Source organism: Protomyctophum parallelum (assembly GCF_964188405.1).
Source record: "Protomyctophum parallelum genome assembly, chromosome: 13".
NCBI lineage: Eukaryota > Metazoa > Chordata > Actinopteri > Myctophiformes > Myctophidae > Protomyctophum > Protomyctophum parallelum.
The window spans coordinates 13,065,265-13,209,443 of NC_139708.1; the positions used below are offsets into that span (position 1 = coordinate 13,065,265).

The 144,179-nt window shown below is 40.8% G+C and overlaps 4 protein-coding genes across 7 annotated transcripts; 3 read left to right on the top strand and 1 right to left on the bottom strand.

The window, feature by feature from the left end:
- Positions 1-438: 438 nt before the first annotated feature.
- Positions 439-26,656, top strand: sh2b1 (SH2B adaptor protein 1). Of its 2 annotated transcripts, XM_083779317.1 has the most exons (10): positions 439-619; positions 1,902-4,071; positions 6,958-7,059; positions 11,015-11,106; positions 11,495-11,577; positions 12,279-12,434; positions 13,270-13,481; positions 19,734-19,908; positions 22,050-22,140; positions 24,174-24,339. In XM_083779317.1, exons 2-10 carry the CDS (start codon positions 2,332-2,334, stop codon positions 24,193-24,195), a joined length of 2,673 nt encoding a protein of 890 aa, XP_083635443.1. In that variant the 5' UTR covers positions 439-619; positions 1,902-2,331; the 3' UTR covers positions 24,196-24,339. The 2 variants fall into 2 exon arrangements, with proteins under 2 accessions (XP_083635443.1, XP_083635444.1); XM_083779318.1 differs by lacking the exon at positions 22,050-22,140 and having other exon boundaries at positions 24,174-26,656.
- A 2,098-nt stretch (positions 26,657-28,754) lies between these two features.
- On the bottom strand, positions 28,755-34,878 carry LOC310868491 (cysteine-rich venom protein-like; the record flags this gene model as incomplete). Its single annotated transcript, XM_083778947.1, has 8 exons — positions 28,755-28,870; positions 29,330-29,412; positions 29,570-29,664; positions 30,946-31,088; positions 31,927-32,017; positions 32,675-32,754; positions 33,817-33,891; positions 34,764-34,878. The coding sequence occupies 8 exons, from the start codon at positions 34,876-34,878 to the stop codon at positions 28,755-28,757; spliced, it is 798 nt and encodes a 265-aa protein (XP_083635073.1).
- Positions 34,879-40,470: 5,592 nt separating this feature from the next.
- Positions 40,471-69,026, top strand: ccdc171 (coiled-coil domain containing 171; the record flags this gene model as incomplete). The annotated part of the gene is made up of 26 exons (XM_083778948.1): positions 40,471-40,559; positions 41,182-41,242; positions 41,324-41,596; positions 42,792-42,942; positions 44,750-44,919; positions 45,024-45,170; positions 45,672-45,764; positions 46,583-46,722; positions 47,962-48,100; positions 48,289-48,391; positions 50,221-50,321; positions 50,739-50,828; positions 51,347-51,730; positions 53,512-53,679; positions 54,301-54,489; positions 58,201-58,513; positions 59,002-59,123; positions 59,684-59,813; positions 61,338-61,519; positions 62,816-62,974; positions 65,402-65,581; positions 65,860-65,984; positions 66,736-66,790; positions 67,174-67,305; positions 67,626-67,778; positions 68,211-69,026. 26 exons carry the CDS (start codon positions 40,471-40,473, stop codon positions 68,334-68,336), a joined length of 3,975 nt encoding a protein of 1,324 aa, XP_083635074.1. The 3' UTR covers positions 68,337-69,026.
- Positions 69,027-70,645: 1,619 nt separating this feature from the next.
- On the top strand, positions 70,646-106,151 carry atxn2l (ataxin 2-like). 3 transcript variants are annotated; one of them, XM_083779315.1, is made up of 24 exons: positions 70,646-70,761; positions 71,868-71,913; positions 72,604-72,660; positions 73,425-73,496; positions 74,277-74,508; positions 76,344-76,465; positions 77,565-77,656; positions 78,229-78,444; positions 80,258-80,718; positions 81,675-81,758; positions 82,242-82,382; positions 84,344-84,421; positions 86,529-86,590; positions 89,862-90,033; positions 90,595-90,724; positions 91,983-92,052; positions 92,204-92,398; positions 92,705-92,777; positions 93,692-93,861; positions 94,344-94,467; positions 94,791-94,909; positions 96,559-96,726; positions 96,916-97,090; positions 105,266-106,151. In XM_083779315.1, exons 1-24 carry the CDS (start codon positions 70,745-70,747, stop codon positions 105,322-105,324), a joined length of 3,135 nt encoding a protein of 1,044 aa, XP_083635441.1. In that variant the 5' UTR covers positions 70,646-70,744; the 3' UTR covers positions 105,325-106,151. The 3 variants fall into 3 exon arrangements, with proteins under 3 accessions (XP_083635441.1, XP_083635440.1, XP_083635442.1); XM_083779314.1 differs by having other exon boundaries at positions 74,277-74,507; positions 76,331-76,465; XM_083779316.1 differs by having other exon boundaries at positions 74,277-74,507; positions 76,331-76,465; positions 92,717-92,777.
- The last annotated feature ends 38,028 nt before the right edge of the window (positions 106,152-144,179 follow it).

Here is a 144,179-nt window from a genome sequence, read left to right on the forward strand (position 1 = left end):
TAGCTCTGTTTACAAAATGCTGTACCCCCTCCAACTGTATACTTAACCCATTTTCAACTGTTTTTATTGTAGCCTATTTGTGACACTTGCTTTGGCATATATATATATATATATATATATATATATATATTTATATATATATATATATATATATATATATATATATATATATATATATATATATATATATATCCACACACACACACACACACACACACACACACACACACTCACACACAAATAAGTAGAACACCCTTGTAGTGTGACTTAATGTTTTCACAAATCACTACATTTTATGTCTCTTATTTGGGGGGGACGGGTCACGGGACACCGCCGTACGACGACGTATGTTGCAAACGCACGTCCCCTCCGCTCCATCTATTCATCGCGAGAGAAATACGCACACGCATCGCGAGAAGAGACTGTGGTGGTCCAGGCAAGAAGGCAGGCACACAGCAATATTCATATTTAGCAGCAACAACAACAACAACAAGAAGAAGAAGCATCATAAAACAACATGATAAGGTTACTGACATTACAACGGAGAGCATGTTGAGCCGCGGTGGTCCACGGACACGGAGAGACAGCGCAACACAACGCGGGAGCGTAGAAAACACAGGTAACAGAAACCCACGTAACATCATTAAAACATTGTGGTTTGTCAACTGAAGCAACATTGCTGCTGCTGCTCTTGCTTGCTTTTGGCTAGCTTGGGGTTTATTAATAGCTAGCTTTGGCTGCGACTAACGGTTAGCCTAGCCTTCAGTGATTCAATGTGCTTCATGTTACAGACAGACCGTAAACCAGAAGCACGCCATCTGCCACATAAACCAAGCTAATGCTAACGTTATTATCAAGCAGTGGTGTAAAGTAACTAAGTAGATTTACTCAAGTACTGTACTTAAGTACAATTTGGGTTTTTTTTTTTTTTTTTTACTTGAATATTTCCAAATTTCAATCCTTTTACTACTACTCCACTACATCTCAGAGGCAAATATTTTATTGCCACTACATTTATTTGAAAACTCGTTATTTTGAAGATTTTGATTATTATTACAACATACATTGACCGCTTCAGCCCTGCAGGTCCATAGCCTTCTACTGCTTCTACGATTCTGCCCTGCGCATTAGAGCTATGGACCAGAGCTAGTAGCCTATATACATTTCGGCCATTTGAAAGGAGCAGACAAGCTGTATAGAAATGTTATTTTCAAAAGATTTTTGTATACTTTTTTATACGAATATTTTTGTACTTTTACTCGAGTAAACTCCGGTATTTTAATTGTAACAGAGTACTACATTGCAGTATTGATACTTATACTTAAGTAAAACAATCTTGAGTACTTTTTCCACCACTGCCTCCTGGCTGCTGCTGCGCGTTTTTTTTAAGAGCTCAGCGAGCAACAGGACTCACTGGGCTGGCTAGCTAGCTAGCTTGCTTTGCTAGCCCAGTTATAGCTGATTAATTTACACTGCTTAATGCATACAATGTGCTCCGTCGTACGACTGTGTCGCTCGCCGACAAGCGCTGATCTGAAAGCTAATTATACATCAGGCTGCTCAACGCATCTATGAAACGGTCTGATATGTCACACCGCTGCCCTGCTTTGGTTTCTATTGATGTGTGTAATAACGATAGCTAATACAAGACTTACTAACGTTAGCACCGTTTTTTAGTAGTTGTAAGAATAGAAACAGCCATGACAAAGTTCCTGTTTTATGTTATTATTTTGTAGCTTTGTATTTATTTGTATGACACATATTAATTATGTTTGGTTGAACAGGTGACGGGGCTGTGTGTGTAATAATCCCATTAATGTGTGAAAGTGCTGTTGTGTACTCTGGAAATGTGATGTAACGTGTGCACATGTGCACAATTTGTCCTCTGTTTACTTTCGCAGGCTGTGGTGGTTGTGTCCTTTCGGCTTTACAATAGACAGTGAAGAAGAAGAAGGGGTAAACTTTGGGAAACTGACTCATCTACACCCTCTAACCCCACCCCCCTCCTCCCCAACGCCTTTACTCTCCACTCAAAACCAGTTATTATTATTTTTTAAATAAATAATGACAAACCAATTTCATTTAAGTATGTAGTGAAGTGCACAGCCTTTTAGATGTTATTGCTTAGCATCATATTGGTCGGGTGCATTGTTTTTAGATGGAGCTGAGTGCAAGGCATAAGGTCACACCCGTTTGTAAATTATTAGACCAATGTGCCGTGTTTACCACAAGTCAATTAGACCAGCTGTGCAATCACTTCAGGTTTCTGTCGTCATTTTGAAGTGATTTGATTTGTCTTGAGCCAGTCAGGGCCCCTGGCCTCTCAGGAGAATGAACGGCTCTCTTTTAACCCCACCAAGCCCCCGGGCGGCAAACTCCTCCCCTTTGCCTCCCTCACCATCCCCCTCCCCGTCGCCCCCTTCTCCCTCCTTACTGCCCCTGTCCCCCAGGCCTCCCCCGCTGCCCCTTCTGGTGAGTCCCCCACCTCAGGCTCACCCGTCCTCTCTGTCCGACACACCCACGCCTTCCCCCTCTCCGTGCCTGAGCTGGACCGAGTTCTGTGAGCTGCATGCCCGCGTGGCGGCGGGTGACTTTGCGCGGCACTTCCGGGCATTCCTCCTGGAGAACCCGCACTACTCCCCGGATTCGGCAGCCGCCTTCTGCCGCCGCTTCACCGACCGCTTCGTTCGCCATTTCCAGAGTGAGCTAGAGGGCATGCCACCGTCAAGCTGTGCCACCGGGCGGGAGGAGGCCGGGAGCTGGGCTCCCCAGTCGGATGCTACCTCCCTGGAAGAAGAGGCTGTCTCTCCCTTAACCACCTCCACAGGAGTGGACCCCCAGTGTGTGCCGACCAACCTGACACGAGTCACAGGCAAACCCACACCCACCCGGCTGGTGTTGGAGAACCGCAGCAGCGAGAGGTTTCAGGACTCCTATGCCCACACGCAAATTCTGCCGCCCTCCTCCTCCTCCTCATGCTCGTCCTCGGTGGGAGGCAACAACGGACGGCGCGAGGAGAGAGCAGCCTTGGTGGCAGCCGGGAACGGAGAGGCGCCAGTGGAGGAAGAGGAGGAGGAGGACAGCTGGCTCGGGGTGGCGCCTGTGGGGGAAGACACTGAGGTGGAGGAGAGGGAAGGAGAGCCCACCGAGGTTTGCCTGGACAATGCAGACCCCTCACACACTCCCCACATCCCGCCGACCTCCGTCACTCCTCCGCCAACCCTGGGCTCCAAAGGCAACAACAACGTGTCCAACTCCTCCAAAAACAAACTGAAGAAGCGCTTCTCTCTGAGGAACGTGGGCCGCAGCGTGCGGGGCAGCGTCCGTGGCATCCTGCACTGGCGGAGCTCCTCCAGCGACTCTGCGCAGGGCCAGAGCCAGCTGCCCTCCAGCTACAGCTACACCATGGGGGTACAGGACGTCGCTTCCGGCAAGAGGAACTCTGGTACACAGCCTGCCATGCCCGCCTCCTCCATGCCCGTCTCGCTGTCCCTGCCACTCTCCCTGCCCCACTCGTCCTCTTCCTCCCTTCCCCCCTCGTCGTCGAGCAGCGCCACCTCCCTCTCGCTCTCGGAGGCGGCCCGCGACCGTCGGCGGAGCAACGGCGAGGGCGGCGAGAAGGAGAAATGGAGCCAGCGGCTGGAGAAGCTCCGGCTGTCGCGCTCGCCACCCCCTGCCCTCTCCTCCTCGTCGGCATTGGGTCCCCACGTCGCCTCCACACTGCCCCCCAGCAGCGCGGCCGCCGCCGCCGCCATGGCCCCCTCCAGGAAGCCAAGCCGCTTGGTACGGGAGGGCGGGGTGAGCATCAGCTCGTCCAGCGATGAGTTTGCGGGGAGCCACGGCTTCACTGGGTTCTCCTTCGGTCTGCTGCACCACGGCACGGACAACAACAACGTTTCAACGGCCTCCGGTGTGGGGCAGACGGGACCCGTGCAGCCCCTGGCCAGTGGAGGCAACGTCCCCTGGAGAGGGGGACGCTGGCACAAATGTCGCCTGGTCCTGAGGGAGAGGGACAAGGAAGGGAGTGACCGGGGAGAGGAGTACTACTTGGAGTTCTTCATCCCGCCCAAGGTAAAGTCATTCATCCACAACCTCTCAGTGCAAAAAGAAACAAAGCGTACACAAATACAAAATGTTAATAACCACACAACTCCTGGTGAAATTACTGAACGGCAAGCTCACAATGTGTAACTTAGCAACTTAGCTTGCAGATCTGATATTTGAACACATTAATGTCAGGGTTAGTGTCCAGATTAAATATGTTGTTTGGTTTTGACTGGTAACTAGCTGCTCAATGTGAATTGATGCAGCCTGACTGGTTTGTATTTTAGCTGTATTCCTGTGACTGGTCTGGTGACTGTCAACCGCTAATACATTTCTATGCAATATGTCAATATTTGTATCCAAGTAACAGTGACGATGGCACAGACAAAATAGAAACTAAATGTCAATTTGGATTAAGCTAAATGTGTCACCAATCCAACCTTTAGAGCCCTTTGTTACAATACTACATTTGAGTATGCCATGTAGACCTTTGAATGAAATTCAAGTACATTTTTCAAGTCAAACTCATCAAGAGTGACTTATCGAGTGCAAGGTCAGGATAACACCATTTTTTTGAAGTACTTGCTCAGAAAACAAGGTAGGTAGCTAGGATAACAAGTAGACGTCAAGCATGTTATCTAAATAACACACTTGGTATTTGTCTGCCAGTAAGAAAAGAAAAACACATACAGTAGGCCTACATACCATCTGAATAATATTACTAGCTGTTATTTACATTATCTTTAAACTACTAGCTCTTGCATAATGTTTATTTAGTGTTATTCTGTCTGTATACCATAATTTCCGGACTATAAGCCGCTACTTTTCTCCCATGCTTTGAACCCTGCGGCCTATACAATGGTGCGGCTAATCTATGGATTTGTACAGCTAACGGCCACTAGGGGACCTTCTAAATCTATATTTATGGCCGGCTATGGCCTCTATGGGGCTTATAGTCCAGTGCGGCTTGTATATGTACACATTTGTTTTCCCTAAATTTAGCTGGTGCGGCTTATATTCAGGTGCGCTTTATAGTCCGGAAAATATATAATAGTTTGCAAATTGGGGGCAGAAGAGGAAAGTTAGTTAAAGTGCAGTTTTAATGTGATTGCATGACAATGGCAATCACAGTTCTCAAATGCTGCCCTAATTTTCAGGCCAGTTGATAATGTGAACTAGTGCGTTGGTGTGATTGCATGGCAGTTGCTGTCTTGTTATCTTTGTGGATTTCTGTATTGGCAATCAATCAATAACATCAATACTGTCCAGTATTAGAGGCTGGCTCTTATATTTATGTTTCAGATTTTGGAGAACAAGAGGGTTAATTAAGGCTGATGTCAACCAATTCTCTATCAGTTCTCTCTCTCTCTCTCTCTCTCTCTCTCTCTCTCTCTCTCAAAGCACTGACTCATTTTATAGTGTTTGAAATGTTGATTTCTATGCATTAAAATACACAATACAAAAATGGTACGCATTTCAAAACCATTTGCCTTATCAGCATCCTCTGTCCAGCATGGTTCCGATTAGGATTGGGCAATTTATCAATGATATTTCTTTCTATCATAGGGCACGTTTGGAAATAGCGCACAGAGCACACTGTGCAATGCAAACTAATAACACGAGACTAGATATCATTTGGGATATTTTAATATCATGACAGAATTGTTATCTTTCTTTTTGCACAGTGCTGACATGCATGCACCACTAGTGAATGTTGAACTTGAACCATACTACTACTTGCTCCAGAGTCGCAGAGAGACACATTAATGTTAACTACATAACATTAATCTGTTACATTCTCCAAAATGTATGTATCGAAGATTCGAATGTTGCCGTTTACTTCAAAACAAGCAGAGCATTAAGGGGGCACAGGGTAAATGAAACCCCAGTTAAACGACATGTAAATGCGTCCACTTGCAAATGTGTGCACTTTGTGGTGCACACATTTCCAGAAAATGTCCTAAATGCTCACCCCCGAACCTATGAAGAAGACCTTAGCAACCACATAATAAACCCTAGACATGCACATTAGAAGCATTGGCAGTCTTTTTTTTCTTTTTTAGAGAGAGAGACAGTGTAGTAAGAGGGAGCTATACAAAGACACACAGCCGGCCGGGTGTGTGTGTGTGTGTGTGTGTGTGTGTGTGTGTGTGTGTGCGTGTGCGTGTGCGTGTGCGTGTGCGTGTGCGTGTGCGTGCGTGCGTGCGCACATAGAGGCCGGATGGAGTTACAAATTCCAATCAAACTATAGTAAAATGTACCACATGGACCCTAGTGTCCCTATTCTGGGCATGTCATCACAAAAGCTGGATGGCAACCAACTTCCTTCAACTAAACCAAAATAAAAGTGAAGTAATCATCTTTGGCCCCACAACCTTTACCACCCGTGTATCCCACTCACTTGGCCCCCTGCAGTCACATTTCAACACCTCAGTAAAGAACCTGGGAGTCTTCTTTGACACAGCACAAAATGTCATCGTAAAAGGCAGTTTCTACCCGCTCAGAACCATAGCCAAATTTAACTTTATTTTAACTCACACAGACCTAGTCACAGTAACCCATGCATTCATCATGTCCCGATTAGACTATTGCAATTCTTTATATTTGGGGCTGCCTCAGTCCACACCATCTCACGCCTACAGAAGGTTCAAAATGCCGCCGCTAGACTTATTACTGGAACTAAAAAAGGAGAACACATCACCCCTGCACTGGCACAACTGCACTGGTTACCTGTTAAATATCGTATCATATTTAAACCCTGCTCTTTGTGTTCAAAGCCCTAAATGGTCTTGCCCCCTCCTATATTTCTGACCTCATAACTGTTCAACCTGGTCAACAACATGCATAGTTATTCGTTTCTAAATGATTTAACGTGAGTGGACAGTGGATTGATGACTTTGTGTTTTCTTTCAGTCGTCCAAGCCCAGGCTGACAGTCCCGTGCTGCTCTATCGTAGATGTGCGGAGCACCACAGCGCTGGAGGTACCCGACAAGGAGAACACCTTCCTCTTACAGGTAGTGTACCAGTCAGTATGCAGTGTCAGTTGATGCCACAAGGTGGCGCACTGCTCCTTTTTGTTTTGCTGTTTGTACAAGATCTGACTTCACTTCCACTATATGTCCGTATTGTGTTGGCCCCTTAGAGTATATATTAATAGAGATATCACCGGATTTCTCCTACAATCCACTTGCATTAAGTTGCTCAAAAGCGCATGAGGCGATTTCACTCCTCCTTCCGGGTATGAACAGAGTGCATTCTGGGATGGATTGGGCCAAATCGTGAACGCGCTGGCCGTTGACTATCATTGCGCACGTTCACGTATGAAACATAGCGTTAACGTGTCATCGGCCCATAATGTGAACATGCGCAATGCATAGTGCTGGCTCGAGCTGCAATACCACTTTCGGCCACTATGTCCATTTCGCCTCAGGGTTTCCTCTCGGTGACGTCTCTATTATATTTATACTGTAATGTTGGCCCGCAGAGTGACTGTATGCTCCGTTCACTTTTTGTTTTATTATGTCAGTACTGTCTGCCGTGAGACCTGGCTTGATATGGTCAATGCTCATTAGTTGGCTGGTAAATGAACCAGCTTATTGACATTATCTTTGTCTGTGTGAAATACCTGGACATCTGCTATATCCAGTCCACTACTCCATGCTCAACACATCACAGTAGTATTACGTAGTAGTCTAGTCTAATCAATTATTTGAGATAATCGCAGTTATGTTGTCATAATCGTTTCCATGTAAGAAAGATGTTCATGCATTAACCCATTTTGGGTGGGAACCCCTTTTGGTGTCAAGATCACGAGCTTGTAGGTCTGCTATTTTTGAAAAATCGAAGAACGTGGAAACATAGCTTTTTCAGAAAACTGTCAGGATGTAGAAGACATTTTTTTAATCTGATCTCAGGTCAAAATGGGTTAAAAAGCAGAAATGGCATATGGAGGTTGGGTTGGCCGTAGGGCCGGAGGATGCATCAATATTACACGTACAGTAGGGGATGATGTTTAAAATAACAATTCAAAGATGTGTTTCAGCCAGACCGTCTCTATCATGCGTCTCTGTTATAGTGAGGTTTCGCGGCCGTGTCCCCAGGCCCACACCACACAATTTGTATTGGTCGAAATGTGCATGCTGCATGTCATGCACCTGTTCCTGGAATACAGCTTGTCAGAAGTTTTATTAAGCGGAGAGGAGGAAATTAGATGTTCAAATGGCATAGTAAGTTCACAGCAACAGCTTCCTTAGCTCACATTGCTCCTGACACAATTCATAATTATTTATATTTGAGGATTGTTCACGGTATGGCAAAACCCTTACTGCATATTATTTATAGCCTACTTCAGTATAGTCATCGGTAATCATAGTGAGTACCTCATTATTTCATATTTATAGCCTATTTAGTTACATTTCAAACCATCATCAAATTATATAGCGTCTAGACCCTCGTTACTTAATATTTATCTCAGGCTAGAGATGTCCCGATAGATACCCTTTCTTTTTTTTCAGACTTTAGTACTTTTTGTAACTAGTAACTACTTATTTTACTCATTTTACCTTCAAATGTATTTAATTGTCATGCCTTGTAATTGTAATGATACTGTTACCGGTCCACAATAATAATAGCCTGAAACGGTTTTGAGAAAATATCTAATTCCAAAATGTTCTCTTTATTTTGCTTATTAGCAATTCAACGTTTTCTTCTATTGAGACACATTCTAGTATTGTCTACCTTTCATCAATTTCAAGATTAGTTTTGAACCTTTTATAGCTGACTTTCTTTCATTATGCTTGAGGCAAAAATAATAATCTGATGGTGTTGCCCACCAAATATAAAGATTTAGATTTGCTGCAGTGTTGTAAACATTGGCTCTCTTTGCATTTGTTCAGCCTAGTGTCAACCGAATGTTTTGATACTCTCGGTTCCGATTATGAGTACTTGAGGGTCCGGTGGTATCGGGCCCGGGCCCAAGTACGATACCAGTATCGGTACATCTCTATTTCAGGCTGGTTGAAACAAACAGTATATTGAGAGTGAGACCCTCATGTAGCGCGTGCGTGCGCGCCTCATTGTAGCTTCATGAAGGGGAGAAATTTCCTTTCCTCTAATTAGTTTTGACTTTTGAGTGGTAATTTGAGTGATTCAGGCTATATCACAACACTACATAGATAGATAGATAGATAGATAGATACTTTATTGATCCAGAAGGAAATTTGTTTTGTCCAACAGCTTCAGTGTAAAAATATCATGACAGTTTGTCGCACGAGTCAATAGCCAGATGGCTCACTGACTGTAAATCCACAGTCGGTGATAATTGATTCTTTCAAAATCTTCATAATAAAATAACAGTTTTAAAGTCACTGAGCCCCTCATCACTCTAATTTAATGAGCACATATTCAGTTATATATTCAGTGTATATATTTATGAAATGGATATCGGCCACTGGCATCTGTGAATGTCATTTTACTTGCAGATACACAGATGGTGGTCAACGAGGCGAGTGCATCCTACAGTATTTGTACCCCGATACTGCTACTTTGTTTCAAGTTCAGCCCATTCATCCCATCTTTCCCTGCACATTTGCGTAGGAGAAAATTAAGAGTTTCAGACAATTTAACTCTACCACGACAGTTCCACAGGTTTGCACCTGCATGCCTGTAAGGTTGCCAATGCCTCCTTACCTGCCCACTCACTCTCAGTGACAATTAATAGCCATATTGGAAATAAATTGCCATGAAGATAATCAAGGCTCTGGCCAAACGGAGTCAGTGTGCAGATTTTGTGCATGCACTGAAAACACTGCTCCACCAACTCCATGTATAAAAAGGGTTATTGAAGCAGTCTTTCTTTCTGTGTTGGACTATCATTCTGCTTTGCGATTTATATCTGGTGAACCTTATAGGACTCATCACTGCTTTCTATATGACAGAGTGGGCTGGCCTTCCTTCGCCGATAGGCGAAATAAACACTGGTATATGTTTTTTTTTAAAGCAATTCTAAAGTCCCATCGACTTTGTATATTAAAGCTCTGCTGGATTGTGATCCTGTAACATATAGGACACATTCCAGTCACTGGCTCACACTAAAGGTTCCAAATGTTAAAGGGATAATTCACAATTCTGTACTATCCCTTTAACACAGAGTTGGGGAAAACATCCTTTAGTTTTAGAGCCCCAACCACATGGAATGACGTACAGCTTAAATTAAAGATGTGTGTCTGCAACTGTTTTTAAAGATTTATTACATCACACAATGAGGACATTACATTTCTGTATTCTGTTAATCAGTTTTGTTTTTGGTTATTGCTTTGAAAATGTCTATTATGTTGTATCTCCACAACACTGCAAAGGAGGGTAACCTCAATGTCTTTCGAGAATAAATTAATGAATGAACCAGTGGGTCGAGGGACCCTCATGGCTCTTTGAGGGGGTTCCAAATGGCCCCTTACCGGTGTGTAACTCTGAGAGTGGAATTGAACCAAATGTAATGGTCCATTTGGTTCCATTTGTACACTCATGGTTATGAGAGTCCTTGAAATTAAAGTTTGAGAACCGTTGTGCTACACTAAACGGAACAGTCTTCATTTGCATTATTGGTAACACCTGTGGAGGAAGTAAGGAAGAGACCCATTTTCTTTCCAATATGTCTGCTTTGCGTAGAGCCTATTGCTACAGAAGTGTCAAACGCTCCCTGTCTGAAAACTAAGATCAAGGTAGCAAGCAGCCTTACCAAAGCTTGAATGAAAAGCTTTACCGTTTTCAGCTCTAATGAAGTTTGTTTGGCATCGAAAAAGGTGATTTTCGGTGCAAATTGCATATATTAGGTTCAAGGCTTCCAGTTGCTGGACTTCAGTATAAGTCGAACTAACTTTGTAACATGATACATGTGTTTTGATTAAATAACAAATGTTATAATAATGAAACACTGTAAAACGTTCTATTACCTTTCTGTATTTGTCTCAGTTGGAGGGTTCGGTGCAGTATGTGATTGAGACACGGGATGCTGTTCAAATGAGAGCCTGGCTGAGCGACATCCGCAACGGAATCTGCCTGAGGTATTACACCACTTTATATCTGGAGTACTGACGTATTAACAGTACGTTTTATAGAGACACCAGACAACTGATTGTTGTTGACAACTGATTCTGCACAGTGTTTCATTGCTTTATTATCATCTCAGTTCACACGTCATGCTTTCCACATGCGAAGACAACTGTGTCAATGTTTGTATTCGCACAATAAAGGGAAATAAAACACTTGTCAATAACTGAGTGAGCATATAGCTCAAAGCCCCGATGCAAGACTATTTTGAAAGAAACCAACGTTTCGACAAAGTCTCCTTCAGGGTTTGGATATTAAGCAACAGATGTAGAGTGTAGTACCAGGACAGATCTGCATCATTCATATTTGATGTTTCATCATCTCCTCTATGTTCTCCCACAGTGAACAGGAGGACATCGAGGGTGTGTGCGGTGGGCCGTTGGATATTAGTGGGACACCGGAGTTTGTTGACCGTCTTTCACAAGGTGTGTGTGTGTGTGTGTCCTAAGTTTTGCAGCTATAACCATTTCACACCTTTTATTATTCCCGGTGACACAAACTCGGCCAACGTCACCAAAGGTACATGAATGGACAATGTACCCTACTGTGCTGACTGAGGCCTTAGCCATAGACTCTCAGATGGACGCTGGGTGGTTGGTCAGTGATGTCAATCGACAGAACAGCATCTCATCGTTGAACCGGGAGACACTGTTATAATATTGATCTCGCAAAACTACATGACTGACATGATTAATTGTGATCTCACAAAACTACATGACTGATCAGCACATCAACACGTCTCCAGACGTCTTTAGAAGACTCCCCATAGGGAGCCCAGGACGTCTTAGGGTATTTTTTAATGATATCGCTAAAATCTTTTAATTTTTTTGCTTGGCCATTTCTTCTTCAGTGCTCCTAGACATGTTTTCGGGCATGCACACTGCCGTTCACTTCCTTGTTTACGGCCTGACTGAACTCGGCCTGACTGAACTAAATCTACGGCGATCTCCATGGTTTTGATAAAACGGCCATCATAGATGGCTGGCCACATGAATTATTAATAATCCTTGACTACTCCAACTTCTCCAATGATATCCATCCAATCCTCATTAGATGTGTGTAGAAGCTACTGATGGCCCTCCTCTTCACCAGTATACAGTATATTATGTATTGCCTTGTGTTCCAGTGTGTTATGGAGGAATTGGAGGCTCCTCCCCTCTAATGGAGCCCCTCCCGCCAGAGTTGCCACCTCGAGCCCCTCTTGACGAACCGGATGGGAGAGTTCTTGGAGGAGGTGGGGCTAGTCTGGGTACACCTTTTGCTGAGACACCAGATGCCACAGGTAGAACACTGTACTAATTATATCTTACACACAATTGGCCATTTATATTTGTAAAACTGCTCTTTTTCTGACCGCTGTAGTCTACTTCAAAACGTTGTCGTCATTACCCATTTGAGTCATGCTTGTGAATTGACATCCATGGAAAACGGAGGCTTTGGAAGGCTCACATTATGTGGAAGAATTGGGGATATGTCTGTATTCTGTACCATTAATCTCTGAATAGGAGATTATAACACATTGGCTGTGTTTGGGGTGGACATTCTTTGTCAATGAGCTAGTAGTGAATCGTATGGGCCGGATGGAGACTGCCAGCAGGGAGTGTTGAACGGGAGGAGTAGGACGGAGGGGGGTACTCACTGGCGAGTAAGCCAGTTGGATACAACAGCAGTGGCAACACAGACATGTGGGGAGGATTAATAATAAGGATTAATAATAAAGACTACATTGGAATAAATAAATAAAATTATGTCATGCTCTGCCACTGTGAACAGGAAGACATCGAGGTTGTGTGCATCTATTTTATAATGGCTGAGAGGGTCGGAGGTACTCTGCTTCGCATCGTGCCTCACTACGCCTCTCAACCATTATAAGATAAAGGTAACCGTAGACCTTGTGGCTTGTTGCTTTAATAAGGTATTAATGTATGTATAATAAGTGGGCTTATCAAAGGACATCTCGTATTGCAAAAGCTTCATTTAAATACATAAATACAATAAATTACAACCAGAGGCCTCTAACATACAGTAGAGTACAGTTGGACTTGGATATCATCTTTAGCTCTCAGCACTAAAATTACACTCTGGTTTAACTGCCCGTCATGTTGCTTCCTCCCCAGGTTCCTTCTTGTTCTCGGAGGTGAGCACAGGGGAGGCAGTGGAGCACCCGCTCAGTGAGTGCCAATGGTTCCATGGCACGCTGTCGCGACTCAAGGCTGCCCAGCTGGTGCTGGCGGGCGGCACGGCCAGCCACGGCGTCTTCCTGGTTCGCCAGAGCGAGACGAGGCGTGGAGAGTACGTCCTCACTTTCAACTTCCAGGGCAAAGCCAAGGTGAGACTGTTGCATGAACTGCAAGGACGTGACCCTTCGTTTGTCCTTTGTGAGCCTGCATGCGTGCATATGACACATGTGAACTTGAAGATCAGATATTTAAAGTTTTGAAGAATCTCAGACTAAAATTACATGCCCAGAATAGGTTTGATGTGGTTAAACTCCACAATTCACCCTTTGTCAGCCTTCTGATTGGTCCCTGACTGACTAACCAGCAGGCTCTAATGCCTTGTTCCGCCCTGGTTCCGCCTAGTTTATGTTGAATTTGCTAAAACATCCTTTTTGGAAAAAACTAAAAACAAACATGATATGCCCAGTCACCATGCTGCACCTGTGATGTTCCTTTTTACTGACACAAGCTTAAAATAAGAATTGAATGCACAGATTATAAATACGAAGCAACTGAAAAACCTGTTATTTCAACGGTAGTGGATGGAGAGAGGTGATCTTTGTCCAACCACGACCGGCAACCAATGGGTGCGAAGAGGGGCACAACCACAGGCAGGACTTGACAAATGGGACATTGTAGCAGCAAGAACAAAGCTCAAAATCAAAAAAGTATAATAAAAATAGCCAGGTAGTGTGTGTATGTCACCCATTCTTGAGATAAGGGACAAAACTTTTTTCAAACTGGATTTTTTTTTTTTTTAAGATACATTCAAATCAAATGGATGTATTTGTAGACACAGGTCTCAACTACCAATATTGAGAAGGAACAGGTTTTTCGCATAACATTTCTTTCTAAAATGGGACATTTATGCACTTAATACCCGATTCATGTCAACTCCGTCAGACACACTAAAATACCTTTTAATTGAATTTGATAATTTCAACAATAATATAAAGTCCTCAGTTCTCTTATAATGGCTTTCAGTAATCAAGTTAAGTAATACAATTATTTTAATATTGTTTTTTTCCAATATCACACTATTATGAAATATCCAATTTCTCAAATCCGTCATTTCAACCTCTATTTTCAATATTATAACATGAAAACCATGTAAAAAAAAAAAAGAAATCATCATTACGTATCATTTCAGTTGGTGTTTCAATACATATGCACAAAATATTTAACATCACATTTTCTATTTCTTTGGAAATTAACAAAAACATCACGGGACGAACATCTGACGGAGTTGACGAACATCTGACGGAGTTGACAAGTTTAACTGATTTAGGTTCTAGATCACCTAGGATCTTGATTCTGGTGACTAATCCCACATTTTCAAGGATGAGGAATACAGTGGTACTATTTATATTGGCCCTGTGACCATGGCAGCCATTTTCAAAATGGCAGCCACCTGCTGTTATCTTACAATAACTCAAGTTCTACACCACCTAGGATCTTGATTCTGATGACTAATCCTACATTTTCAATGAGGAGGAATACAGTTTTATCTATTTAGATTTATCCCGTGACAATGGCAGCCATTTAAATAAATGGTGGACCTGCTATTATTTTACCAATTTAGTCAGGGAACAGGCCTATTATCAGAATAATGTCAAATCTGTGAATACATTTCTTACCAAGAATTTTTTCACCAATGTGTTTGTAAAGGTGTCTACTAACATATCCCACATTGGTTTCTATTGAACCACCCTAGAGGCATTTTTGACAGCTGCTGAAAGTTGGGTACCATACCAAGTGGCTATGGCAAAACTAGGGAGTCTATGGCCAAACTAGGGGTCAAACCCCTTGGGCTAAATTCGGCCATATATCCACTTGCCCAAATGTGCTGACCTCATTTTGTGATGATGGCTATGGCCGTTTTCAGCCCAAGGAGTGTTCTTCGTGCATAGCTAATGCTTGGAATGCATTCAGAATCATGAAAACTCCCTAGTTTGACATGTCACATGCTACTTAAAGCATAATGAACATTTTGCCTTATATAGGTTGTTGATGGTACCCCAACTTTCAGCAGCTGTCAAAAGGTCCCCTAGGGTGGTTGAATATAAAGCAATGTGGGATATGTTAGTAGACACCCTTCCAAACACATTGGTGAAGAAAATTCTTGATAAGGAATTTATTACCAGATTGTATTAATATCCCCTGACTAAATAACTCATCTTCTAGACCACCTAGACCCGACTTCACAAACAGAGACCCGATTGACACCTAAACAACAAGTTTGGACAGCCCCACCAATTAGTGTTACGGAAAATAGCAAGTGTCTACCCTAGGCCCAGAGGGAGACACAGAACTTAGATGCGGCTCACATGTTGCACGACTCCTCAACAAGCTGCCACCAGGGATGAGAGCTGAATTCTGCCGCACAATGCTCTGCGGCCCAGGAGCAACCAACACCCTGTTGGAGTTCTCTGAGTGGTTGAAGCATGAGTCCTAGCCATATAGCCTGTGCAAAGGCAAACACCTTGAAGACCTGCTTGAGGTGAACAGTGAGCAGTGAACAGTGAGCGAAAGACTGAAGACAGAAGATCTGCCTTCAGGACTATCAGGCAGGATGTGCAGACACTGAAGGCATCAGTGTCGTTCTGTGTCCCCAGCATGTCAACCAAAGCAATGTTACCAAATCAAAGGAGCCTTCACCTCAAGTCACCTGGGGCTGGGTGAGCAATCGTATCCTGTATCTAGCCTCACAACTAAATACAGACACTTGGCCAGACTGCCGTTTGAAAGGGTCAAACCCTTCATCCTGATTGGGGAAGACCACCCCACCTAATCACACCAACCAAACAAGTGAGGTTGGGGCCTCCAGGTGGGCCAGTAGCCATCTGCACAAGACTGGGCTGGACCCTGCAGGAAAGCAATCTCCAGCCAAGACAATGTAAGTTGACTATAACAGAGCCCCAGAACACAGAGCTCATGAGAAGGATGGAGAAACACTGGCAGGAGGCCACCAAGATACAACGCCACACTGCAGTGGCCAGTGAAGTCAAACTGTGTACCTGAAAGAGACAAGTCAAAGGCCAGAAAGCCCACCTCCTTTTAATGTCCTGTCAGTAGCAACTCAACCTGCACCTGAAATAAGCCCTGACCCCTCCCAGAGAAAGTTCATCCTTGAAAATGTAATGATTAGTCGCCAGAATCAAGATCCTTGGTGGTCTAAAACTTGAGTTATTGGTAAAATAACAGCAGGTTGGTGGTCACTTTGAAAAACAATGGCTGCCATGGTCACAGGACAAATCTAAATAGTACCACTGTATTCCTCATCTTTTAAAATGTATTAGTAGTCGGCAGAATCAAGATCCTATGTGGTCTAAAACTTGAGTTATTGTAAAATAACAGCAGGTGGCGGCCATTTTGAAAAACAATGGCTGCCATGGTCACAGGACAAATCTAAATAGTACCAATGTATCCCTCATCCTTGAAAATGTAGTCTTAGTCACCAGAATCAAGATCCTAGGTGGTGTAGAACTTGAGTTATTGTAAAATAACATCAGGTGGCGGCAATTTTGGAAAATGGCTGCCATGGTCACCACGAGACAAATCTGTGATGGCCCTATAGCCAAAAATGTTCCTTAAGGCATGCTCTAACTGTGTGCCAAATTAGAATACGTCCCATTATTCAAAAACTATAATTTTATTGTTTTAGGAACACTTTTGTCAACTCCGTCAGATACATGTCAACTCCGTCAGACACAAAACCTGACGGAGTTGACGTCTGACGGAGTTGACAAAATGTCATTTGTTTTCATCTTAACCCTCTGTAGTACAATGTAGCCATTTTGTTTTTGCTTCATTTGTTAGCTAAACCTAACCCTAAACTTTTATAATAAACATTATTTTGGAATTCTTAACAAAGATCATAATAATGTCCTGACGGAGTTGACATGTAAAAGCTGTGACCACCCTGATATCAACATTGTTTGTTTAAAATATCAAACAATTGAATGCTTTTCAGACCAGGTGCTCCACAGTTGCAACAAATACAAACAGGACTTGGAAAAGGAGTCTTCAGGCTAAATCTGTCGACAATATTTTCTGATTAATTTAAGACTTTTAAAAAACCTGACGGAGTTGACGGGAGACGTGGGACACACATTTGATATGAGATATCTAATGGAAAATATAAATTAAAATTATTGTGTATATTGTTTGCTATGTTGTTGACAATCTACTTTAATTTAGTATGTATATTTATGTGATTGTGACAGTATTAGACACTTTTTTAGCAGTTTGAAATTATGACCACTTGCTGGGGACAGGCTAAATACAGGCGTTTTGGGGTACAGTGCCTGCTTTTAACTAATTCAGATGGCATATGAAAACAATTATAATGAAATTAATGGCATAATAATACACAACTGTATTACATTTAACTTTGCAAGTGCTTTTATTTTTATTAAATTAATTTATTTTTAACAATAATAAGGCTCTTATGTGTGGGACATGTTTTTTCCACTTTTGTCCCTCATCTCAAGAATGAGTGATATACATTAGCAGAGCTGCCAACCTGCACACATTTTGTGTACCAATCACGCAATTCTAGGCGTATAGACACCTAGAATTGCGTGGTTGGTACACAAAATGTGTGCAGGTTGGCAGCTCTGCATTAGTCATATCGCACTTTGAGATGGGTGAACGTGCTGTGTGCATGAATCCTACTTGTAAATATGATCCATGCGTGTATGCATTTCTATACAGGTTCACTAATATTATCTTTGTACTAGGGTTGTCCCGATCATGTTTTTTTGCTCCCGATCCTATTCCGATCATTTGATTTTTAGTGTCTGCCAATCCCGATCCAATATTTATATACATTTATGCCATATCACAATAGTACTACAATCACAGACAATATCCAGTCCATTATCATGATATGGATACAGTATATAATATTGATGCCCTGCCCATGCACCGAAAGGCCTAAAGCTATTACAAAAATGACTACTATTTTATATAATTTTTGAGTCGTGCAACCACTCATATAGGGAGCTTTTGTGTCTCTGGCTGTGTCTCTGGGTCCGTCCCTGGGTCCCTGGCTGGCTGTGTCTCTGTGTCTGTCCCTGGGTCCCTGGCTGGCTGTGTCTCTGGGTCCGTCCCTGGCTGGCTGTGTCTCTGGGTCTGTCCCTGGGTCCCTGGCTGGCTGTGTCTCTGGGTCCGTCTCTGGGTCCCTGGCTGGCTGTGTCTCTGGGACTGTCCCTGGGTCCCTGGCTGGCTGTGTCTCTGGGTCCGTCTCTGGGTCCCTGGCTGGCTGTGTCTCTGGGTCCGTCTCTGGGTCCCTGGCTGGCTGTGTCTCTGGGTCCGTCTCTGGGTCCCTGGCTGGCTGTGTCTCTGGGACTGTCTCTGGGTCCCTGGCTGGCTGTGTCTCTGGGTCCGTCCCTGGGTCCCTGGCTGGCTGTGTCTCTGGGTCCGTCCCTGGCTGGCTGTGTCTCTGGGTCTGTCCCTGGGTCCCTGGCTGGCTGTGTCTCTGGGTCTGTCTCTGGGTCCCTGGCTGGTTGTGTCTCTGGGTCCGTCCCTGGCTGGCTGTGTCTCTGGGTCCGTCTCTGGGTCCCTGGCTGGCTGTGTCTCTGGGTCCGTCCCTGGCTGGCTGTGTCTCTGGGTCTGTCCCTGGGTCCCTGGCTGGCTGTGTCTCTGGGACTGTCCCTGGCTGGCTGTGTCTCTGGGTCCGTCCCTGGGTCCCTGGCTGGCTGTGTCTCTGGGTCCGTCTCTGGGTCCCTGGCTGGCTGTGTCCGATTACGAAAATAGCGTTTGTTTGGTTTTCATCACCAAGTGTGCAGCCTAACACACACACACACACACACACACACACACACACACACATATTAACTGTATATGGGCCATTCTACCGAATTGGTTCAAATTGCAGTCCCACAATGAAAAACACATATTAAAAAACAATTTAATATTCAGACTTTTCACTGTAGTAATGTATTGTAGTATTGTAGTAGTATTGTAGTATGGTCTAATTAATCACAATACATTAATTGAGATAATATCAAATTAAATATGTAAAAAAACATCCTTTATATGTCACTTCCTATTGAAAGGTGGCTGTCCCAACCTCTAACCCCTTAAAAAAAAACTTTAATTCATGAAAAAAGTACTTAAATGATTTTTGTCACTTTCCTAAAAAACATTTTTAATGCAGCCACATTTTAGTTTAGAATGAAAATACCGAAACATCATCATCGTACATACTGTACTGTGTTACTCTTTGTTAGAGAAACTGAGCAAGTTGTCAACAAATCACAGAGTGGGACAAAGTGAGCTGTGAGATTTCATTTTATATATTCTATTCTATAGCTATGTCATTAAACCCTCCTCCCTCACTCCCTCCCGGCCGCCAGCACTTGCGTCTGTCCCTGAACGAGGACGGCCAGTGTCGCGTGCAGCACCTCTGGTTCCAGTCCATCTTCGACATGCTAGAGCACTTCCGCGTGCACCCCATTCCCCTGGAGTCTGGCGGAGCCTCGGACGTCACGCTCATCAGCTTTGTGGGCGCCACCGCCATCCGGCAGCCAGGTAAACCCCCTCCCATTGGCAAAGCACCGTGGAGTGGAGATGGAATTATAAATCAAGTTTTAAACTCTGCTGTTTAGCTGTAATCATTCATGTGTCTTAGGCCCTCATCCAGAATTTGTGTATATAATTGTGCATTTTTCCACAAAGTTAATCCACATGCATGGCACACTTCCCACCCACCTTTGCATACAAACATGAATTAATTTGAGTAACACATTAACAAAAACGAATAGAATACGCACATCACTTGGTAGAGGTGCTGGGTTAAAACAAAAATACATTGCATGGATGCACCTGTGACGTATCCTCAGTGATGGACCCTTATAGTTCATAGTCCTTATATTATATATCTTGAGAGTGTGAAATGAAACCAACATTGTATGCTCTCTAGAGCTAAATTATTGTTAAACATCTGCATTACTTAATTTACATGTCTACACAATTGGAGAATGTAGAAGAATTACATTATTTTGATCAACGTTTTCATGTTACCTCTCCTACCACATCAATACAGCATGGAACTGTGGACAAAATCTTATGCAAAGATAACAAAATATTCTACGTTTTGAGAGGCTAAATCTCATTTAAACAGTGGTCCGTGGTTCAAATGGCAAATACATAATCGACCTTGATATGAAAAAAAGTTGAAAACCACTGGTCTTGACAGTTGACGCTTACTTCAATAGTATGAATGACCGATTCATAGGAGGGTGCAATTTATGAGAAAGCACAGAGGTGTTTATCTTTTATTTTTTAAATTATTTTAGCCCATGTGATTATGTGAAACTGTGTTAATATAATATAATTTATTTTAGTAATGGTAATTTATTATAATGCTATTCTTTATTATGCACACGTAAGCTTTTCAGATGGAGGGAAACAGTGCAAAGTATTCAGGCCATTCACCACAAATAAGGAGGCATGTGTGATGCGTTTGTTCTGGATGGTCTGCCTTGCATTTGGAGTGCACTGAATAAAAGTTCAAGTGAAAACCCTGCCCAGTGGAGTGAACACAGGATGCATCTCTCCCATTGGCTAAGTGCCTATCACTGCCGGGTGATAGTTCACCAATGCTGAACCCGACACATTCTTCACACTAGTGCATCAGATTTGTAAAGTTGTCGCGTGGGGACCTTCTTTCTGGTTTTTCCCCTTATAATTGGAGTGAATGGAACTTGGCGCCACTTGAAGCGTGTGTCTGCCCGCCCTGTACCTTAAGCCAATTCAATGATGCAATTAGGAACATGAACCGGAACAGGAAACGGTATGTCGCCTTCTGGAATCCCAGACTAATACATAGGTCATTTTTATCAATGTACCGGTACATGTTGAGAACTGAGCATTCTAACAATTTAACAACGGCTACTGGTCGTTGAAACTTATATACCGTAATTTCCGGACTATAAGCCGCACCTGAATATAAGCCGCACCAGCCAAATTTAGGGAAAATCCATTATACAAGCCGCACCGGACTATAAACCGCACCGGACTATAAGCCGCAGCTACGTTAGCTCAGAGCCTGAGATGGCTCTGCGTTAGCTGTAAAAATCCATAGATTAGCCGCACCGTTGTATAAGCCGCAGGGTTCAAATCATGGGTAAAAAGCCGCGGCTTATAGTCCGGAAATTACGGTACTTACTATGTGAGTTTTCAAGAAATCTTTCATTCAACATGGAAACCGCTTAACAGCATAGCCTTATCAACTAACAAAGAGTGTAAAACGGACCCTTGTGGAACCTTTCTCCTCCGTTTTTATACTTGTTGGTCCTGTCCTGTGGTGGGGTGATTTACAACTTATTACACTGCTGCAAAAGTAGCTTGAGGTTGAAATTCAAAATTGCTGAAAATAATATAACAAGAAGAATGTGAGAAATCAGCATTGATTGATTGCCACCTGATATAGCCCGTTGTATGACGGGGTAGGGCATTAATTGGCCTCAAGAACGTTAATGGAGTGATCCATGTATTTTGTATTTCTTACATGTCAATCGATCAACATAAAAGCTTCTACTGGACCCACCGTTCTCCCCCACTGCTGGCCACCCATCATCACTGCACCCATGCTCTGAGCAGCTTGTCTCTGTTGTTGTTATATGTTGTTGTCGTCTTGTCACATCCCTCGGGATCATCCCTTTTTGCAGGCCGCGACAGGGCAGGCAGCAGGCCCACAGTCTGTGATGTCATCACCACGCGCCATCCCGACTCCCCATCAACCCCCATCTCTGACTGTGTGTAAGTGAGACCTGACCCAGCTGTGTGTGTGTGTGTGTGTGTGTGTGTGTGTGTGTGTGTGTGTGTGTGTGTGTGTGTGTGTGTTTTTCTTCAGATGATCAGCACGTGACGCAGACGTTGTTGCCTGGATCAACGACGGGTCTGCTCCAGGTCTGCTCATGAAGAGCTCAAGCGTAAAAAAAAAAAGAGAGCTCAACAAAATCCAGGTCTAGTCAGTCGCGGGCTTGTGCACTAAACAAGCACCCGCGCGACAATTTCACGGGACTGCACCCACATAAATACGCTTGCCCCTCAACTTCTCTGCGCATACAAAAGAAAACGCAGGCCTCTCATTGCCAATTAATTACTAGGCACGTTAATCGCTGCCCATCTCGAAAGGACCTTTACTCTGAATATAGCCAGTCTGCAACCTCACAACCCACCACATTTGTGAAGTTGCAGAACGGCTATATTGGCGTGCGTCAACATTTGACAACAGAGCATACATTAAGCATTATTACGTTGTGAAGGATTCCTTGGTCAAAAACAATCGCTATGCCTGAATTGGCATAGAGCACATACTATAATGGATATTGGCTTTGAAGTATTTGCAAGATTGATGAATTGACTGCAAGTGAAATAACCAGGTTCGTTGGGGGTGCAGTGTGTGTGAAAACCAAACGACAAGTAGATGATGACAACTATGATGTCAAGGATTTTAAGATCCTTCAGAATCCGAATAGTTTTTTTTATTGTCACGTATCGGTAAAAAAGAAAAAAACAATCGAAATCATGGTAGTTCAGCAAAGGAAAAGTAGGGTAACAAATCATACAACGTAGGTAATCCAATACAGTAAAAACAGTCCTTAAACAATTTCCAAAGACGGATGCAAGTGGAGAAACTTTGTTGCTGCCTTATGCGCCAGCCGGCGTAATAGGGATAAGTAAATTCACCCGAAAATATGACAAAACTGTCGTTTTGTGTCATCCACACATGGTCAATTTTTCTTGTATGAATATAATATGTCTCACTCCTTTGGTTTACTTCTAAAGTCCACACACTGGGAAATGCTCCCCTAGTGCTCGATCTATTACCACCACGTGAAGCTTCCACCACCTGATCTTAAGTAACATAGGGAAGGAAGTAACATATTTCTTTTCATTGTGTTGTTAATTTCTTCTGTCCAGCACCTAGTGCTTTAAGACATGCACCTCCACTTAATAATTAGAAGTAAATCACACAGATACTCAACACACAAACAGACACACAATTACTGTAATCATTCATTAACGGTGGTGTAAACAAATTCACGTAACCACCCGGCCCAACAACTTGCATGTGTAAGACGAGCATTGTCTGTAGCAGAAGAAACATTCTTCAGATGTGCGATTATGCTAGGCTCCAGTCACATTAAATCTAATTTGTTTATGATGCCAGAAGAATAGCGAAAGCTATGCTTCTCGGCACACTTCCAAGCAACTCTGACATTTGTGACAAATGGGAAAAGAGAACCCGCGCAAGGCTCCCAAAAAAAACGAACGTAACGGCTGACGGCTCTTTCACATCAACACCACCCGTAGCGGCCGGCGCCGGGCCGAGTCTCCGAACTCGAAGTGTCTGGCGGAGAAACGGCCTCAGAATGGGAAAGTGTATGCGCAGACTCCGCACCACACAGCAGCTACCAGATCAGAGTCCTTTGGCAGTGTGACTTGTTTGTTTGATTGTGGGTGTGCGTGTGCACGTGTGTGGGACTGTTCTCCATGACTGTCATATGGACCCATGACGACCGACATGCACTCACTCTCATGTTCTCTCTCTCCTCCAATCCCTTCACCTCCCAACCCCTCCCTCCCCCATACCTCTCCTTTATTTACACTTTGTTTTGCTAATACTCCATCTCTCTCTCTCCTCATTTTCTTTCTCCTCTCTTTTACACGTTCTCTGTCTCATTCTCTTTGTCTTGATTCTTTCACTCTTTCTTTCTTATTCTCTCAATCTTATCTCTTTCTCGCATTCTCTTTCACTCTCTCTCTCTCCCCGCCCCCCGTCGCAGACTTGACCAGCAGACCCCGTAGCCCCCCCCAGCCGCCTCCTCCGCCCTTGCCCCCCGGCCGGCCGCCGCCCCCAACCCCGCCGCAGGAGCGGCCCGCCAACGACACGGAGCCGGCCGGAGGAGGAGGAGGAGGAACGACTGCCGCCACCGCAGGAGTGGGAGGAGTGGGAGGCAGCGGCAGTGTCGTCGGAGGTGCAGGGGGAGGTGGTGGAGCAACAGGAGGAGGAGGTGGCGGAGCAGCGGGGGCAGAGGACTGGGAGGAGCAGCGGGAGAGGGACACGCCGCTCCGCCAGCTAGAGGCAGTGGTGGCCACGGACGGCGAGGACAGGGAAGGCGGCCGGGCGCGCGCCATCGATAACCAGTACTCCTTCTTTTAGTTTTGAGCCAAGAGGAGGGGGGACAAGAAGAGCTTGTGTTGCGTGCGCTAACGTACCTATGTACAGTATGTGCGCGCAAAAGGGAGATCGGTTGGAGGCGTCGTATATCATAGCCATTCATAACCAGTATTTTATGTTGTTAGCAGGACGGGAGGTTGAGCTACAGTGGCGGGATACAAGTGGTGGGGCATAGGAAGCGGAGGAGACTGGAAGTACTAACACTATTAAACTTAAAGAAAAACACACAAAGTGTCACGTGAGAATTTCCGGCGAGCGAGCTAGAAAGATAGACAGAGACTGACAGACAGAGGGACAGAAGGGGACGGTACTAAAAGCTAGCGGACAGAACGGTGAAGACAACTTTAGAACACTAAAATAACGGTACACTAATTTTATTGTTTTATTTCTTTGTATGATGAGCGCTTTTGGTTTTACCGGTACGCCATGGTGTGCACAGATGATAGTTGACAGATGACAGACGCTTAATATATACTCGGTTGCGTGCCGGCGTCGTGTAGCCCCCCCACCTGCCGATCTGCAAACTCACAACGTGCCGCACAAGAGACACGTCGTCAGCTTGGAGAGCGGATGTTTGGACACGCAGCTAGGTACGAATCAGGCCTCTGTTGCGAGCTTACAAAAGAAAACTCTGACAAGCCAGCAGCAGTTCCAGTACCTCACAGTGGTCCACACACACACACACACAACACACGAGCTAGCTAGAAAGCTGACCATAGCAGTGGCAAAATAGACTAGAAGCAGGCAGGAGAACATTTTTACCTCAGTCACTGTCAACAGCATCACTCTTTCCTCCCAATCTTTCTCTCTGTCTCCGCTCATTTCTTGCTATACTTTGACGGGTGGGAAAAGAGGAAGAAGAAAAAACTAAGCAAACGTCGAACTGGGAGAGATTTAGTTTTACAAATTCTCTTTGAAAAAGAAATTATTATTGATGATGGTACCAATAACAGTAATGACGATGGAAATAATAATAATAACTATAAGTATAATGATGCTGGTCGGAATAATAGTATTAATTTTATTTTTGTTTTTAAAGATCCATTTTATTTTTATGCTTGTACTCCGATAATGTGTAAACACCGTGCCCATCCATCCATCCTGTTTCAGTTGACATTTCTTTGTGCCTTTTCATTTTTGTTTTGTTATTTTAAAGAATACAACAAAAGGAAAGAAAATGAAAATCGCTACTATGCCTCATTCTCTAGTCTATTCCCACCTTCTCTCTCTCCCTCTGTGTCTCTCTCGCAGTCCTCTCATAAACCTCTTCCCCCATTCATTTAAAAAAAAAAGATGAAAAACACAAATAGTCTGAAAAAAAAACTGCAACGAAAAAAAGAAAAGAAATCCCTACTTTTTTCTACTTGTGCCTTTCTGTGTGTTGTCTACTCTGCTCATTGGTCTTCATGTCACTCTTGTCTTTTTTGCCATTCAGTTCAGTGCTTTCCTGTTCATTTAAGGCTGAGTTGTACGGTGAAAATTGCTGATCTACAAGCTCCAAACATGTCAAAATGGGTATTGAGGTGTACCCTCCTAACAGGGGTTAGACCCCCAGGGGTCTGTACTTGGCCCCCCTCCTTTTCTTTTCTCTCCCCACCACGCCAAATCTCATTGCTGAAAATAGCTGATCCACAAGCTCACAACACGTCTGGGGCTTGTAGATGATTGGCATACGATGGTGTATAATTTCTTTAGCTTTGTCGAACGACCGCGTCTGCCACCAAAAACGACTGAATTATTTTTCCCCATCGGCTGACGCAAGCCACTCGACTTCACATTCTGTCACCCGCACCCTTCTCTTCCATTTTAATTATTTTTACGTCTTTCGCTTTTTTTGTGTTCTCTTTGTGCCATCATGTGTCATGTATTTGCCTGTATATGCACCTTTCCCATCATCATCATCAACATCATCCCTAATCATGATCTGTGTCCTCTCAGTTTTAAAACTTTGTGCCTTTCTCTCTCTCTTTTCTCTTTGCTGGGACCGTGTGTTGAGGGTGGGCCATGTTGTGCCCCACCCTGTGTGGTTAGTTTCAGGTACTACATTGAATTTAATGATAATGATATAATATAAATATAGTGAAACACTGTGGCCTCCTGTGTGCTTTTTTATTTAACCCCAGCCCTCTTCAATTACCCATTTTAGTTTTGAGAAGGTATCAAGATTTCACATGGTTTACGGTTTGACTAAATCAGCCCTATACATGGATCATATAAAAATAAACTGATCACTGATCCCCTTAAATTTCCGTTGCTACAAGCTCACAAAGCGTTGTGAGGTTCTGCGTTGTGAGCTTGCCTTGTACACTATTTTCACTGAATGCTGGGGTTCATGTGGTTGTGATGTTTCGATCACTGTACTTTGATAGACAACATTTATATCCATCAGATCTTTGACAAAATGGTTGACGTTCTTACAGATTAGCTGTTTTTTGCAGTACAGTTCTGTCATGGAATGTCGCAAGACTGCTGTCAAAATTAACAATGAAGGGCTGCCCTTATGCGTTTCCAAAACAGTGGGTCGTCACTCGTCACCCATTTGTGGGTTGTGTGTGTAGATCTGCTATTTTTGCTAGTTTGGGTCCCGGGCAAACGTCTAATCTATTTTGCGAATCACTGCCCTAATGCATTGGCAGTGCATTATGCCCTTATTCAAAGAGGCTTTTACATCTCCCAGTTTGAACCCATTTCATGTAGATGACACCAGGCGTTTGAGTAGATGGATCTCTGATCATCTGGGTATTGAATTCATGGAGCATACAAGTCAATATATACATTTCCATATCAACCTCGTACATAATTTTGAGTACACACTACTACCAGTACCTACTACTACCCACTGGAATGAGCTGCAGAATGTTCAAAACCTTGTTCACACTCATGCATTCAGGTTTCAATGAAGAACTAAACATGATAATATAGTTAAGGAACATATTCAATGTGTAATGCTTCATTGGGTCATCCACTCAGTTAACAGTCTTTGTATTGAGTTGTGCTTGAAATGTACTGTAATTCTGCAAACTGTTAATAAATATTTTAATCAATCAATCCATACACGGACAAATGTGTCCATGGGCATGGCAAAGACTTTGTCTTGTCCCTGAAAAATGTACTACTCACCGTCAGTCTTCAGGTTTTCTTCACAATATGTATGGCACTTATTTAGTACGACACTATGGCATATTAGGAGTCCAACAGTACTAGTGGTTTTCAAATGTTTGGTCAAGTTTACTAAGTATTCATCAAGATTATTATCATTTCCATGAATAAAAAATGATGTTTGAACAATGTTATAATTTCAATCATCAATGCAATTATGTAATTCAACAAACATAACAAATAGCAGAATCAAATAGCCTATGTTTCTCTGATACATGATTACACAGACAGCGGTGGGAAGAAGTACTCACATTTTAAGTAAAAGTACCAAAAGTAAATGTACTCTTTACGCAATATGTCCAATTTCACGTAGAACAATCCTTTGAAAATAGCAGATCTACAAGTTCACAATGTGGCACATCGCGATGCATTGTGAGGTTGTAGATCTGCTATATCAATGAGCCGAAATAGGGCTGTAGTGGTTAATGTATGTTTTGTAGTAAAGTAAATAAAGTAAAGTAAATCATTGTATTTGCCTCTGAGAAGTGGTGGAGTAGAAGTAAAAATATTAACAATATTCAGGTAAAGTAAAAAATACCTCTAAAAAGTACACTACTTGAGTACATGAGTACATAGATCTATCCTGCTTTTAGAGAACCTTGAACTTGAAGTACGGCAGTTTCCCAGCTTTGTGGATGTAGAGCGAAGGATGAACAAACCCTGACATGTTTTATTTAACCTGTCTAATTTGCATGTTAAACTGGCTTCTTCCGCTGTTTTATTTTCTAAAAGCACAGAGGAAAGATATTTCCATTGTATAAACAGTACATAGAGTATATGCCAGTGGTTCAAAAACACTTTCATGTCAAGGATCCCCAAATGTTCTGCTCTTTTCAAATAGCTAGCAAGTATAAAAATGGGTCAAAGTGATCAAGCCATGCTATATCAGAATTGGAACCCCCCTCAAGGACCCCTGGGGGTCCCCAGACCCCATTTTGAGAACCAGTGGTATATATGCGTAGAGTGACAGTATGGATAGCCAGAGAGGGATTAAATCATGTTTCTTGTGAGTCGGTTTGACAGGCGTTTAGATGATCTGACCACTGGTGCAGGTGCAGGAGGCCTGGCAGTTGTTTGTGGTGCAGCCCCAAGTCCCCAGATCAGCACAGTTGCTCCACTTATCTATATACGGACATGGGTTGGCTGAGAGAGAGAGAGAGGGGGTACAGACACGAGATTAGAAGATTAGGGTAAATGTTGGTGTTTAGGATTATGGTAAAACCAGGGTTGGGGATAAAGTAGGGGTCGGGTAATGGTTAGGGTAAGGTTGGGAGAACATGTACGCTCTCTTGTGATGCAGACTAATTGTTTAACCCATTCTGATCTGAGATCAGATTCATACGAGGTTTCCGCCGGACACACACTGGTCCTGATGAACCCATTCTGACCTGAGATCAGATTCTAAAAATGTCAGTCGCTCTTCGATTTTTCAAAAATAGCAGACCTACAAGCTCGTATCGCGCCACTCGGTGGCGCGATATGAGCTTGTAGATCTGCTATTTTTAAATAGCTAAAGCATAACATGATGCTGACACCAAAATGGGTGCCCGGTCAGAATGGGTTAACCACTTAAACCTAAACTACAGTGTTTCGGTCACTTACTGCACAGCTTGTCCTCACAGTCATTGGGACAGTCACCACAAGATGGCCCAGAATTGTAGGGGCGTTCTAACCCGTAGTTACCACTGCAATGAGGGACACAACATCAAATATTAAACATAATCTGCTGAGACAGTAAGAGTAAACCCTTTCCTCTGCAAACCACTACAGGGGGTCTTGCGACCACCCCCAGTGATCCCATAGCATAAAAGGTTGAGTTGGTGTTGGAACAATAGTACTTACGCCGGACAGTACTGACAAACATAGAAGTATTTGTAGTTGGCATCGGGGCAGTGAGCCATGGCACATCCTATCTGGTTGGAGCGGTACCAAACAACCTGTGCAACACACACAACACCACCACCATCATCATCAACTCACTGTAGTAGGAAACCTCCTTTGGGGCCCCTCACACTTAACCCGGTCTCTGTCTCGCTCCATCTCTCTCCCACAAACACGCAATACAAAAGCAAGATGGAGACAGAGAAATCACTCAGTAATCAAAGAGGCCAAGTTGTACTACCAAAAAGAACACGTATTTTGAAGAAACATCCAACATATATGCTCCTGAGCTATCCATTTACTACCGTCACCGGTGCAGCGTCATAATATAGATTAATGTGTGGCATAAACGGTCCCGTCCCGTAAAAATGTAGGCCTACCACTTGAATTGAAAAGCTACAGTAGGAGGAGACCGATACATCAGGAGACTGATAAGATCTCCACAAAAACTGAGGCTTAATTTCCAAAGCTGTGGATCTAGAGTGTAGATCTATCACAGATGCAGTGTTAATTTTGACAGCACATTTTGATTCAAGTTTTAGTCATACTCTTGGATAGAATTTTAGTCATCTGAAAAGTTATAGTTTAAGTCTATAGTTTTAGTCGACTAAATCATAACATTGTATTAGACAATTACTTGTTCAGTTCAGTTATAGGTACCAGTGAATTAAGGTAGTTGACGAACATTTTTTGTAATAGTTTTAGTCTATGAAATTACACAGATGCATGGACAGCCACATAACCTGTGATCATAGCCTATACAATTATATTTTGATTTATTACCAGAACTTGTCGCTGAGCTGAGCCAAGAGTCAGCATTATGAAGGATTATTCTGCAGATGATGCATCATCAGTATGATTGAGAACTCATTGCAAACGCAGCATGCAATGTGCAAATTGTAGTCTAATGGGGTTCCCAGACCTTTTAGTCTGTGTCCCAAAAGAGTAATTAGATGTTTGACCGGAAAATAGCAGGTCTACAAGTTCACAACGTGTCGTTTCTTGCTACTTTGTGAGTTTGTAGAACGGCTATTTTCACTACTTCTTCTGATTTATGGAATTTCTTAGATTTTCTTTGATTTCTTCATGAAATTACAGAAACTTTCACAAAAGGTTTTGCTTTTTTGGAGATGGTTTTTGAAATAATAATAATTAAAAAACAAAATATAGGAAACAAAAAATAAAGGGACCCAGAAAAATTCATCCATGACAAACGTTTGTTTGGGAACCAGTGGTCTCTAATGTTTAGCTAATTCATCTATATATTTGTGCCGTTGTGCTGTTTTGCAGAGGGCTAGGGCCCCCCAACACCCTATATCACCTCTGGCTGGGTGTACCTGTGTGAAGTGTCCCACCACTCCTCCATTGACAGAGCCCTCCCCGTACTTCCAATCCTTCACCTCATCATACCAGGCCCCTATAGCGCTGTCCCATGAGCTCTCTGCACTGGACATGTATAGGTTCTCACCACAACCACTGGCTGCAGAGATGCAGGCAGGCAGACAGACAGACAGACAGACAGACAGACAGACAGACAGACAGACAGACAAGAAATGTTTATTTTAATTTCTTCTGATATTTTTGTATTCTTGCTCCCTGCCCCTCTCCGCATCCTTTTGAATTAATTTTCAATAAAGTGCCAAATCAATCAATCAATCAAAAATCAAATGATGTGGATGTCAGGATCGGAGATCCCTGAAGGTATCCTTCCCCACTGATACCTGTGCATTTAAACTCTATAGCCACTCTAGCCAACTCTACTCCAGCCCCAAAGTTATTAGTGCAGCTGTGCCTGACAGCCGGTAAAAACTAGAGTTCTCAACAGGCCGAAGATTAAGGTCCGGCCGCTGGCCCCGCTGACACCCTTAGATTTCCATATATGGAGCTGACCTGTTCTGACATTCCATAATATACAGTATGTTGATCTGACCTCATCAAATCCTGTAAACTCAAGACACAATCCATATATGGCCATTACAGAATTAATTCCATATGTTGACATGCCAAGGTGCCAGCGCTCGCCCAGCAGTCTGCTGTCACCCAGGTGGATATGTTGATCTGACCCCCCATTCCAAAATGCCAGCACTCGCCCAGCAGTCTGCTGTCACCCAGGTGGATGCGTGCACGGGCGAAAGAGTGAGGTCGCTTCTCGCCCTCAGCGTCTCACTGCAGGTATTAATAACCTGTACGAGCTGTTTGAACTTGTAAGATGTGCGCCACTGCGGACATCTTACAAGTTCACTTGTATGCACTCTTATTTGCTTGTATATCCCCCTCTCTGTCTGTCCTCTCTAATAGTGATTATTATTATTACTTACTACTGATGGTCCTTTCCACTCCGGGGCTGTGTTCCAGGATACACTTGTTGGCCCATATCTGAGCGTTGGCAGCAGCTTCCTCATTCCACATCTGTGAGAACGAGAGGACACAGGGCATTACACACGCACAGATGCACGAGTGCGACCACACACGCACGCACGTGTACATACACGCACGCACGCACACACACACACACACACACACACACACACACACACTGGGGCAGCACACAGGGACCAAAATGGATACAAGTGGTCAGCTTTCTTGTGTATAGTAAGAAATTGTGAAACATCAAATACATTTTTAAATTAATCAATAATAAGATAAAGGTATATTTTCCATTGTATCTGTTCTGTGCAGCTGTTGATCTTATTGGTTGGGGGGGCAGGGAGAAAGCAATACAAATTTCACTGCACACACACACACACACACACACACACACACACACACACACACACTGTGCGGCCCCCCACACACAATCATTCTACAGGTGTGGCCCCCGGCCTAATCTTACTCCTGATGTAGACCCTGATTTATATTGGCCACATGACGTCTCATTTTGTCAATGTTTGTTTAACTGCTGTAAACAAACATAAAAACTAAAAAGTCCTTGGCTGCCAGGCATTGAAGGGGCTAGTGACTTCAAAAGTGGGGTAAAAAAATAAGGGTGTATAGAAAGTGTGACAGAAGATGATGTACAATGTAAACTTTTCCATGATGTAAACCTGCACATCAGTAGTGTCTTACCATCTTCAGCATGTTGCTGGCGGTAGGCTGCACACCTCTTCTCAGCTGGTTGTGTATGTTCACAATGTTCTGCTGGTCAGCTTCAGTCAGCAGTGACAAAGGTGCAGTTGGGGGTGGTTGGGTGGGTTTGATTGATTGATTGAACAGTTTGCAGAGTGGGCACAATTTGATGAAAGTACAGATCAATACAAAGTATGCTAAGAGGATAAACAGCAGAAAAAGCACTAAGACTTAATTGTTTACATCAGGGTCATCCATTTCCAATTCATCATAGTATTGAAAGACATACAAATATACAGTAGCCTGCTGTGCAAAACAAAAAGAATAAAGAAAAACTCCACAACAAATATGTACAGTAGCGCGGGCCTGAGTTGCAGTTGCGGTTTTTGAGGGTAGGGATTCACATTCCTTTCCGGATGTTGGTAGGGCGTTCCACATTTTTGTGGTATAGGAGTGAAATTAATTTAACACCTTGTTTGAGCCGAATCTGGGTTGAACGTGATGTGGTCTGGAGGGTGGAGGGGATACTGTTTTAAGGTGCTTCTACTTTACATTACTATGTCCATTTTTTGAGTGGTGCAACCACTCCTATAGACAGCTATGTGTGTCTCTGGCTGGCTGGCTGTCTGGCTGTCTGGCTGACTGGCTGACTGTCTAGCTGGCTGTGTCCGTCCCTACCTGGCTGGCTGTGTCTGAGCACGAAAATTACGTTTGTTTGCACAACCAAGTGTCACTGTTGCGAGTGTTGCGCAGCCTAACTAACACACATATAGTTTATACTTCAATACCATGTGTTACTACAAATGTTGTACGTCGTACTTCTAATTCCCTTCTTTTCATGGTATGCCCTTTGTTCCCTTAAGGTATTATGTGGATGCTTTCACATACAGTAACACCACAACACGTCATGCCTGCTAGGTGATCGAAACTAGTATTTGTCTTCAGAATAGGGAACATCGACATCTAGCTGAACTCTTAGTCGGTTTCTCTGATAACAGTACAGTGAGTAGATGAGGGTTTGTTATTCATCCTCAATGAATAACAATGAAAATTATGTAAAAGTAATAATAAGCACATTTGAGTAAACTTTGAAGTGTGTTACTGTTTTTTAATACTGGTATATATTTATATTATACACTAACTTGCATCATGTTGGTTTGTTTCGTCATGCTCATCAGCCCCTCCTCCCACCTCCTTACGGCCACCATTCTCACATTCTGTAAAATACAACATTATGTTATTGTTAAATATAAAAATAAATAAATAAAAGATTTCATCTTACAATGCAATGTGAGACATTGTGAGCAGTGTTAAAACTAAAACTGTGGACACGTCAGAAACCTGCTTAGCAAGAACAATGGCTTCCATTACAGCATGAACTTTCCAGGTGTGGTAGCTGGTAGCTGGGTTTATGAACTGTCCACAGTCCAGACACACTAAACAGAAATGGTGTCATCTCAGAATGGGCATTATAGTGAGGACCAATTATCTGAAAATAGGTTGAAAAAGTGGTCCTTAAAATCGAAAAGATTCAGTCAAAATACAATGTAATGTAACACATAATCACACATTGAAAACTCAGATTACTTTGTCGCATTGCTGAGCCACTAATCCAATATAGAGGGTATGCACATGCATACAGTGAATGGCAGAACTAGTGGCAAAGTTAATTTAACGTTGTTAATGTTGTTTAATGCAATCAGTAGGCTATACTTTTCCAGAAAGTATTTTTTTTTTGCCATTCACTAGGCGTTCCCGCATAACTTCCGGGTATGATGATGATGTCACACGCATACCAGATATTTGTGGTGTCTCCTGCGGTAGGAGACCAAGGCAAAACTATACTAAACCAAATAAATAATGATATAAACTCCCACAGTGCAATAACTGATGAGCCTAATGATCCAGGTTCAAATAGAAAGTTTTAAATGTGTTTTTGCTCTTGATTGATCTCAAAATCATTCTCCATGCATTCAAGTTTTCACGGGATGACTCATGAGTAATTGAAAGAAAAACACATTTGTTTGGGGTGCACTATTCCTTTAAGCTGTTAATTATCATGTTGTAAAATCAGGTCAATCATCCTTACCGTTTTCCGTTCCTTGGTTGTCGTAATGGAGCTGGAACTGAATGGATGATTCGACAGTGTGATTTTCCACACACACACAGAAGAGAACAAACAGCAAAGTACCACAAGTCTTCATCCTGAAACTCAATGACTACTGATATAGCACGTTAAATTAACTGACTAATATACCTTGTCCAAAAAGGAACAAGCCCCTTTTCAATGCGTTCCTGGCTCACATGTAACCTTAGAGAGAGGACGTAGAATATGAATACGCACATCGTCAGGTGGCTGCTGGGCTAAAGAGACTTCAGTTTACATCACATCACATGTAACCTTACCCAATCCTTGTTGAAGTGTTTTTAACAATGCTTTTTGACAGTGGCTCAGGAGGTAAAAAAGTAAGTAAGCCTTGCCGAGCCATGAGGCCCATAGGGCAGGAGCCTGTCTCCTGTTTTGGTAGCGTACTCCTATTTCTGTAGGAGGCAGCCTATACAAGTACACCCCCTGGACATGACACTAGTATGTCACAGGGACCTACCCCAATTTCCAGGTGCGTAACCCTAACCCTATACCACACGGAAGCCACGAGTGAACCAGCCCCGTATGTCGGACTAACGGGATGTCGGACTAACACTTGACCCCTCCATGAGTCTTTGGTATAACCCGGCCAGGGAACGAACCCTGACCTTCCAGTCACAGGGCGGACACTGACACTCTAACCAGCTTTGTTCACTTTATGCTTATGGGAATATTATGAACCCATGACATTTCCTCAAGCTCATACAACTGTAACTAAAACATTAAAAAATATATATTGGTGAATGATCACTAGCAGCTCACAGTGTTTTGTTTGTACAGTAGGCCATTTTAAGTTCTATATGTCAATATGTAAGTTGTATGTTATGTTTCATTTGTTGATCGATTTTGTTTGTTTCAATTTGTTCTTTCTTTGGGCTTCCTGACTACTTCATTCCTTTCATGCCAATTTGCAGCCAATGAGGTAAATGTAAATTCCTGTCTATTTTCTTTTATTATGTTTTGTGTGCTTATATACCAGTAACCAGAACTACTGACTCGTTTTTGAGCCACATAAAGGGAGTGATATTATATACCTCTATGTTGCGGTATTAAACTTACAGTATACACACACCCTCCTTCTGAATGAAACCACACCCAAAGCTTTGTTCACTATGGGGATATTATGAACCTGAGATGCATTTCCTCAAGCTGAAACTACTCAAGTCATTTTTAAATAAAACTAGGTGGCTAGCTCCACAAAGCAGCAACTTCCTGACAACCCAGAGAGGAACCCTATGTTTGCCAGAGTTCTGGGTTCAGAGGGTTTCAGTTCAGGAAAACACAGCTGGGAGGTGGAGGTTGCAGACCATCCTGCCTGGAATATAGGTTTGGCTAAAGAGTCTGTTGACAGGAAGGCAGAGATAAAGGCCACACCAGAATATGGAATATGGTGTTTATGTCAGAGAAGTGGGACTGGGAAGTATGATAATGGGTGAGGAATACCTCCCATTGAAGAAGAATCCTCAGAGGATCAGAGTCCAGCTGGACTATGACAGAGGGGATATGTTCTACGACCCTGAAGACATGACTCACATGTCTCATCTACATCTCATGAAGACAATTTCACTTGGAAAGGCTGGTGATGCTAAAAACATTGATATCAAAGTCTGCCAAGCAGAGATGTCTCTTTCTATGAAGATATTGTGTGTGTGTGTGTGTGTGTGTGTGTGTGTGTGTGTGTGTGTGTGTGTGTGTGTGTGTGTGTGTGTGTGTGTGTGTGTGTGTGTGTGTGTGTGTGTGTGTGTGTGTGTGTGTGTGTGTGTGTGTACACGTCCCAAACTCTTCTCCCTTCTGGCTCCAAAACTGTGGAATGCACTTCCCATTGCAGTCAGAACTGCAGCATCACTCCCAATCTTCCGCCGTAGTCTGAAAACCCACCTTTTCAGACTTCATCATGGCCCATAGCACTTACCCTACCCCCCTTAGATAGCATTTCTGTAGACTTAGATAGCATTTGATACAGACTTATAGCATGTTATGTAGACAGCACTATAATTGCATTGTATGTAGTCATAGCACGTCATAGTACATAATTATGTATAGCATAGTATATATGTATAGTTTATATGTATAGTTTCATTATATAGATATTCCACTGTTACTTTCTTAGCTTATGCATGTTTCATGATAAATGCTTTTTATGTTATGTATTATTCCCATGCTTTTTTGTTCTTGCTTAATGTAAGTCGCTCTGGATTAAGAGCGTCTGCTAAATGCCTAAATTGTAAATTGTGTGTGTGTGTGTGTGTGTGTGTGTGTGTGTGTGTGTGTGCGGCGTGCATGAGTGCATGTGTAGTGAGTGCCTCTGGAAACATCCATTTACACAACACTTTAACCACATGCAACCTATAGTGTCCCTATTCTGGGGATGAACATTCAGCAGAAATAGCTTGCTTGTAGATCAGCTATTTGGCGTGTAGATGAACTAATGGAGGGGAGGACATACAGTACACACTCCTGGGAGACTCCAGTCAACTAAGAATACAGCCAGGAATTATGTAATAACATTCCCCTTAGTTTATTGATGTGTCATTCAGTGTTTCAGTACAGCAGTATAGAGAGGATCAGCATTCAGCAACACTCTCATTAGTGCAGTGCAGGAGATATGACACACGCAGACTTTCAGGAGAGCAGTAGCAGCTCATTACTGTTGTATGAAGTAAGATGATCCTTATATCAAAGTCATTATTCATCATCACTGACCGTCTCTATGATCAAATCATCATCATATCAACTCTGCTCACTGTTTACCACCACTAACACCATGCACTGGATCCTCACACTGACTGGACTGACTGACTGACTGATTGACATAAACTGTTTGTTTGTTGTGGTTTAAAATGAACTCGATTGGTGTTTGGATTTCCCATCGATGATGTCACTGGTGGACGAGACACAGACTGAGTAGAAAACAATGGTGCTATTTTATCATGATCATTAGTGAGGACCAATTATAATAAAGTCAAAGCCGTACGATTTGTCACACACGTTACCGCAGTGAAATTTGTTCTCCGCATTTGACCCATCTCTTGGAGCGGTGAGCCGCAGCCAAGGAGCGGTGAGCAGCAGCCGTGCCGTGCTCTGGATCAATAATTTGATTAGTTGATTTGACCCCCCAATCCAACCCTTTGATGCTGAGTGCCAAGCAGGGAGGGTCCCATTTTTACAGTCTTTGGTATGACCCGGCCGGGGATCGAACCCCGACCTCCCAGTTTCAGTGGTGAAGTGGTCTTTCAGAAACCTGAGAAAAACAAACAAAAACATTCTATTTACTTTAGGACCGTGGTAATTGTTTTGTGAAGGTATTTGAATGTGAATGTTTTTTGTTTAGTAAATACAGGATAGGCTATAGGATTATTTTGGTTCAGATATAGTTTCAGATTGTATTGGATGTTGTCTGTCATAAACAATATTAGTTTGCCTCTTCTACAAAACTAAAACTTCTCTTGTATCATCATACCATACATGATACTATCATTTTCCACCACGGAGTAACCTCGCATCATGATCAGACTATCCAGCAGGGCTCTAGACCGGACTCACCACCAGGTGACGTGAGTTTACCACACAGTAATCTAGACTAGTAAGAGAGTGGCGACACTAGCGTTGACTCCCATTGTAACAATGGAATGCGGAAGTGCTCATTCTATCTCAATAGAATAGTTACAATGTTTGGAACTATAGCCCCCGCTTTGCGGCGAGATCAAAGCGTGTCGCCACTCTCTTACTATTCCACTCGGAAGTCGGACAGGCTACAGCCCGGCGTCACTGAGGACGCTAAAGAATAATGGCGTCACATTCAAACGGCTCATAAGGAGATGTTTTTCTGTAAGTGTTTTAAGGTGTTTTTCCAACAATATTCCTTAGACTATTGCGTTAAAGTCTCCTCTCACAATACGTAGAGTTGGACAAGCTGCGGTTTTGAACTATTGAGAAACGTTCACGTTGTGCTATTTACTTATCTCTGCTCCTCTGCATCTTTGTTTTGGTTTATTTCATAGATGGCTGTTTTGGTGAGATTAGTGACCTATCGAATTCTGTGACTCGGGCGCGTTATTTTGTACGTTGATTATTTAGATTTATTCAAATTTCTGTTACAAAGGGCTGAAAATACATACCACACCACATGCACACTAGCCTCGGTCCCAGGCTTACTTATCTGCGAAAAGAAAAGCATGCACACTTACCCAAAAGTTGTGAATAAATTGAATGACTTCCTATCAACAACTTACATTAAATTGTATATAGCCTTGCCATTAATACATACAAATCTAATACATTTTATAATACAATAATATAATGCATTTAGTTTGACCAAACACCTCAAACAATCACCAGCCTGCACAGGGTTCGGTAATTCGATAGGTCACTAACGTGGGTGTAATACCTGGCAACTATAGTGTACAAGAGCCCAGCAACCAGCAGCTTCCCCTGATACCATACCAACCACCTACAAATAGATTAAATCAAATAAACGGTTGAGATGTCAGGAGCTACTGACTGAGTATAAAGCAGCTGTAACATGAAAATAACAAGTTGGTGTTACTAATAACTGACTAACTAACTTGACTGAGATTTAATACTAAAGACAGTACTCTAATAGGTAAGTAAACTGTAGTGCAAATTAATCTGGTAACAACATTTGTCTATAATGTATAATATTGCATTTATAATGCATTGTCACTTATAAGGCTTTATCAATGTTTATAATAATTATACATAACAACTTATAACAAGGTTTATGGAGTAGCTATTATAAGTGTGCTGGTCATAATGCATTATAACATTATAACTACCAGGCAACACTTTTCTTAAAAGTTTGTGTTTATAATGTAATTGCATTTGTAATGCCCTATAATGCACTTATATGGTTTTTATAACACTCGTTATAAAAACAAATGTTTTTCATGATCCAATCCAAGCCAACTTTATTTATAGAGCAGATTTCAAAACCAAAAGTGACCAAAGTGGTGGAGGTGGCTCAGGGGTAGAGTGGCCAGCAGGGCAGCGGAGTGAGGTTCCCAGTTCGATCCTGGGCTCCCCCAGAGTTAGTGTCAAAGTGTCCTTGAGCAAGACTGCTGTAATTGCTCCTGATGTGCAGGCTGGTGCCTTGCCATCGGTGTATGAATGTGTGTGTGTGAATGTAATGAATGCACAATCTATATAAAGCGCCTTGGATAAAAGCACTATATAAATTCTAGCCTGGGCAGCATTCCTTTTCGGGTTTATGATCCAGTCAAGAGTGGATGATATCGTTACGTCATGTTGTAGTCATTGTTTTGTAGTCATCAGGCCAGAACCCTCAATCTGGAACTTATTTTCCTCAAACCGATTTTTCCAAATAAAAGCTGCAGGCTATGAGAGAATGAGTCATGCTTTTATTGGGAAAAATTTGTTTGAGTGAAAGGAAGTTCCAGATTAAGGGTTCCGGCCTGATAACTACAAAGCAATACCTACAGTATGTCGTAATGATATAATCTGCTCCCGACCGGACCAGGTTATATAAATGCAACATGTACCTGCACAGTAGGTATACTGTAAAAACAATACAATACAACACAATGTTTTTTTGGATGCTAGCATGTCTGGATTTACTAGAATTACATTTCATTCCATCAGTGAGAGTACAGATTTTCTGACCAGTGGAATAATGTCAGAGGCATCGAGGAGGAGACGCTTTGAGCGAGCCAGGGCTCTTGATGCTGGACACAACGGCTCTACTGACAAACACACAGCAAGGTGAGAAGAAGGAAAGGGCATAATATCATCAGTTAACAACATGAACTATATATAACACTTCATTATATTATGATAATATTACATGGATAATCATCACCTAGTGGACATTCATTTGTTAAACCCATAGCCTTGTATAATCACAAAATAATTAGAAAATACCATTTAATTAACCACTAAAGCCTTATATACTTTGTTTTATATGACAAATTGTGTAAATAGCCAAAAGGCGTAGATTGTCCATTTAGCTATTGTTTTTCTTTGACACGCCTACTGTATAATGACATGCCCCCACAATAGGGACACCAGGTTGAAAGTGATTAAGGAAGGACCTGTAATATTATTCTGTATAATAAGCCTTATAATCAGTAACAACATTTCTGCAGTTGCATAGCAGCTGCTCTCACCTCTCACAAGCTTGCAGATTGGCTATTTTCAGCATTCAAACAAGTGTAAAATCAGCCATTATGACTCCATCACGGCATGCCAAAGTACATTTTTGTTGACAAAAACTAGACAAAAACTAAAACCTTTCAGATGACTAAAATATGAATTAAAAATAAAAAGACTGACTAAAACTAAATCTAAATCGGCGTCAAAGTTCACGTTTGCCTTGTTTTCTCAGACCGAAAGACACCACCGTCGCCCCGAAAGCCAGAGGACAGCAGGAGAGAGGGAGGGGGAGGGCTGGGAGGAGAGGAGAGGAGGAGGAGGAGGAGGAGGAGAAGAGGAGAGCTAGAGTGGCTCCAGCGGATGTGCAGGAGAAGAGGAAGGACAGCGAGAGGAGAGGAGGAGGAGGCATGAAGGCGGAGGCGAGAGATAGAAGCAGCGGAGGAGCAGCAGCTGCGGGGGAGAAGGGGGAGAGGAGGAGACATTTGGAGGAGGAGAGAGAGGGAAGAGGAGGAGGAGGGATGCAGGAGGAGCGGGACACGGAGCGGACTATAATAGGAGGTGTAGAGGGTCACGAGGATGGTCTGAGATGGAGAGTTCACCAGCTGGAGAAAGACAAACTAGAGCTGATCTCCCTACATAACCACGAGGTACAAATGTTGTTGTTGTTGTAGTTGTTGTTGTTGTTCTTGTTCTTCTTGTTCTTGTTCTTGTTCTTCTTCTTCAGTGGTGGAAAAAGTACTTACTTAAGTAAAAGTATCAATACTGTAAAAGTCCAGAATTCAAAATATACTTGAGAAAAAGTACAAAAGTATTGGCATGTCTCATTTCAAGTTTTAAAATGTAAAAAAAAAATCACACACGTGTGAACTGAGTGGTGCAATCCCCCCCCCCCCCTCTCTCTCTCTCTCTCTCTCTCACTCTCTCTCATTAGAGTCACTACCCCTCTCACTGTTTCTGGCGCCCCCTACTGCTATTATTAAGTCACATACTCGTGCTTACACAGACACACACACAAACAAACAAACAAACAAACAGGTACGAGGACATTGCAAGCTGGTTGTAGGAGTGGTTGCACCACTAAAAAAAAAAAAGATCTGAAAATAAATACTCAACGTACAAATAACTCAAAATTGTACTTTAGTACAGTACTTATGTACTTACTTACTTAGCCTTTTTAAGCATTTTAAGCTATAACTAGGCTAAGTTTGAACTGGTCCAGGGTTAGCTCTGTACTTGGACTGCTTTTTTCTATTTACACCAAAGCTCTTGCCCACAAATAGCAGATCTACAAACTCACAAGGCGTCTTCTTATTTTTATTGTTATCTCCATCAAGTTATGTTATGTTTTTGCCCTATAGTCTGTCCAACCTATCCCTGAAATCTCCATCTTAATCCTGATAATATTTTCATAGTGTCTACTGTCTACTGTCTCCGAATTGGGACACTGTTGTCCTTCTCCAGAGGCGGACACAACTTCATACATTTCTGTCTAATAAAGTATTGATTGATTGATTGATTGATTGATTTAAGTATTTATTAACAGTTTGCAGAATTACAGTACATTTGTACTGGACGACCAATAAAGCACTACGCTTGTTTACAAGAGGGTCCACCATGTTCAATTCATCATAACATTTAGAGACATTCAAATATACACTTCTATATAGCCAAAAAACAGGAAATCATCATCATAAACTTTAAACTGAAACAGTGCACTGTAGCAAGAACATTGACAATTTTGTGTGTGTGTGTGTGTGTGTGTGTGTGCGTGTGCGCGCGCGTGTGTGTGCGTGCGAACATATGAGCACACTTGTGTGTGTGCGGCGTGCGTGCATGTCTCAGATGTCCAGTCTCCAGTCCCAGCTTGCTAAACTGAGGTGTGAGGTGGAGAGAGGAGAAGCTGTGAGACAAACCCTGGAATATCAACTGACTGTAGAGAAGAGAGAAGCTGCTAAACTGTCTGATCTGACCCAACACACGGATGCACTCACTGGTAATTCTACCACCACTACTACTACAAAAACTAAATTCTCCACTTGCTTGAAATGCTGGATAAGTCAATAGTTTGTGACATAGTCAGGAGTAAGTCAGTAAGTAAATTGGCCTAAGTCTAAGGTTTAATCCTATTTCATTCAATTTAATCATAACTGACATAAAGTGTTATTTATATATTAATAGACATAAATTGTTATGAGTTTTTGGTGACATGATCAACAAATATATAGTTTTGCTTTTAATCAGATTAGCCCTACTTTACACTACAAGCGCCACACGAAAGCATCACAAGTAGCAAATCTGCAAGCTCGAAACACAACACATTTGTTTGAGCTTGCAAAGTTCTTATTGTTCTTATGAAACCTTTGAATCCTGAAGAGTAACAGACATAATGAGGTGTCCACACAACAGAGACACTATCATCTTTTTTTTTTTTTACAGATTTATGTCAGTGTCACCAGGATTAGGATACATACCGGTATATTCCTTTTCACACTCACCGGGCCAACTTTCTAATCCTGCCTTATCACCTCACTTCTACAAACTGTAGACCTGATCCTACATCCTTGTCATCTATCTATGCCTACTGTACATACAGAAAGTAATATTGTTATTTGTTTCCATAATACTACAAGCAATGTGTTTATTGTGCTGTACACAGTTCTACCACGAGTCGAATTAGGATTTTGTTTCGGTCTTGGGAAAATGTAAATGTATTCCCAAATTATTGCAACAATTAAAACTCCCTCTCAAGTTCATTTAAAATAGACTTGCTGAATAAAACACTGGCTGGTAATTCAGCAGCCTTAAAGCAGTGGACACTTTCGTCACTGGCACTGCCTATACCCTTTGTTTATACCCTAAACGTCTTTTTTACTATTTTCAAAAACTAGATCTGATCTGCATCGACACGCTGTGAGCTTGCAGATTGGCTATTTGAACTATTTAAAATTGTTTTAAAACATGGCAAAGAAGTTAAGGAATAAGGGGTAAGGCGGCACACACAAGATAGGGCCCTTAGAGCTCCATTTTCGTCGCCGCCGTTACCAGCGCCCAAAATTAGACACCGGTATTTGCGCCTAGAGGTGTGGTCATGGGCATGTTGGCACACTTTCCCCTAAATTGCTATTTTGGTCACACACATTTGAGAAGGTGCATAGTGGAGTTTAAAAGCACCCGTAAAGCCGTAATGCCAAATTAGTTTGGTATAGCGGCGTGCACTGCGCGCCTGAAATGGAGATGTCTGCAGGCTGCGTCATCTCCGTAAAGGCAATGGCATGTGGCACGGTGATTGGTTAAATTATTGTAATGCCCAAACCACACCTATGCATAATGTAACGGGTAACGGAGGTGTTTTAGGGATTTAGAAAGGTAACCAAAATACCAACTTTAGTGAGGGAACACCCCTTCCCCACTGGTAAATCCCCAAATAGTGTATTTAGAATGCTCGAACGAAACTGGAGCCCTTATTCTTCTGCTTTAGAATAGTTAATAGAGGATAGTAAACACTTTTCTGCTTCCATGCAACACTTCCCAAAGATTTGTTGAAACATCAGGAAACTGTAGACACGCAAACCAAAGTCATCACCGTAAGTGATGTCAAGACATGCTCCATATATATGGCCAGTACATCATTCATTCCATATTGTTGATCTGACCCCCCATGCCAAAGCGCCAGCGCTCGCTGCCACCCAGGCCGATGTGTGCACGCAACCTAGGGCGAGGTCGCTTCTCACCCTCAGTGTGTGTGTGTGTGTGTGTGTGTGTGTGTGTGTGTGTGTGTGTGTGTGTGTGTTTGTGAGCAGTGCGCTGTGCAGAGCTGCAGCAGACAGTGTGTGACCTTCAGACGGCTCTAGATGTCACTAGACATTCCAGACAGCAGGACCAGCATGCACTGCAACAGGAAGTAGAGGAGAGAGACAGGCTCCTTTTCAGCGCCAACACTGAGAACGACAAACAGCACACTCTTCTGCAGGTAACACACACACACACACACACACACACACACACACACGCCTCTCTGCGTTTTCGTGCACATGCTTTCTCTCATCTCATTTCTTCTCTCTCCTACATTCTCAGGAGCAGGAAGAGGTGATGGGCGGACTGAAGAGGAGGTTGGAGGAGGTGGAGAGGGAGAGAGAGAGAGACACAGAGGTCCTCAGACGACAAACCAACGAACTGAAATACCTGATGGAGAGAGAACAGAGGAGCAGGAAGGAACTGGAGGTAGAGATAGTATTATTTGACAGTTTAAACAAACATCAAATGTGCATCGTTGAAGCAGCTAAGCATATTGTAGGTATTAATTGATTGACTTGATTGACTGAGTCCCGTGGTGGGAGTTCTGGACTGATTTCGTGGGGGGCACTGTGGGCCACTCATTAAAAATAAATGAATCCACAAACCTTTGTATTGTTAACCTGTTTCTGCCATATAGCGCAGCTTTCGTTCAACTTCGACCCCTCTGTCACGTGGAACTTTGTGTGCTGCTGCTGCCATAGTGATACTGGACACAACAAATGTGACAGAGGGGTGAATAACAGGATGTTGACCCGTTTGGTCCGCCCTCAGCCCTCTTCCTGTGGGGCACCTATGTTTTCATGCCCACTATCAACAATGTATACACATTCTGAATGGCCCTGCTGACAAATTCAGCAGCTCAGAAATTAGAAATTAGAATGTGTTCTTGACACATGATAGTGACTGTGATGTGAATGTCGTTTGTAGTTGTCAGGTCAGAAGGTGAAGAGTTTACAATCCAACGTGGAAGCAGAGAGATCTGCTCACCTGGAGACCAAGTTCAACTCTGAGATCATACAGGTAATGCACACGTGTGTACTGTGCACACATGCACACACAGCACAAAACAAAACTCTTCAGTGAGGTGACAGTGAATTAATTGAGTCAAATGATAATCACCGGTAGGTGGCAGTAGAACACCATTGTAGTACTGTAGTAATTCACTGATTTAAGCAGACCATTTATTTTAGACCATGCGTTCCCAAACTTTTCAGTCCGCGACCCCAAAATAATGCCTCCATTGACTCACGACCCCAACCTAACCCCGGAGGTCATTTTATGCACATTTGGTGCACATTTGTCCGGGTTTAGTAAAAATTAGGGTCCCCTGACTCAGGAGTCAGGGGACCCCCTTTTTTTTTTTTTTTAAAGATATTTTTTTGCGGCTTACGCCTTTTATTGATTTTTGAAGGGACAGACAGTAGGCTGACAGGAAACGGGAGAGAGATGGGGGATGACATGCAGTAAAGGCCGTGTCGGGTCCGGGAGTCGAACCCGCGGCACACTGCGACTGGATTACCAGTCCGGTGCCCAGACCGTTACGCTACGGCCTGGGCAGGGGACCCCCTTTTAAATAAAGAATCAAAGGGAATCTATGAATAAATAACCTAGGCCAATGGCTGATTCGGAACAGTTTTTTGGGGCATGGCCCCAGAGAAAGAAAGAAAGACAATTATTATGCAGCACATTGCATCCATGTCGTGTGCACCACATCGGGTAGCCCATTTGCTCTCTAACAGTGTGTGTGTGTGTGTGTGTGTGTGTGTGTGTGTGTGTGTGTGTGTGTGTGTGTGTGTGTGTGTGTGTGTGTGTGTGCGCGCGTGTGCGTGTGCGTGCAGTTGCGTATCAGAGACCTAGAAGCAGCAGTGTCAGTAGAGCGGTGTGGCCACCAGGAGGCGCTGTCCAGTCTGGAGATGTTGAGAAGTCAGTTCATAGAGCTGGAGAGAGCTGCCAGTCTGGACAGAGAGGAACACCACAAGTAAGACCAGTTCCTTCCATCCAAAGCACAGATGGGAACTGTACTTTTCATTAAAAAATAATAATAATAATAATAATCCGTTGTGTTATTAGCAATTTAAAGGTATATTCAGTGATTTCACTCAAAAAACCTTAGGTTTCGTTTTTGGCTGTGGGACCCAGCCTTTCGTCCAATCAGGATAGAGAGTCAAAAACGAAACCTAAGGTTTTTTGACCCCCAGGGGTTAACTGGGGACAGGGAGGAACTCCTTATATGGTCAGCACACTCTATAGTAGGGAGGATTATCACAACAAAACAAAAAAATAAGTGATATTTGAATTAAGTTAAATCACTGAATATACCTTTAAGAAATAAAAAAGTCGCTCATTGACTTCCATTTCAGTGGGGAAACATCCCTCAAAGTCACTCTTTTAGCACATAAACCAACACAACAAAAGCTGATTCTGACAGTTTATGACATCAGGAAAACTCATGCGGTTTTGTGTCAACCAAGGCAGCAGTGTACCAGGCAGTATGTGTGTCCACACTACTGTATGGCTCTGAAGCCTGGACACCATACAGACGGCATATAAGATCTCTGGAGGCTTTCCACATCCGCTGTCTGCGAAGGATCCTGGGTATCACATGGGAGCACCACATGACCTACGCAGAAATATATGAACGCACCAACTCATCCAGCATGGAGGTGTTTCTGTCACGCAGACAGCTCCGCTGGTTAGGCCATGTGATACGCATGCCTGCAGCTCGTCTTCCTCGACAGGTCCTCTACAGCCAGCTTCAATCCGGCCAGAGGTCTGCAGGAGGCCAACAGAAGTGCTACATTGGCTACAAGGACCACATAAAGATGCTACTAAAGAGCTGCAACATTCCACCCTCAAACCTGGAAAGGATAGCAGTAGACCGGGACGCTTGGCGCTCCTCCTGCAACTCAGGTGTCTCCCGCTTGGAGGAGAAGACATCCCTGAGACACGCAGAGAAGCGCAGGCAGCGGCATGAGCGCGCTGCAGGGACTATCCACCCAGGCTCAACACACCCCTGCCCCACGTGTGGAAAAGTGTGCGGATCAGCTATTGGTCTTAACCGCCACATGTGGGCGCATGAGCGCACCAGGCGCTGAAAACCCCCCCTTACCCCCGGGAGATATGAAGTCATCATCGACTACGATGGACTGCCATAAGCAAGCAAGCAAGTAAGTAAGTGTGTGTGTGTGTGTGTGTGTGTGTGTGTGTGTGTGTGCAGATTGCAGAAGGAGTACGCTCAGTGTAAATGTGAGCTCAGCATTGCCGTGGAGACGGAGAGGAAGAGGAGCTCTGAGCTGATGGACAGACTGGAGGAAGAGGAGAGACAACACACACACTGTCTGACACTGTCACAACAGGTACACACACACGCACGCACGCACGCACACACACACACACACGCACACGCACACGCACACGCACACGCACACGCACACGCACACGCACACGCACACACACACACACACACACACACACACACACACACACACACAACATGAGCAGGTTGGCTCATTAATATGCAAGAGCTGTTTGTGTGTGTGTTTAGGCAGGAAAGACACATTCCAGTATAGAAGAGACGTATGTGAACTGCATAAACCAGATTCAACACGCACTACAGCAACACAACATCGCAACAACACACAGCACAGGTAAGTGGTTTTGTTTTGTTTTTCCTTGACCACAAATGTGCAGAATGTGATTTAGATGGCATGTTGTTTAGAGTACAAACAACATTCTAGACAGATGCTACAGTATGTTCATACAGTAATTTAGTTTACAGTATCCTGTCCTATATTAGAATTGCCTAGTAGTTTCAAAATGTACCAAATGTTATTTAGATGGCAGACACTCATTGTTTAACTGCTATCGTATGGTATCAAATGTGCAGAATGTTATTTAGTTGTTTAGACCAGTGGTTCTCAACCTTTAGATTTAGCATGTTGTTTAGACCAGTGGTTCTCAACCTTTAGATTTAGCATGTTGTTTAGACCAGTGGTTCTCAACCTTTTCAGGCCATGACCCTCACAAATAACCATATTGAAATTGGGGACCCCCACCCTGATAAGCACTTGGAATTGTAAGGGTTGAGGCATTCATTGTTTGAATCGGTTCCATAGCTAAAATATTGTGAAAATAGCTGATCTGATGAGAACTCTGTCACAATACCAAGGATTCGCCAGTGATGTCAAGGAAGCTAACCCCCTGTTTATAAATAGCTTCGAGTCATTGCTACTTCCGTGTTGCATAAGCATAACAGTGACATCACAGTCGAATCCTTGTCATCTTTATCGCAGCCTTAGTTTCAACGTGCGTTCATGATCAGATGCGTCACGACTCACAACAAGCTGTCCTATTTTGTCGCGTTCGCGTCATTGCCCTAATGAAACACTAAACAGGATTACTAGCAGTGGTGTCATGCTCGTAGAACGCAGTACCACGCCGTGGTACCAGTGCCCTTTTGACGTGCACGCGCAGGGACGGAACGGGGCATGTGCGTGCACGCTAGAACACGTCCCCCTAGATTCAAGAGAAGACACACCTAATCAACCTCGCGTCACCAGACTTTCCAAGACGCACCAAGTACCCAGTGGTCTAGGTTTACTGGCGCCCCCCCCCCCACCCTATTTTCACGCTATGTCAAGTACTGTGCCGAATCAAATGGCTACTACTTTGCATAAAGGACAGCTGTAACTGTTTATAGCTGAGTGCACGTAGCCTATACGGTAAGCATGCACACTTACAGCAGTAGGCTACTGCTGCTGTGAGATGTTCTGCACACAAGAACAATGCCTCCTTCTCCATCAAAGAACAGATTCATTCGTCCAAAGCAAACTTTGTAGTTTCGCTAGTGTGCAGTAAAGATGTTTGTCTGACTATTTTAAGTCTACTTTTGTGTGTGTGTCTAAAATTCTCATACACTATTTAAAAATACTAATAGGCCTAGGCTTAGGCTATATCAGCTGTTCTGTGTGCATGCTGTGACGCGCATGCATGTGACATCATTAAAACGCTGTGGTACCAGTAAAAAGAACACCATGACACCACTGATTACTAGTATTCCATGGCTGTCAACATTCAAGTCAAACTATCAGAAGATGTAACCCAGGTAAAGTAACGCATCACGTTGCATGTTTAACTAAAGTCTCCCACCTGTCCAAAAGTATTTTCTGATACTGAGAAGAGCCGATCTACAAGCTCACAATGGGTAGATAGATATGCCATTTAGGTCCATGATAACATTATTATGTAGTGATATAACGATATATAAATAGCAACCAATCATTGACTGTCTGTCAGACAACGTCTGTGTCTCGTCTTGGTACGATTGATGCATGACTACCGCGCCGCCCCCCTGGGGGTCCCGACCCACAGGTTGAGAACCACTGCTTTAGACAGTTGGTGATGTTTCTTGGAAGCACTACAGAACATTACTCAGGTTGGCAGGTTGCTGTGATGTGATGAACTTGTTTGTGTCCAGAGGCTGCAGATACACAGGACACACACACTGATGCTGTTCTACTGCTGCTGAAGAACACTCTCAACTACTACCAACACACACTGGACAACACCAACACACAGGTATGCATGCAAGCACACACACACAAACTACCACTACCAACACACACTGGACAGCACCAACACACAGGCACAAACTACCACTACCAACACACACTGGACAGCACCAACACACAGGCACAAACTACCACTACCAACACACACTGGACAGCACCAACACACAGGCACAAACTACCACTACCAACACACACTGGACAGCACCAACACACAGGCACAAACTACCACTACCAACACACACTGGACAGCACCAACACACGGGTACAAACTACTACTATACCACCACCAACACTGGACAACACCATCACACAGGTACTGCGTACTAGATCAGGAAGACATTACGTGTGTGTGTGTGTGTGTGTGTGTGTGTGTGTGTGTGTGTGTGTGTGTGTGTGCACGCACACGCACAATTGTGTGTGTCAGCTCCAAGAGTTGCTGTGTGCCTCAGAGAGACTGGAGCAGGACAACCAGACTCAAAGACACATCAACTCACAGCAACTCGAACGCATTGAGGTACCACACACACACACACACACACACACACACACACACACTGAGGTACATCCACTTCACCAGATGTTTCACAGTTAAGTTGCCTCCCAGTCCACTGGGTGTGGATTGTTCCTGGACTTTGACACCTTTTCTACCACCAATTCATGCTTTTTTTGGGGTATAACTTAACCTCTAAAATACATTAAAAATACTTTAAAAAGTAGAAAAAATATATAATGATAATAATAATAATAATAAAAAAGCCCAAGTTTCTGACATTCCCATAATTGCTCTTTGCTGTATCTCAGCAAAGAGCACAAATAGCAGATGATCTACAAGCTCACAACGAGTTGGAGCTCTTCTAAATCTATATATATATATAAAAAAAGAAGAAAACCTAAGTTTATTAATGTGATTAAAGACAAATGGAATTAGGGAGGGAAAAACGTAACATAAGACCAAGCATCAAGTAACTGCTGACTTTTCAAGACCTCGTGACTCCTCCCACTCGTTGGGACTCACCTGTCATCTGTCCCCAGGAGTCTGACCTGCTGTTGGCCAACATGAGGGAGGAAGTGATGCGCCTGCGCCAGGAGAGCTCTGATTCGTCGGCGCAGACACACAGGCTCCGGGTGGAAGTGGAGAGCGTCCAACTCACCCTGGAGACAGAGCGGAGGGCGAGGGAGGAGGAGAGTGGGAGAGAGAGGGAGGAGAGGGAGAGAGAGAGGGAGGATAGGGTGGGAAAGAGGGGACAGAGGGAGAGAGAGATGGAGAGAGAGAGGGAGGAGATGGAGAGAGAGAGGGAGGAGATGGAGAGAGAGAGGGGACAGAGGGAGAGAGAGAGGGAGGAGATGGAGAGAGAGAGGGAGCAGTGCAAGGCGGAGCTCCAACAGGTCACCGAAGTCTTCCAGAAAGAATCCAAGGTACCCACATGCCACATGTATTCCTGTATTCCTTTGCTTTCTGTTCCTTTCAAACTAGCCTCGGTACCCAGGCTTTTATTTCAAACTAGCCTCGGTACCCAGGCTTTTATTTCAAACTAGCCTCGGTACCCAGGCTTTTATTTCAAACTAGCCTCGGTACCCAGGCTTTTATTTCAAACTAGCCTCGGTACCCAGGCTTTTATTTCAAACTAGCCTCGGTACCCAGGCTTTTATCTTTTATCAAAAATGAAAAGCCTGGTGAAACGCATAGGAAATTCTGGCGTACAGGAAGCCCTTCCTTGTATTTCGCTAACCAATAACAGTGCAGCAAATTTGGTGACGACGTCAGTGTTCTCTGCTGTTTTCTATCAGGGAGGGGAGGAGGGGGCCGGTGGCAGGCCCTCAGATCAGTGAACCAATAGGATCTACCACTTTTTTCGTGCCGACACCTGCCCCTCTAGACCAGAAATCACATGCTGGGCCAGGCTACTTTCACCTGCCCCTCTAGACCAGAAATCACACGCTGGGCCAGGCTACTTTCACCTGCCCCTCTAGACCAGAAATCACACGCTGGGCCAGGCTACTTTCACCTGCCCCTCTAGACCAGAAATCACACGCTGGGCCAGGCTACTTTCACCTGCCCCTCTAGACCAGAAATCACATGCTGGGCCAGGCTACTTTCACCTGCCCCTCTAGACCAGAAATCACACGCTGGGCCAGGCTACTTTCACCTGCCCCTCTAGACCAGAAATCACACGCTGGGCCAGGCTACTTTCACCTGCCCCTCTAGACCAGAAATCACACGCTGGGCCAGGCTACTTTCACCTGCCCCTCTAGACCAGAAATCACACGCTGGGCCAGGCTACTTTCAAACAGATGTTCACTCGCTTCATCCTCATTGACCTAATCAGATGTCAAAGAACTCAATCAGCTCCTACTGTAGCTCCTTGAGAGTCCTGGTTCAACGGCTCTAATGTGTACTCTAGTGTTGATTTTTTTCTTTTAAATAAGATTCCACTAGTTTTAGTCTTATTTTAGTCATCTGAAATCTTTTAGTTTTAGTCTAATTTTAGTTGACTAAATCTACAGTTGATTTGCCTGATTTATACTTAACTGTGTGCGGAAAATAGCAGATCTACAAACTCGTAACGAGTCACAGATATCTTCGGAGAGTGACATCTGCACACAACCAAACTAAATTACTTGGCTGGGTTTCCCGAACGCATTTAGTGTAAGACATGCCGCACACAGAAGCCTGTGAACATAGACATTCCATGCATATATGTGCCACGCAATGGTAGGCCTGAGGCCTGGTATGGTAGGCCTGAGGCTTCTGTGTGCGGCCTAGAAGGCATCGGAGCATGTGCGGCACTACAAGTATTACACTAAATGCGTTCTGGAAACCCAGCCCTTGTCTTTTAGTGCGACTAGATCAGAACCAGTAGTTCTCAAACATTTTCATCTCAAGGAGCCCCACATTAATATGACCCCCATCCGAACATATTTTGTGCCAGGGTCCCAATTACATGATGTATTGAAAATAAATATTTCCAAAATGTTCAAATTGTGTAAAAAGAAAAAAAAAAATATATATTTTTTGGGGGGAAAATAGCAGATGAGCTTGTATATCGGCAATATTGTCAAATAGCCGTGTGTATGTGTGTGCTCATGAGGCCTTGTCCCTTCTTGTATTGTTTATGTAGGCCAGCTGGCCGCTTATTTCTCTTGCGAAATCTGGCAACCCTGTGTGTGTGTGTGTGTGCGTGCATGCATGCGTGCAGGAGCGTGTGTCGTTCCTCTACTCTCTGTACCAGCGTCTGGTGGCAGGCTGCGTGCTGTTGGACGCCTCCCAGTGCATGCTGGGTAGCTTCTCGTGCTCCGAGCTGTGTGACGTCATCGTGGAACAGGTCAACACCCTGACCTCTGACCTCAACAGAGCCAACGACACGGTGAGTTTACATTGTAAAACCACCAGTGTTCTTTTCAACCACTGTCAGCCTACTGATTAGTCACTGACTAGTCTCTAGACAGACTGTTGACTCAATATTCCTCAAATTGAAAGGATAGAGGGCGATGTTTTTCTTTTATGTTTTGACGATGGGTTCTCAGATTGGTCGCTAAGCAGGAGGCTCTTTCTGCCTCGTTCTACCCTGGTTCCGCCTTATGATTGTTAATGGGAATTTGCTAAAGCATTTAAAAACATAATTTATGCCCACTCCCAGTCACGACTATACTGCACCTGAGATGTTCCATTTTAGTGAGACCAAGTTTAAAATAAGAATTGATCATATCCACACAAGCTGAGGCTATTGATAGTTCCAAACTATTTCACAAACCCAGTGAGAAGATGAAATTATTTAACGTCTGTCTGTCTCTGTCTCTGTCTCTGTCTCTGTCTCTGTCTCTGTCTCTGTCTCTGTCTCTCTCTCCCTCTCTCCCTCTCTCCCTCTCTCTCTCTCTCTCTCTCTCTCTCTCTCTCTCTCTCTCTCTCTCTCTCTCTCTCTCTCTCTCTCACTCTCTCTCTCTCTCTCTCTCTCTCTCTCTCTCTCTCTCTCTCTCTCTCTCTGTAGATCGTCCAGCTGCAGAGTGTGTGTGACAGTAAGAGTGTGTGTGTGCGTGAGCTGCAGAGGAGTCAGCAGTGTGTGTTGTCTCGCCTGGAGGAGAGCGTGCGACACAGGGAGCAGGCCTGGGACACACACCGGAAGGAGATGGACCAGCAGCACACACACACCCTCACACAACTACACAACAAAGCACAGGTATACACACACACACACACACACACACACACACCACCAACTCAGGACTCCTGGATCGCTGCCCTCCTGTTAGGATCTGTCCCTCCGCTTACCTTGCCAGACCTGGCAACCTCTCCACAGACTGTCAGACCTGGCAACACTCACTTCCCCCTTCCACTCTACAGTCACATTCATTCCACCTGTGAACATTTCATCAATCAACCCTCCCCCTATAAGACTGGACTCGTTACAAACATGTTTGTCAGTTCATAGTTAGATGTCGTCGGTGCATGTTTCCTGTTTTGACTCCATGTCATTTTTCTGTTTTTGTTCCTGACTCCTGAGTGAGATATATCTCCTGTTTTCCTATGTCTACTCGAGGATGAGATTTATTCCTGTTTCTACTCAAGTGTGAGTTTTTGTCCGTTGTTCCTGCATTCTTCTCATGTTGAGATTATTGCCTGGATTCCTGCTGAGTATCTACTTTCAGTGTAAGACTTGCTTCCTATTTTTGATTAAACCCTTAAACGGCTATACTTGTCTGTGGTTACTCTGCACAATTGGGTTCAACTCTCTGCCACCGCATAACAGTATGAACTGACCAAAAAGCATGAACCCAGCAGAGTTACTAGTGTTGACAAAGAAGGTGCTGAACTTTGAAACTGTCGTAGATTGTTTTGTGGCCTCTCCTCCAAACCTGCGTGCTGAACTCCAGAAGGAGATCACAGTACACCAGCAGTGGTTCAAAGAGAGGCCATGGACAAACCATTTTGTTCCCTACCTGGATGTGGTTAATGGGAGGCTTAATAGCTTTGTGGAGACCAGCTCACCCCATGTTTCCCAGTCAGCTCCTCACTCAATCAGGGTTGGAGTGATGAGCCTATGTCCCACTAGCCTGGATGCTAACCATCAGAACACCCAGTCTATGGATTTTTTTTCCCATTGTCGCGGCAATGAAGAGTTTCCTGTTTATTCAGATCAACCGCACACTCAAAATCCTTATTATGGCACCCGCCTGGCTCGGGGAGGTCCCCGTTGTGTCAACAGGCGGGGGGGTGTGTCCCGGGGTCTCCCAGTCACCAAGCCCACCCGACCAGCCTGTCCTGACAGTGTGGGAAACCGGGGGCCTGCTAGAAGAAGGCATGGCCGCCTACACCGCCAGGAACCACCGCCACCCAGCCTGTCATGTCCAGCTGCAGTTCCGCCTGCAGCCCCTTCCCGTCCTGATGCACTCCCGCCTGCAGCGGTGCAGCCCCGTCACGGGCCAGCACTACGGCAGCGGGACCCCGGGGGTGTTTTTCCTGGGTGTGCAGCGTCTGCTGGGGTCCCGTCTCCAGAGCCTGCAGCATCCTCCTCGCTCCCAGTGACTTTGTCTCCGTTCCGTTTTCTGCCGCTCCGCTCTCCATCTCCAGAGCCTGCAGCACCCTCCTCATCCCCTGGGTGTGCAGTATTCTCTGGGGTCCCAGCATCCTCCTCGCCTCCTGGGTGTGCAGCGTCCTCTGGGGTCCCGTCTCCAGAGTCCGCAGCATCCTCTTCGCCTCCTGGGTGTGCAGCGTCCTCTGGGGTCCCGTCTCCAGAGCCTGCAGCATCCTCCTCCTGTTCTCCGCCTGCAGTCCCGCCTGCAGCTCTACCTCCTCCGCCTGCAGTTCCACCTGCAGCTCCGCCTCCTCCGCCTGCAGCTCTGCCTGCAGCACCGCCTTCTCCGCCTGCAGTTCCACCTGCAGCTCTGCCTCCTCCGCCTGCAGTTCCGCCTGCAGCTCTGCCTTCTCCGCCTGCAGTCCCGCCTGCAGCTCTGCCTCCTCCGCCTGCAGTTCCACCTGCAGCTCCGCCTCCTCCGCCTGCAGTTCCACCTGCAGCTCTGCCTCCTCCGCCTGCAGTTCCGCCTGCAGCTCTGCCTCCTCCGCCTGCAGTCCCGCCTGCAGCTCCGCCTGCAGTCCCGCCTGCAGCTCTGCCTGCAGCTCCGCCTGCAGTCCCGCCTGCAGCTCTGCCTGCAGTTCCACCTGCAATCCCGCCTGCAGCTCCGCCTGCAGTCCCGCCTGCAGCTCCGCCTGCAGCTCCGCCTGCAGTCCCGCCTGCAGCTCCGCCTGCAGCATCTCCGTCGTCGCCTCTGCCTGCAGCACCTCCGGCGTCGCCTCTGCCTGCAGCACCTCCGGCGTCGCCTCTGCCTGCAGCACCTCCGGCGTCGCCTCTGCCTGCAGCAACTCCGGCGTCGCCTCTGCCAGCAGCATCCTCTGCGGTCCCGTCTGCAGCGTTTTCTGAAGCCCCGCCGCTGCAGCTTGCCTCTGAGGCCCCGCCACTGCAGCTCGCCTCTGAGGCCCTGCAGCTCGTCTCCGAGGCCCCGCCGCTGCAGCTCGCCTCTGAGGCCCTGCAGCTTGCCTCCGAGGCCCCGCCGCCGCAGCTCGCCTCCGAGGCCCCGCCGCTGCAGCTTGCCTCTGGGGTCCCGTCTCCTAAGTCTGCAGCGTCGTCTGCAGCTTCAGCTCCAGAGCCTGCAGCATCTCCTGTGGCTCCGCCTGCAGCACCCCTGGCGTCTCCTGCAGCTTCAGCTCCAGAGCCGGCAGCTTCTCCTGTGGCTCCGCCTGCAGCACCCCTGGCGTCTCCTGCAGCATCATGTCCAGCGCCTGCAGCATACCCGGCTCCGCTTCCACGGTCCTCCGCCTCGTCTCAGCCTCCAGGCCGCCCTCCGGACGGCACCTCCGCAGCCTCGTCCCGGCCTCCAGGCCGCCCTCCGGACGGCACCTCCGCAGCCTCGTCCCGGCCTCCAGGCCGCCCTCCTGACGGCACCTCCGCAGCCTCGTCCCGGCCTCCAGGCCGCCCCCCAGACGACACCTCTGCTGCCTCGTCCCAGCCCCCCGGACGTCCCCCTGAAGTCTCCAGCTCTGCCTCAGTTTTCCCTCCTCCAGGCCCCCTCCACCCACCCTGCGCGTTCCTCGTTATGTTTGTTGGACGTCTGGTATCCGTCCCTTGAGGGGGGGGTACTGTTAGGATCTGTCCCTCCGCTTACCTTGCCAGACCTGGCAACCTCTCCACAGACTGTCAGACCTGGCAACACTCACTTCCCCCTTCCACTCTACAGTCACATTCATTCCACCTGTGACCTCCACCCTTTCACACTGCTAGTACCACACAGAAGAACCACCACAATACCTTTTTCACACATGTTTTCTAGTTTTTCTGGATGCTGTGACCCCCCCCCCCCCCCCTAAAATAAGACCATCAGGTTTTTACTATTATATTATAAAAAAAAAAAAAAAAAATCAAAACATGTACAGAAAGTGTTAAAATTATGTTTTTTTGTGACCACCCACCTGAACTGAAGCCTCGCCCACAGATGTTGTATGATAATACGGGCAAAGGTTTTCAGCTTTCAGGAAGAAACCAAAAAATACACAGGGAAGACATACGTATTTGCATATTATTTGCATATTATTAGTTTAATGTTAACTCCATAGACACATACACAACAGAAAAAGTACTAAACACTGTCTTTATGAAACACAATGTTATTCTCTATAGAGAAAGACCTCCGCGAACCAGGGGATGAACGAGTGATGTCAGGGCTTCTGTGCTCTACTATACTCAGCGTTTCCCAAACCTTTTAGCCCGTGATCCAAAATAATAATTAGACATCTGCCTGGGACCCAAACTAGTGATAAATTATTTTATTTCTTCCTGAAATTTCTTTAAAAAAATCATTGAATTTTCTCTCTCTCTCTCTGTCTCTCTCTCTCTCAGCTGTATCACTCTCAGGTGGAGTCTCTCCGCCTGCGTGTCTCCTCTATGGAGCGCGAGGGTTCCGCCGCGACCAGCGACCTCACGCGCCTGCGGGGTCTCCTCACCCGGAGCCGAGGGGCGCGCGCCACGCTCCTCTCCGCCTGTGCGCTCCTGGCTGGCGCGCTCGTGCACACCTACCGACGTGCGTGCGCCCTCTCGGCACAGAGGAGCCTGTTCCACCGCCTCCTGGAGGAGAGGGAGGGAGTGGAAACGGAGGTCAGGAGACTGGTGGAGGCCCTGGGTGGAGGAGAGGAGGAGACGGGAGGAGACACTGGTATGGCTGCAACTGTCCATTATGTTTCTAATTAGCAATTTATGCTACTTTTGCTTTTTAGATTCATTGAATAACGCAGTGGTTCTCAACCTTTTCAGGCCGCGACCCCCCAAAATAATTATATTTGATGGGGACAAGAGTTGAGGCATTGCATTTAGTTTGACTCACAGATCGTCTATTTTAAAATGTTTTGCCTATTTCTTATATTATTTGACCAGTTTTTTTAATAGTATAGTTTGTTGATTACCTTTACCTTTTACCTTTTCCCCCATGTATTAAAAAGGTCTTAAAAGTCCTTAAATTGTCACTTCACTGTCATCTGGGGGTCCAGACCCTCAAGTTTTTTTGTATTATAATAATAATAATAATAATAATAATAATAATAATAATAATAATAATAAAAAGTCCTCACTGATGCTTCTATATGTACAATTGAGAGAATTCCACGCCCACATTCCTCTTGTCTACACAATTAAATTCTGCCCCAGGAGGAGCAGGAGGAGAACAGAGGACGGGCAGAGGAGTGAGGCGGTGGAGGAAGGGCGTGTGCGCCGTCCTGGCTGCTAACAGGCTGCTAGCGTTAGCCAGGAGCTCCAGCGTGGCGCTCCGTGTGGAGAGGAGAGGAGGAGGAGAGAATGGAGGGATGAGGAGAGGAGAGGATGAGGGAGGGAGGAGAGGACAGGAGGAGGACGGTGGGAGGCAGGCGGTGTGTGTGTGTGTCTGTGGTCACACAGCAGCCAAGAGGGAACCCACAACAGGTAGGAATCAGTGGTGGAAAGTAAAGTACTGTACATTTAGTTCTAATGAAGTACTGTCACCTCATAAACACATGAAAACTAATTTAAAAAAGATCACGGCACTCCATCTTTAAGTACTGTACTAAAATGTTGAGGTATATTTTACTTGACCTGAGTATTTTCAATACTTGTACTTTTACTCCACCTACATTTATTTGAAACCTTTAGTTACGTTTACTTTGATTTAGATTATTATTACAGAACATACATTAACCACGTCCACTTCAGCCCTATATACATTTCAGACATTTGAAAATAGCCATTTTCTAGTATTTCTACATTGCAGTATTGATACTTTTACCTAAGTAAGAAATGTGAGTAATGTGTGTTTTTTCAAAAGTGTGTGTGTGTGTGTGTTCCAGATAAGGATGAGGATGAGGATGAGGATGAGGATAAGGAGGAAGGTGGTGGGGCAGGGTTTGTGCGTTGGCTGCGGTCTAAACATTTCTCCTCTCTCATCCTCACCTCCATGACACAACTGCAGGAGGTGCAAACACACACTGGTAACCACGCTCACTGTCATTTAAGACCTGTTTTGTTTTACTCAAAAATATTTCTAAAAACAGCAAAAATATCTATAAGCTAGGAGTTAGGGATGCTTCAAGATTCAAGATTCAAGAGTTTTATTGTCACACAGATGTACAAGTACAGCATTGTGAAAAACTTAGGTTGGGGTGCTCCACAATACACAATAAAAATAAATAACAGTGCAACCCCATTTAAAAGGTTATTTAAAAGGTTAAAAACAACTCAGATAAAACCCATTTAAAAGGAACACAGACAGCACACAAGTCCTTAATACATAAATAAAGTGCATTGTTCATTTGTTTAGCAGTCTTACAGCCTGGGGAAGAAAACTGCTCTTGAGCCTGGTTGTGCTGGCTTTGATGCTTCGATACCGCTTTCCTGAGGGCAGCAATACGAAGAGTCTGTTATGGGGGTGTGTGGGGTCTTTAATGATTCTCTGCGACTTGCTGAGACAGCGCTGGTTGTACAGCTCCTCCAGACTGGTCAGCCGACATCCAGTGATACGCTCGGCCGAGCGCACCACCCTCCTGAGAGCCTTGTGGTCTTGACTTGTGGCTTGACCATGTAGTCAGAGACTACAGCTACACGAGCCGCCATTGTCTCTGGCCGGCGTCATTCAAAGTCTTCTGCAGTCTCCTCAAGATCTTCAGAATATTCAGCCATTATTTATCATAATAATCCCCCTAGGAATAACCAATCAACAACGTTCTATTTAGACTCAGGAGCGCAGCGAAACACTGTCTCCCAGCCCGGCAGTTGTAAACATACCAACGTGGGGTGAAATCCCTCTCTACTCCACTCCTCGCGACACTTTGTTTGGGACAAAGAAAGAGAGAGAGAGAGAGAGAGAGAAATGATTCAATGATTTTTTTTTTAAGAAAATTCAGGAAGAAATCAAAGAAGAATCTTCGCGCCGCATTGTGAGCTATTATCACTAGTTTGGGTCCCGGGCAGATGTCTAATTAGGCATGGATGTGTGTGTAATGACTGTGTGTAACTATTAACGTTGACTGCCATGGGCGTAGATCTGGTGTTTTCAGTGATTACGCTCGGCTAGAGGGCTCTCTTTGCCAACCTATGATTGATGCTATGACTTCCAGAGAATATTACATACGGAAATCACGTGATAAAAAAAAAGACTCCAGCCCGTCCACTCCAACGCATGTACGGGTGTTTCGAAAAACAAGTTTTAAAATATGCGTCTATCTCTGATTTATTTGCGCTCGCTCCAAAACACGCTCGCCCCAGGTCCAATCCGGCCACTTCGGAACGGTCGCCACCAGGTATTACTAAATCTCACCTCAGTAAAACTATGCCTAAATCTAAACTTATTCCTTAACTTAACCTCAGTAAATCTGTGACTAAACCTATTCTTAATACTAATGAACCGATGGGGCAAGTGGTCCGCGAACAAAATGGGGGGGGATTGTGTTTTGGGGGGAGTGTTCCAGTTACCCTCTCACTACACACACAATTCCTCCTATCTATTCTTCTTTTAGACTCCACCCCTCCAGAAGTGGTCTCAGCTGCTCGGGAAGGTTTGTCCCACCTCTTGGAACATCTTCTCAGCCAATCAAATCTGGTCTCTGGTCCCGCCCCCTACAGAGGAAACCAGTGTCCACTGGTGGTTAGGCTTGGGCGGGGTCTGGCACGACTGACAGCTCCATCACCCAATAGCAAGGTGAGACTTTTTTATTATTTTTAGTACATATTTATGTCGTCGTTCGGGTTTCAGTACCCAGAGCGGCACTCCAATATAAAGGATGCAAGACTGGCTCAGATAAGCAAGGGATAATGAATGAAGGTGGTCATTGTTGATAAATAAATCACTGACAGGGTGATTATCCCGCTTATTACATGGCTACTTAATGAATAAATTAATAAATTGACCCCAAAGTAACAACAAAACAAAGTTATTCCTTGCTTACAGTAATTCAAGTATTCCAAGTGTTGCACTGGCAAATTTCAATTTTCATTGTCTATTTCTCGCTTCAAAAACCTTCTTGAGATCAACGTTTAGTTGTAAATGACATTGTGTGTTTGTTTACATGTCATGCTGTCATATTGGATACGGCATAATATTCACGCAGTGCAGCAGGTGCTCTGAGTCTTTGATTGATATGATATGGCTCCCCCATATCTTGCAAGTATGATCGAACCCTACAAACCCTCCCGCGCACTCAGATCAGCCAACGCAGGGAAGCTGGAAGTACCCTCACTAAAAACGCCGGGACAACGCTCCACACGTCCCAAACTCTTCTCCCTTTTGGCTCCAAAACTGTGGAATGCACTTCCTATTGCAGTCAGAACTGCAGCATCACTCCCAATCTTCCGCCGTAGTCTGAAAACCCACCTTTTCAGAATCCATCATGGCCCGTAGCACTTACCCCACCCCCTTAGATAGCATTTCTGTAGACGTAGATAGCATTTGATACAGACTTATAGCATGTTATGTAGACAGCACTATTGCATTGTATGTAGTCATAGCACGCCATAGTACATATGTATAGCATAGTAGTATAGATGTATAGTTTATATGTATAGTTTCATCATATAGATATTCCACTGTTACTTTCTTAGCTTACGCATGTTTCATGATAAATGTTCTTATGTGATGTATTCCCATGCTTTTTTGTTCTTGCTTAATGTAAGTCGCTCTGGATTAAGAGCGTCTGCTAAATGCCTAAATTGTAAATTGTAAATTGATTAGATCGCAGTCTGTTATAGAGTTCATCGGTTTAAAGACTTGTAAGACCTTAACCTAAAATAATAATAATAATTAAATTAAATGATGTTTGTACACAGTGGCCCGTCACTTATTCTTGCAGCATGAAGTGACGTGCTTGTCTTGCTCAGGGTCACTGCTGACCTTCTGATTACCAACCAGACTACATAAGTGGTCAACTTCAGACAATGGCATTTTCAACCTGAATATAATGTTGACACAACAACGTGTAAATGTGTTCTACTCCACCAGACTCTGGTCTCCTCCCTGCAGCAACACTTCCTGCTTTTCAGCCAACGGCTGCACTCTGCCGAGGTAGAGAGGCGGTCCCTCAGGCTGGAGTTGGCCAATTTGAAACGAGCATCCAAGGGTAACCGTGGAAACCACCGCCACAAGGACCCCTGTGACGAGGTGAGGCTGCCCACCGCACTGCCTGAAATTATAATATATACGTGTTTATCTTCTAATGAGAGCTAATATGGTGTGATGTACTCAAGTACAATTCAGATTCTTTTTTTTCAGTGTCTACAATTTTCAATACATTTACCATCTCTGAGGCAAATATTGTACTATATGCAAAATACGATTAGGGTATCGCAACAGGCCCACCTTTGCAGGTACTCGCTCCTGCGCCATCTGTGAGCCAGTGGCATCACTCTCTCCTTCCCTCAAGGCACCGATGGGACTCTGCATGGCAGGGGCGTCCTCCTCCCTGAGCCAAGGCTAGGCTTGACCGCATACCTCAACTAGACAGGAGTTGGGAGGCTTCAGCAGGTTATCAAATGGGCACCCCCCTTCACTGGTGTTTCGTTGATTTAAGCCTGTGATCCCTCGGAGGGGCTCAACGGCAGATCCAGCGTCCTGGCTCTACCCCCACTGAACACCACCCAACTCTATGTCTTTAGTCCTTCAGTAGGTCGGCTCTGCCACTGCACCTCTCTTTGAATCCAGATCCATCGTGATGCTTCCTCTACCCGCTTAGTGATGTTGGCTACCAGCCGCTTCCTAGCCAGCCCTTCCATCCCCAGCAGTCCGAGGGCTCTCCATAGTGACCGTCCAGCAAAGCCCCTGCAGCCCACCTCCAACAGCAGATTCCAGGCCTTCCATCCGCTTAGCTGGCTCTCGAGGATGAGGGCTTGGTATTTATTGAGCTTGCGCTCGTACGCTTCCTCCATCTTCTCTTCCCAGGGTACCGTCAGCTCGATAAGCACCACCTGTTTGGTACCTTTAGACCAGAGGACAATATCTGGTCTCAGGCTAGTGTGGGCTATCTCCTCTGGGAATTTGAGCTGCTTCTTCAGGTCGGCCCGCATCTCCCAGTCGCTTGCCGTGGCCAGGACCCCTTTGCTCCTCCCTCCTGCTGCTGCGCTTTCTCCTGCCCTGACAAAATGGATAAAGCGGGGCCCATCAGAAAGCTTTCTTGCCCTTGGCTTGTCCTTGCCAGCTCGACACCCTCTGCCAACTGTGTTAGGATCTGGTCGTGTCACCACCGGAACTTGGGCGACATGACAAGAGGACATGCTCGAGGTTAGCTATCCTTCCGCAGAGTGTGCAGCTGGGGCTCTCTACGTCTATGTGTGGTTTGATGGAGTAGGCAGGACATCATATACAGAACACAACAGGAACTTGATCCGGTGGCCTTCCATGCTCCAGATGTCCTGCCAGGTTAGAGCCCTCTCTCCCATCTTGTCCAGCTGCCTTGTTTGTTCATGGCTACAGCCTTGACATGCCGGTTTTCCTCCTCAGCCTTGTTTGCCAGCTTTGTTCCAGCTTGTTCCGGTGGAGCAACCCAGACCCAATCTTCCCTGGGCTACTGACTCAACGATGTCAGCATGATGCAGTCGATCTTCTGCCTCCTTCAGTGCTCTGTCTTGTAGCATCATGGCCTGGCGTGTTTTTGTCGCCTTGTACTCCTCCACCACGGATGTTATTGCTAGCTGTAGCTTGCTGCCTGTGCTGTACAGGCCAATGGAGCAGAAGCTTCTTGGGACGCCCAGCCATCTCCTCAAGTAGGTGTTCAGCTTCCTCTCCAGCCCCATAACTGTGGAGACAGCTACCTCCTAAACCAGGAGTGTCCAGAGGAGTCTGGGGAGCACCCCATGTTGGTAACCCCAGGCCTTATACTTGCCCGGCAGGCCACTCTTCTCTAGCCTGACTAATAAGCCAGGCCGAATCAGCCGTTAACTCTTCTCCAGAGATGTCATCCAAGTTTCTGCTTGGATAAGCAGAGATGCTTATCCAAGCAGAAACTTGGATGACACACTCTGCCTGTCATTGAGGTTAGCTCTGTACCACTTCCCCAAGCACTTCACAGGTTTCTCTTGGACAGTTGGGATGATGTTCTCTCCAATCTTGAACCGAAACCGGTCCTGGACACGCCCCTTCTTCAGTACTAGGCTTCTGGATTTTGCCGTTTTGAACTCCATCCTTGCCCAATTGGTGAGCTCAATCAAGTCCTCCAAAATCCATCTTCCTTCTGGTACTGACCTTGCTGTGATGGTGAGGTCGTCCATGAATGCTCTGATCAGTACTTATTATAGCACACTACAATTATATGAAAACTTAAGTTTCTAGTTACTTTGTAGATTTTGATTACCGGCATTATTACAAAACATACATTAACCACTTCAGCCCTATATGCATTATGGCTATTTCAAATATATATATACACATTTTGAACAATGAGTACTTTTGCTACTTTAAGCATAGTTTGACGCTGAATACTTTTGTACTTTTACCGGTACTCATGTATGTTTTGAATGTGGGACTATGCAGTATTGATACTTTTACTAAAGTCAAACATGTGATTATTATTATTGCGTGCGTGTGTGTGTGTAGGTTCCAGTGGAGCGGTTTCAGAGTGTGTGCACGGAGCTCCGCCAGGCGCTGAACAGAGAGCAGGAGGCCCAGGCTCTGTTAAAGGAACAGTCCGCTCAACTGCGCACACTCACCGCACAGCTCAACACACACACTGCTGATACCACCCACACACAGCACACACTGAACCAGGCTGCACAGGTACGTACACACACACACACACACACACACACACACACACACACACACACACACACACACACACACACACACACACACACACAAACATGGACAAATTAGTTAAATTCTTTGTGTAAAAGTGTCTAATTTTCAACGTTGTAAACAAATTGGCCAATGTAAGCGTTCAATGATATAATCGTAACAAACTGTACTTAAATTTGTGATAAAAGCGCTACTCATCAATGTTAATAACAAGCTCTGTCTGTCTCTCACGCGCGCAAACACACATGCATTGTCAGGAGGTTCGCCGCAAGGAGCAGTCGCTAAGGATTCTGGGTAAACGTTTGTCGGCGGCACAGCGAGAGAAGAGAGAGGTGGAGGACAGTCTGAGACAGCTGGAGGATTCACTGACGAATACACACAGGTAATAAGTAACGCACACACAAGCACATAGCCTGGGTCCCAGCCTGATTCGCTGCGTTACGAGGATTTGTTTTGTCACTCGCTACTCGGTCTGGCCAGCAGGCAGCAGACTCGTTTTTCATCAAACTGGTGTTTTTCCCCAACCCAGCACCACAGATCAATCAGAAGCTTAAGCCACCTTTTACATGTCCCGCCTACCTTGGAGATGGGACCCTTTTACATGCCCCGCCTACCTTGGAGATGGGACCCTTTTACATGCCCCGCCTACCTTGGAGATGGGACCCTTTCCAGCTTGAGTAGCGAGTGACAAACCAAATCCACGGAACGCAGCGAATCAGGCTGGAACCCAACCTAGCACCAGCCTCGGTCCCAGGCTTACTTATCTGCGAAAAGAAAAGCCTGGTCACAACCTAAGGCAGAGAAGCTATCGGCGGTTGTATCCTCCGGAACAGCCGTCAAATGTATTTCCCCCGGATACGATATTTTCCCGACCAATCACAACACTTGTTTCATTCGCGGAGAATGTAAACTGATTTGTAAAGCATCAACGATTTCACTTCCGCTAAAATCCCGCAACTTCCGCTGATAGTCTTTTCAGCTTAGGTCTTGCCCAGGGTGACCTAGCACAGACCTTCCTCCTTACCCTCATCATCATCTGGAACACACACACACACACACACACACTATACACATGGAACGTGGTATTTATCAAGTGATCCTTTATTTCCTTCCGTCTCATCCTGTCGTCCTAGGAGTAAGAAGTCTCTGGTCAGTTTTATGACCACTGTAGAGAACACCTACAAAGAGGTAACATGCATGCATGCACACACACACACACACACACACACACACACACACACACACACACACACACACACACACACACACACACACACACACACACACACACACACACACACACACACACACACACACACACACAGGACTAACAAGTAACATTACTTGTTAGTCCTAATGTAGTCATTGTAGTTATCATTGTATCGAGTATCAAGTAGTATTTCGCTACTAATTAGAAGACAGGCATTACATATAGCTTTTTTCTTTATTGCTTTATTACTTTTATGACCCTGTCTTACTGCTGCTATATTTATTATTATTACTACCACCTACTACTACATTACTACCATATGTTAGTTTTTTCTAAACCTCTCTCTCTCCCATTCTCTCAGGTCAGAGACAGTCTGGTCCAATCAAGGTGCTCTGTGACGGGTAAGCCCCTCCCCCTCCAGTTACCCAGAGTGCATGTGGAGCTGTCAGGAACAGAGAGGATGGTGGGAGGTGTGGAGGTCACTGCCTGTGAGGTAACCATGTCTTCATTCATTCATTCATTCATTCACTCATTCATTCATTCATTCATTCATTCACTCATTAATCCATTCATTTATACATACATACATACATACATACATACATACATACATACATACATACATACATACATACATACATACATACATACATTCATTCATTTGTTGGTTCTACTACTACAGCAATTGGGATGTGCACAGTTCTCAGTTATTAATATTAACAGAAAAGTAACCTTGGCACCCATGCACTTTTTTGTCATTTTGTTAGTTTAACAGAAAAGTAACTTTCTCTGCTGCTCTCTGTCTCCCTCTAGAGACTGGTCTCCACATTCGCAGATCTTTACCAGGCAGCCGGCTCTCGGATTGGCTGGCTGGAGCAGGAAGTCTCCGCCCACCGCAGTCACGTGACCACGCTGCGCAGCGAGCTGCATGACGCCTGTCTCCGTGACAACCTGGCCTACATCCCCGTAAGTTCTGATTGAACCCGAAAGTCATCAGATACCACAAGGTTGAGCTGACAGTTAATCAAACTTATCCATCTTATTGATTATAAATATATAATCAATGTTGGGAGACAATCTACAAGCTATGAGACACATTGCGTGGAGCTTGTAGGTTGTCATTGTTTGCTGTTTGTGCATGATGCTGTTGTACGACAATCTATAAATAACCACTTAAACCGCATTTGGTTGAACGGAGTCCATCAGGGCTCCATTAGTGTATTTTCTGTTACTGTAGGGAGGGCTTTCGCTGAAAATAGCCAATCGACAAGATCACTGCGACACGCGGTGAGCTTGCCGATCTCCTATTTTCAGCGCAAACTTTGCCCACAATATGGATGCTGGGGTTAGTCAGGCTAATATAGATATAAAATCTCTCTGATGAAAAATCTCTCTCAGGTGGCTGAATTCTCCCCATTGGTAGATCCAAGCGCCTGTCATCCAAGCCCGCTCTCCGATTCGTCGAGGGAACTGCCGATCAGCCGCAGCTCTGCCCGGCCCTGTCCAAAGCCCGCCCCCCTCTAGCGTTCTGTCTGGGTACTGTGAAGTCACGGTCATGACAGTCCAGCTGATTTATGGAGACATGTTGTTCAATTGGGACCAAAGTCTTGGACAGACGCACGGACCGATGGACTGACCTAGTCCTTCCTCCCTAGCGCTAAACAGGCATAGGCCAAAGAAGTCTGGGGACCACCAGTGGTCCTGGAGGGGGTTCCAGGTGGTATTACAAAACATACATTACCCACTTGAGCCCTATATACATTATGGCCATTTGAAAATAGCCATAATGACCCAGCTAAATCAGGGGTCCATTTGGTTTCATTTTACCCTGATGTTTAACATTATTTAAATTAATGTTAAACATCTGCATTACTTTAGAAGAAGTCTACACAATTAGAGAATGTAGAAGAATTGTTATTTTGATCAATGTTTTCTCTCCAAATGGTACCACATCAATACAGCATGAATTTGTGGACCAAATCGTAACCAATGACAACAAAATATTCCAAGTCTTGGGTCTGTCTGAGAGGCTAAATCTTATCAAATGTTCTGTGGCTCAGATGCCGAATAAATAATGGACCTTGATATGAAAAGGGTTGATAACCACTGGATTAGGAGGGTGTGGTGGATAAAAAAAGTATTTAAGAGAGAGAAACATGAAGATAGGCAGCTTGTTGAAATACAAACTAATTTATTATACTACATTATACTACTACAGTATACTATTATATTGTTAATTGAATGATCTCAACACGTGTGAGTCTCTAAGTCTCTCATTTTCATCTAAAAGTGTTCTACTAATTGACCACAGGGACATTGTTCTGTTGTATTTTATCTTCAAAAGTCATATGTGTATGTTTAATGTGCATGTTACGTAGTAATACATTATGTGTGTCCGGGAGGAGGAAGCCCAACAAACCTTGGTGAGGCCTTTAGGAGGGCCATTATAGTCCACCACTCCTGAATGCAGTGCCTGGTACTGGGAGTCTGGTGCAATGCACAGGTCCTGGGCCTGGTGAGAGCAGGAGTGGACCTGGTGAGACGTAGGAGGGGCCCGGTCAGGAGTCAACCCACAGAGCCTATGTGCATCCATGCGATGTATTTTTAGTTATAGTTGTACACATTTTTATCTTCAAAAGTTGGCTTACAGTGATGTAAATAGGTTTTCAATGTAATGAGTCCCGAGATCCAGGGATGGTCTTTTAGATGAGTCTCAGGGACATTTTATGAGTCCCACTTCAACGACGTTAGGAGTCATATTCTGCCATTTTCACAAATTGCAGCATTTAACTCCCATTTCATTGTTTATGGTTATAATGTGGTTATATTCACGTGGAAAACAGAAGAAATTATTATAACTAAAGCTAGCAAAATAAACTAGAATAAAAAACCTGTAGTACAGTAGTGCATCCCGTGGATGCAGAGGTTGTTGTTTTATTGCATCCCTTAACTATAAACTGCGTTTTGGGATGCAAAATGCACCCTATTTTAATCTCTACAATACATAGTATAGGGAGCATAAAAGCAATATAAAATAAATAGGTAATTCCGTAAAGCAATTCAATTCAAAGGCACTTCTTCAGTGATTTTGGGTGAGCGTTCTATTATCCGAAAGCCAAAGCAAGTGTCTGTAATAAAAACTGTTGAAAATGGACAAAGTATAAAGCATCAAACTCATGTGTAGAGATTAATTGATTGATTGATTTTATTGACAAACATGCATGTGAAAGTCTAAAACTGTATTTCCATTATGGTCCTTGTGTGTGTGTGTGTGTGTGTGTGTGTGTGTGCGTGTGCGTGTGCGTGTGCGTGTGCGTGTGTGTGTGCGTGTGCGTGTGCGTGTGCGTGTGCGTGTGCGTGTGCGTGTGCGTGTGCGTGTGCGTGCGCTCGCGTGCAGTATCCATCCATCACGTCCTTAGAGTAATGTCCTCGTCATTGACCGACATTCAGACCAATGAGTAGACGCGCAGACATGATTGACGGCGACTTCGTCCACTCACGAGCCAAAGCACAGGCCGTGGGCGGGTTCCTTCTGAGGAGCACTCGTTCATATGACCCGGTTGTTCCGGGCGCAGATAAATAAATTAAAAAAAGTCACCTGACCAAACTCACCTCTTAAAGCCGCGTTTACGGTGACATACAAGCATACATAGTGCACACTTAATAATATATTGAATAACAAATAAACTATAAACCAAACATGTATATAGTAATATATTAGCATTATAAACGTTTAGTTGTGGGTTGTACCCCCGCCCACCGGCGGCAGGCGAATGCCGGGTGTTGTGGAATCGAGCGCGCCTCGGCGCAGTGTTTTTGTTGTTGTTCTCATCGACGGTGACAGAGACGGTGTGTGTGTGTGTTATTGATGTTGTTATTGTTGTTGTTGTGCTTCTAACCACAGCGTCGACATTAGGAGCGGATGAACAGGGATGCACATGACTAAAAAGTACCCGTGATCTTCTATTCTACACATTGATCGTTAAGAAACAACCACACACGAACTAGACATGTTAGCTACAGTATAAGCTGGGTTAGCCATCGGCTAGCGCAGGCTAACTTAATAACAATATTTACTAAAACAAGCGATATAATAACTGCTATGAATACAATCGGCATGCGGTTATTCCGTCGATTGCTTTTTCGATTGTTGTATCAATTGATAATGTGCGTTTTCTTTTTTGTAATACTTTTATTTATGCATAACCAACGTAACATTTGCATTGATTAAACACAACAAATACATTAAATTACTAAACTTGAGTTGTCTGATTAACATACTTAAGCCCTATTTTATACGGTGGCATGCATAAATAATAGCCTGCAAGATCACACCATGATGGCATAGCCATAGAGGCGTTGTGTGCTATTTTATACTATTAAACTAAACTAATGCTATGGCATTTTGAACAATGGATTTTTATTGCATCCCTATTTGATGATAACATTTAGAATAGTAATGATGTTGACATTCATATAATATCAGGGTCGATGATTCAGTGCATTGTAATTCTGAGAGATTGTAGTTGTTTTTTTAATCTAGGCTGGCCCATTGTGTGTGCTGTCAGCTGACCAGCCTAGCTGCCTAGCTGGCTGGCTTGTTGTCACCTCAGATAAACTTTATTGTTCCTTCCAGTGAGCAGTGTTGCCATGTCTGTGTTATTTAAGCGACTTTGGGGTTATTTTCTTTTTCTGTAAAGTCACTTGTATAAATCCTAGTGATGATAGTTGCTTATTGTTTCTTTAACCAGTGGTTCTTAATAAACATTTTCATGTAGGACCCACCCCCCCCCAAAAATAAAATAATAATATATAATTGCCCGTCCGTGTAACCCCACCTGAAAATATTTTGTGCCAGGGCGCCCCCCCCATAGATTTGTGCAAAATAGCAGATCTACAAGCTCACAATGGATTGCTTCACGACAAGCTGTGAGCTTGTATATCGGCTACTTTCAAATAACTGTAACCTAATTATTGTCACTTCTTATAACTTATAACTCACTTATTATAGCTTATAATGTTTTAAAGTAATTAACTAATCGACACTTTTTTCAGGACAAGAAACACAATGAAGCCACCGTCACAGAATCAGTCATCTCCCGTAAGTATTTTAATGTCATATTCTCATCATGGAACCAGTGGTGGGAAGAAGAACTCACATCAATACTGCAATGTAGGCAGTACAAAATGTACTTCAGTAAAAGTAAAAAAGTATTGGTATCAAAATGTACTTGAAGTAGAATGTCCCATTTCACAGGTTTTCAAATGTATGTCATGTAAACACTTTTTTAAATAGCCGTCGGATCTACAAGTTCACGATGTTTTGCATCCTGACACACATTGTAGGTGTGATTTTCTTTGGACAATTACCAGCATTTCCCCCAAAAACGAACTCTAAAATTCGAGTGGACAAATGTAACTCAATGGACCCGTAGACAAGGACAGATGAGTGCTGGGCGTGGGGTGGGGGGTGTTTGAAATTGTCCATGGCCAAATATCGATTTGGTTTGGTTTCTTTCATCTCCCCAACACATCCAAAGACATTAGTCCATTACTGACATGATTTACACCAAAACATGTACAGTCATGTCAGTATGCAATGTTTCTCAAGTCAATCATACATTTTGAAATTGTGCAAAAAGACGCCATTGGAGTGCATTGTTGTCAGGGTTGTGAAAACAGCAACCAATGGACGTCATATGTTTTTGTTAAAAAACAAAGGTCAAAGTTCAAAGCTATTGTGCCATTTGAGAGCCTGACCTTGTCCTCGTCGTGTTGTCATTGCCTGCAGGTGTTCGAGGGTGTCTACAGCAATGCCCGCATGCTTCATTTTCTCACTGCGGTTGTGGTGAGTCCTGTCACACATACACTCACATCATGCAGTGTGCATATAGAGCATATACTGTATAGCAGTGGGCGTGGTTTTCTGGTACCACTGAAAAATCTAAGAAAAAAGAGCAAAGACATGCACATCCTGTAAACATAGTGACCTCAGGGCCAAGTGAAGTTTTGTGCGCCTGTAGGAATTTAGGGGGAAGGGGGAGGGGTGCAAGACAGGAGAGGAACTGCAATGGCCAGTCTCTGCCAAAAGGTCAGAGGCCTGTTACCTCCCAGCCTCCCGCCCGGTTTGGTGAGAGACCCCTTCACCAGTTCAGAGTGTCTCGTCCGGCGTATGATTTGAGATCAAAGTACAGTACAGAGCACAGTATACTACAATATACAGAGCACAGTACAGTACAGAACAGTAACTATAACAATACGATAAATGTATAGTTGCACTGCTCAGTTCACACAGGTGTGATTTTTTATAATCTTTTCACAATATCAAAGGTTTTATTTATGGTCATGGATGGCTTGATTCTAGGCTTAAAATGATTGATATAAATATTTTTGTAAATCGACTATGGGAAAAATGAATGGCAGATCTTTCAGTGGTACCAGAAAACCACGGCCACAGCACAATCAGCGTGCGTGTGCACGTGTGTTCGGCTGTCTGTCAGTAACCGAGCCGCTCTGTCACAAATACCTGCTTTACCTAACATGAAAAGCCGATTCAAGTAAAAAAGCAATGCATTCATTCCATGAAGCGCGTGCCATCGTTGTTGTTTGCAGGGGTCCACCTGCGACGTGCAGGTGAAGAACGGTGCGGTGTACGAGGGGATCTTCAAGACACTAAGCTCGCAGGTAAACTCATGACTTAAAGTTCTCAGTCACCACGACTGAGTTCAGTCATTTGGATTCCACAGAAGTCTTCAATGGAATTATGTCGTGCACCCAAAATAGTAACTAGGGGGTCATGACTATTATATAAAGCATTATGAGTATTTTTGAGTTTTCTAACTATACAGTGTTATGAGCGGATTACAATGCCATATATAAGTTAATGCATTATATACACGGCATCAGCATGCATAGATCTATAAAGGATAGAGACCGAACCGGAGCGCTAGCCCCGCCCCCAAGCTATTCATTTCAGTGGAAGTTGCTCAGTGAAGCACCCAGAAGACTGCCGGAAGTATAATTAAAACTCAATTGCTCAAGCGAGCGGAAGTTTAGCCTAGCCTAGCCCCGGACCTCAATTTTCGGGCTTACGCACGTGACGTCATGAACGACCTCCATTAAAGTGCTGCAATTCCACATTTCGCCAGTAGGTAGTGGCATCTTCAACGTTGGATAGCCTTACTGGGGGCTTGATCAGCATGCATAGCAAGGGTGAAGATGCAAAACAGTTTATGTTTTGTTTAGTCCCTTCCTAACATTCCAGTCTAGTTTTGTATCTGTTGACGGAATAGTCAATATATTTAGTTATAGCTTTTAGTCATTGTCGCATCGTTTTTAGTCTAGTTTCCCGGATCAAATCTTCAGGTACCTAGAGATGAATGCCCCTAATGAACACAGTTATGAACATCTTGTGTTGTGTTTTTTGTTTGTTATTCTTCTTATTTCTTTCTATATTTTTTGCAGTGTGACCTGGCCGTGGACGCCGTCCACAAGTGCAGCGATGGCGTCACGGCCGGCGAGGGAGAAGGAGGGGGGGGAGGAGGAGAGGAAGGGGGAGGGGGCGGGGGAGGGGGCGTCCCCCCCGAGGAGCCGCCGTCGCCCAAGATCGAGGAGATCACGGACACCATGGTGTTCAGCCCCGCCGACCTGGTCACCATGACCTGCCGCGATGTGGACCTCAACTTCGCCATCAGAGGTATGGCAGGCTGCCACCTGCGCCACACTTAATTGGTCCAGTCACTCTCAATCCTTTTTTTTAATTGAACCCGTTAAAAAGACCTGGTCTCTATACTGCCTCCCCCTGGTCAGCTGGGCCGCCTGATGGAGGGGAAAATAACTGTTTGAAATAGAGATGCAACCGATCCGATATTATATCGGGATCGGCCTCCGATCCAGCTTAATTAATCGGAGATCGGATTTGACGCCACCGATACATGCTCCGATACAGGAGGGGGACACGTGTTTAATGTTTACTACAGTCCGTCCTGCACAGACAGTGCAGTGAGCGAATCCAACCTCCAGTATGTACAGACTGCAAAAAGTTTATAGAAAAAAGGTGCAATATGCAAGAGAATGGAATCACTTACAGACTTAACAGTATTAAAAGTATAAAGTTTACCCGTCGTCGCACGGATCAGTCAAGTCACTGCATGCGCAGTTCAGTTGTGTGGTGGAGCCTATCATCTAAAGCTGCGTTCTGACATTGTTGTTGATGAGATTGGTCTTGTAATCCATTCTTCTGTTATATATTAACTGCACACACGTGCTGTTTAGCGTGTGATTAAATATTTGTAACTTTATTATTGCCATTGAAAAAAATGCTGCTGTGACGATGATGATGATGAAGAATAAGCGCGCGTCGTCGTCGCGGTTAAATCCGTCTTTATATAATTGGCTCAGTTATTTTTATTTATTTATTTGACAGGGACAAAGCTCATTAATCAACATGTCAGTTTTCACATCAATGTAAATGGGCCAGAGTTAGCCGAAGCTAAATTCCATCTGTAGTCCCTGGGCAGGCTCTTAAAAAAATGAATGAATGATAAAAAGAATGACAAAGTGTTATCAAACCATGACATTGTTGTCAGAAGCTCAAATATTGATTCAGATTGTAAGTTTAGTGCAATTCTTAAGACAAAGACAGAGTTTGCAAACTAAAGTAGCAACACAACACCAGCACCATAACAAACGTCCTGAGGTATTCTTTTTCTCCCCGAGTTCTGTCGGTAAGGCTCAAGGCTTTTGTCACATGATAGCGCAGCTGATTCCAGGCATCACATTACGGGTAAAAAGGTACCACGTGTATATAGCAATAATAATAATTAATAATAATTACTATAGAGGGAGAGTAGCGACCAGGATTACAGCTTAGGCAATTGGCACCGGGTGAAAAAATGGCTTCCAAAATCTTGGGATCAAAATCAAATTTAGAAAAATAAATAGACCTGAGGCTGATTCTACACATGCCTTCTGAATTAGTTAGTTCTCAAACCTTTTCGTGCCGCGCACACCCCATCTGAAGATGTTTTGTATAAAATAATTGTTAAAGTGTATTCTGAGAATTAATGTGCTACATAGCTCAAATCTAGAATTACACGCATGCTTTCCGGGTTAGGAAAATTCAGAATTAACCGTTTTCTTACCTTAAATTAATGTTTCAATAAATGTGGTAATTGTATCGTCTACTCAGGCTTTTGTGAACACCCACACAGTTTTTATGTTTCTTGGTTTGGTATTTAGATATTTGATAGGCCTATTGCTTTTAGCTGTCCTTTTATATTGCTTTTTAGCTCCCCTTCCTGTACAAACCCATTGTACCATCAAACTCCATTTTAACTGTGGTAGATTAATTGAAAACACCCGTCCTTGGTTCTGGTGACTGATATTGCGTGAGGGGGCCGTGGGTTTGGATGTCTTTGGATGAAATCACATAAATCACAAAAAATAAATGCATCGATTTGATACAGTTGAGTTACTGTATCGTTTACACCCCTGTTATGTGTGTGTGCGTGTGCGTGGGTTCGTGTGCAGACACGTTCACAGACACGGCCATCAGCTCGTCGCGCGTCAACGGCGAGCACAGAGAGAAGGTTCTACAGCGCTGGGACGCTGGAGACAGCAACGGAGAGAGCTACGACCTGGAGTCTGACGCAGTGAGTACACACACACACACACACACACACACACACACACACACACACACATACGCACGTGTTGTTGAATGTGTTGTTGAACGTATTGTTTGGTGTGTGGCATCACTGCACAACAAGTATAAAATCCGGGAAATTCTAAACCCCCCAACCCCTAAATTAACATATATACTCATTAATAAATGCCTGATTCTAACCCTAAACCCTTTGTCGAGCGTCTATCTATGCGAACACAATTGGCCCGTGTCCGGGGGATGGAAGCCGGGCGGGGAGGCCGATATTTGTCACTGCGTGTAATCCTACGGGCTGGGGGCGGAGCCTATCAGCAGGGAGTGTTGAGTGGGAGGAGTAGGATGAAGGCTCTAACGTCTTCCCGGTGGGGGCAGCAGTGACAACGACTACACTGGGGGGAAAAAATTGGTAAAAAGCTAAACTAAATTAATAAAAGGCCCCTCCTCCTCTTCCTAAATCCCTTTTTACTGAAACGTTAACCTAAGCCTTATTCAACCTAACAGCACCTTTTGTGCTGTTTTCTGCTGTGCACAGTGCACACTTTCAATTCTTACGCTTTTGCACTGACTGAATGGACACTTTATTAGATTTTTGACGCGATACGATGAGGCACTCGCAAAGTAGTTACAAGACTGTAATAGACAATTCGTTTTTACTTCCGTATACCGTTGCTCTGTATTGTATTGTTGATGCTTCTTATTTTCTATTCTTTTTGCCCTGTATTGCTGTGCACAACACTACCATTTATTTTTCCTTACTCTTTACCTCTGTATCCTTAAGCCACAGGTGGATACCAGTTTTGGCTCTCGTTGCCACCGAAGCCCATTATAAATAAAAGAAAGAAATTGTAATTCTATTGTGCATGTAATGTGCATATCATCACCTGAACACCAGATTAGAGGAATTTTCAAAATCTAGATGAAGTAAAAATATAATGTGACGGGAAAGGCGTCCAAGGGCGTCATGTGGCATTGTTAGTTAACTGCTGTCCTGCCTCTAGGCGACTGAATTCCCCCCGGGGGATAATCAAAGTATCTATCTATTATATGGTTTTATTTTGACCTGCTCTATTGCACCCCGCCCCCTGCAGGCGAACGGCTGGGATGCCAACGAGATGTTCAAGTCCCACGAGGAGACGTACGGCGTCAAGTCCACCTATGACTCCAGCCTGTCCATGTACACGTGAGTTCTCACCCTCACATCCTCTCATGGTGACATTCACTTCCATGTGTACATCAAAGTATCATCAGAGTAAGTGATTTTCTTTGGTTAAATAAGTACTGTAGATCTTGGGGCACCTGCTCGCCTGGTGGTCCAGCCGCATGCTACATGTGGGCTCTGGCCTGCCAGCGTGTCGCGTGTTCGAGTTCCGTTCGCGACAACATTTGCTGCGTGTCTCTCCCTCTTTCCTGTCTATCTTCACTTGTACATGTAACTATCACTAAAGGCAAAAATCCCAAAACAAATGTTTAAAAAAATATATAGATCTAAGTTAAATAGCTCTATGTTCTGATAGTACTCATTGCTATAGTGTTTGATCAGTAACAGGTGTCTCTCCAGCTCTTTATTAAACAGAAAAAGCATTTTCAGGTTGGGATACCAATGTTATCCAATCAGGATAGAGAACTCGGGCAGGATACAGAATAACCATGACACAACAGTGATCACCCTCCCGGTTGTTGGCACCCGTACCTAAGGTCGCCTACCCCTGATTTATTGTATCATGTCTCCCAACGCCTCCCTCTTTGCTGTAGCGTTCCGCTGGAGCGTGGGACCAGCGACATGTTCCGCCAGCGGGAGGCGCGGGCCGCCCGGCTCGCCACAGAGATCGAGAGCAGCCCACAGTACCGCCGCCGCGTCTCCCTGGAGAACACCGACGGCAAAACCGAAGAGGAGAAGTTCAGCGCCGTGCTTCGAGGCGACAGGGAGGACCAGAGGGGGGCCAGCCCCGGGTTCAGCTCCAGTGGCAGGTAGGTGACAGGGAGGACCAGAGGGGGGGGCAGCCCAGGGTTCAGCTCCAGTGGCAGGTAGATGACAGGGAGGACCAGAGGGGGGCAGCCCAGGGTTCAGCTCCAGTGGCAGGTAGGTGACAGGGAGGACCAGAGGGGGGGGCAGCCCAGGGTTCAGCTCCAGTGGCAGGTAGATGACAGGGAGGACCAGAGGGGGGCAGCCCAGGGTTCAGCTCCAGTGGCAGGTAGGTGACAGGGAGGACCAGAGGGGGGGGCAGCCCAGGGTTCAGCTCCAGTGGCAGGTAGATGACAGGGAGGACCAGAGGGGGGCAGCCCAGGGTTCAGCTCCAGTGGCAGGTAGGTGACAGGGAGGACCAGAGTGGGGGGCAGCCCAGGGTTCAGCTCCAGTGGCAGGTAGGGGACAGACGGTCAGGCCCCATTCCCATCAAAATAACTTTGGTTCTAGAACTGGTTCCGTTCTAGCCTGATTATCAGACTGTAGCTTTCTTGCAGTCCACTCAGGGGGGGGCGGCTGGATCCAGGCTAGTTCCGTTCTAGATTATTGGAACCTTGGTGCTTTCACAGAACCACTGGACATTGTTTTGGTTCCAGTTCCGAACCAACGTTTAGGGTTCTGAACCAATTCACTTTCAGTGGAAACACTCTGAACTGGTTCAATATTAGGCAGGGAAAAATAACTGAACCGTTTCAACCCCGGTGGAAAAGGGGCCACAGTGGTGGGAAAAAGGTATTCACATGTTTTACTTAAGTAAAAGTATCGCTACTGCAATAGTAATGCATCCGTGTCACTGCACTATAACTTCTATAAGGTCAGCGTTATGTAGCCTACAAACTTCAAAATCTTATCATCATCCGTGACACCCCTTTAAAGGTGCAGTGAAATGAAAAAGACGTTTTTCACACTTTTAGACCATATCCGTGGTCATTATATGGGCATACCTAACAATGGATGCCAAAATAATGTGAAAATTCTCATTTCTGTGTGTTTTTATATCAAAGGTCCATAAAAACGATTGCATTATTTATTTATTAAAACGAAAACGTGCTGCGTGATGACGTGTAGAGATACACATCGATAAAAGCCAATATCAATGAAGCTCACCAGTTTAATTTCCCATATTTGCGCATCCATCCATCACAGCTGATATTGATTACATAATACTCCGTTTTTATTTCCATTCCAGATAACATGATCCAGGCAGTGTATTACTCGGTTTCAACTTAATCATCACGCTAGAATATGTATCTGAAAACATTATAGGGTAGAAATAAGCCACATAACAGTAAACTGGTTGTGCTGGCCGACCATTATGATTTATAAACAAACAACACCACGCTGTTGCGCTTAGCATAGCTACCGTCCCTAGCTACCGTCCCATCGCCTGAAGGGATGCGACGCTCTGATTGGTTCAGAAACTTCAGACCGGTGTTTCATGTGGAAACACCATTTTCATGTTGTTCACCATTTCCGTTTCACTGCGCCTTTAAGGACTTTTTGGGCATAATTCAGTGCATTATTTCATACACTAAATATGAAACAGAAAATAGTCAATAATTGCGCTGAAACCTTGTCCCGTCCGCCCGCCCCGCGGGACCTACGGGCAACGGGCCGGCCCGCGCATCACTAGAGCTTGGGCTCTTTGAAGTCTCCTATTGCCCGATTATGACCCGCTCATCAAATTATTGACTCCACAAAATCTCCATGAATTCAAGGCTTCATCATTGGTGTGTAAGTGGTAGAAAACAAGTAATGTTATTTATTCCTTTAATCCATGTATAATCCAATGTCCTTTTTCTCCCCCCGACCCCCCAGGGAAGGGAAGTACATCCCTCTGCCTCAGAGGGCCCGGGAGATGGGCGCGTCCAGGGAGATGGGCGCGTCCAGGGAGATGGGCGCGTCCAGGGAGATGGGCGCGTCCAGGGAGATGGGCGCGTCCAGCGCCGGAGGAGGTGGGCGGGGCACGTTGGGAGGATCCGGTCGCTTAGGTGGAGGACCCGCCTCCTCGTCCAGATACGCCCCTCCTCCTGGCTCCTCCCCCTCCTCCTCATCGTCCAGATATGCCCCTCCTCCTGGCTCCTCCCCCTCCCCCTCCTCCTCCTCGGATAGGAGCAGCCCGCTGTCCGTCAGGACGGCCTACTCCCCCCACCAGCAGGGCAGCCCCGCGGCCGGCGGCAGCCCCACCCCCAGCTCCTCCTCCTCCCACCTCCCTCACTCCCTGTCGCATCCGCAGGCGCTGAGCGACGCTGCCGCCGCACGCTCGGCCGTCAACGGAGGTACGCCGGGACGGCAGGGTTGATGTTGACAGCAGATTTTTGTTTTAGTCGTCGTCTTTTGAATAAGACTGCAGAGTCAAGTGGTAATGGGACGGTCTAAGTGTTCGTCCCAGCGCTGTGATATGTCCTGTTGCGAGTAGACCCATGTAGACCCATGTAGAACCATGTAGACCCATGTAGACACAAGTTGACCCAACTGATTCAATTAGTTCCATTCAATGGTTGCTTGCAACTACATGCATCTGCATGCGTCTGTACATGGGTCTACGCGCAACCGTTTGGTTGCAAGTAGTTGCATGGCGACCCATTGGTGTTTTTGGGGCTTCAGTCATATTTTAGTCACCTGAAATGTTCTACTTGTTCTAGTTTTAGTTTATTAAATATGGTGAGACTACAGTCGACTAAAATGTATTTTTGCTTGGCCGTGATGACATTGAAATGGCTGATTTTCACTTAGCTGCGCATGCATGCCAAAAATAGCTGATCTACAAGCTCACGACTTGTCGTGTTGCAACACGTTGTGAGCTTGTAGATCAGCTATTTTCGGTCCATGACACCCACACGCTCCCATGATGTCTTGTTTTAGTTCTACTGGCTCTCTTCTCCACTAGTCCCATTTTAGTCTAGTTTACATTTGTTGACGTAATCGTCAGTATATGTAGGCATAGTTTTAGTCATCATAGCTTAGTTTTTATTTAGTTTCCGTCAGTGAAAAAAGGTAGTCGACGGACAAAAGTCAAACGGACTGAAATCAGAAATAAAAACTAGCCTTTTCATGAAAATGTCCAGTGAACTTAAACCGCAATGTGTTGTTTTCCGAAACTTACTAAAACTAATCGAAATCATAAAGAAAACGTCTTTGTCGAAGCTCTGCAAATCTGCTTCGTATCGTGTTTTTTTGCTCGCCATTGGTGTGTGTGTGTGTGTTAAGCAGCTTGTCTTTCTCCTCTATATAGTTGTGTCAAGAACCTCCCCTAAATCCCAGCGGCCGCAGAGCAACAGAACACTGCGCACCCCCAACTCCCAGTCATCACCCGCTGGTACACACACACACACACACACACACACACACACACACACACACACACACACACACACACACACACACACACACACTGAACTATCCTCCCACTCTGTCCTCTCAGCATGCCCTAATGCAGGGCAACTTAGATGATGGAGAGGACCACTATATTTCCACACTCACTCCAGAGGGCCACATTTATGTCAGGCAGAAACCTCCTATCTCCATAAATTAATGCCCTACTTTCTCAGTCTATGTCACAAAAAAGAAGCAAAAATAGCCGATCTACAAGCTGAAAACGTGTCACAGTGTTTTAAGACTTGTTTTGAGCTTGTAGATCGGCTATTTTTGTATATTTCAATTGGAATTATTTTTTTATTTTATTTTAGCATTACCTACTGTATCTGTACCGTTAATAATCATGTTAATACAGTATTCAATCAATATTCAATGAATTTGATTTAAAATGTCCATCTCTCTCTCTCTCTCTCTCTCCCATTAGTCTCTCGCTCACCCAAACCCGAAAATGCTCCAGCACAGGACCTTCCGTTGGCCGGCCCCGCCTACCTAGACTCCTCCCCCTCCTCAGATACCACGGCGACCTCCAAACCCTGCGGCCCCACCCCGTTGTTCCCTGTCGACGGTGAGAGACGATACGATTGTCTAAACCAGTGGTTCTCAAAGGTTTTTTAAGGGGCAAAGCCCGGAGGGCCTATGGTCCCTTATTGTATTTGTATGTTTTCTTCTTGTTCTTCTTCTTCTTCTTCTTCTTCTTCTTCTTATTCTTATTCTTCTTCTTCTTCTTATTCTTATTCTTATTCTTCTTCTACCTCCAAATATTGCATTTCTGTCTTAACCCTGCTGTCAGTTTTCACAAAACTTTGCAATATGGTAGAGGTCTATGCCAAACGGTGAAGACACAAAGCTCACAACCATTGGCAGGGCTCGAAATAGCGACCATTTTGGTCGCAAATGCGCCTGAATTTTAATCATTGCGACCTAAAAATATATTTGGGAGCACCAGTGCCACTACAAATAATTACTGTGGTGCGCATGGCTACAACGATCGATTGTAGAAAAACGGGCGCTCTGAGCCGCTCTCTGACATCCAACTCCACTGTACTGCCAGTGCTCCTGTCTGCTAGCTGCACTAGCACTTCATGCTAACAAACCAACGTGTGAAGTGTGTAGTGTTCTACTCTTTGACACAACGGTACGGGACAACGTTGAGCACTGCATCGCTCACATTCCAGAGCGCCTCGGCTCGCAACTTCACCATGTGTCAAGCGTTCAGATTCAGAAAAGACCGGAGCGAATGTAAAAGAGAAGGAGGCGGACCGGCGGTGTGTGTGCGTGTGTGTGTGTGTGTGTGTGTGTGTGTGTGTGTGTGTGTGTGTGTGTGTGTGTGTGTGTGTGTGTGCGTGCATGCAAGAGAGAGAGGGAATGAGAGAGAGAGGGAGGGAGAGAGAATAGCAGACTTGTAAGTGTTTCTACATAGCATAGCAGCAGTATTGATACTTTTACTTAATAAGTAAAACATTAGAGTAATTTTTCCACCACTGATTAGAAGTATAGGCATATAGCTATAAATACCATGTTTTACATCGAAATTATTTTATATTATAAATTCTAATTATATGATCTAAATGGGCTATGAAGGTGAAAAACACAAAACAAAGAAAAAGAAAACAGGTGATGTGACTGGCCGGAATCAGTGTAGACTAGAGGGTTCTCATCTGGAGATGTTTGATGCCTCAGTCTCTTTGAAGGATGGATGAGGGACAGAAAGTCTGGACACTACATTTTAAATTATGGCATTCATTTTTATACTTTAGTCATTTTATGTTATTTGTAAACCACACGTTATTATATTGTTTTTATGAATGTAAAAAATCGATTACATATGGTGCTCCTTAGATTTTGGTGGGTGCTCCTAATTTTCTTCTGGTGCTCCTTCATTTTGAAATTAGTAGCACAAGCGCTACCAAGTAAAAAAGTTAATTTCGAGCCCTGATTGGCCAAAGGGTGGTAGGACTCAAACAGGCATAGCTCATGGACCGTTTGACCGTCAGCAATACAACTTCGATACACATATGCGTCTCCTCATGCCGAACAACTTTCATGTTGTCTTTTGACCTCTGACCTTTAGATTCCCCACTATTTTGCACTCCAGGTGAAAATAATTCTAAATTTGATAGGTAATTATTGACCTACAGTAGCATCCTATAGTGTGTATAGTTTCAATGTACATATTATTTATTTTCTTTGGATATTCTACTGTTAGACTTATGATAGGTTCTTTACTTAGATGACAATGTCTATGCATTTGATGTATTATCTTGTGTTGTCCTTGCTTACTGTAAATCACTCTGTATTAAGAGCGTCTACTAAATGCCTAAATTGTAAAACATTTAAGATGACTAAAACTAAATGGATTTATTCAAAAGACTATGACTAAAACTAAACCAAAATCTGCTGTCAAGATCCACACTGGTTCCAGGGTTCTGTAGCTTCAGCGATGCACTGTGGGTTTAAGTCTTCTGTAGCTTCAGTGATGCACTGTGGGTTTCAGTGATGTGTGTGTCTCTATCTGCCTCCCAACAGTGAATGAGATCCTGATCTCAGCCGCTAAGGAGCGAATGGAGGGTCTGGCCGCCCCGCAGGAAGGAAAGAACAGCAAAAGTAAGCCTGGATTATACAGAAAAGATAGACGATCTTCCATCTCATAGCAGGTCGCAGTGCTCTGAGGCCACATCCAGACAGAGACATTTAAAATAATGTCACGAGTCGTTGTCAAAAGGTTTACCGTCCACACAGAATTGTCTCAAGAAATGTGTGTGTCTATTAGAAACCACGACAACTCCACACACCCCACTCTGAATACGCCTGTACTATACACTATATGCCCGGCATGTAGCTGCCACAAAGCACCAACAAGAGAGAAGAAGACATGGACCATGCACATACAACTCATGCTGCGACGTAAACATTAACAGACGGAGAATGCTGTTCTCCATGTCCACTTGTTGCTGACAGTGGTCGTATAAGAGCAGTACTGTAAAAGCCATCTCGCAATCGGTAGCTTCTACAGCACGAACACACCGCTGATGGGGGAGCTGTGGTGTCATCGGTTCAGGAAAGGGGGGGTCATACGTTAGTCCGACGTATACCAATAGTTCGACATGCGTGGCCGGTTAAGACTCACCCTAGGGCTGCTAATGAATATTCTAAGGAATAATCAAATATTTTTTTTAAATTGACTATAACAAATTAAGGTTCAAATAAGAAGAAAAAAATGCCAAGAGAGCGCATTTCTCAGCACCAACCGTGGCCGGCGCATATAGAGAAAGAAATAGAGATAGTTTGACAGCATATTAGGCTACAATAATGTTATATTATAATCATATACATTTGACGTTCGATTTTTGGCCAATTCTTGCAGCACTAACTCACCCGTGGCTCCGACATACGTGGCCGGTTAAAGGCTTATTCATAGTCTGGATTTTCGGTGGTGAGGTGACCACCGGTCCGGTGGTGAGCTGACCACCGGAGCTGAAATAACGTTGAGCGATGGTGAGTAAAAACGGAGAGAAGGGCTGGTGCGGTGGTGGTGGTTTGCTCTTCACTGCGGCTTGTGGCGTCATGTTGTAGTTCGGAGGTCACCTAACCACCGAAAATCCAGACTATGTATGAGCCTTAAGACACATGATACAGTACGTGTCCGGTTAAGACTCACCTGTGGCTTCCGCGTCTGGTTAGGGTTAGCTTAGAGTTTGGGGGTAGGGTGTCGGACCATTGCGTGTCGGACTGTTAGGATGTCGGACCAAAGATATGCACCCTCAGGAAAGATGCATATTTGTTGTATACATGGAGACGCAAGGGTTGCATCTTCAGATTTGTTCACTCTGGGACCCGGTTTCAAAAATGAGTGTATTCGGTCACCCAACATGCCAGCTTTGTGTGGACGAAACGGCAATATGATTATTTAAAACCTTTGGTGGATTCACCTAAAAACTTCTCTGTCTGCACGGCACCTCCGAATGTTGGATGGGGAGATGGGTTGTACGATGTTCTGGCTATCGACCCTTTGCAACAGCGGAAAGAAATTCCATGTTTGAATCGTCAGGTTTCGCGAGTACATGATTGTGAAAAATGCTATATTTATATACAGTATAATGTTTAATGTTTAATGAATTGGCTATTCAAAAATAGCATATATTCAATATTCAATAAGCTATGAGCTTGTAGATCTGCTATTTTTCAAAAAGCGTAAACATGTAAAAAAAATTTGAATGTATATATTTTAAGGTGAACATTTTTAACCCATTTTGGACTGAGGCCGATTCTAAAAACGCCTTCTAAATACTGACCTAAGTTTCCTGAAAAACAATAATATTTTTTGAATACTGTACATACTGTACAGAACCCCAAAACGCCCAGAATGGGTTAACTCAAATCTTTGCTTCTGGGCGAGTCCCTTGAACATAATATTTTGAGATGGGGGTCCGGTGGCCAAATACATACTTTTGAGCAACACTGATATTATAGCAACATTTTTTTAAGAATCAGCCTCAAGTCATAATGGGCTTGTGCAGCCCTAATTTGCAACTTTATCTCTGTCTCTGTCTCTGTCTCTGTCTCTCTGTCTCTGTCTCTGTCTCTGTCTCTGTCTCTCTGTCTCTCTCTCTCTCTCTCTCTCTCTCTCTCTCTCTCTCTCTCTCTCTCTCTCTCTCTCTCTCTCTCTCTCTCTCTCTCTCTCTCTCTCTCTCTCTCTCTCTCTCTCTCTCAGCTCCCTCAGTGCAGCAGAGGACACAGTTGGAGGAGCTACGGAAATTTGGCAAAGAGTTCAGGGTGAGATGAGCAGCATGTCATCAGATTACTGACACATCTTGTGACCTCTGAACCCAACGTTGTTGCTGGAACAGCCGCGAGAATGGCTGGGGGGGGATTACTTGCTTAACGTGGACCAAATTGACCAAATTGTTAAATATAACGTAAGAAAGAGGCAAACATTGTGGAAATAGATGCTCTACAAGTGCACACAATGCCTCGCAGTGCGAGAGCTTCAAGTAGTTCTGCTAGTATTTCCACAACATTTGTCTGTGGAACCGAGTCAAACTAAATGTACATGTAATGCCTACAATTCTTGCCAAGTTGCGGGGGTGGGGGGGTCCTCAGTTCAAACTAGAAAAAGTGCCCTTCTGGGCACAGGTCTCCACCAGGATTTCTTCCTCAGCCTAGTGGGAATATGCGTGCACAGTTTCATCGCAATCGGACGCTGCGTTGAGGAGTTGTGGCGATTTGTACAAAGCGGGCTACTCCTGAAAACTGTAGGAGCCAATCGTGGCCAATCAGGATGGAATATGAGAAATCAAACAAACCTGTCTTGATCACATGTGTACCGATTTGCGTGAAATTTAGTAATAATAGAAAATGTGTTTTACATATGTCGGCCTCCTGGTGGCGCTATAAAGAGCAGATGTGAAAAATTCCAGGCAAAGGTTTTTCCTTGGCCTCTAGGGAGTTGGCATACAAAGTTATCCACAGATCCGTGCAGTTAGAGGTAAAAACACTTTTCGGCCAGTTATAGCGCCACCTTGAGGCTGAGTTGAAATTGTTCATGTGGCATTTCGTCCTCGGCCTAGTGGGAATGTGGGTGCACAATTTCACGGAAATCACGCGATGTGTTCATGATTTGCAGCATTTTGTTTGAAACTGAGCACTCCTATGAACTTTGGAAGCCAATCTTAACCAATCAGGATGGAGTCTGAGAAATCTGAAAGACCGGTTTCGTTGAATGGCTCTAGAGAGACTGTGTACCAATTTGCGTGATGTTTGGACAAAATCTGTAGGTGTACTGTGCAAAAACTTGTTTTGCACAAAGCGGCCTCCTGGTGGCGCTATAACAGGCCGTTCTGGAAAGTTTGGGGCAGAGGTTCATCGTTGGCATCCAGGGAGTGTGTGTGCCAAATTTGGCATCGACCGGGTTAACGGTGGCCGAGATTAGCTGCTCACGGACACACGGACGGACACACGGACGGACGGACGGAGTGCAAAACATACTCTCCCCCCATGCCTTCGGCCTGGTGGAGACAATAATGTTTATTGTGGGGGGTCCCCAGAGGATTAGCTTAATGTGCACTATTGTTTTCTCACTCAACAGTAAACAACCAACATAAATAAGTGTATACAGGGTATCTGCACATTTCTAATGTTACAATTTAATTTTGAGGCCTTTAAAATACCAAATTAGCCAAATTGTCAAATATTATTTTAAGAAAGCTGATCTATAGAGCGTCGCAGTCCCTCCCCCTTTCAGAAAAACGAGTGGCCCAGGAAATGAAAACCCAATGCATTTCTTATTTAATTTATTTAAAGACCTTTAAAGCGCCGTACGAAGCCAACTCTTGTCGTGACAAATCATGACAACACACACAATAGGCCCTGCGGTAAGCCCCGCCCGCTCGCTCAGCTGCCTCGATACCGTTGTTAAGCAGGACAAACATCAGCAAACCTCCATTGAGGACCGTGTTATGTCGGCGTTTTTCCGAAGAGGAATAGAAGCATTCATATCAACAACATTCATACTATAATAACGCCATGGTGAAACGTTGCTGTTGGGCGTCCTGCAACAGTGCTTAATAAGTACCCAGAAAGTTTGGGGCATTTCTTTTTATTCCTTTCCCTGTGGGTGCGCACATCATGCACATGTCAATGTTTACATTCTGGAGGTGGAGGACGCGGCGGTCACTCATTCACCCTCCCTGCTACTAAATCATACTATTAACGTCAACTTTTACTAAACAATGTTTAAATCAATCGTCTAATAAACAACTAACAACTTACCTTGGAGCAAATGGTGTGCTTTGTAACTTTCTAATCTCCACGCTCAGTTGCTTGTGTTGGTCTCCAGCCTCCAGTCACGTTCCCTCCCACTGCGGTTCAGAAAAAGAACGCTGCTTACCATTTTCTGCACATTGTATCCAAAAAGTGAAGGTCCGCTAATGGTCTAAACTATTTTTAATTTAGGAACGGCAAATAAAATAGTTTAGACCATTAGCGGACCTTCACTTTTTGCATGCAGAAGGGGGTAAGCAGCGTTCTTTTTTTTCTGAACCGCAGTGGGAGGGGACGTGACTGGAGCCTGTGGTTGAAGACAGTTATGTGGCTGCCGTCCAACACAAGCAACTAGAAAGTTACAAAGCACACCATTTGCTCCAAGGTAAATTGTTTGTTGTTTATTAGACGATTGATTTAACCATTGTTTAGTAAAGGTTGACGTTAATACTAGTATGATAGTAGCAGGGAGGGTGAACGAGTGACGCCACCGCCGCTTCCTCCTCTAGAATGTAAACATTGTGCGCACCCACGGGAAAGGAATAAAAATAAATGCCCCAAACGTTCTGGGTGCCTATGAAGCACTGTTGCAGGACGCCCAACAGCAACGTTTCACCATGGCGTTATTATAGTATGAATGTTGTTGATATGAATGCTTCTATTCCTCTTCGGAAAAACGCCGACATAACACGGTCCTCAATGGAGGTTCGCTGATGTTTGTCCTGCTTAACAACGGTATCGAGGCAGCTGAGCGAGCGGGCGGGGCTTACCGCAGGGCCTATTCTTCGGGCTAAACAAAGAATTAGAAAGTAGAAAGAAACGGCAGGTTACAACACTTTTTGTTGTTGTTTTTCTTCTTTGTAATTATTTGTTTGGCCCGAAAAATTGTGTGTGTTGTCATGATTTGTCACGACAAGAGTTGGCTTCGTACGGCGCTTAAAAGGTCTTTAAATAAATTAAATAAGAAATGCCTATGGGAGAATGCATTGGGTTTTCATTTCCTGGGCCACTCGTTTTTCTGAAAGGGGGAGGGACTGCGACGCTCTATAAGCTTGTGAGCTTGTAGTTTGGCTATTTTCACAATCATATCTGTGGAACTGAGTCGAACGAAATGCAATTCCAAGTGCTTGTCAGGGTGGGGTGGGGGGGGGGTCCTCAGTTCAAATAATTATGATTATTTTGGCGGGTGGTTGCGGCCTGAAAAAATAAATAATAATAAAAACATTTCTACCCGACAGCAACAATATCATAGTTACTGATATCTCTCTCTCTCTCTCCCTCTCAGCTCCAGCCCAGCTCCAGCTCTTCCTCAACTGCAAACCTTGCCAGTTTAGAATCGTCTTCGCCAGCGGGCGTTGCCCCCCAGATGGTGGACTCCAGACCCGCCCAGGATCAGCAAATTCCCGAGGCAGTGTCTTGCTCTACCGCTACGCTCACTCCTCCCACCCCCACACCAGGTGCAACCATAGATTCTTTACAAGTATACATTATGGATTAATGTATTTATATTTATATTTATATATTGTCGCTGCAGAGACTTATTTTGTATATATATATTTCTTGGCGGTTATTCTGTTGATTACTTTTTGGATTAATCGAAGAATCAAGAAGCATGTGTTTTTTTTTTTTTTTTTTTTAAGATATTTTTTTGCGGCTTACGCCTTTATTGATTTTTTAAGGGATAGAAAGTAGGCTGACAGGAAACGGGAGAGAGATGGGGGGATGACATGCGGTAAAGGCCGTGTCGGGTCCGGGAGTCGAACCCGCGGCACACCGCGACTGGATCACCAGTCCGGTGCCCAGACCGTTACGCTACGGCCTGGGCCAGAAGCATGTGTTTTAATTATTGTCTTTTTCATTTTGTAATTTCTAGCACAACGGTGTCGTGCGATAGTAGTGAAAAGATCTGATCCACAAGCATGTACCGTTGTGCGTTCGATCGGCTATTTTCACTATTTTAGAAATGTTTTGAGTCTTTACAAGCTTTACTGACCAATGTCCAAAACTATGGATACCAGGTGTCCCCCAGTCTGCGGGACCAGACAGGCAATCCGCCGGGACGCCTCAGCCCAGCTCCGGGACCCTCGCTACCGTGGACCCCCGGCCAGACAGCGTGGAGCGCACCAACAACTCACCAGTGGCCGTGGTGTAAGTCACTGTTTCTCACACTTGTTCATGTCAACGACCACCCAAATTGTGTATTGACCGCAGAACCCCCATCTGAAAAGGGTTTGTGCCAGGGGACCCCCCCCCCCCCCAGAAGAGAGGTGTTACAAAGAAATTCAGGATTATAAAAAAATGCCCAGACATCTTTGATATACATTTTTCAGAAATCTGCTATTTTTTTATATTCAACATATAAATGGATGAAGTGGTTTAAATGATTGTGGTGCTGTATTACAAAAACTATATATATTTGGCTGTGGACGGCCATATCATGGTTCCAGGGACCCCCCAGAACAAAATAACCCCTAAACCCCTTACCCCTAAACTTCTTTGCATTTTTTACTATTTTGAAAAACGCTTTTAAATAGTTAAAATAGCCGATCTAGCTAGTTGAACAATTTTAATATGTTTTTCAAAATAGTATTAAAGGCAAAGAAGTAAAGGATAAGGGGTTTAGCACTGACGAAAATAGGGCCCCAAATCTCCTCGCCAAACAAATAATCCACACAATCTCACACATCGTGAGATATGATGTTTGATGTAAATACATATTCTTTTAAATCCACTTCAGACATGCCTTCCCCACCTAATCCAGGGCACCCTTTCCCTTACAACTCTTCTGTTTTTAATCGTTTTAAGTCTTTGTAAACTTTTATTTATTTATTTTTGTGCTTTACAAAGTATGGTGAAAAAAATGCTCTACAAGTATGATGTATCATTTATGTGTTTATGTATCTTAACACAATCAGCGGATTTCTGTCGAAATAGAAGCTTGGGGTGCCGGGAAGGCCCCCCCCCTTCCGTTCCGTTATTTTTGCTTGCTTACCTCGCTAAGATTCCGATAAAGGTCGCTGATGATCGCTCGCTTCATATTTTAAACGAGAGGCATGTTGAAGTCAGAAATAAAGAGCGTAGTATATCCACCTGGTCAAAACCACGGAGAGCTCCCTAGATAACGCTCGCCGAGTCTTTCTTTGTGAACGGTAAACAGGGAAGTGAACGACAACGCACATGTGTGAAAGAACAAGTAGTATGGTGCAGAAGGAGAGGCCAACTAAAAATAAAAATAAAATAATTCAGAATATTTTTCTGAAAATGCGCTAGGACGTGTACACACGTCCTTTGGATCCGTCGGTTGGATTAGTTATGACGTTCCCACACGTCATACAGTCTGAATGTGTTAATGTATTATTATTATTATTATAACCTATAACCTTTACAACTGTTTTCATACTTACAGGCAGGTGAAGAACTCAACATTAAATCCCAACGCCAAAGAATTCCTTCCCATCAAAGCCCCCACTGTCTTGGTCAGTGTCTCTCTCTCACTTTCTCTCTTGCACGCACGCATGCACATCTCATTTTTATGTTTTTTCTCCTTTCCTTTTGTTTTTGTCTTAGCCTTTTTCTCCCCACAAGTACAACATGTCTTTATAACACTTTGTGTGTTTGTTTTTGCAGCAGAAGCCTGCTCCGACGCCCACCCCCCCACGGCCCACCCCACCCAGCCCGTCCCTGGTGCTAGCTCCTCCTCCTCCAGGACCCCCACAGGGGGGTGGTCAGCCTGGCGTGGGGCCGGGGGCCATCTACAGCAGCCCGCCTGGACCCTACTTGTCCTACGTGTTTCCCAACTCCATCCACGGACACCCCGTCCAGGTGCGCAGACTGCCAGTGTTTATTCCGTCGACTAAAAATAATTGTGCGAGTGCGTGCGCGTGTTTGTGTGTGTGTATGTATGTATGCGGAATATCTCATATTCTCCAAAAAGTAATAGTAAAATAAAAATTTGGGGTAAGAACCAATATAACACGTTACCATACAGACTGTTTTATTAATTTATTTTTTCAGGAAAACTATAAAATATTGAAGTTTAAATGTTTTGGATGGTGGTGACATGTACTGTACTGTAATGTGTGAGTGATGGATTGTGCATGCAGTTGTTGACTTTGGTGTCATTATCAGGCTGTTTCCCAGGCTCCTCAGATGTACCAGTACATGTCTACTGTCGCCCAGAGCAAATACCCCAGAGCTAAAGGTACACACACACACACACACGCGCGCACGCACGCACACACACAGACACACACACACCAACATTTTTTGCCATTTAGTTTTTGCCATTTTTAGCCATACGCCTAATGTCAAAAGATTGCTGATCTACAAACCTGCAACGTATTGTGCTGTGATGCGCTGTGGGCTTGTAGATCAGCAGTCTTTTTTCGGTGCATGACACCCCAGCGAGTAGATCACTCGCTGTGTAGATCACGGTTAACGCAGTTTCAAATCCCTGAAGCTAACGTCGAAATAATCCTAAACTAGAGTTTAACTTTTTGTACCAAATTGAACTCTAACCCTAACTTCTCTAACCCCCAATCTGGAATTCTGGATCTTTTCCTAATTATAAAATGAATTTGAGCCTTGCAAGTATATTAATACAAGCACACACAATGTGCAAAAACCCAATTGAATTGACTTGAATTGAATTGACTAGGGCTAGGCAGTGAGGCTGGGACGATAAACAGAAAGCAGGCGGGGCGGGGAGAGTAAAATTTATTTGATTTTATAATCGACTAAATGAATTAGTCTGATCAAACACTTCAAGTAACTTCACTTAGCACTGTATCATACTTTGTTGCACAGTTTTGGCATACAAAAATAGCGAAAACAGACTATCTACAAGCTTGTAGATACGCCACATCCTTTTTTTTTTTACATAATCGTATTAATCATATTCGAGGCAATTTTTTTAACCCTTTTAGGACTGAGGCCAATTCTAAAAACACCTTATAAATAAGTTTTATGAAACTTCAAATATTTATGCTGCTATACAAGCAACAAGAACCCCCGTCTTGAAGGGTAAAAACCCCAAAAGGGGGGATTCCGTCCTAAACGGGTTAAATCTTGGCACTGATTTGACGGTCATCACTCCCCCCCCTCCCCCTGCTGTAGGTCCAGTGGTGGGCCCTCGCGCCGCGGACCACCACGCCTCCCAGACGCAGGCCAACATGATGCAGGTGGCGGCCTCGGCGGCGGGCGCTCCGCTGGTGGCCTCGCCCTACCAGTCCTACCTGCAGTACGGACAGGTCCTCCAGGCCATGCCTCCACACTACCACGGACAGGTGGGTCCACCCAGGGGGCATTTTGATTTCTTTTTTAGTCGTCGTCTTCTGAATACATTTTTTATTTAGATTTAGTCATATTGTTTTAAATAAATAACGGTAGTGGGTCGCACGCACCAATTAAGACTTCAGTTCAAAACATTTATTTCATTTTTGAACAGGGACAAACACTGACAGCCGAAATGTTTGTCCCGATCTACAAGATCTTGTAGATCGGCACGCGAGCACAACCAAACATAAAATGACTGGCTCCCTTCTCCACTCGTCCCTCCCTGACATTTTAGTCTATAGTGTTTGTCAAATTGTCCGAATAATTAGACATAGTTTTAGTCATCATAGCCTAGTTTATTTAGTTTTTGTTTAGTTTTTGTCAGTGAATAAAAGGTAGTCGACGAACATTTTAGTTTTAGTCAAATGAAATCAACATTGGGTAACATTACATTTGTGATTTTGAACGTTGTCTTCTGTGTTGTGGCTTGCAGCCCATGTACTCCATGCTGCAGGGAGGAGCCAGGATGCTGACGTCCCCTCAGGGCATGGGGCACCCCGGACCCCCATACCCCGGCCAAACCGAGGGGCCTCAAGGCCCACAACAGGCCATGTATGGTAAGCAACAGTAGTTCAACTTCAACCCTAGCCCAGTTTAGAACCTCACCCTCAGCTATTAGCTCCGAGAAGATGTTCTGTGTCAGGACATCCCTGTCCAACTGCAGTGGATAAAACACTTTTCGCAGTATCGTGTTGAAAAGGTATTTCCTGAGAGCTACAGATGATAGAATTTGGTGTGGAAATTTTCGAGCGGGGTGAAACAACCGCTTAAATCAGGCTTAAATTGCTTATTAGTACCCTCACAGTCCCACCAGAGAGGCCCATCATAGCACTGTGTTCTAACTCTACTCCTCTCTTCCTCTCTCTCGGTGGTCTCCCAGCCCCCCAGGCCTTCTCCCACCACACGGGGGGGTCCATGCACCACCCTCAGCCCTCCAGCACGCCCACAGGCAGCCAGCCCCAACCCCAGCACACAGCTCCCAGTCCTGGACACGCACAGGTGTGTAGAGGCAATGTCTTCTTGATTTCTTCATGAAATTACAAAAACATAAATAATTTTATTTGTTTTGAAAACAAGCATTGAAAACAAATTTGGGAATGTTTTGAAATAATAATTAAAAATAAGATGAAGGAAACAAAAAATAAAGGAAACCATAAAAATGTGTTCTAGGGCACTGGTTCCCAAATAGTGGGTTGGGACCCATTTTTGAAACAATATATATGTTTCAAAAGATTAGTTTAAGGCTAAATTAAAACTAGTTTGGGTCCCGTTTGGGAACCACTGGTCTAGACTCTAGACACAGCATTTTGATACAGTAGCATCGATTGGAAAGGATACGCTACAATACAGTAGTTTTGCGACAATTCTGGTACATTTAACTAAGTCTTAGAGGAGTATTCCATCCCCAAAAAAACAACTTATTTTCTATCAATTACACACCCCATGAAGCCTTGAATAAATACTGTATTTATTCAAGGCTTCATGGGGTATAAATGGAGATTTTTGTTACATTACTAAGCCAATAATTTGATGAACGGCAGTCAAATTAGACCCGAGACCAGATTCTACCAATGTCTTCTAAAATCATGACATTTTTCTGAAAGAACATATGGTTATGGCCGTCGACCCCCATCTGTAAATCTGTTTTTCCAGGGACCCCCCAGAAGCAAATATTTGAGTTAAAAAGGTTTGCTGTGAAAGAGTACCGTATATATTCAAAGATTTGCACACGTTTTCACGACTTAAAAAAAATAGCAGATCTACAAGCTCATAGCACGCTATGAGCTTGTAGATGTTCTATTTTTCAACAACTAAAGTTTAACATTTTGTTTAAAGTGGTTAAAAGCTATGAGGTGACACAGACGCGTCCTCAGGTCTAAATGGATTAAGAATGCGACAAAAATGTGGCTGAACTACACCTTGAGTGAACTACTCCTGTGGTTAACTTGAGTTGAACGTTTTCGTCAACTGATTATGTTTTTTGTCAACTTTTTCTTTTTTTTCCCTTTTTTTTCTTGTGGGCCCTGATGGTGTAATGGCATTTATGGCAGATCTTATACTTAGCCTCGGAAACCCAGACGTTTTTATTTCCAGGGAGAAAAAAAAAGTCTGCCCCGAGTCCACTTCAATTCGGCATACAGTAGCGCAAACGTCGCTCACTCTCTGCTGATTTCTGATCGTCTGCACCTTTGTTAAGTTGATGCACACATGCACACACACACACACACACACACACACACTCCTCTCTCTCTAATTAATTAGTCTCATGTCCAGCAGCTGCGCCTAGTTTCTGATCTGCCGGGAGCTGCCTATGCCATAAAAAGCATAGGTGAGTTCCAGTCTAATACTTCTAATACTTGCATCCTGAAAATAGACGATCAGTAGCAGTAGACGATCTACAAGCAGTAGACAACTAGTGCTTGTAGATCTGCTTTTTTAAGAGTGCAACAACCCAAGAGCCACATGCATAAAACAATCTCTTTTCCTCTAGTCCCGCCCTAACATTTTAGTCTATCTTTTATCTGTTGATGAAATTGTCATAATTTTTAGCCATCATGGCTTACTTTTTATGTAGTTTTTATGTCGTTTTCGTCAGTGAAAAAAGGTAGTCGGCAGTCTGTCCTAAACATGTCCTTATTCCCCTACAGTCGGGTCAGGGGGGCCCACAGCCCCAGTCCATGTACCACTCCTCCACTCCTCCCAGCCTCCCCCCGGGCCATAGCTCCCCCCAGGCCTCCTACCCCATGCAGAGCTACAGCCTGCAGGCACACCAGCACATGGCTCATGGATTCCCCACCATCAGCCAGCTCACACAGGTACATCATTAATAACAGCAGTGTTAACTTTGACAGCACATTTTGATTTGTTTTTTTAGTCATAGTCTTTTGAATAAATCATAGTTTAGTCAATGCAATGTCTTAGTTATAGTCTAGTTTTATATATAATGTTGCACGGCAGATAAAAGCATATGAAGAGAGTGTGTGTGTGTCTCCTCCTCCCTCTAGGCTCACGTAGCGGGGGGAATGTCAGGCCCCCACCACCACTCTGCCGGGCCCCCACCTCCTCAAGTCATGCTCCACTATGCCGCCGCCCCCCAGCAGGGCGGCGCCAACGCGCCTCAGCACGGCCCCCCGCCACAGCAGGGCACACACCAACACTACTACATAGGACACCCACAAGGTACACACATCTGGTGATCTGTGTTCAAATAAGTGTTACTGTAGCTCTCTATATTCTGATTATTGTCTCCACCAGGCCGAAGGCATGTGGGGAGAGTATGTTTTGCACTCCGTCCGTCCGTGTGTCTGTCCGTGTGTGTGTCCGTCCGTCCGTCCGTCCGTGTGTCCGTGAGCAGCTAATCTCGGCCACCGTTAACCCGCTCGATGCCAAATTTTGCACACACACTCCCTGGATGCCAACGATGAACCTCTGCCCCAAACTTTCCAGAACGGCCTGTTATAGCGCCACCAGGAGGCCGCTTTGTGCGAAACAAGTTTTTGCACAGTACACCTACAGATTTTGTCCAAACATCACGCAAATTGGTACACAGTCTCTCTAGAGCCATTCAACGAAACCGGTCTTTCAGATTTCTCACACTCCATCCTGATTGGTTAAGATTGGCTTCCAAAGTTCACAGGAGTGCTCAGTTTCAAACAAAATGCTGCAAATCATGAACACATCGCGTCATTTCCCTGAAATTGTGCACCCACATTCCCACTAGGCCGAGGACGAAATGCCACATGAACAATTTCAACTCAGACTCAAGGTGGCGCTATAACTGGCCGAAAAGTGTTTTTACCTCTAACTGCACGGATCTGTGGATAACTATGCCAACTCCCTAGAGGCCAAGGAAAAACCTTTGCCTGGAATTCTTCACATCTGCTCTTTATAGCGCCACCAGGAGGCCCACATATGTAAAACACATTTTCTATTATTACTCCTTCACATTTTATCCAAATTTCACGCAAATCGCTATACACTATCTCCATAGTCATGTGATCAACACGGAGCGGCACCATTTCCCATCTTCCATCCTGATTGGCTAAGATTGGCTTCCAAAGCTCACACGAAAAAAAAGCTCATTTCGAAAAAAGGCCACAAATCACAAACACAGTGTGCAATTTCCGTTAAATTTTCGCACATTTTCACTAGGCCGAGGACGACATGCCACAATTTCTTCCTCAAAATCAGCCTCACGGTGGCGCTATAACAGGCCAATTCCTGTTTTTTGCTATAACTGCATCGATCTGTATACAACTTATGTATGCGCACATGGAAAAACTTTGTACCTGCATCCCTCCAACACGAACCTCCGGCCCAAATCTTCCTCAACAGCCTGTTATAGCGCCACCATGAGGCCACAACCTGACCTGCCCTGGTGGAGACCTGTGCAGATTGGCACTTTGTCTAGTTCATTACTATATTCATTGCTATATCAATCAATCAATCAATCAATCAATCAACTTTATTTGTTCAGACTCAGGGTCCAATAACAACAGACAACATAAAACAGTACATACAGAGAAGCAACACCCCTAACCCAAAAAAACATCATTTTTACAATAAACATTCATACCAGTGCTTTCAAAAAGCAGACCGGTACCTGGTACTACTGAAGCTGGGGTTACATAGCAGCATAATTATGCAGTTTTTAGACTCATTGAGCCGACACATAAATGTATACATCAAGTGTCTCAGTAAGGCATGAAAGGTGTAAACTCCCACACTACAGAATAACTCACTTGCACTGCTCCACCTTGGTTTGTTCAATAATATACGCATGCAATCATTATAGGCAACCTGCAGTTTATACATACTTGCTTTCTTAAATTTAACCCACAAGGGGGCGGTATAGAGGGGAGTACAGTATGCTCTAAAAAGATTAACTTTAACCTCAGGTGAACATGAGCGGAATTTCCTCCCCAGCATGTTTGCCTGAGCATACAGTATACGGCGCTGCCTATACAGATCCTCATCATCAGACAGTTGGTCAGTTATCACATGTCCCAGATACTTGGCTTTACTGCAAATGGATAACACCTGATCAGATAAATAAAAGGAGGGAAAGGAGAGGTCTTTATCCCCTTTCGTCCTGCAGAACATTACTACGCTCTTTTTGGCATTGTATTTAATATCATACGCTACCCCATATTCAGAGCATACATTTAGCAGCTGTTGAAAGCCAGCACTACTGGGAGAGAGTATTGCCAAGTCATCAGCGTACATCAGATTGTTTACCAGGGAGTTTCCAATCATACACCCTGTGTTACAGTTATTCAGCTGAACAGAGAGATCATTCATATAAAGATTAAATAGGGCTGGGGAGAGTAACCACCCCTGCCGGACCCCATTACCTACAGTAAAAGGAGCCGAGACCCCACTTCCCCATCTAACCTGCATGCTCTGGTTAGCATACCAGTATGCCAGGATTCTTATGATGCTGTCAGGCACCCCCCTTTCCCTCAGTTTTAGGAACAGCTTCTGATGACAGACCCTGTCAAAGGCACGGGACGCATCAATAAAACCAACTATAACAGATGAATTATGGCTTTTGTAGTTATCAACCACTTCCTTTAAGGCATAAATGCAGAGGTCAGTACCATGTTTAGCCTTAAACCCAAACTGATTGTCAGTGGTATTAAAAAAGGAGCCTAAACGAACTAATAGGATCCTTTCAAGGACAAAACTCTGATGCTGGCATTCAAAGCAACCAAAGGTATGGCTCCCCCATATCTTACAAGTATGATTGAACCCTACAAACCCTCCCGCGCACTCAGATCAGCCAACGCAGGGAAACTGGAAGTACCCTCACTAAAAACGCCGGGACAACGCTCCACACGTCCCAAACTCTTCTCCCTTCTGGCTCCAAAACTGTGGAATGCACTTCCCATTGCAGTCAGAACTGCAGCATCACTCCCAATCTTCCGCCGTAGCCTGAAAACCCACCTTTTCAGACTCCATCATGGCCCATAGCACTTACCCTAACCCCTTAGATAGCATTTATGTTGGCTTAGATAGCATTTGACACAGACTTATAGCATGTTATGTAGACAGCACTATAATTGTATTGTATATAGTCATAGCACGTTATAGTACATATGTATAGCATAGTAGTAAATATGTATAGTTTATATGTATAGTGTATGTATAGTTTCATTATATAGATATTCCACTGTTACTTTCTTAGCTTACGCATGTTTCATGATATTGATAAATGCTTTTATGTGATGTATTCCCATGCTTTTGTTCTTGCTTAAATGTAAGTCGCTCTGGATTAAGAGCGTCTGCTAAATGCCTAAATTGTAAATTGTAAATTGTAAGGACCTTGGACAATACACTGGCAAGAGCAATAGGCCTATATAGGCTATAGATAGAGTATAGAGTATTTGTTCAGTAACAGAAAATAACCTTTAAAGTCAGGATACCAATTTTATCCAATCAGGAGAAGGAACTGTGGTCAAATAAGAACAATTGGGAAACAAAAACAAAATAATAATATGGGTTAATAAATGGGTTCTCTCTCTGATTGGCTGAAATTGGCAAAACCACCTGAAAATGTATTTTGTGTTTATAGTCTTTTGTCTATAGACCAAAAACGCATGGGCTGTGAAAGTAAAACAATAATTGATTAAATCAATGAATTACAAGGTGCATTATTATTATTATCTGCGGGGGTCCGCTATAACTGCCTCTGTGTCGGTTTCGGTTTAGTTTAGGTAGGAACCAGAATGGAAAGGCGGATCTATTGTGTTCTGAGTCCTCCGTTTCCGCCGGACATATTTGCGGTGCGCACATACATCAGCCAATGAGAAAACCAGCTAGACTAGAGGACTAGCTTGCACATCGATGATAGACTCGGGCCCAATCCCAATTGCCTCCCTCAAGCCCTGAGCCCTGGACCGTCATTGACTTTAATGACGTCAGCTGTAAGTGCTTGAGGGTGAGAGGCTGCAAGGGCTCCAAATTGTTGTGAAAGAAATGGGACAGCACTTTGAAGATGAGTCCGCGATGCTAATACAGTATGGTATCTTCTTCGCATTCGGGTTCTTTTAAACGCCCCCCAGCCACTGCGTTAGTTTTACTGAGGTTAGGTTTAGGTATGCTTTACTGAGGTTAGGTTTAGGTATAGTTTTACTGAGGTTAAGGTTAGGTTTAGGTATAGTTTTACTGAGGTTAGGGTTAGGGTTAGGTTTAGGTATAGTTTTACTGAGGTTAAGGTTAGGGTTAGGTTTAGGTGTAGGCTGTCAATCACAACGACTGGCCAGTCGCAGCGCACCATTTACTCAAATGCGAAGAAGGAACCATATCAGCGTCCGCCATTCATGACACTTTGCATCACTTTATAAAAACTGTCCTTATTCACAGCCAGTGCCTACCTACATGCTTGGCCTATTTATACATGTCTATCAGGTCTATTTTAGTATTTAAGTCAAGATGTTAATTACTTGCGCAAGCAGAGCGCGCAAGTAATGTGATCGGCCTGGTCCATTTGTCGTGACAGCCGTTCCGCCATTTCAGGACCCCCCCAGAAAAACATCAAATCTGTGCCCGTATTGCTGGACCAATGATGACGAAATGACCATATTTCTTACGTCATCATTTAGAGCTAGTCATACACGTATTTCTTACGTCATCATTTAGAGCTAGTCATACACATACGTGTATGACTAGCTCTAAATGATGACGTAAGAAATATGGTCATTTCGTCATCATTGGTCCAGCAATACGGGCACAGATTTGATGTTTTTCTGGGGGGGTCCTGAAATGGCGGAACGGCTGTCACGGTTTTTGGACCAAAGTGACCACAGAATACCGCTAATCAACTTACAACTACACACTTTATACAGTATAGAGTATAGAGTATATATGTATACATATATAGTATATGCCTATATACTATATATATACTATATATATTTCTTACGTCATCATTTAGAGCTAGTCATACGTATACTATATACATAATCAATAAAAAATAATTTACCAAATTGTGCCTGATCTGCTGGGACCAGAGTACGTGGTGTGTATGTAAGAAATATGGTCATTTTGTCATCATTGGTCCAGCAATACGGGCACAGATTTGATGTATGACTAGCTCTAAATGATGACGTAAGAAATACGTGTATGACTAGCTCTAAATGATGACGTAAGAAATATGGTCATTTCGTCATCATTGGTCCAGCAATACGGGCACAGATTTGATGTTTTTCTGGGGGGGTCCTGAAATGGCGGAACGGCTGTCACGGTTTTTGGACCAAAGTGACCACAGAATACCGCTAATCAACTTACAACTACACACTTTATACAGTATACTATATATATACTATATATATTTCTTACGTCATCATTTAGAGCTAGTCATACGTATACTATATACATAATCAATAAAAAAATAATTTACCAAATTGTGCCTGATCTGCTGGGACTAGAGTACGTGGTGTGTATGTAAGAAATATGGTCATTTCGTCATCATTGGTCCAGCAATATGGGTACAGATTTGATGTATGACTAGCTCTAAATGATGACGTAAGAAATACGTGTATGACTAGCTCTAAATGATGACGTAAGAAATATGGTCATTTCGTCATCATTGATCCAGCAATACGGGCACAGATTTGATGTTTTTCTGCGGATGAGGAAAAGATATAGAGAAAAAGATATAGGTGGGGGAGTTATGTTTGCTATAAAAGAAGATATTTCCATTGAAGAAATTCCAACTGAAAGCAGGATATTAGAGAAAGTAGAACATGTATATGTATACATGTAAAAGATAAAAATCTATATATCATTCTTATGTACAGATCACCTAAAACAGAGCTTTCAAAATTAAACACATTTCTCGAATACATGGTACAGTATATATCATCTCCGACTTCTGCAATTTTGATAATAGGAGATTTCAATGAAGACCATAATACTAAGATAGAAAGAAGTATAAAGACCTACATGTCAAAATTAGGCTTTAAACAATTAAATACAAATCCAACTACAGATTACGGAAATATTTTAGATCATGTATATTTTAACAAAATGTGAAAGTATTATTATAGAAATTGAAGTTAGAGACACATATTACTCTGACCATGATTTAGTATTAATATCACTATAGTCTAACATTAAATAGATTTAAATTTAAATTTAAATTTTTAATTCAGTTTATATACTTTTTTTTATAGGCGTTTACATACATAAATTAGATAGGTAGTAAATAGTTACACCTAATAATTACACATTTCAAATGTTCCTTCACAGAGATATTGAGATTCCACCGTTTACAGAAAAAGTATACTGTATAACATATTTTAATTCAGTTTATATACCTTTTTTTTTCAACACATATAAGTGATTTATTTTTCTCTGAAAAAAAAAAGGGATCCAGAATATATCTACAACGATAAAACAGTATTTCTTATATAGATAGAAACTAGAATCATACTTAATACTAAATGTTTACATGTATAGTAGGTAGCAAATAATTACATCTAAACATTAATCATTTCAAACATTCCTTCACAGAGATACTGAGATTTGGCAGTTTACAGCGGGCGAAAACATTACATGCGCGCTCTGCTTGCGCACTAGTTGGCCATTTATGGCCTACTAGTGTGCAACAAGCAAGTATGCACTCGACAGAGTGCAGTTCTAGTTTTATTATTAGTTTCATAAATACACTTTCCTGTGTGATATGGGTTGTAATATTCATATATAATAATATTCATTATACATTTAATTTCCATATTCTTTTACTTTGCTCATTAGTCATTTCTCAACATGTTTCCCCCATTATTATTATTGTTATTAAATATATAGCCTATATCCTTCTATTCCGTCTCCTTTTGAGAACAGTGAGAAAGCACTATTGTGTTTGTTGACATTCTAACCGCGATACATAACTAGTTTGCATACTTAAATGATTGACATACGGAGAATCCCCCTCATTCCCCTGGTAATGCTATGAACTGTGGGTAATTTCTTTGCTAAAGTCAGCCAAAGTCAGCATCGATGCTGACTTTGGCAAAGGGCACATAAAGGGGCGGGGCTGAGCCCTCACTGACTTACCGATTTCAAATGGGACATCCCTCAAGCCCTCGCAGACTTCACATGAACGCGCAGCAAAGTCATTGAGGGCTCATTGAGTCAGCAAGGGAGTGGATTGGGATTGGGCCTCAGCTTGCTATTGACGATATGCACACGGCTGCCATCTTGCCAGCAAGGTGCTAACTAGGTGAAACTTCCCATAGACAGCCCATTCATCCAAACAGGAAAGTCCTCTAATTGTATTAAATAATGTCAAACTTACCATCATTGCAGCTGTAGGGAAAGCTTGAATTATCCTCTTTCTATCTGCAAAGTGTTTGTTTAATAAAAATCCACTGTAGACATTTTATGAGCTACTCCCTGTCAAGAAATTCTGTGCAGATGTTTTTTTCCCTAAATGCTGGAGTTTGGAAGTGCTTGTTGACTATCACTCACTCAATGCATAGCAGCTGTTAACTTAAAACATGACTTAAACCAGTGGATCCCAAACTTTTTAGCTCTATAGAGCGTCGCAGTCCCTCCCCCTTTCAGAACAACGAGTGGCCCAGGAAATGAATCTCAATGCATTTTCCTCATAGACATTTCAGAAAGTATTTATTTAAAGACCTTTTAAGCTTCGTACGAAGCCAACTCTTGTCGTGTTTGGCCCGAATTTTTTTGTTTGTTTTCATGATTTGTCACGACAAGAGTTGGCTTTGTCCGCGGCGTAAAAGGTCTTTAAATAAATACTTTCTGAAATGTCTATGAGGAAAATGCATTGAGATTAATTTCCTGGGCCACTCGTTGTTGTGAAAGGGGGAGGGACTGCGACGCTCTATACACAAATGGGGAAAGAAAAGAAATGTCTCCCTGGGACCCAAACTAGTGAAAATAGTAGGTCTACAAGCTCAGCTATTTTCACTACATATTAAACATTTGTTTTCTAATTAATGGCATTTCTTAGATTTTTTTTTTTTTTACCATATTCATTAACTCATTTGGGGGGGAAATCTTTGAGTTTATTTTTTTTAATAATTCATAATATTCATAATAAATGTATGTATGAATCCCAATGTATGGATTAATGGACCGTTGAAAGTGCTTTGAGTAGGCACGTAGTGTATAGAAAAGCAATATAAAAATGTAAACCATTATTATTATGTAGGAAACAAAAAATATATGATATACCGGTAATCACCTGTAACTTTAACCAACAACCCCCCTTTTTCAATTTATTTTGGGGGAAATTGGGATTGGGATTTTGAATCGCGATTTGAATTGAAGTTTTCTTCCCCACAGCCCTCAGTATAACGTTGTGTTTGTTGTGTATTCTTGCAGCTCTCCAGGTGCAGGCTCACCCCAGCCAGCAGCTGTCCTTCCACCCCGCCGGAAACTGAGCCTCTCCTGGGGGAGGAGGATCGCCCATCACCTCCACCCAGGCTAACCACAGGGGCCACCCCTCTGGCCTGGGGACCCCCTCAGCACCACTAAGGAGTCTTTTCGCGAGTCTCCGAGGACCCCTTCTAGTTGGAGTCCTAACCAGAATAACGCTCCCCCACCTCACACCCACCCTCTAAACGTCACACCCATGCTCATCACATCCCCCCTCCCCCCACTACAAAAGTAGTTCTAATGCATTTTTTAAGAACCCCTAGTCTGGGTGGGGGGGCAACATTTGGCGGAAAATAGCTGATGAACAAATTCCATCGTCTATTTTCGCCGATGATAATTTAAGCGCTGTAGCGAAAAAAGGAGGGCCCGAGCATACAGCCCAGGGGAACTCCCGTCGACTAAGTATATAGGGCTTTCCGAGTTGGTGTTGGCTAGATCTCACTCTCGCAGTAGAGAGAGAGAGAGAGAGAGATAGGGTTTTAACAGAGTATCGGAGAATGAGGGATGATGTGTGAATAAAGACTGTTTTTCTTCAGTGGAGGAGCGGGATTGAAAAGGTGGTGAAACCCGGCATGAAATGTGATTTTTAACTTCTGGACTGGCTACAGAGATGGCATAAATTCCTCCCTCTCCTCTCCCCAACTTTTTTTTAGCAACTGACGCCACACTACAAAGTGCAAAAAAAGGATTAAAAACAAAAGAAAAAGGAATAAAAACTAAATGTTTTCAATTCATTCTCAAACGTGTCCCTGGTGAGTTTCATAACTCTGAGTGCTTTGTTTAAGGTTTATAGGCATAAGGCGTGTAACCTTTTCAATTAAACAAAAGTTGCTTTTAATCTAATCTTTCATTGGTATGTTTTTCCACAATAACCGTTCTACATGAACACACTGTTGTTATGAGTGTCTCAAAAATGATAAAGACTATAAAAATAAATGTTACACAGTATAAATGGTGCATTTATATAGCGCCTTTATCCAAGGCGCTTTACATAGATTGTGCATTACATTCACCCATTCACACACACATTCATACACCGATTGCGGCGGAAGCCATGCAAGGTACCAACCAGCACATCGGGAGCAATTTGGGGTTCAGTGTCTTGCCCAAGGACACTTCGACATGTAGACAGGAGGAGCTGGGATTCGAACCGCCGACCCATGGATCATTGGACGACCTGCTCTACCTCATGAGCCACAGTCGCCCCCAGTGTGACTTAAACTTCTGGATTTCATAGTGGGTTTAAATGCCTACTGATTTTGCACTACTAGCTCAAAACAACTATGGAGGACAAAAACTGCCCCCCCCCCCCAACACTGCTTACCTAACTCATTTGTGAAGAATAGCAATACAAGGAAACCTACCGTATCTATATAACTACTCTAGTCTTACCTGAATTAAGGATGTTAAGAATTAATCATTAATCAGTTAACAAATTATTAAATTACATTTAACAGTTAACAATGAATGCAGGACTTGGCATTAAGGCTTGCCCTGTTGTAATAAAGTAATAAATCTTGCATTACATTTTTACTTTGTCATACTACTAGTCCTACATACTTACACCTATAGACACCCCATTCAAACCTATTTAGGTTCATCTTACGGTGGACATGTTTGCCTGAAAAGGAATCTAGAAATATAGTGCCTTCAAATTTGAGACATTTACAATGGGGCTCAATGGCAGATATTGGCACGTCAAAAAAAGTACTTTCACCTAGAAACTCCATTCACACTTTTTATTATTCAGCTTACTGTGGAGACACATGCTGGAACTTTTTACTTTGAAATGTTTTATAGTTTCTGAGTTATTTAACTTAAATGCCCAATGCATTCTCTATGGCAATAGCACAAACTTTAACATGCTACTAGTCCTACATACTTACACCTAGCAACCCCATTCTAGCCTACTTAGGTTCATCTTACGGTGGACATGTTTGCAGGGGCGGCCTTAAGGATCGGGAGGCCCCGTTCATGACGTCATAATTTAATAATTAATAATTAAAATTAAAAACTTTAAAAATTTTAACCGTTTTTTTTTTTTTTTTTTTTGTCAGTGTGTGTTATCGGACTTCAAAGCATGAACAGCATACACAGCCAAGTAGAAAATACACAAAAGCAGCTTGCTTGATTAAACATTTTTTTACTTTAAGGTATAACTGGAATGCAGCATTGGCTATACAATGAAGCAATCGCAACTGTCAGCGCTGCTAGTGCAGTGAGTGCACACACTGGGAAGTGGGAACAATTACAACAAAACAACACACTATACTTATTACTACTACTACTATTTATTTTTTCAAAAAAAAAAAAAAAAAAAGGGGGAGGCCCCTGGAGACTCGAGGCCCGTTTCAATTGAAACGATTGAAACATATATAAGGCCGCCACTGCATGTTTGCCTGAAAAGGAATCTTTGAAATGTGTCGTAGTTTTATAAATATAGTGCTTTCAAATTTACAATGGGGCTCAATGGCAAACATTGGCACGTCAAAAATCACTTTGACCTAGAAACTCCATTCACACTTTTTATTATTCAGCTTACTGTGGAGACACATGCTGGAACGTTTTACTTTGAAATGTTTTATAGTTTCTGAGTTATTAGCACACACTAGTTATTGTCAGTTTATATTTGTGGGCTCGCCACAGCCCACAAATTGATGTGGTTGTATTGATACAGCCAGTTTATATTTATTTATTTATTCCGCCGTTTTTTTGGCACCTAACTACTTCCACATACTTTATGCTAGAAATTTAGTTCAAACTTCAAACTGTTCAGCTCTTTGCAGTTATTTATGCTTGCATTTGATTTTTTACAAAGTGTTGTACTTTTTATACATTTTAACTTTTTTAACTTTTTTTTACATTCTTTATAATGAGAGTCAATGGAAGAAAGGTCCCATTTTTCACAGTTAACTTTTTTGAGCTCTTATTACTCCGTCATACTTTCACTTTGAAACTTCATTCAAACTTTATAATGTTCATCTATCTTTGAACTTTCATTGGTGAAAAAGTTGTTTTGAAAAAGTTTATACTTTTTAAAATATCTAACTTTATTTATAGTTTTTTCCTCCCATTGACAATGTATGGGATTTATCTCTAAATCAACCTCACTTTTGCAGCCTCATAGAAAGCCTCGTAGAAACGTGATTTAAACTTTAGAAAGCTCACACGACTCTGGACCTTTTCGTGGTTCAAACCGTATTCGAATACGTTAAACGTTTTTTCCGAAATCGCAGTTCAATCGCAGGCGGTTTCGCCTAATTAGTGCCAACTTAGAGTGCGGGGCTTCTTTGACTAGAGTATGGAAACTGAAATTCTTTCCTTGAAAATGTACCAAACAAATTGTCGTCCCGGCCAAAATATTAATTTTACACGCATGTTCTTTGGTCATTTTGTAGCCACACAATGTGACCACCAAAGCACAGAGACATACAGAATGTGAACTACGACCTTTTAAGTGACACAAATACAGTCAAGCTGCTCATTGACCTACATTGTATAATTCTTACGAGGAAATTATTGCGATGACAATTCTTAACTCTCTCTTATAACCACATTTTCGATTGTACCAACACCACAATCGCACATGGTGTACCTCAATATCTCAGGCCACTCACAGCGAAAAATATATTTGCATTCGACTTTTACTTTTTGCGATAGAGCAATTTGTTCGGGCATAGTTTCCCCCATTCAGGACCATTGAAATCTCCCAGTCATAGTGCTGGCAAGTAGTAGAACTCTTTTTACTTCCACAGCTGAGACATATAAGGGCTTAATTACAGGGCTTGACATTAAAGTTACAAGATCTCAATGAGTTGCCCTGCGATACCTTGTGAGCTTGTAGGTCTGCTATTTGTGCAATTGGCTGGCCTTTACACAGCTCTCGCAAGAGCACGCACGCACCTCCCATAGACAATGTATGGGACCACCAAAGCACAGAGACATACAGAATGTGAACTACAGCCTTTTAAGTGACACAAATACAGTCAAGCTGCCCATTGACCTCCATTGTATAATTCTTACGAGAAAATTATCGCATCGTTTTTTTCATTTTTTAATTTCTTTTTCAAAAATGATGAAAAACGGCGTGCTATAGTATGCCGTACGATATGGGCTATAGCCCATGGTCAAAAATGATGAAAAACGAGGATATTTCTTTTTCATAAATTCAAAAAACGATGGGCTATAACCCATCGTTTTTTTCATTTTTTCATTTTTTTCAAATCCTCAAAAATGATGAAAAACGGCGTGCTATAGTATGCCGTACGATATGGGCTATTAGACGAGCGTCTAAAAATGGGATAAAAAACGTCTAAAAATAGTCAATTTTTAGACGTTTTTTAGACGTCTATTTTTACACGTTTTTTTATCCAATTTTTAGACGCACGTCTAATAGCCGGCTATTGCTCAGTGGGATGGTCAAAAATGATGAAAAACGAGGATTAAAAAAGAAAAAAAAAAAAGATCTAAAAACGATGGGCTATAACCCATCGTTTTTTTTTTTTCAAATCCTAAAAAATGATGAAAAACGGCGTTCTATAGTATGCCGTACGGTATGGGCTATAGCCCATGGTCAAAATGATGAAAAACTAGGATGAATTGATTTTTTTTTTAATCCTCAAAAATGATGAAAAACGGCGTGCTATAGTATGCCGTACGGTATGGGCTTTAGCCCATGGTCAAAAATTATGAAAAACGAGGATATTTTTTTTTTCTAAAATTCAAAAAACGATGGGCTATAACCCATCAGTTTTTTTTTTTCATTCTTTTCAAATCCTCAAAAACAAAAATAAAAAAAACCATGGGCTATAACCCATCGTTTTTTGAAATTTTTAAAAATCCTCAAAAATGATTTTTTTCAAATCCTCAAAAATGATGAAAAACGGCGTTCTATAGTATGCCGTACGGTATGGGATATAGCCCATGGTCAAAAATGATGAAAAACCAGGATTAAAAATAAAATAAAAAATGGGCTATAACCCATCGTTCTTTTTTTTCCATTCTTTTCAAATCCTCAAAAATGATGAAAAACGGCGTGCTACAGTATGCCGTGCGATATGGGCTATTAGACGAGTGTCTAAAAATGGGAAAAAAACGTCTAAAAAAACCCGTCTAAAACACGTCTAAAAATAGACGTGTTTTAGACGTCTATTTTTTGACGTTTTTTAGACGTCTATTTTTAGACGTTTTTAGACGTCTATTTTTAGACGTTTTTTATCCCATTTTTAGACGCACGTCTACGGCTATTGCTCAGTGGGATGGTTCAAAAATGATGAAAAACGAGGAATAAAAATTATCTAAAAATCTAAAAACGATGGGCTATAACCCATCGTTTTTTTTTTTTTTTTTTTTTCAAATCCTCAAAAATGATGAAAAACGGTGTGCTATAGTATGCCGTATGCGTATGATATGGGATATAGCCCATGGTCCAAAATGATGAAAAACCAGGATTAAAAAAAAATAAAAAAATAAAAAAAACGATGGGCTATAACCCATCGTTCTTTTTTTTCCATTCTTTTCAAATCCTCAAAAATGATGAAAAACCCAGGCGGTGGCGTAACCGTCTGGGCACCCGACTGGTAATCCAGTCGCAGTGTGCCGCGGGTTCGACTCCCGAGCCCGACACGGCCTTTACTGCATGTCTTCCCCCATCTCTCTCCCGTTTCCTGTCAGCCTACTGTCTGTCCCTTCAAAAAAAACAATAAAAAGGCGTAAGCCGCAAAAAAAAAATATATCAAAAATAGACGTGTTTTAGACGTCTATTTTTAGACGTTTTTTAGACGTCTATTTTTAGACGTTTTTAGATGATGAAAATGATGAAAAACGGCTTGCTATAGTATGCCGTACAGTATGGGCTATAGCCCATGGTCAAAAATGGGATAAAAAACGTCTAAAAATAGACGTCTAAAACACGTCTAACAATAGACGTGTTTTAGACGTCTATTTTTAGACGTTTTTATCCCATTTTTAGACGCTCGTCTAATAGCCCATACTTTACGGCATATTATAGCACGCCGTTTTTCATCATTTTTGAGGATTTGAAAAAAATGAAAAAAAAAAAAACATGGGTTATAGCCCATCGTTTTTTGAAAATTTGAAAAAAAATGTAACCGCGTTTTTCATCATTTTTGACCATGGGCTATAGCCCATACTATACGGCATATTATAGCACGCTGTTTTTCATCATTTTTGAGGTTTAAAAAAAAAAAAAAAAAAAAAAACATGGGTTATAGCCCATCGTTTTTTGAATTTTTGAAAAAAAAAATAACCTCGTTTTTCATCATTTCTGAACATGGGCTATAGACCATGCTATACGGCATATTATAGCACGCCGTTTTTCATCATTTTTGAGGTTTTGAAAAAAATGAAAAAAAAAAAACATGGGTTATAGCCCATCGTTTTTTGAAAATTTGAAAAAAATAATTAACCTCGTTTTTCATCATTTCTGACCATGGGCTATAGCCCATACTATACGGCATATTATTGCACGCCGTTTTTCATAATTTTTGAGGTTTTGAAAAAAATGAAAAAAAAACAAAACATGGGTTATAGCCCATCGTTTTTTGAAAATTTGAAAAAAAAATGTAACCGCGTTTTTCATCATTTTTGACCATGGGCTATAGCCCATACTATACGGCATATTATAGCACGCTGTTTTTCATCATTTTTGAGGTTTTGAAAAAAATGAAAAAAAAAAAAAACATGGGTTATAGCCCATCGTTTTTTGAAAAAAAAAAAAAAAAAACTCGTTTTTCATCATTTCTGAACATGGGCTATAGACCATGCTATACGGCATATTATAGCACGCCGTTTTTCATAATTTTTGAGGTTTTGAAAAAAAAAAAAAAAAAAAAACATGGGTTGTAGCCCATCGTTTTTTGAAAAAAAAAAAAAAAAAATGTAACCTCGTTTTTCATCATTTTTGACCATGGGCTATGCCCATGCTATACGGCATATTATAGCACGCTGTTTTTCATCATTTTTGAGGTTTTGAAAAAAATGAAAAATAAAATAAACATGGGTTATAGCCCATCGTTTTTTGAAAATTTGAAAAAAAAAAATGTAACCGCGTTTTTCATCATTTTTGACCATGGGCTATAGCCCATACTATACGGCATATTATTGCACGCCGTTTTTCATCATTTTTGAGGTTTTGAAAAAAATGAAAAAAAAAAAAAAACATGGGTTATAGCCCATCGTTTTTTGAAAATTTGAAAAAAAAATGTAACATCGTTTTTCATCATTTCTGAACATGGGCTATAGCCCATGCTATACGGCATATTATAGCACGCATCATTATCACACATATAGCCCATCGTTTTTTGAAAATTTGAAAAAAAATGTAACCGCGTTTTTCATCATTTTTGACCATGGGCTATAGCCCATACTATACGGCATATTATAGCACGCTGTTTTTCATCATTTTTGAGGTTTAAAAAAAATGAAAAAAAAACAAAACATGGGTTATAGCCCATCGTTTTTTGAATTTTTGAAAAAAAAAATAACCTCGTTTTTCATCATTTCTGAACATGGGCTATAGACCATGCTATACCTACGGCATATTATAGCACGCCGTTTTTCATCATTTTTGAGGTTTTGAAAAAAATGGGAAAAAAAACATGGGTTATAGCCCATCGTTTTTTGAAAATTTGAAAAAAAGAATTAACCTCGTTTTTCATCATTTCTGACCATGGGCTATAGCCCATACTATACGGCATATTATAGCACGCCGTTTTTCATCATTTTTGAGGTTTTGAAAAAAATGAAAAAAAAATAAACATGGGTTATAGCCCATCGTTTTTTGAAAATTTGAAAAGAAAATGTAACCTCGTTTTTCATAATTTTTGACCATGGGCTATAGCCCATGCTATACGGCATATTATAGCACACCGTTTTTCATCATTTTTGAGGTTTTGAAAAAAATGAAAAAAATAAAAACATGGGTTATAGCCCATCGTTTTTTGAAAATTTGAAAAAAAAAATTAACCTCGTTTTTCATCATTTTTGACAATGGGCTATAGCCCATGCTATACGGCATATTATAGCACGCCATTTTCATCATTTTTGAGGTTTTGAAAAAAATGAAAAAAAATAAAAACATGGGTTATAGCCCATCGTTTTTTGAAAATTTGAAAAAAAAAATGTAACCGCGTTTTTCATCATTTTTGACCATGGGCTATAGCCCATGCTATACGGCATATTATAGCACGCCGTTTTTCATCATTTTTGAGGTTTTGAAAATTAAAAATAAAAAATAAACATGGGTTATAGCCCATCGTTTTTTGAATTTAAAAAAAAAAAAATAACCTCGTTTTTCATCATTTCTGAACATGGGCTATAGACCATGCTATACGGCATATTATAGCACGCCGTTTTTCATCATTTTTGAGGTTTTGAAAAAAATGAAAAAAAAAAAACATGGGTTATAGCCCATCGTTTTTTGAAAATTTGAAAAAAATAATTAACCTCGTTTTTCATCATTTCTGACCATGGGCTATAGCCCATACTATACGGCATATTATTGCACGCCGTTTTTCATCATTTTTGAGGTTTTGAAAAAAATGAAAAAAAAACAAAACATGGGTTATAGCCCATCGTTTTTTGAAAATTTGAAAAAAAAATGTAACCGCGTTTTTCATCATTTTTGACCATGGGCTATAGCCCATACTATACGGCATATTATAGCACGCTGTTTTTCATCATTTTTGAGGTTTTGAAAAAAATGAAAAAAAAAAAAAACATGGGTTATAGCCCATCGTTTTTTGAATTAAAAAAAAAAAAAAACCCATTTTTCATCATTTCTGAACATGGGCTATAGACCATGCTATACGGCATATTATAGCACGCCGTTTTTCATCATTTTTGAGGTTTTGAAAAAAAAAAAAAAAAAAAAACATGGGTTATAGCCCATCGTTTTTTGAAAAAAAAAAAAAAAAAATGTAACCTCGTTTTTCATCATTTTTGACCATGGGCTATAGCCCATGCTATACGGCATATTATAGCACGCTGTTTTTCATCATTTTTGAGGTTTTGAAAAAAATGAAAAAAAAAATAAACATGGGTTATAGCCCATCGTTTTTTGAAAATTTGAAAAAAAAAAATGTAACCGCGTTTTTCATAATTTTTGACCATGGGCTATAGCCCATACTATACGGCATATTATAGCACGCTGTTTTTCATCATTTTTGAGGTTTTGAAAAAAATGAAAAAAAAAAAAAAACATGGGTTATAGCCCATCGTTTTTTGAAAATTTGAAAAAAAAAATGTAACCTCGTTTTTCATCATTTTTGACCATGGGCTATAGCCCATGCTATACGGCACATTATAGCACGCTGTTTTTCATCATTTTTGAGGTTTTGAAAAAAATGAAAAAAAAAAAAAACATGGGTTATAGCCCATCGTTTTTAGAAAATTTGAAAAAAAATGTAACCGCGTTTTTCATCATTTTTGACCATGGGCTATAGCCCATACTATACGGCATATTATAGCACGCTGTTTTTCATCATTTTTGAGGTTTAAAAAAAATGAAAAAAAAAAAAAACATGGGTTATAGCCCATCGTTTTTTGAATTTTTGAAAAAAAAAATAACCTCGTTTTTCATCATTTCTGAACATGGGCTATAGACCATGCTATACGGCATATTATAGCACGCCGTTTTTCATCATTTTTGAGGTTTTGAAAAAAATGAAAAAAAAAAAACATGGGTTATAGCCCATCGTTTTTTGAAAATTTGAAAAAAATAATTAACCTCGTTTTTCATCATTTTTGACCATGGGCTATAGCCCATGCTATACGGCATATTATAGCACGCTGTTTTTCATCATTTTTGAGGTTTTGAAAAAAATGAAAAAAATAATAAACATGGGTTATAGCCCATCGTTTTTTGAAAATTTGAAAAAAAAAATGTAACCGTGTTTTTCATCATTTTTGACCATGGGCTATAGCCCATACTATACGGCATATTATAGCACGCTGTTTTTCATCATTTTTGAGGTTTTGAAAAAAATGAAAAAAAAAAAAAACATGGGTTATAGCCCATCGTTTTTTGAAAATTTGAAAAATAAAATGTAACCTCGTTTTTCATCATTTTTGACCATGGGCTATAGCCCATGCTATACGGCACATTATAGCACGCTGTTTTTCATCATTTTTGAGGTTTTGAAAAAAATGAAAAAAAAAAAAAACATGGGTTATAGCCCATCGTTTTTAGAAAATTTAAAAAAAAATGTAACCGCGTTTTTCATCATTTTTGACCATGGGCTATAGCCCATGCTATACGGCATATTATAGCACGCTGTTTTTCATCATTTTTGAGGTTTTGAAAAAAATGGAAAAAAAAATAAACATGGTTTATAGCCCATCGTTTTTTGAAAATTTGAAAAAAAAAAATGTAACCGCGTTTTTCATCATTTTTGACCATGGGCTATAGCCCATACTATACGGCATATTATAGCACGCTGTTTTTCATCATTTTTGAGGTTTTGAAAAAAATGAAAAAAAAAAAAAAACATGGGTTATAGCCCATCGTTTTTTGAAAATTTGAAAAATAAAATGTAACCTCGTTTTTCATCATTTTTGACCATGGGCTATAGCCCATGCTATACGGCACATTATAGCACGCTGTTTTTCATCATTTTTGAGGTTTTGAAAAAAATGAAAAAAAAAAAAAACATGGGTTATAGCCCATCGTTTTTAGAAAATTTGAAAAAAAATGTAACCGCGTTTTTCATCATTTTTGACCATGGGCTATAGCCCATACTATACGGCATATTATAGCACGCTGTTTTTCATCATTTTTGAGGTTTGAAAAAAAATGAAAAAAAAAAAAAACATGGGTTATAGCCCATCGTTTTTAGAAAATTTGAAAAAAAATGTAACCGCGTTTTTCATCATTTTTGACCATGGGCTATAGCCCATACTATACGGCATATTATAGCACGCTGTTTTTCATCATTTTTGAGGTTTGAAAAAAAATGAAATAAAAAATAAACATGGGTTATAGCCCATCGTTTTTTGAATTAAAAAAAAAAATAATAACCTCGTTTTTCATCATTTCTGAACATGGGCTATAGACCATGCTATACGGCATATTATAGCACGCCGTTTTTCATCATTTTTGAGGTTTTGAAAAAAATGAAAAAAAAAAAACATGGGTTATAGCCCATCGTTTTTTGAAAATTTGAAAAAAATAATTAACCTCGTTTTTCATCATTTCTGACCATGGGCTATAGCCCATACTATACGGCATATTATTGCACGCCGTTTTTCATCATTTTTGAGGTTTTGAAAAAAATGAAAAAAAAACAAAACATGGGTTATAGCCCATCGTTTTTTGAAAATTTGAAAAAAAAATGTAACCGCGTTTTTCATCATTTTTGACCATGGGCTATAGCCCATACTATACGGCATATTATAGCACGCTGTTTTTCATCATTTTTGAGGTTTTGAAAAAAATGAAAAAAAAAAAAAACATGGGTTATAGCCCATCGTTTTTTGAATTAAAAAAAACCCATTTTTCATCATTTCTGAACATGGGCTATAGACCATGCTATACGGCATATTATAGCACGCCGTTTTTCATCATTTTTGAGGTTTAAAAAAAAAAAAAAAAAAAAAAACATGGGTTATAGCCCATCGTTTTTTGAAAAAAAAAAAAAAAAAATGTAACCTCGTTTTTCATCATTTTTGACCATGGGCTATAGCCCATACTATACGGCATATTATAGCACGCTGTTTTTCATCATTTTTGAGGTTTTGAAAAAAATGAAAAAAAAAAAAAAACATGGGTTATAGCCCATCGTTTTTTGAAAATTTGAAAAAAAAAATGTAACCTCGTTTTTCATCATTTTTGACCATGGGCTATAGCCCATGCTATACGGCACATTATAGCACGCTGTTTTTCATCATTTTTGAGGTTTTGAAAAAAATGAAAAAAAAAAAAAACATGGGTTATAGCCCATCGTTTTTAGAAAATTTGAAAAAAAATGTAACCGCGTTTTTCATCATTTTTGACCATGGGCTATAGCCCATACTATACGGCATATTATAGCACGCTGTTTTTCATCATTTTTGAGGTTTAAAAAAAATGAAAAAAAAAAAAAACATGGGTTATAGCCCATCGTTTTTTGAATTTTTGAAAAAAAAAATAACCTCGTTTTTCATCATTTCTGAACATGGGCTATAGACCATGCTATACGGCATATTATAGCACGCCGTTTTTCATCATTTTTGAGGTTTTGAAAAAAATGAAAAAAAAAAAACATGGGTTATAGCCCATCGTTTTTTGAAAATTTGAAAAAAATAATTAACCTCGTTTTTCATCATTTTTGACCATGGGCTATAGCCCATGCTATACGGCATATTATAGCACGCTGTTTTTCATCATTTTTGAGGTTTTGAAAAAAATGAAAAAAATAATAAACATGGGTTATAGCCCATCGTTTTTTGAAAATTTGAAAAAAAAAAATGTAACCGCGTTTTTCATCATTTTTGACCATGGGCTATAGCCCATACTATACGGCATATTATAGCACGCTGTTTTTCATCATTTTTGAGGTTTTGAAAAAAATGAAAAAAAAAAAAAACATGGGTTATAGCCCATCGTTTTTTGAAAATTTGAAAAATAAAATGTAACCTCGTTTTTCATCATTTTTGACCATGGGCTATAGCCCATGCTATACGGCACATTATAGCACGCTGTTTTTCATCATTTTTGAGGTTTTGAAAAAAATGAAAAAAAAAAAAAACATGGGTTATAGCCCATCGTTTTTAGAAAATTTAAAAAAAAATGTAACCGCGTTTTTCATCATTTTTGACCATGGGCTATAGCCCATACTATACGGCATATTATAGCACGCTGTTTTTCATCATTTTTGAGGTTTAAAAAAAATGAAAAAAAAAAAAAACATGGGTTATAGCCCATCGTTTTTTGAATTAAAAAAAAAAAAAAAAAAATTTCATCATTTCTGAACATGGGCTATAGACCATGCTATACGGCATATTATAGCACGCCGTTTTTCATCATTTTTGAGGTTTTGAAAAAAAAAAAAAAAAAAAACATGGGTTATAGCCCATCGTTTTTTGAAAAAAAAAAAGAAAAAAATGTAACCTCGTTTTTCATCATTTTTGACCATGGGCTATAGCCCATGCTATACGGCATATTATAGCACGCTGTTTTTCATCATTTTTGAGGTTTTGAAAAAAATGGAAAAAAAAATAAACATGGTTTATAGCCCATCGTTTTTTGAAAATTTGAAAAAAAAAAATGTAACCGCGTTTTTCATCATTTTTGACCATGGGCTATAGCCCATACTATACGGCATATTATAGCACGCTGTTTTTCATCATTTTTGAGGTTTTGAAAAAAATGAAAAAAAAAAAAAAACATGGGTTATAGCCCATCGTTTTTTGAAAATTTGAAAAATAAAATGTAACCTCGTTTTTCATCATTTTTGACCATGGGCTATAGCCCATGCTATACGGCACATTATAGCACGCTGTTTTTCATCATTTTTGAGGTTTTGAAAAAAATGAAAAAAAAAAAAAACATGGGTTATAGCCCATCGTTTTTAGAAAATTTGAAAAAAAATGTAACCGCGTTTTTCATCATTTTTGACCATGGGCTATAGCCCATACTATACGGCATATTATAGCACGCTGTTTTTCATCATTTTTGAGGTTTGAAAAAAAATGAAAAAAAAAAAAAACATGGGTTATAGCCCATCGTTTTTTGAATTTTTGAAAAAAAAAATAACCTCGTTTTTCATCATTTCTGAACATGGGCTATAGACCATGCTATACGGCATATTATAGCACGCCGTTTTTCATCATTTTTGAGGTTTTGAAAAAAATGAAAAAAAAAAACATGGGTTATAGCCCATCGTTTTTTGAAAATTTGAAAAAAATAATTAACCTCGTTTTTCATCATTTTTGACCATGGGCTATAGCCCATGCTATACGGCATATTATAGCACGCTGTTTTTCATCATTTTTGAGGTTTTGAAAAAAATGAAAAAAAAAATAAACATGGGTTATAGCCCATCGTTTTTTGAAAATTTGAAAAAAAAAAATGTAACCGCGTTTTTCATCATTTTTGACCATGGGCTATAGCCCATACTATACGGCATATTATAGCACGCTGTTTTTCATCATTTTTGAGGTTTTGAAAAAAATGAAAAAAAAAAAAAAACATGGGTTATAGCCCATCGTTTTTAGAAAATTTGAAAAAAAATGTAACCGCGTTTTTCATCATTTTTGACCATGGGCTATAGCCCATACTATACGGCATATTATAGCACGCTGTTTTTCATCATTTTTGAGGTTTAAAAAAAATGAAAAAAAAAAAACCATGGGTTATAGCCCATCGTTTTTTGAATTTTTGAAAAAAAAAATAACCTCGTTTTTCATCATTTCTGAACATGGGCTATAGACCATGCTATACGGCATATTATAGCACGCCGTTTTTCATCATTTTTGAGGTTTTGAAATAAATGAAAAAAAAAAAACATGGGTTATAGCCCATCGTTTTTTGAAAATTTGAAAAAAATAATTAACCTCGTTTTTCATCATTTCTGACCATGGGCTATAGCCCATACTATACGGCATATTATTGCACGCCGTTTTTCATCATTTTTGAGGTTTTGAAAAAAATGAAAAAAAAACAAAACATGGGTTATAGCCCATCGTTTTTTGAAAATTTGAAAAAAAAAATTAACCGCGTTTTTCATCATTTTTGACCATGGGCTATAGCCCATACTATACGGCATATTATAGCACGCTGTTTTTCATCATTTTTGAGGTTTTGAAAAAAATGAAAAAAAAAAAAAACATGGGTTATAGCCCATCGTTTTTTGAATTAAAAAAAAAAAGAAACTCGTTTTTCATCATTTCTGAACATGGGCTATAGACCATGCTATACGGCATATTATAGCACGCCGTTTTTCATCATTTTTGAGGTTTTGAAAAAAAACAAAAAAAAAACATGGGTTATAGCCCATCGTTTTTTGAAAAAAAATAAAAATAATGTAACCTCGTTTTTCATCATTTTTGACCATGGGCTATAGCCCATGCTATACGGCATATTATAGCACGCTGTTTTTCATCATTTTTGAGGTTTTGAAAAAAATGGAAAAAAAAATAAACATGGGTTATAGCCCATCGTTTTTTGAAAATTTGAAAAAAAAAAATGTAACCGCGTTTTTCATCATTTTTGACCATGGGCTATAGCCCATACTATACGGCATATTATTGCACGCCGTTTTTCATCATTTTTGAGGTTTTGAAAAAAATGAAAAAAAAAAAAAAACATGGGTTATAGCCCATCGTTTTTTGAAAATTTGAAAAAAAAATGTAACATCGTTTTTCATCATTTCTGAACATGGGCTATAGCCCATGCTATACGGCATATTATAGCACGCATCATTATCACACATATAGCCCATCGTTTTTTGAAAATTTGAAAAAAAATGTAACCGCGTTTTTCATCATTTTTGACCATGGGCTATAGCCCATACTATACGGCATATTATAGCACGCTGTTTTTCATCATTTTTGAGGTTTTGAAAAAAATGGAAAAAAAAATAAACATGGTTTATAGCCCATCGTTTTTTGAAAATTTGAAAAAAAAAAATGTAACCGCGTTTTTCATCATTTTTGACCATGGGCTATAGCCCATACTATACGGCATATTATAGCACGCTGTTTTTCATCATTTTTGAGGTTTTGAAAAAAATGAAAAAAAAAAAAAACATGGGTTATAGCCCATCGTTTTTTGAATTAAAAAAAACCCATTTTTCATCATTTCTGAACATGGGCTATAGACCATGCTATACGGCATATTATAGCACGCCGTTTTTCATCATTTTTGAGGTTTAAAAAAAAAAAAAAAAAAAAAAACATGGGTTATAGCCCATCGTTTTTTGAAAAAAAAAAAAAAAAAATGTAACCTCGTTTTTCATCATTTTTGACCATGGGCTATAGCCCATGCTATACGGCATATTATAGCACGCTGTTTTTCATCATTTTTGAGGTTTTGAAAAAAATGAAAAAAAAAATAAACATGGGTTATAGCCCATCGTTTTTTGAAAATTTGAAAAAAAAAAATGTAACCGCGTTTTTCATCATTTTTGACCATGGGCTATAGCCCATACTATACGGCATATTATAGCACGCTGTTTTTCATCATTTTTGAGGTTTTGAAAAAAATGAAAAAAAAAAAAAAACATGGGTTATAGCCCATCGTTTTTTGAAAATTTGAAAAAAAAAATGTAACCTCGTTTTTCATCATTTTTGACCATGGGCTATAGCCCATGCTATACGGCACATTATAGCACGCTGTTTTTCATCATTTTTGAGGTTTTGAAAAAAATGAAAAAAAAAAAAAACATGGGTTATAGCCCATCGTTTTTAGAAAATTTGAAAAAAAATGTAACCGCGTTTTTCATCATTTTTGACCATGGGCTATAGCCCATACTATACGGCATATTATAGCACGCTGTTTTTCATCATTTTTGAGGTTTAAAAAAAATGAAAAAAAAAAAAAACATGGGTTATAGCCCATCGTTTTTTGAATTTTTGAAAAAAAAAATAACCTCGTTTTTCATCATTTCTGAACATGGGCTATAGACCATGCTATACGGCATATTATAGCACGCCGTTTTTCATCATTTTTGAGGTTTTGAAAAAAATGAAAAAAAAAAAACATGGGTTATAGCCCATCGTTTTTTGAAAATTTGAAAAAAATAATTAACCTCGTTTTTCATCATTTTTGACCATGGGCTATAGCCCATGCTATACGGCATATTATAGCACGCTGTTTTTCATCATTTTTGAGGTTTTGAAAAAAATGAAAAAAATAATAAACATGGGTTATAGCCCATCGTTTTTTGAAAATTTGAAAAAAAAAAATGTAACCGCGTTTTTCATCATTTTTGACCATGGGCTATAGCCCATACTATACGGCATATTATAGCACGCTGTTTTTCATCATTTTTGAGGTTTTGAAAAAAATGAAAAAAAAAAAAAACATGGGTTATAGCCCATCGTTTTTTGAAAATTTGAAAAATAAAATGTAACCTCGTTTTTCATCATTTTTGACCATGGGCTATAGCCCATGCTATACGGCACATTATAGCACGCTGTTTTTCATCATTTTTGAGGTTTTGAAAAAAATGAAAAAAAAAAAAAACATGGGTTATAGCCCATCGTTTTTAGAAAATTTAAAAAAAAATGTAACCGCGTTTTTCATCATTTTTGACCATGGGCTATAGCCCATACTATACGGCATATTATAGCACGCTGTTTTTCATCATTTTTGAGGTTTAAAAAAAATGAAAAAAAAAAAAAACATGGGTTATAGCCCATCGTTTTTTGAATTAAAAAAAAAAAAAAAAACATTTTTCATCATTTCTGAACATGGGCTATAGACCATGCTATACGGCATATTATAGCACGCCGTTTTTCATCATTTTTGAGGTTTTGAAAAAAATGGAAAAAAAAATAAACATGGTTTATAGCCCATCGTTTTTTGAAAATTTGAAAAAAAAAAATGTAACCGCGTTTTTCATCATTTTTGACCATGGGCTATAGCCCATACTATACGGCATATTATAGCACGCTGTTTTTCATCATTTTTGAGGTTTTGAAAAAAATGAAAAAAAAAAAAAAACATGGGTTATAGCCCATCGTTTTTTGAAAATTTGAAAAATAAAATGTAACCTCGTTTTTCATCATTTTTGACCATGGGCTATAGCCCATGCTATACGGCACATTATAGCACGCTGTTTTTCATCATTTTTGAGGTTTTGAAAAAAATGAAAAAAAAAAAAAACATGGGTTATAGCCCATCGTTTTTAGAAAATTTGAAAAAAAATGTAACCGCGTTTTTCATCATTTTTGACCATGGGCTATAGCCCATACTATACGGCATATTATAGCACGCTGTTTTTCATCATTTTTGAGGTTTGAAAAAAAATGAAAAAAAAAAAAAACATGGGTTATAGCCCATCGTTTTTTGAATTTTTGAAAAAAAAAATAACCTCGTTTTTCATCATTTCTGAACATGGGCTATAGACCATGCTATACGGCATATTATAGCACGCCGTTTTTCATCATTTTTGAGGTTTTGAAAAAAATGAAAAAAAAAAAACATGGGTTATAGCCCATCGTTTTTTGAAAATTTGAAAAAAATAATTAACCTCGTTTTTCATCATTTTTGACCATGGGCTATAGCCCATGCTATACGGCATATTATAGCACGCTGTTTTTCATCATTTTTGAGGTTTTGAAAAAAATGAAAAAAAAAATAAACATGGGTTATAGCCCATCGTTTTTTGAAAATTTGAAAAAAAAAAATGTAACCGCGTTTTTCATCATTTTTGACCATGGGCTATAGCCCATACTATACGGCATATTATAGCACGCTGTTTTTCATCATTTTTGAGGTTTTGAAAAAAATGAAAAAAAAAAAAAAACATGGGTTATAGCCCATCGTTTTTAGAAAATTTGAAAAAAAATGTAACCGCGTTTTTCATCATTTTTGACCATGGGCTATAGCCCATACTATACGGCATATTATAGCACGCTGTTTTTCATCATTTTTGAGGTTTAAAAAAAATGAAAAAAAAAAAACCATGGGTTATAGCCCATCGTTTTTTGAATTTTTGAAAAAAAAAATAACCTCGTTTTTCATCATTTCTGAACATGGGCTATAGACCATGCTATACGGCATATTATAGCACGCCGTTTTTCATCATTTTTGAGGTTTTGAAAAAAATGAAAAAAAAAAAACATGGGTTATAGCCCATCGTTTTTTGAAAATTTGAAAAAAATAATTAACCTCGTTTTTCATCATTTCTGACCATGGGCTATAGCCCATACTATACGGCATATTATTGCACGCCGTTTTTCATCATTTTTGAGGTTTTGAAAAAAATGAAAAAAAAACAAAACATGGGTTATAGCCCATCGTTTTTTGAAAATTTGAAAAAAAAATTTAACCGCGTTTTTCATCATTTTTGACCATGGGCTATAGCCCATACTATACGGCATATTATAGCACGCAGTTTTTCATCATTTTTGAGGTTTTGAAAAAAATGAAAAAAAAAAAAAACATGGGTTATAGCCCATCGTTTTTTGAATTAAAAAAAAAAAGAAACTCGTTTTTCATCATTTCTGAACATGGGCTATAGACCATGCTATACGGCATATTATAGCACGCCGTTTTTCATCATTTTTGAGGTTTTGAAAAAAAACAAAAAAAAAACATGGGTTATAGCCCATCGTTTTTTGAAAAAAAATAAAAATAATGTAACCTCGTTTTTCATCATTTTTGACCATGGGCTATAGCCCATGCTATACGGCATATTATAGCACGCTGTTTTTCATCATTTTTGAGGTTTTGAAAAAAATGGAAAAAAAAATAAACATGGGTTATAGCCCATCGTTTTTTGAAAATTTGAAAAAAAAAAATGTAACCGCGTTTTTCATCATTTTTGACCATGGGCTATAGCCCATACTATACGGCATATTATTGCACGCCGTTTTTCATCATTTTTGAGGTTTTGAAAAAAATGAAAAAAAAAAAAAAACATGGGTTATAGCCCATCGTTTTTTGAAAATTTGAAAAAAAAATGTAACATCGTTTTTCATCATTTCTGAACATGGGCTATAGCCCATGCTATACGGCATATTATAGCACGCATCATTATCACACATATAGCCCATCGTTTTTTGAAAATTTGAAAAAAAATGTAACCGCGTTTTTCATCATTTTTGACCATGGGCTATAGCCCATACTATACGGCATATTATAGCACGCTGTTTTTCATCATTTTTGAGGTTTTGAAAAAAATGGAAAAAAAAATAAACATGGTTTATAGCCCATCGTTTTTTGAAAATTTGAAAAAAAAAAATGTAACCGCGTTTTTCATCATTTTTGACCATGGGCTATAGCCCATACTATACGGCATATTATAGCACGCTGTTTTTCATCATTTTTGAGGTTTTGAAAAAAATGAAAAAAAAAAAAAAACATGGGTTATAGCCCATCGTTTTTTGAAAATTTGAAAAATAAAATGTAACCTCGTTTTTCATCATTTTTGACCATGGGCTATAGCCCATGCTATACGGCACATTATAGCACGCTGTTTTTCATCATTTTTGAGGTTTTGAAAAAAATGGAAAAAAAAAAAAACATGGGTTATAGCCCATCGTTTTTAGAAAATTTGAAAAAAAATGTAACCGCGTTTTTCATCATTTCTGAACATGGGCTATAGACCATGCTATACGGCATATTATAGCACGCCGTTTTTCATCATTTTTGAGGTTTTGAAAAAAATGAAAAAAAAAAAACATGGGTTATAGCCCATCGTTTTTTGAATTTTTGAAAAAAAAAATAACCTCGTTTTTCATCATTTCTGAACATGGGCTATAGACCATGCTATACGGCATATTATAGCACGCCGTTTTTCATCATTTTTGAGGTTTTGAAAAAAATGAAAAAAAAAAAACATGGGTTATAGCCCATCGTTTTTTGAAAATTTGAAAAAAATAATTAACCTCGTTTTTCATCATTTTTGACCATGGGCTATAGCCCATGCTATACGGCATATTATAGCACGCTGTTTTTCATAATTTTTGAGGTTTTGAAAAAAATGAAAAAAAAAATAAACATGGGTTATAGCCCATCGTTTTTTGAAAATTTGAAAAAAAAAAATGTAACCGCGTTTTTCATCATTTTTGACCATGGGCTATAGCCCATACTATACGGCATATTATAGCACGCTGTTTTTCATCATTTTTGAGGTTTTGAAAAAAATGAAAAAAAAAAAAAAACATGGGTTATAGCCCATCGTTTTTAGAAAATTTGAAAAAAAATGTAACCGCGTTTTTCATCATTTTTGACCATGGGCTATAGCCCATACTATACGGCATATTATAGCACGCTGTTTTTCATCATTTTTGAGGTTTAAAAAAAATGAAAAAAAAAAAAACCATGGGTTATAGCCCATCGTTTTTTGAATTTTTGAAAAAAAAATAACCTCGTTTTTCATCATTTCTGAACATGGGCTATAGACCATGCTATACGGCATATTATAGCACGCCGTTTTTCATCATTTTTGAGGTTTTGAAAAAAATGAAAAAAAAAAAACATGGGTTATAGCCCATCGTTTTTTGAAAATTTGAAAAAAATAATTAACCTCGTTTTTCATCATTTCTGACCATGGGCTATAGCCCATACTATACGGCATATTATTGCACGCCGTTTTTCATCATTTTTGAGGTTTTGAAAAAAATGAAAAAAAAACAAAACATGGGTTATAGCCCATCGTTTTTTGAAAATTTGAAAAAAAAAATTAACCGCGTTTTTCATCATTTTTGACCATGGGCTATAGCCCATACTATACGGCATATTATAGCACGCTGTTTTTCATCATTTTTGAGGTTTTGAAAAAAATGAAAAAAAAAAAAAACATGGGTTATAGCCCATCGTTTTTTGAATTAAAAAAAAAAAAAACTCGTTTTTCATCATTTCTGAACATGGGCTATAGACCATGCTATACGGCATATTATAGCACGCCGTTTTTCATCATTTTTGAGGTTTTGAAAAAAAACAAAAAAAAAAACATGGGTTATAGCCCATCGTTTTTTGAAAAAAAAAAAAAAAAATGTAACCTCGTTTTTCATCATTTTTGACCATGGGCTATAGCCCATGCTATACGGCATATTATAGCACGCTGTTTTTCATCATTTTTGAGGTTTTGAAAAAAATGAAAAAAAAAAAAAACATGGGTTATAGCCCATCGTTTTTTGAAAATTTGAAAAAAAAAAATGTAACCGCGTTTTTCATCATTTTTGACCATGGGCTATAGCCCATACTATACGGCATATTATTGCACGCCGTTTTTCATCATTTTTGAGGTTTTGAAAAAAATGAAAAAAAAAAAAAAACATGGGTTATAGCCCATCGTTTTTTGAAAATTTGAAAAAAAAATGTAACATCGTTTTTCATCATTTCTGAACATGGGCTATAGCCCATGCTATACGGCATATTATAGCACGCATCATTATCACACATATAGCCCATCGTTTTTTGAAAATTTGAAAAAAAATGTAACCGCGTTTTTCATCATTTTTGACCATGGGCTATAGCCCATACTATACGGCATATTATAGCACGCTGTTTTTCATCATTTTTGAGGTTTAAAAAAAATGAAAAAAAAACAAAACATGGGTTATAGCCCATCGTTTTTTGAATTTTTGAAAAAAAAAATAACCTCGTTTTTCATCATTTCTGAACATGGGCTATAGACCATGCTATACCTACGGCATATTATAGCACGCCGTTTTTCATCATTTTTGAGGTTTTGAAAAAAATGGGAAAAAAAAAACATGGGTTATAGCCCATCGTTTTTTGAAAATTTGAAAAAAAGAATTAACCTCGTTTTTCATCATTTCTGACCATGGGCTATAGCCCATACTATACGGCATATTATAGCACGCCGTTTTTCATCATTTTTGAGGTTTTGAAAAAAATGAAAAAAATAAATAAACATGGGTTATAGCCCATCGTTTTTTGAAAATTTGAAAAAAAAATGTAACCGCGTTTTTCATCATTTTTGACCATGGGCTATAGCCCATGCTATACGGCATATTATAGCACGCCGTTTTTCATCATTTTTGTGGTTTTGAAAAAAATGAAAAAAAAACAAACATGGGTTAGAGAGCCCATCGTTTTTTGAAAATTTGAAAAAAAAATGTAACCTCGTTTTTCATCATTTTTGACCATGGGCTATAGCCCATGCTATACGGCATATTATAGCACGCTGTTTTTCATCATTTTTGAGGTTTTGAAAAAAAGAAAAAAAAACATGGGTTATAGCCCATCGTTTTTTGAAAATTTGAAAAAAAAAATTAACCTCGTTTTTCATCATTTCTGACCATGGGCTATAGCCCATACTATACGGCATATTATTGCACGCCGTTTTTCATCATTTTTGAGGTTTGAAAAAAAAAAAAAAACATGGGTTATAGCCCATCGTTTTTTGAAAATTTGAAAAACAAATGTAACCTCGTTTTTCATCATTTCTGAACATGGGCTATAGCCCATGCTATACGGCATATTATAGCACGCCGTTTTTCATCATTTTTGAGGTTTTGAAAAAAATGAAAAAAAAAACAACATGGGTTATAGCCCATCGTTTTTTGAAAATTTGAAAAAAAAAAATGTAACCTCGTTTTTCATCATTTTTGACCATGGGCTATAGCCCATACTATACGGCATATTATTGCACGCTGTCTTTCATCATTTTTGAGGTTTTGAAAAAAATGAAAAAAAAAAAAACATGGGTTATAGCCCATCGTTTTTTGAATTTTAGATTTTTTTTTCAAATCCTCAAAAATGATGAAAAACTGCATGCTATAGTATGCCGTACGGTATGGGCTATTGCCCATGGTCAAAAATAGGATGAAAAACGTCTAAAAATAAACGTCTAAAACACGTCTATTTTTAGACGTGTTTTAGACGTCTATTTTTAGACGTTTTTATCCCATTTTTAGACGCTCGTCTAATAGCCCATACTGTACGGCATACTATAGCACGCCGTTTTTCATCATTTTTGAGGATTTGAAAAAAATTGAAAAAAAAAACGATGGGTTATAGCCCATCGTTTTTAGATTTTTTAGATTTTTTCAAATCCTCAAAAATGATGAAAAACGGCTTGCTATAGTATGCCGTACAGTATGGGCTATAGCCCATGGTCAAAAATGGGATAAAAAACGTCTAAAAATAGACGTCTAAAACACGTCTATTTTTAGACGTGTTTTAGACGTCTATTTTTAGACGTTTTTATCCCATTTTTAGACGCTCGTCTAATAGCCCATACTTTACGGCATACTATAGCACGCCGTTTTTCATCATTTTTGAGCATTTGAAAAAAATGAAGAAAAAAAACGATGGGTTATAGCCCATCATTTTTTGAATTTTTTATTTTTTTTCAAATCCTCAAAAATGATGAAAAACGGCGTGCTATAGTATGCCGTACGGTATGGGCTATAGCCCATGGTCAAAATGGGATAAATAACGTCAAAAAATAGACGTCTAAAACACGTCTATTTTTAGACGTGTTTTAGACGACTATTTTTAGACGTTTTTATCCTATTTTTAGACGCTCGTCTAATAGCCCATACTGTACGGCATACTATAGCACGCCGTTTTTCATCATTTTTGAGGTTTTGAAAAAAATGAAAAAAAAATGAACATGGGTTATAGCCCATCGTTTTTTGAAAATTTGAAAAAAAAAATTAACCGCGTTTTTTGACCATGGGCTATAGCCCATGCTATACGGCATATTATAGCACGCCGTTTTTCATCATTTTTGAGGATTTGAAAAAAATGAAAAAAAAAAAAACATGGGTTATAGCCCATCGTTTTTTGAAAATTTGAAAAAAAATGTAACCGCGTTTTTCATCATTTTTGACCATGGGCTATAGCCCATACTATACGGCATATTATAGCACGATGTTTTTCATCATTTTTGAGGTTTTGAAAAAAATGAAAAAAAAAAAAACATGGGTTATAGCCCATCGTTTTTTGAAAATTTGAAAAAAAATGTAACCTCGTTTTTCATCATTTTTGACCATGGGCTATAGCCCATGCTATACGGCATATTATAGCACGCCGTTTTTCATCATTTTTGAGGTTTTGAAAAAAATGAAAAAAAAATAAACATGGGTTATAGCCCATCGTTTTTTGAAAATTTGAAAAAAAAATGTAACCGCGTTTTTCATCATTTTTGACCATGGGCAGCCCATGCTATACGGCATATTATAGCACGCCGTTTTTCATCATTTTTGAGGTTTTGAAAAAAATTTAAAAAAAAAAAAACATGGGTTATAGCCCATCGTTTTTTGAAAATTTGAAAAAAAGAATTAACCTCGTTTTTCATCATTTTTGACAATGGGCTATAGCCCATGCTATACGGCATATTATAGCACGCCATTTTCATCATTTTTGAGGTTTTGAAAAAAATGAAAAAAAATAAAAACATGGGTTATAGCCCATCGTTTTTTGAAAATTTGAAAAAAAAAATGTAACCGCGTTTTTCATCATTTTTGACCATGGGCTATAGCCCATGCTATACGGCATATTATAGCACGCCGTTTTTCATCATTTTTGAGGTTTTGAAAAAAAAAATTAAAAAATAAACATGGGTTATAGCCCATCGTTTTTTGAAAATTTGAAAAAAAATGTAACCGCGTTTTTCATCATTTTTGACCATGGGCTATAGCCCATACTATACGACATATTATAGCACGCTGTTTTTCATCATTTTTGAGGTTTTGAAAAAAATGAAAAAAAAAAAAAACATGGGTTATAGCCCATCGTTTTTTGAATTTTTGAAATAAAAAATAACCTTGTTTTTCATCATTTCTGAACATGGGCTATAGACCATGCTATACGGCATATTATAGCACGCCGTTTTTCATCATTTTTGAGGTTTTGAAAAAAATGGAAAAAAAAAAAACATGGGTTATAGCCCATCGTTTTTTGAAAATTTGAAAAAAAATGTAACCGCGTTTTTCATCATTTTTGACCATGGGCTATAGCCCATACTATACGGCATATTATAGCACGCTGTTTTTCATCATTTTTGAGGTTAAAAAAAAAAGGAAAAAAAAAAAAACATGGGTTATAGCCCATCGTTTTTTGAATTTTTGAAATAAAAAATAACCTTGTTTTTCATCATTTCTGAACATGGGCTATAGACCATGCTATACGGCATATTATAGCACGCCGTTTTTCATCATTTTTGAGGTTTTGAAAAAAATGGAAAAAAAAAAAACATGGGTTATAGCCCATCGTTTTTTGAAAATTTGAAAAAAAATGTAACCGCGTTTTTCATCATTTTTGACCATGGGCTATAGCCCATACTATACGGCATATTATAGCACGCTGTTTTTCATCATTTTTGAGGTTTTGAAAAAAAAAAAAAAAAAAAAAAAACATGGGTTATAGCCCATCGTTTTTTGAAAATTTGAAAAATAAAATGTAACCTCGTTTTTCATCATTTTTGACCATGGGCTATAGCCCATGCTATACGGCACATTATAGCACGCTGTTTTTCATCATTTTTGAGGTTTTGAAAAAAATGAAAAAAAAAAAAACATGGGTTATAGCCCATCGTTTTTAGAAAATTTAAAAAAAAATGTAACCGCGTTTTTCATCATTTTTGACCATGGGCTATAGCCCATACTATACGGCATATTATAGCACGCTGTTTTTCATCATTTTTGAGGTTTAAAAAAAATGGAAAAAAAAAAAAACATGGGTTATAGCCCATCGTTTTTTGAATTTTTGAAAAAAAAAATAACCTCGTTTTTCATCATTTCTGAACATGGGCTATAGACCATGCTATACGGCATATTATAGCACGCCGTTTTTCATCATTTTTGAGGTTTTGAAAAAAAAGAAAAAAAAAAAACATGGGTTAGCCTATAGCCCATCGTTTTTTGAAAATTTGAAAAAAATAATTAACCTCGTTTTTCATCATTTCTGACCATGGGCTATAGCCCATACTATACGGCATATTATTGCACGCCGTTTTTCATCATTTTTGAGGTTTTGAAAAAAAAAAAAAACATGGGTTATAGCCCATCGTTTTTTGAAAATTTTAAAAACAAATGTAACCTCGTTTTTCATCATTTCTGAACATGGGCTATAGCCCATGCTATACGGCATATTATAGCACGCCGTTTTTCATCATTTTTGAGGTTTTGAAAAAAATGAAAAAAAAACAACATGGGTTATAGCCCATCGTTTTTTGAAAATTTGAAAAAAAAAATGTAACCTCGTTTTTCATCATTTTTGACCATGGGCTATAGCCCATACTATACGGCAGGGGTAGGCAACCTTTGGCACTGGTGCCAACCTTGGCACAAAGGAGGGTGATCACTGGCACACTGGCATAACAAAAAAAACATTTAAAAAATGTAGTCAAATAAATTAATTCACTCATATTTGTATGTAAATTATACATCCTGCACAATTGCACATCATTCTACATTCATTAAAACTCTGAACTCTGACTGGGGGAGGGAGATAGGAGGCCTATGCTCTGAGTCTAATGATCAATATAACAATGTGATTATATTATTTAACAAGGGAAAAGGTTATATTCATGGCCAATAAAAACATGTTGGAATTGTGGTCATTAAAGTGACACACTGACTATCCAGAAACTAAAAACATGGCACTTTGTTTCAAAAAGGTTGCAGACCCCTGCTATACGGCATATTATTGCACGCTGTCTTTCATCATTTTTGAGGTTTTGAAAAAAATGAAAAAAAAAAAAACATGGGTTATAGCCCATCGTTTTTTGAATTTTAGATTTTTTTTTCAAATCCTCAAAAATGATGAAAAACTGCATGCTATAGTATGCCGTACGGTATGGGCTATTGCCCATGGTCAAAAATAGGATGAAAAACGTCTAAAAATAAACGTCTAAAACACGTCTATTTTTAGATGTGTTTTAGACGTCTATTTTTAGACGTTTTTATCCCATTTTTAGACGCTCGTCTAATAGCCCATACTGTACGGCATACTATAGCACGCCGTTTTTCATCATTTTTGAGGATTTGAAAAAAATTGAAAAAAAAACGATGGGTTATAGCCCATCGTTTTTAGATTTTTTAGATTTTTTCAAATCCTCAAAAATGATGAAAAACGGCTTGCTATAGTATGCCGTACAGTATGGGCTATAGCCCATGGTCAAAAATGGGATAAAAAACGTCTAAAAATAGACGTCTAAAACACGTCTATTTTTAGACGTGTTTTAGACGTCTATTTTTAGACGTTTTTATCCCATTTTTAGACGCTCGTCTAATAGCCCATACTTTACGGCATACTATAGCACGCCGTTTTTCATCATTTTTGAGCATTTGAAAAAAATGAAGAAAAAAAACGATGGGTTATAGCCCATCATTTTTTGAATTTTGAATTTTTTTTCAAATCCTCAAAAATGATGAAAAACGGCGTGCTATAGTATGCCGTACGGTATGGGCTATAGCCCATGGTCAAAATGGGATAAATAACGTCAAAAAATAGACGTCTAAAACACGTCTATTTTTAGACGTGTTTTAGACGACTATTTTTAGACGTTTTTATCCCATTTTTAGACGCTCGTCTAATAGCCCATACTGTACGGCATACTATAGCACGCCGTTTTTCATCATTTTTGAGGATTTGAAAAAAATGAAAGAAAAAAAAACGATCATTTTTGAGGTTTTGAAAGAAAAAAAAACATGGGTTATAGCCCATCGTTTTTTGAAAATTTGAAAAAAAATGTAACCGCGTTTTTCATCATTTTTGACCATGGGCTATAGCCCATACTATACGGCATATTATAGCACGCTGTTTTTCATCATTTTTGAGGTTTTGAAAAAAATGAAAAAAAAAAAAAACATGGGTTATAGCCCATCGTTTTTTGAATTTCTGAAAAAAAAAATAACCTCGTTTTTCATCATTTCTGAACATGGGCTATAGACCATGCTATACGGCATATTATAGCACGCCGTTTTTCATCATTTTTGAGGTTTTGAAAAAAATGAAAAAAAAAAAACATGGGTTATAGCCCATCGTTTTTTGAAAATTTGAAAAAAAAAATTAACCTCGTTTTTCATCATTTCTGACCATGGGCTATAGCCCATACTATACGGCATATTATTGCACGCCGTTTTTCATCATTTTTGAGGTTTTGAAAAAAATGAAAAAAAAACAAAAACATGGGTTATAGCCCATCGTTTTTTGAAAATTTGAAAAAAAAATGTAACATCGTTTTTCATCATTTCTGAACATGGGCTATAGCCCATGCTATACGGCATATTATAGCACGCCGTTTTTCATCATTTTTGAGTTTTTGAAAAAAATGAAAAAAAAAAAAACATGGGTTATAGCCCATCGTTTTTTGAAAATTTGAAAAAAAAAATTAACCTCGTTTTTCATAATTTTTGACAATGGGCTATAGCCCATGCTATACGGCATATTATAGCACGCCATTTTCATCATTTTTGAGGTTTTGAAAAAAATGAAAAAAAATAAAAACATGGGTTATAGCCCATCGTTTTTTGAAAATTTGAAAAAAAAAATGTAACCGCGTTTTTCATCATTTTTGACCATGGGCTATAGCCCATGCTATACGGCATATTATAGCACGCCGTTTTTCATCATTTTTGAGGTTTTGAAAAAAATTTTAAAAAAATAAACATGCGTTATAGCCCATCGTTTTTTGAAAATTTAAAAAAAAATGTAACCGCGTTTTTCATCATTTTTGACCATGGGCTATAGCCCATACTATACGGCATATTATAGCACGCTGTTTTTCATCATTTTTGAGGTTTTGAAAAAAATGAAGAAAAAAAAAAACATGGGTTATAGCCCATCGTTTTTAGAAAATTTGAAAAAAAAAATTTACCTTGTTTTTCATCATTTCTGACCATGGGCTATAGCCCATACTATACGGCATATTATTGCACGCCGTTTTTCATCATTTTTGAGGTTTTGAAAAAAATGAAAAAATAAATAAACATGGGTTATAGCCCATCGTTTTTTGAAAATTTGAAAAAAAAATGTAACCGCGTTTTTCATCATTTTTGACCATGGGCTATAGCCCATGCTATACGGCATATTATAGCACGCCGTTTTTCATCATTTTTGAGGTTTTGAAAAAAAAAAAAAAAAAAAAAACATGGGTTATAGCCCATCGTTTTTTGAAAATTTGAAAAAAAAAATGTAACCTCGTTTTTCATCATTTTTGACCATGGGCTATAGCCCATGCTATACGGCATATTATAGCACGCTGTTTTTCATCATTTTTGAGGTTTTGAAAAAAATGAAGAAAAAAAAAAACATGGGTTATAGCCCATCGTTTTTAGAAAATTTGAAAAAAAAAAATTACCTTGTTTTTCATCATTTCTGACCATGGGCTATAGCCCATACTATACGGCATATTATTGCACGCCGTTTTTCATCATTTTTGAGGTTTTGAAAAAAATGAAAAAATAAATAAACATGGGTTATAGCCCATCGTTTTTTGAAAATTTGAAAAAAAAAATTAACCTCGTTTTTCATCATTTTTGACAATGGGCTATAGCCCATGCTATACGGCATATTATAGCACGCCATTTTCATCATTTTTGAGGTTTTGAAAAAAATGAAAAAAAATAAAAACATGGGTTATAGCCCATCGTTTTTTGAAAATTTGAAAAAAAAAATGTAACCGCGTTTTTCATCATTTTTGACCATGGGCTATAGCCCATGCTATACGGCATATTATAGCACGCCGTTTTTCATCATTTTTGAGGTTTTGAAAAAAATTTAAAAAAAATAAACATGCGTTATAGCCCATCGTTTTTTGAAAATTTTAAAAAAAATGTAACCGCGTTTTTCATCATTTTTGACCATGGGCTATAGCCCATACTATACGGCATATTATAGCACGCTGTTTTTCATCATTTTTGAGGTTTTGAAAAAAATGAAGAAAAAAAAAAACATGGGTTATAGCCCATCGTTTTTAGAAAATTTGAAAAAAAAAATTTACCTTGTTTTTCATCATTTCTGACCATGGGCTATAGCCCATACTATACGGCATATTATTGCACGCCGTTTTTCATCATTTTTGAGGTTTTGAAAAAAATGAAAAAATAAATAAACATGGGTTATAGCCCATCGTTTTTTGAAAATTTGAAAAAAAAATGTAACCGCGTTTTTCATCATTTTTGACCATGGGCTATAGCCCATGCTATACGGCATATTATAGCACGCCGTTTTTCATCATTTTTGAGGTTTTGAAAAAAAAAAAAAAAAAAAAAAACATGGGTTATAGCCCATCGTTTTTTGAAAATTTGAAAAAAAAAATGTAACCTCGTTTTTCATCATTTTTGACCATGGGCTATAGCCCATGCTATACGGCATATTATAGCACGCTGTTTTTCATCATTTTTGAGGTTTTGAAAAAAATGAAGAAAAAAAAAAACATGGGTTATAGCCCATCGTTTTTAGAAAATTTGAAAAAAAAAAATTACCTTGTTTTTCATCATTTCTGACCATGGGCTATAGCCCATACTATACGGCATATTATTGCACGCCGTTTTTCATCATTTTTGAGGTTTTGAAAAAAATGAAAAAATAAATAAACATGGGTTATAGCCCATCGTTTTTTGAAAAATTGAAAAAAAAATGTAACCGCGTTTTTCATCATTTTTGACCATGGGCTATAGCCCATGCTATACGGCATATTATAGCACGCCGTTTTTCATCATTTTTGAGGTTTTGAAAAAATTAAAAAAAAAAAAAACATGGGTTATAGCCCATCGTTTTTTGAAAAATTGAAAAAAAATGTAACCGCGTTTTTCATCATTTTTGACCATGGGCTATAGCCCATACTATACGGCATATTATAGCACGCTGTTTTTCATCATTTTTGAGGTTTTGAAAAAAATGAAAAAAAAAAAAAACATGGGTTATAGCCCATCGTTTTTTGAAAATTTGAAAAAAAAATGTAACCTCGTTTTTCATCATTTTTGACCATGGGCTATAGCCCATGCTATATGGCATATTATAGCACGCTGTTTTTCATCATTTTTGAGGTTTTGAAAAAAATGAAAAAAAAAAAAACATGGGTTATAGCCCATCGTTTTTTGAAAATTTGAAAAAAAAAATTAACCTCGTTTTTCATCATTTCTGACCATGTGCTATAGCCCATACTATACGGCATATTATTGCACGCCGTTTTTCATCATTTTTGAGGTTTTGAAAAAAATGAAAAAAAAAAAAAAACATGGGTTATAGCCCATCGTTTTTTGAAAATTTGAAAAAAAAATGTAACCTCGTTTTTCATCATTTTTTACCATGGGCTATAGCCCATACTATACGGCATATTATTGCACGCTGTCTTTCATCATTTTTGAGGTTTTGAAAAAAATGGAAAAAAAACAAAACATGGGTTATAGCCCATCGTTTTTTGAAAATTTGAAAAAAAGAATTAACCTTGTTTTTCATCATTTCTGACCATGGGCTATAGCCCATACTATACGGCATATTATTGCACGCCGTTTTTCATCATTTTTGAGGCTTTGAAAAAAATGAAAAAAAAAAAAAAACATGGGTTATAGCCCATCGTTTTTTGAAAATTTGAAAAAAAAAATGTAACCTCGTTTTTCATCATTTCTGAACATGGGCTATAGCCCATGCTATACGGCATATTATAGCACGCCGTTTTTCATAATTTTTGAGGTTTTGAAAAAAAAAAAAAAAAAAAAAACATGGGTTATAGCCCATCGTTTTTTGAAAATTTGAAAAAAAAATGTAACCTCGTTTTTCATCATTTTTGACCATGGGCTATAGCCCATACTATACGGCATATTATAGCACGCTGTTTATCATCATTTTTGAGGTTTTGAAAAAAAAAAAAAAAAAAAAAAAACATGGGTTATAGCCCATCGTTTTTTGAATTTTTGAAAAAAAAAATAACCTCGTTTTTCATCATTTCTGAACATGGGCTATAGACCATGCTATACGGCATATTATAGCACGCCATTTTCATCATTTTTGAGGTTTTGAAAAAAATGAAAAAAAAAAAAAACATGGGTTATAGCCCATCGTTTTTTGAAAATTTGAAAAAAAAATGTAAACGCGTTTTTCATCATTTTTGACCATGGGCTATAGCCCATGCTATACGGCATATTATAGCACGCCGTTTTTCATCATTTTTGAGGTTTTGAAAAAAATGAAAAAAATATTAACATGGGTTATAGCCCATCGTTTTTTGAAAATTTGAAAAAAAAGTGTAACCGCGTTTTTCATCATTTTTGACCATGGGCTATAGCCCATGCTATACGGCATATTATAGCACGCCGTTTTTCATCATTTTTGAGGTTTTGAAAAAAAAACAAAAAAAAAAACATGGGTTATAGCCCATCGTTTTTTGAAAATTTGAAAAAGAAAATTAACCTCGTTTTTCATCATTTCTGACCAGCCATAGCCCATGCTGTACGGCATATTATAGCATGCCATTTTCATCATTTTTGAGGTTTTGAAAAAAATGAAAAAAAATAAAAACATGGGTTATAGCCCATCGTTTTTTGAAAATTTGAAAAAAAAATGTAAACGCGTTTTTCATCATTTTTGACCTTGGGCTATAGCCCATGCTATACGGCATATTATAGCACGCCGTTTTTCTACATTTTTGAGGTTTTGAAAAAAATGAAAAAAATATTAACATGGGTTATAGCCCATCGTTTTTTGAAAATTTGAAAAAAAAATTAACCGCGTTTTTCATCATTTCTGAACATGGGCTATAGACCATGCTATACGGCATATTATAGCACGCCATTTTCATCATTTTTGAGGTTTTGAAAAAAATGAAAAAAAAAAAAAACATGGGTTATAGCCCATCGTTTTTTGAAAATTTGAAAAAAAAATGTAAACGCGTTTTTCATCATTTTTGACCATGGGCTATAGCCCATGCTATACGGCATATTATAGCACGCCGTTTTTCATCATTTTTGAGGTTTTGAAAAAAATGAAAAAAATATTAACATGGGTTATAGCCCATCGTTTTTTGAAAATTTGAAAAAAAAGTGTAACCGCGTTTTTCATCATTTTTGACCATGGGCTATAGCCCATGCTATACGGCATATTATAGCACGCCGTTTTTCATCATTTTTGAGGTTTTGAAAAAAAAACAAAAAAAAAAACATGGGTTATAGCCCATCGTTTTTTGAAAATTTGAAAAAGAAAATTAACCTCGTTTTTCATCATTTCTGACCAGCCATAGCCCATGCTGTACGGCATATTATAGCATGCCATTTTCATCATTTTTGAGGTTTTGAAAAAAATGAAAAAAAATAAAAACATGGGTTATAGCCCATCGTTTTTTGAAAATTTGAAAAAAAAATGTAAACGCGTTTTTCATCATTTTTGACCTTGGGCTATAGCCCATGCTATACGGCATATTATAGCACGCCGTTTTTCTACATTTTTGAGGTTTTGAAAAAAATGAAAAAAATATTAACATGGGTTATAGCCCATCGTTTTTTGAAAATTTGAAAAAAAAATTAACCGCGTTTTTCATCATTTCTGAACATGGGCTATAGACCATGCTATACGGCATATTATAGCACGCCATTTTCATCATTTTTGAGGTTTTGAAAAAAATGAAAAAAAAAAAAAACATGGGTTATAGCCCATCGTTTTTTGAAAATTTGAAAAAAAAATGTAAACGCGTTTTTCATCATTTTTGACCATGGGCTATAGCCCATGCTATACGGCATATTATAGCACGCCGTTTTTCATCATTTTTGAGGTTTTGAAAAAAATGAAAAAAATATTAACATGGGTTATAGCCCATCGTTTTTTGAAAATTTGAAAAAAAAAGTGTAACCGCGTTTTTCATCATTTTTGACCATGGGCTATAGCCCATGCTATACGGCATATTATAGCACGCCGTTTTTCATCATTTTTGAGGTTTTGAAAAAAAAACAAAAAAAAAAACATGGGTTATAGCCCATCGTTTTTTGAAAATTTGAAAAAGAAAATTAACCTCGTTTTTCATCATTTCTGACCAGCCATAGCCCATGCTATACGGCATATTATAGCACGCCATTTTCATCATTTTTGAGGTTTTGAAAAAAATGAAAAAAAATAAAAACATGGGTTATAGCCCATCGTTTTTTGAAAATTTGAAAAAAAAATGTAAACGCGTTTTTCATCATTTTTGACCATGGGCTATAGCCCATGCTATACGGCATATTATAGCACGCCGTTTTTCTACATTTTTGAGGTTTTGAAAAAAATGAAAAAAATATTAACATGGGTTATAGCCCATCGTTTTTTGAAAATTTGAAAAAAAAATTAACCGCGTTTTTCATCATTTTAGACCATGGGCTATAGCCCATACTATACGGCATATTATAGCACGCTGTTTTTCATCATTTTTGAGGTTTAAAAAAAAAAAAAAAAAAAAAAAAACATGGGTTATAGCCCATCGTTTTTTGAAAATTTGAAAAAAAAAAAGTAACCTCGTCTTTCATCATTTTTGACCATGGGTTATAGCCCATGCTATACGGCATATTATAGCACGCTGTTTTTCATCATTTTTGAAGTTTTGAAAAAAATGAAAAAAAAACAAAAACATGGGTTATAGCCCATCGTTTTTTGAAAATTTGAGAAAAAAAAATTACCTTGTTTTTCATCATTTCTGACCATGGGCTATAGCCCATACTATACGGCATATTATTGCACGCCGTTTTTCATCATTTTTGAGGTTTTGAAAAAAATGGAAAAAAAAATAAACATGGGTTATAGCCCATCGTTTTTTGAAAATTTGAAAAAAAAATGTAACCGCGTTTTTCATCATTTTTGACCATGGGCTATAGCCCATGCTATACGGCATATTATAGCACGCCGTTTTTCATCATTTTTGAGGTTTTGAAAAAAAAACAAAAAAAACAAACATGGGTTATAGCCCATCGTTTTTTGAAAATTTGAAAAAAAAATGTAACCTCGTTTTTCATCATTTTTGACCATGGGCTATAGCCCATGCTATACGGCATATTATAGCACGCCGTTTTTCATCATTTTTGAGGTTTTGAAAAAAATGAAAAAAATATTAACATGGGTTATAGCCCATCGTTTTTTGAAAATTTGAAAAAAAAGTGTAAACGCGTTTTTCATCATTTTTGACCATGGGCTATAGCCCATGCTATACGGCATATTATAGCACGCCGTTTTTCATCATTTTTGAGGTTTTGAAAAAAATGAAAAAAATATTAACATGGGTTATAGCCCATCGTTTTTTGAAAATTTGAAAAAAAAGTGTAACCGCGTTTTTCATCATTTTTGACCATGGGCTATAGCCCATGCTATACGGCATATTATAGCACGCCGTTTTTCATCATTTTTGAGGTTTTGAAAAAAAAACAAAAAAAAAAACATGGGTTATAGCCCATCGTTTTTTGAAAATTTGAAAAAGAAAATTAACCTCGTTTTTCATCATTTCTGACCAGCCATAGCCCATGCTATACGGCATATTATAGCACGCCATTTTCATCATTTTTGAGGTTTTGAAAAAAATGAAAAAAAAATAAAAACATGGGTTATAGCCCATCGTTTTTTGAAAATTTGAAAAAAAAATGTAAACGCGTTTTTCATCATTTTTGACCATGGGCTATAGCCCATGCTATACGGCATATTATAGCACGCCGTTTTTCTACATTTTTGAGGTTTTGAAAAAAATGAAAAAAATATTAACATGGGTTATAGCCCATCGTTTTTTGAAAATTTGAAAAAAAAATTAACCGCGTTTTTCATCATTTTAGACCATGGGCTATAGCCCATACTATACGGCATATTATAGCACGCTGTTTTTCATCATTTTTGAGGTTTAAAAAAAAAAAAAAAAAAAAAAAAAACATGGGTTATAGCCCATCGTTTTTTGAAAATTTGGAAAAAAAAAAGTAACCTCGTCTTTCATCATTTTTGACCATGGGTTATAGCCCATGCTATACGGCATATTATAGCACGCTGTTTTTCATCATTTTTGAAGTTTTGAAAAAAATGAAAAAAAAACAAAAACATGGGTTATAGCCCATCGTTTTTTGAAAATTTGAGAAAAAAAAATTACCTTGTTTTTCATCATTTCTGACCATGGGCTATAGCCCATACTATACGGCATATTATTGCACGCCGTTTTTCATCATTTTTGAGGTTTTGAAAAAAATGGAAAAAAAAATAAACATGGGTTATAGCCCATCGTTTTTTGAAAATTTGAAAAAAAAATGTAACCGCGTTTTTCATCATTTTTGACCATGGGCTATAGCCCATGCTATACGGCATATTATAGCACGCCGTTTTTCATCATTTTTGAGGTTTTGAAAAAAAAACAAAAAAAACAAACATGGGTTATAGCCCATCGTTTTTTGAAAATTTGAAAAAAAAATGTAACCTCGTTTTTCATCATTTTTGACCATGGGCTATAGCCCATGCTATACGGCATATTATAGCACGCCGTTTTTCATCATTTTTGAGGTTTTGAAAAAAATGAAAAAAATATTAACATGGGTTATAGCCCATCGTTTTTTGAAAATTTGAAAAAAAAGTGTAAACGCGTTTTTCATCATTTTTGACCATGGGCTATAGCCCATGCTATACGGCATATTATAGCACGCCGTTTTTCATCATTTTTGAGGTTTTGAAAAAAATGAAAAAAATATTAACATGGGTTATAGCCCATCGTTTTTTGAAAATTTGAAAAAAAAGTGTAACCGCGTTTTTCATCATTTTTGACCATGGGCTATAGCCCATGCTATACGGCATATTATAGCACGCCGTTTTTCATCATTTTTGAGGTTTTGAAAAAAAAACAAAAAAAAAAACATGGGTTATAGCCCATCGTTTTTTGAAAATTTGAAAAAGAAAATTAACCTCGTTTTTCATCATTTCTGACCAGCCATAGCCCATGCTATACGGCATATTATAGCACGCCATTTTCATCATTTTTGAGGTTTTGAAAAAAATGAAAAAAAAATAAAAACATGGGTTATAGCCCATCGTTTTTTGAAAATTTGAAAAAAAAATGTAAACGCGTTTTTCATCATTTTTGACCATGGGCTATAGCCCATGCTATACGGCATATTATAGCACGCCGTTTTTCTACATTTTTGAGGTTTTGAAAAAAATGAAAAAAATATTAACATGGGTTATAGCCCATCGTTTTTTGAAAATTTGAAAAAAAAATTAACCGCGTTTTTCATCATTTTAGACCATGGGCTATAGCCCATACTATACGGCATATTATAGCACGCTGTTTTTCATCATTTTTGAGGTTTAAAAAAAAAAAAAAAAAAAAAAAACATGGGTTATAGCCCATCGTTTTTTGAAAATTTGGAAAAAAAAAAGTAACCTCGTCTTTCATCATTTTTGACCATGGGTTATAGCCCATGCTATACGGCATATTATAGCACGCTGTTTTTCATCATTTTTGAAGTTTTGAAAAAAATGAAAAAAAAACAAAAACATGGGTTATAGCCCATCGTTTTTTGAAAATTTGAGAAAAAAAAATTACCTTGTTTTTCATCATTTCTGACCATGGGCTATAGCCCATACTATACGGCATATTATTGCACGCCGTTTTTCATCATTTTTGAGGTTTTGAAAAAAATGGAAAAAAAATAAACATGGGTTATAGCCCATCGTTTTTTGAAAATTTGAAAAAAAAATGTAACCGCGTTTTTCATCATTTTTGACCATGGGCTATAGCCCATGCTATACGGCATATTATAGCACGCCGTTTTTCATCATTTTTGAGGTTTTGAAAAAAAAACAAAAAAAACAAACATGGGTTATAGCCCATCGTTTTTTGAAAATTTGAAAAAAAAATGTAACCTCGTTTTTCATCATTTTTGACCATGGGCTATAGCCCATGCTATACGGCATATTATAGCACGCCGTTTTTCATCATTTTTGAGGTTTTGAAAAAAATGAAAAAAATATTAACATGGGTTATAGCCCATCGTTTTTTGAAAATTTGAAAAAAAAGTGTAACCGCGTTTTTCATCATTTTTGACCATGGGCTATAGCCCATGCTATACGGCATATTATAGCACGCCGTTTTTCATCATTTTTGAGGTTTTGAAAAAAATGAAGAAAAAAAAAACATGGGTTATAGCCCATCGTTTTTTGAAAATTTGAAAAAGAAAATTAACCTCGTTTTTCATCATTTCTGACCATGGGCTATAGCCCATGCTATACGGCATATTATAGCACGCCATTTTCATCATTTTTGAGGTTTTGAAAAAAATGAAAAAA

What these genes read in the sequence shown, in the direction of transcription:
- sh2b1 (XM_083779318.1), top strand. Translation starts at nt 2,332, where the DNA reads ATGAACGGCTCTCTTTTAACCCCACCAAGCCCCCGGGCGGCAAACTCC. An exon ending in CGCAACGGAATCTGCCTGAG is followed by an intron (nt 11,107 to 11,494) that starts GTATTACACCAC and finishes GTTCTCCCACAG; the next exon opens with TGAACAGGAGGACATCGAGG. An exon ending in TGAGACACCAGATGCCACAG is followed by an intron (nt 12,435 to 13,269) that starts GTAGAACACTGT and finishes CTTCCTCCCCAG; the next exon opens with GTTCCTTCTTGTTCTCGGAG.
- atxn2l (XM_083779314.1), top strand. An exon ending in TCAAGACACTAAGCTCGCAG is followed by an intron (nt 73,497 to 74,276) that starts GTAAACTCATGA and finishes TATTTTTTGCAG; the next exon opens with TGTGACCTGGCCGTGGACGC. An exon ending in ACGACCTGGAGTCTGACGCA is followed by an intron (nt 76,466 to 77,564) that starts GTGAGTACACAC and finishes CGCCCCCTGCAG; the next exon opens with GCGAACGGCTGGGATGCCAA.